The sequence below is a fragment of the Oncorhynchus tshawytscha genome, linkage group LG04, assembly GCF_018296145.1.
Source record: "Oncorhynchus tshawytscha isolate Ot180627B linkage group LG04, Otsh_v2.0, whole genome shotgun sequence".
NCBI classification, from domain to species: Eukaryota; Metazoa; Chordata; class Actinopteri; order Salmoniformes; family Salmonidae; genus Oncorhynchus; species Oncorhynchus tshawytscha.
Genome location: NC_056432.1, coordinates 2,335,311 through 2,479,489, shown reverse-complemented (window position 1 = coordinate 2,479,489; position 144,179 = coordinate 2,335,311). Strand labels below are relative to the sequence as shown.

The following is a 144,179-nucleotide window of genomic DNA, read 5'->3' as shown; positions in this document are numbered from 1 at the left end:
CAAATACTTACAGTGGGGTGAAAAAGTATTTAGTCAGCCACCAATTGTGCAAGTTCTCCCACTTAAAAAGATGAGAGGCCTGTAATTTTCATCATAGTTACACTTCAACTATGACAGACAAAATGAGAAAGAAAAATCCAGAAAATCACATTGTAGGATTTTTTATGAATTTATTTGCAAATTATGGTGGAAAATAAGTATTTGGTCACCTACAAACAAGCAAGATTTCTGGCTCTCGCAGACCTGTAACTTCTTCTTTAAGAGGCTCCTCTGTCCTCCACTCGTTACCTGTATTAATGGCACCTGTTTGAACTTGTTATCAGTATAAAAGACACCTGTCCACAACCTCAAACAGTCACACTCCAAACTCTACTATGGCCAAGACCAAAGAGTTGTCAAAGGACACCAGATACAAAATTGTAGACCTGCACCAGGCTGGGAAGACTGAATCTGCAATAGGTAAGCAGCTTGGTTTGAAGAAATCAACTGTGGGAGCAATTATTAGGAAATGGAAGACATACAAGACCACTGATAATCTCCCTCGATCTGGGGCTCCACGCAAGATCTCACCCCGTAGGGTCAAAATGATCACAAGAACGGTGAGCAAAAATCCCAGAACCACACGGGGGGACCTAGTGAATGACCTGCAGAGAGCTGGGACCAAAGTAACAAAGCCTACCATCAGTAACACACTACGCCGCCAGGGACTCAAATCCTGCAGTGCCAGACGTGTCCCCCTGCTTAAGCCAGTACATGTCCAGGCCCGTCTGAAGTTTGCTAGAGAGGATTTGGATGATCCAGAAGAAGATTGGGAGAATGTCATATGGTCAGATGAAACCAAAATATAACTTTTTGGTAAAAACTCAACTCGTCGTGTTTGGAGGACAAAGAATGCTGAGTTGCATCCAAAGAACACCATACCTACTGTGAAGCATGGGGGTGGAAACATCATGCTTTGGGGCTGTTCTTCTGCAAAGGGACCAGGACGACTGATCCGTGTAAAGGAAAGAATGAATGGGGCCATGTATCGTGAGATTTTGAGTGAAAACCTCCTTCCATCAGCAAGTGCATTGAAGATGAAACGTGGCTGGGTCTTTCAGCATGACAATGATCCCAAACACACCGCCCGGGCAACGAAGGAGTGGCTTCGTAAGAAGCATTTCAAGGTCCTGGAGCGGCCTAGCCAGTCTCCAGATCTCAACCCCATAGAAAATCTTTGGAGGGAGTTGAAAGTCCGTGTTGCCCAGCAACAGCCCCAAAACATCACTGCTCTAGAGGAGATCTGCATGGATTAATGGGCCAAAATACCAGCAAGTGTGTGAAAACCTTGTGAATACTTACAGAAAATGTTTTACCTCTGTCATTGCCAACAAAGGGTATATAACAAAGTATTGAGATAAACTTTTGTTATTGACCAAATACTTATTTTCCACCATAATTTGCAAATAAATTCATTAAAAATCCTACATAAAATCCTATGTGATTTTATGGATTTTCGTTTTAGATTCCGTCTCTCAGTTGAAGTGTACCTATGATTAAAATTACAGTGGTTCAAATACTTGTTCTTCCCACTGTACATAATCCTGTGTGTTGCAACTGCTCCACCCTCAACCGTAAGGCTCTCCAGAGGGTAGTGAGGTCTGCACAACGCATCACCGGGGGCAAACTACCTGCCCTCCAGGACACCTACACCACCCGATGTCACAGGAAGGCCATAAAGATCATCAAGGACATCAACCACCCGGAGCCACTGCCTGTTCACCCCGCTATCATCCAGAAGGCGAGGTCAGTACAGGTGCATCAAAGCTGGGACCGAGAGACTGAAAAACAGCTTCTATCTCAAGGCCATCAGACTGTTAAACAGCCACCACTAACATTGAGCGGCTGCTGCCAACACACTGACTCAACTCCAGCCACTTTAATAATGGGAATTGATGGGAAATGATGTAAAATATATCACTAGCCACTTTAAACAATGCTACCTAATATAATGTTCCCTACATTATTCATCTCATATGTATACGTATATACTGTACTCTATATCATCTACTGCATCCTTATGTAATACATGTATCACTAGCCACTTTAACTATGCCACTTTGTTTACATACTCATCTCATATGTATATACTGCACTCAATACCATCTACTGTATCTTGCCTATGCCGCTCTGTACCATCACTCATTCATATATCTTTTTATGTACATATTCTTTATCCCCTTACACTTGTGTGTATAAGACAGTAGTTTTGGAATTGTTAGCTAGATTACTTGTTGGTTATTACTGCATTGTCGGAACTAGAAGCACAAGCATTTCGCTACACTCGCATTAACATCTGCTAACCATGTGTATGTGACAAATAACATTTGATTTGATTTGCTACCATTGATAATGCTGGTAGTGATAACACCCTCCCCTACATTGGGATAATGCTGGTAGTGATAACACCCTCCCCTACAGTGTGATAATACTGGTAGCGATAACACCCTCCCCTACAGTGCGATCATGCTGGTAGTGATAACACCCTCCCCTATAGTGTGATAATGCTGGTAGTGATAACACCCTCCCCTACAGTGTGATAATGCCAGGTGTCCGGGTGTCTGTTCTGTTCTGTTTCTCCCAGTGATGTTAGACCCTGTTTCTCCCAGTGATGTTAGACCCTGTTTCTCTCAGTGATGTTAGACGCTGTTTCTCTCAGTGATGTTAGACCCTGTTCCTCTCAGTGATATTAGACCCTGTTCCTCTCAGTGATGTTGGACCCTGTTCCTCTCAGTGATGTTAGACCCTGTTCCTCTCAGTGATATTAGACCCTGTTCCTCTCAGTGATGTTGGACCCTGTTCCTCTCAGTGATATTAGACCCTGTTCCTCTCAGTGATATTAGACCCTGTTCCTCTCAGTGATATTAGACCCTGTTCCTCACAGTGATGTTGGACCCTGTTCCTCTCAGTGATGTTAGACCCTGTTCCTCTCAGTGATATTAGACCCTGTTCCTCTCAGTGATATTAGACCCTGTTCCTCTCAGTGATGTTGGACCCTGTTCCTCTGTGATGTTGGACCCTGTTCCTCTCAGTGATATTAGACCCTGTTCCTCTCAGTGATATTAGACCCTGTTCCTCTCAGTGATGTTGGACCCTGTTCCTCTCAGTGATGTTAGACCCTGTTTCCTCTCAGTGATATTGAACCCTGTTCCTCTCAGTGATGTTGAACCCTGTTCCTCTCAGTGATGTTAGACCCTGTTCCTCTCAGTGATGTTGGACCCTGTTCCTCTCAGTGATATTAGACCCTGTTCCTCTCAGTGATATTAGACCCTGTTCCTCTCAGTGATATTAGACCCTGTTCCTCACAGTGATGTTGGACCCTGTTCCTCTCAGTGATATTAGACCCTGTTCCTCTCAGTGATATTAGACCCTGTTCCTCTCAGTGATATTAGACCCTGTTCCTCACAGTGATGTTAGACCCTGTTTCTCTCAGTGATGTTAGACCCTGTTTCTCTCAGTGATGTTAGACCCTGTTTCTCTCAGTGATGTTAGACCCTGTTTCTCTCAGTGATGTTAGACCCTGTATGGAGTGAATTTCCTTCTACTGAAATGACTCTGACATACTGCTCTCCCAAAAGGTCTTCAGAGACCTCTACAGAGGACAATCTGTAGACCGTTACAAAGCTCTGTCTTCAGAGACCTCTACAGAGGACAATCTGTAGACTGTTTACAAAGCTCTGTCTTCAGAGACCTCTACAGAGGACAATCTGTAGACTGTTACAAAGCTCTGTCTTCAGAGACCTCTACAGAGGACAATCTGTAGACTGTTTACAAAGCTCTGTCTTCAGAAAAGACCTCTACAGAGGACAATCTGTAGACCGTTACAAAAGGACGGACGACACTAGATCCGATATGGAATGCGGCCAAAAGAGAAAAGCACCTCATCAAGTCACAGCCTTACCCTTCATCACACAGGCTGGGTGGTCGGGGGTTGTTCACTTTAAAGAAAATAACAAATATAACATCTCTGTTTGATCTGTGTCAGGGCTTTCTAACGGCTTTACTATCTGGCTCTCTGCCAGGTTCATCCAGACACGGCTTATAACATCTCTGTTTGATCTGTGTCAGGGCTTTCTAACGGCTTTACTATCTGGCTCTCTGCCGGGTTCATCCAGACACGGCTTATAACATCTCTGTTTGATCTGTGTCAGGGCTTTCTAACGGCTTTACTATCTGGCTCTCTGCCGGGTTCATCCAGACACGGCTTATAACATCTCTGTTTGATCTGTGTCAGGGCTTTCTAACGGCTTTACTATCTGGCTCTCTGCCAGGTTCATCCAGACACGGCTTATAACATCTCTGTTTGATCTGTGTCAGGGCTTTCTAACGGCTTTACTATCTGGCTCTCTGTCGGGTTCATCCAGACACGGCTTATAACATCTCTGTTTGAGCCATTTAGGTCTTTGTGGAGTTTCCTCATCCTCGATGTCATCGGCTAGACAAGCTGTATTGTGTGATTGGGTTTGTTACGGGGGTTATGTGCAGGGGAGAAAGCAGAATACATGTATTCCTGGTACGGGACCTCCTATATTTTAGGAGTCTAGTCATAGAACTACATATAGAATCTCTATTAATTCACTAGGATCTCAGTGGATCTTGTCATAAAGATATGTCATTTAACTTTTAAAATGTATTAACTTTTCGTTGTGGCATAAACACAACCATAAACACAACCATTCATGATGTTTTCATCTGATTGTCAAACAAATCACTTCAAAAGGTCTCCTTTAACAGGCTTCCTCGTAGCTGGTTCATCCACTCACAACATATCTCCAACCTCCAAACAGTGGTGAATGAAAGAGACACCTGCTTCATGACGTTTAAACAGCAGGAATAAAGGTTAACCCTTTAACGACCCCCGGGGACCTGCTGGACAAAAGCCGACTGTGTCTCAGGTTGTCTCCGGTGTCAATGCTTCTGTTGACTTCTTCTCCCAAAGTGTCTCGGACGCTACGTTGTCTAGAAGCGAGTCATTAAAATGTTGAAACCGGCTCACAGTGACTAGCATAATTGTGCTGTGTTAACGGATGAAACAAATGGGAGAGATACACATATTTTTAGAACATATTCAGCCCCCTTGATGAACAGAGCGTTGGACTAGTAACTGGAAGGTTGCAAGTTCAAACCCCCGAGCTGACAAGGTACAAATCTGTCGTTCTGCCCCTGAACAGGCAGTTAACCCACTGTTCCTAGACCGTCATTGAAAATAAGAATTTGTTCTTAACTGACTTGCCTAGTTAAATAAAAGGTAAAATAAATTTTTTAAATTAAAAGAATTCAGGCTCTCACAGACCTGTTAGTTTTTCTTTAAGAAGCCATCCTGTTCTCCACTCATTACCTGCATTAACTGCACCTGTTTGAACTCATTATCTGTATAAAAGACACCTGTCCACACACTCAATCAAACAGACTCCAACCTCTCCACAATGGCCAAGACCAGAGAGCTGTGTAAGGACATCAGGGATAAAATTGTAGACCTGCACAAGGCTGGGATGGGCTACAGGACAATAGGCATGCAGTTTGGTGAAAAGGCAACAACTGTTGGCGCAATTATTAGAAAATGGAAGAAGTTCAAGATGACGGTCAATCACCCTTGGTCTTGGGCTCCATGCAAGATCTCACCTCGTGGGGCATCAATGATCATGAGGAAGGTGAGGGATCAGCCCAGAACTACATGGCAGGACCTGGTCAATGACATGAAGAGAGCTGGGACCACAGTCTCAAAGAAAACCATTAGTAACACACTACGCCGTGATGGATTAAAATCCTGCGGTGCACGCAACGTCCCCCTGCTCAAGCCAGCGCATGTCCAGGCCCGTCTGAAGTTTGCCAATGACCATCTGGATGATCCAGAGGAGGAATGGGAGAAGGTCTTGTGGTCTGATGAGACAAAAAAATATAGCTTTTTGGTCTAAACTCCACTCGCCGTGTTTGGAGGAAGAAGAAGGATGAGTACAACCCCAAGAACACCATCCCAACAGTGAAGCATGGAGGTGGAAACATCATTCTTTGGGGATGCTTTTCTGCAAAGGGGACTGTATTGAGGGGAGGATAGATGGGGCCATGTATCGCGAGATCTTGACCAACAACCTCCTTCCCCCATTGAAGATGGGTCGTGGCTGGGTCTTCCAGCATGACAACGACCCGAAACACACAGCCAGGGCAGCTAAGGAGTGGCTCCATAAGAAGCATCACAAGGTCCTGGAGTGGCCTAGCCAGTCTCCAGACCCGAACCCAATAGAAAATCTTTGGAGGGAGCTGAAAGTCCGTATTTCCCAGTGACAGCCCCGAAACCTGAAGGATCTGGAGAAGGTCTGTATGGAGGAGTGGGCCAAAATCCCTGCTGCAGTGTGTGCAAACCTGGTCAAGAACTACAGGAAACGTATGATCTCTGTAATTGAAAACAAAGGTTTCTGTACCAAATAATAAGTTCTGCTTTTTTGATGTATCAAATACTTATGTCATGCAATAAAATGCTAATTAATTACTTGAAAATCATACAATGTGATTTTCTGGATTTTTGTTTTAGATTCCGTCTCTCACAGTTGAAGTGTACCTATGATAAAAAATTACAGACCTCTACATGCTTTGTAAGTAGGAAAACCTGCAAAATCAGCAGTGTTTCAAATACTTATTCTCCCCACTGTATGTGGATAAGATATTTCTGTTTGTTTTTTTAATGAATTATCAAGAAAATCTAAACCTGTTTTCGCTTTGTCATTATGGGGTATTGTGATGTCATTGTGATGTCATTATGGGGTATTGTGATGTCATTATGGGGTATTGTGATGTCATTATGGGGTATTGTGTGCAGATTGCTAAGAATTTTTAAAAATGTAATACATTTTAGAATAAGGCTGTAAAGTAACAAAATGTAGAAAAAGGGAAGAGGTCTGAACTTTCCAAATGCATTGTATATAAATGTGTTTAACGCACTGTACATAACATTTAGACGGTGTATATACTGTATCTATCGATATATGGTAATAATAAGGCACTGTACTTACCATTTAAAACAATAAGCTCAACATAAGGAGCACATGACAGAGTCATCTGAGGAATAACTTGAAGTTCGGAAAATAAACTTTTGAGTTCAAGCTAAGAAAGTTAGCCTAAAAGTTAAATACTTATCCTGAATGTTGCATGAGATGTTATATTAGTTATAAATTGAATAAAATATAATTCCATCTATTATCCCACCACGTAATGTTGTCATTTATGACATAACGCATTCCAAACTGGACATTCCAAACTGGACATTCCAAACTGGACATTCCAAACTGAACATTCCAAACTGAACATTCCAAACTGAACATTCCAAACTGGGTACTAACAGTTCGCATCCTATAAACTGTCAAAGTAAGAGGTATGTAGGCTTGAATATGAATAGAGGATGTTATACATGTGGATATAAGGTCCACATTAGCCCATTTTCTGATCCGTTCAGACACCATCAAAATGAGGATTTTGTGACTGGTTTAAAGCAACTATCAAAGGCTGAGACAATGTTATCAAAATATATAGTGTCAACAAATCAACCCAAATCATGGTGTGATAAACACACACACTTTCTCTCAGTAAGCCTGAAAGGATCTGATCTGGTCAAAACAGAAGATGTGAGCCTGGTACCACCAGCCCAGACATCACGGTCATTATCATCATCTCTCACAGGGTTGGGGAGTAACTGTTTACCATTTTTTTAAATGAACTAATCCGTTACATTAGCAGCTAAAATATTGTAATCAGATTACAGAGACTTTTGGGGAAAAAAAATAGATGATTACTTCTTGTATTAATTTAAAATTCCAAAAATATGTTTATGACACTTTTCTGTTTTCTTAATGAAATTCAATTCAGCATTGAACAAAGGTGCAAGTTTAAGTTTGTTCCACCTGAGTGGGTCTGACCACCAATCAGAGACCACTATGATGACACACCAAATGCATTTGATGGATCCTTTGTCTTCTTCTAATGCCTCTTCACCAATAGGAGTCTGAGCCCTGTCTAAACTGTATGGAATTATTTTAAGAAGGTCATACTAAGGATTATTTTGCTAATTGATTTTTAAGACCCTTTGAAGTAACAAAACAAAATATTAAAAAATTATTTGATTAAAAAAAATTGTATTTGGTCTTACTGCTATTAGCCCATTGAAACGCATTGAATAACAGATTCACTGCATGGAATAGATGGTTCCTCCTCCTTTAGATTTGGCCATTGTGTTGATCAGGTCACTGGATGGAATAGATGGCTCCTCCTCCTTTAGATTTGGCCATTGTGTTAATCAGGTCACTGGATGGAATAGATGGCTCCTCCTCCTTTAGATTTGGCCATTGTGTTGATCAGGTCACTGGATGGAATAGATGGCTCCTCCTCCTTTAGATTTGGCCATTGTGTTGATCAGGTCACTGTATGGAATAGATGGTTCCTCCTCCTTTAGATTTGGCCATTGTGTTGATCAGGTCACTGGATGGAATAGATGGCTCCTCCTCCTTTAGATTTGGCCATTGTGTTGATCAGGTCACTGTATGGAACAGATGGCTCCTCCTCCTTTAGATTTGGCCATTGTGTTGATCAGGTCACTGTATGGAATAGATGGCTCCTCCTCCTTTAGATTTGGCCATTGTGTTGATCAGGTCACTGGATGGAATAGATGGCTCCTCCTCCTTTAGATTTGGCCATTGTGTTGATCAGGTCACTGTATGGAACAGATGGCTCCTCCTCCTTTAGATTTGGCCATTGTGTTGATCAGGTCACTGTATGGAACAGATGGCTCCTCCTCCTTTAGATTTGGCCATTGTGTTGATCAGGATTGTTTTACATGTATTTAACTCTCTTGTTCTGTAGCACTAAACAGTCTCCATATATACTTCCATTCATCATTCCCCAACCGGGACCGTGGCACCTTCAGACCAGTCTGTGGGCGTCCAAGTGCAAAACAATCAACATGTCTGTGTCCGGGAGAGTCTCAACTTTCCACAGAGGGGTCGTATTAGTCTGTAGCCCAAACTGTTTGGACACTTACAGACCAGTGGAGGCTGCTGAGGGGAGGACGGGCTCATCATAATAGCTGGAATGGAGTCAATGGAGTGAAATCAACCAGATAGAAACCGCGTCTTTGATGTGTTTGATACCATTCCATTGAATCCATTCCAGACATTATTATGAGCCTTCCTCCACTGCTACAGACAGGAGTTGGCAGATCAGCTGTACCGGCTTCAGGACGAGGAGTTGGCAGATCAGCTGTACCGACTTCAGACGAGTCTCCAGACGCTTGTGGGGGTCGTAGAGTAAAATGGAGAACACTGTGTTCGTGACGAGTCTCGTCTTTTTCCCCAACTGGTACCAGGGGCCCTTTACACGAGGCCTGTAGGCATCCGAGAGCAAAACAACCGACATGTTCCTGAGAGTCCACAGATATAATAGTTTTGTTGGCCAAACCATTCGGACGCTACAGTCGATTTTGTGAAAATACAGATTTTTCGGGACGTCTCGGGGTCTGACAAACACCGCTCTGTCATCTTTCATCGAAGATCCGGAAGTGTTTCATCGGAGAATGTGGTGGATTGAGATGCAAAAAAATAAAAAGAGATATTTATATCTGAAACTGAATGACTTTTATGGGGATGTTTTTATTATGCTAATTTCAACAACCTTAGGGGGCAAAGTAATCCAAAAGTTACTAAAAGTAATCAGATTACGTTACTGACTGAGGTCATCCAAAGCTATGTTACTGATTACAATTTTAGGCTGGTAACTAGTAACGGATTACATTTCTAAAGTAACCTACCCAGCCCTGCACACACACACACACACACACACACACACACACACAGAATAGCCTAGTATCAACAACTTGAGACTAGCAGGCTAACTGAGAAGTTCTCATCAGTAGTGAGCTACAAAACAAAACAAAACCGATTGAATCGGGTGATGATTAATATGATGATGACTGTTGATATTTCATCAATCTTTTGTTTTAAAGGAGAGAACAGTAAACGCAGACTATGCAAATCAATGCAAACGTCCCCTGCGCTGTACTATAGGGCTTTGTCACGCACGACGTCGATAACGTAGCCTAATGTCAACCTTTTTCCAAGCAAATGTAGCGGTCGAGAAGGCGGTAACACATCACACATTGCAAATCCATTCTATTCAAAAACTATATATATATTTTGGTCCAGCTTTTTCTTGCAATGCAATGCGAACGAATGAGTTCTATGTAACTCTTGAAACTTGAATGATTCTCCAACTTTGAATTATGGAATTCAGGCTCTTGACGTTCAAAGAAAAATCTCATATACATTATCTTCTATACATTATCTTATAAACATTGCTTTTTATAGCTTTGGATCTATTCAACCAATTCACCTAGAATAAGAACCCTTTAAAAAATAAATACTAGATGAAGAATATAACCTCATCTAAACAGCATGTTAATTAATCATTTGTTTTGTTTTACACTAGCTGATGCACCCTCAACTCCGTTCTCTTATATCGAGGCGGAGTTCAGCTTTGATGACTGGTCGCGGAATTTGCAAGCAACAACATTGGGTCACCATGAGTCGATTCTTGTAAAAAATGTAAATTCTGAAAACGCTTACCTGTACTTATGCTTGTCCCGTACAACTGATGCCCAACTGCAAATGCTGAAATTCCAACTTTCAATAAAAACTTTTAGCGAATACAACCACGGACTTCTCCTTAGTTGAGGGTTCCTCCACTAAAAGGAGATTCATTTACGCCTGAGTAGCAAGACAAAACGTTAGTTATCCGAAGAGTAGACTTCTCAAATAACTGAAAACAATCCAGGGAAATTATTTTCTGCACGCAAATAATAATAAATAAATAAAAGTCCTTCATACAATGTACTCACAAATGTGCGCGAAGCCTAAATATGAAATTACATTGAATCATAAATGAATCCTTGCTAAATTAAGACGGGACTGTTGTGCGCGTTCGTCACTGGTAGCGTCGCTTGACACCAGCGGCTCGTCAGCAACATTAAAAAGGTACTTCCGGGTCACGGAACTTCGGAAAGTTTCAGAATAAAAGTCCCCCACGTCAAATATTTTCTTAGCTCCATTGTTGGTTAAGGGCTTGTAAGTCAGCATTTCACGGTAAGTTCTACACCTGTTGTATTCATGATATATTCTAAATAATTGCTAAACATGAACAATTATTCATATTTGTTCATATGTACCTGACATTTGCATTAAATGTGGATTTTAAATTAATACCTCCAATGCAATCAAATCAAATGTTATTTATCGCATGAGTTGAATACAACATGTGTAGACTTTACAGTGAAGTGTGGCGGATGTGTTGTCTTCCCTTACCACCTGGGGGCGGCCCGTCAGGAAGTCCAGGATCCAGTTGCAGTGGGAGGTGTTTAGTCCCAGGATCCTTAGCTTAGTGATGAGCTTTGAGGGCACTATGGTGTTGAACGCTGAGCTGTAGTCAAAGAACAGCATTCTCACACAGGTGTTCCTTTTGTCCAGGTGAGAAAGGGCAGTGTGGAATGCAATAGAGATTGCATCATCTGTGGATCTGTTGGGGCGGGATGCAAATTGGAGTGGGTCTAGGGTTTCTGGGATAATGGTGTTAATGTGAGCCATGACCAGCCTTTCAAAGCTCTTCATGGGTACAGATGTGAGTGCTACGGGTCAGTTGTCTGGAACAACTGATGCTCTCATGCATGTTTCAGTGTTACTTGGCTCGAAGCGAGCATAGAAGCAATTTAGCTCGTCTGGGAGGTTTGTGTCACTGGGCAGCTCTCAGCTCGTGGCTGTGCTTTCCTTTGTAGTCTGTAATAGTTTGCAGGAACTGCCACATCCGACGAGCGTCGCAGCCGGTGTAGTACGATTCAATCTAGTTTTTACATCTCAACTGTCAGTAGAAACCACATTTGTTTAAGCAAGTCAGCCATATCAGCTATGTCTTTTTAAAAGGCAGTAAATGAGGCTGAATGAACTCTTCCGCTGCCAGACAAGGCTCTGCTGATAGCCAGGTGTAGCAGTGGTAAGGATTCACTGCATGGTGCTGAACAGAAAGCTCTGCTGATAGCCAGGTGTAGCGGTGGTAAGGATTCACTGCATGGTGCTGAACAGAAAGCTCTGCTGATAGCCAGGTGTAGCGGTGGTAAGGATTCACTGCATGGTGCTGAACAGAAAGCTCTGCTGATAGCCAGGTGTAGCAGTGGTAAGGATTCACTGCATGGTGCTGGACTGCTGTTGGAACATGGTGCTGCTGTTAGCCAGGTGACAGATTCACTGCATGGTGCTGAACAGAAAGCTCTGCTGATAGCCAGGTGTAGCAGTGGTAAAGTGTTGGGACTGCTGTTGGAACTCTGCTGTTGGGACAGCTTTATGTAGGCCCTAACAGTTTGTGGGCACCATTTGTTACCGTTATAGTGTAATTAATGTGTTGTTTAGTTGCTTTGCTGGCATGTGTAACCTGTACACACACAGATTGTTTGGTGTGTTTCAGGAGCTGGTATACTGAACCCTGATCTTACTTCTGTGTTACTGTTGATGATCATTTGTTAAGAATAAAGTATAAATTAATAAATTGCTTAGCACCAGTAAATTAACAAGAATCATAAAAATAAAAAAATATTTTGATTGTATTACAAATTGTACAGTATATGACCAAAAGTATGTGGACACCTGCTCGTGGAATATCTCATTCCCTAAAACACTTCTGTGAGCAGGCCTTTCTAATCGACCTGGCCCGGGTATCCTGGAAGGACATTGACCTCATCCCGTCAGTTGAGGATGCCTGGTCATTCTTTAAAAGTAACTTCCTTACCATTTTAGATAAGCATGCTCCGTTCAAAAAATGCAGAACTAAGAACAGATACAGTCCTTGGTTCACCCCAGACCTGACTGCCCTCGACCAGCACAAAAACATCCTGTGGCGGACTGCAATAGCATCGAATAGTCCCCGGGATATGCAACTGTTCAGGGAAGTCCGGAACCAATACACGCAGTCAGTCAGGAAAGCTAAGGCCAGCTTCTTCAGGCAGAAGTTTGCATCCTGTAGCTCCAACTCCAAAAAGTTCTGGGACACTGTGAAGTCCATGGAGAACAAGAGCACCTCCTCCCAACTGCCCACTGCACTGAGGCTAGGTAACACGGTCACCACCGATAAATCCATGATTATCGAAAACTTCAATAAGCATTTCTCAACGGCTGGCCATGCCTTCCGCCTGGCTACTCCAACCTCGGCCAACAGCTCTGCCCCCCCGGCAGCTCCTCGCCCAAGCCTCTCCAGGTTCTCCTTTACCCAAATCCAGATAGCAGATGTTCTGAAAGAGCTGCAAAACCTGGACCCGTACAAAACAGCTGGGCTTGACAATCTGGACCCCCTATTTCTGAAACTTTCCGCCGCCATTGTCGCAACCCCTATTACCAGCCTGTTCAACCTCTCTTTCATATCGTCTGAGATCCCCAAGGATTGGAAAGCTGCCGCAGTCATCCCCCTCTTCAAAGGGGGAGACACCCTGGACCCAAACTGTTACAGACCTATATCCATCCTGCCCTGCCTATCTAAGGTCTTCGAAAGCCAAGTCAACAAACAGGTCACTGACCATCTCGAATCCCACCGTACCTTCTCCGCTGTGCAATCTGGTTTCCGAGCCGGTCACGGGTGCACCTCAGCAACACTCAAGGTACTAAACGATATCATAACCGCCATCGATAAAAGACAGTACTGTGCAGCCGTCTTCATTGACCTTGCCAAGGCTTTCGACTCTGTCAATCACCATATTCTTATCGGCAGACTCAGTAGCCTCGGTTTTTCGGATGACTGCCTTGCCTGGTTCACCAATTACTTTGCAGACAGAGTTCAGTGTGTCAAATCGGAGGGCATGCTGTCCGGTCCTCTGGCAGTCTCTATGGGGGTGCCACAGGGTTCAATTCTCGGGCCGACTCTTTTCTCTGTATATATCAATGATGTTGCTCTTGCTGCGGGCGATTCCCTGATCCACCTCTACGCAGACGACACCATTCTATATACTTTCGGCCCATCATTGGACACTGTGCTATCTAACCTCCAAACAAGCTTCAATGCCATACAACACTCCTTCCGTGGCCTCCAACTGCTCTTAAACGCTAGTAAAACCAAATGCATGCTTTTCAACCGATCGCTGCCTGCACCCGCATGCCCGACTAGCATCACCACCCTGGATGGTTCCGACCTTGAATATGTGGACATCTATAAGTACCTAGGTGTCTGGCTAGACTGCAAACTCTCCTTCCAGACTCATATCAAACATCTCCAATCGAAAATCAAATCAAGAGTCGGCTTTCTATTCCGCAACAAAGCCTCCTTCACTCACGCCGCCAAGCTTACCCTAGTAAAACTGACTATCCTTCCGATCCTCGACTTCGGCGATGTCATCTACAAAATGGCTTCCAACACTCTACTCAGCAAACTGGATGCAGTCTATCACAGTGCCATCCGTTTTGTCACTAAAGCACCTTATACCACCCACCACTGCGACCTGTATGCTCTGGTCAGCTGGCCCTCGTTACATATTCGTCGCCAGACCCACTGGCTCCAGGTCATCTACAAGTCCATGCTAGGTAAAGCTCCGCCTTATCTCAGTTCACTGGTCACGATGGCAACACCCATCCGTAGCACGCGCTCCAGCAGGTGTATCTCACTGATCATCCCTAAAGCCAACACCTCATTTGGCCGCCTTTCGTTCCAGTACTCTGCTGCCTGTGACTGGAACGAATTGCAAAAAATTGCTGAAGTTGGAGACTTTTATCTCCCTCACCAACTTCAAACATCAGCTATCTGAGCAGCTAACCGATCGCTGCTGCTGTACATAGTCTATTGGTAAATAGCCCACCCATTTTCACCTACCTCATCCCCATACTGTTTTTATTTATTTACTTGCTCTTTTGCACACCAATATCTCTACCTGTACATGACCATCTGATCATTTATCACTCCAGTGTTAATCTGCAAAATTGTAATTATTCGCCTACCTCCTCATGCCTTTTGCACACATTGTATATAGACTCCCCCCTTTGTTTTCTACTGTGTTATTGACTTGTTAATTGTTTATTCCATGTGTAACTCTGTGTTGTCTGCTCACACTGCTATGCTTTATCTTGGCCAGGTCGCAGTTGCAAATGAGAACTTGTTCTCAACTGGCCTACCTGGTTAAATAAAGGTGAAAAAAAAAAAAAAAATCCAAAATCACAGGCAGTAATATGGAGTTGGTGCTTTAACAGCCTCCTGTCTTCTGGGAAGGCTTTCCACTAGATGTTGGAACATTGCTGCTATAACAGCCTCCACTCTTCTGAGAAGGCTTTCCACTAGATGTTGTAATATTTCTGTGGGGACTTGGTTCCCAAGAGCGTGGTGGGCGATTAGGCCCGCTGTCGGAGGTTCCAATTCGTCCCAAAGGTTTTCAATGGGGTTGAGGTCAGGGCTCTGTGCAGGCCAGTCAAGTTCTTCGACACTGATCTCAACAAACCATTTCTGTAGGGACCTCGCTTTCTGCACAAGGGCATTGTCATGCTGAAACAGGAAAGGGCCTTCCCCAAACTGTTGTCACAATGTTGGAAGCACAGAAACGTCTAGAATGTCATTGTATGCTGTAGCGTTAAGATTTCCCTTCACTGGTACTAAGGGGCCTGAACCATGAAAAACAGCCCCAGACCATTATTCCTTCTTCACCAAACTTTACAGTTGGCACTATGCATTGGGGCAGGTAGTGTTCTCCTGGCATTCGCTAAACCCAAGTTCGTCCATCGGACTGCCAGATGGTGAAGCGTGATTCTTCACTCCAGAGAACGTGTTTCCTCTGCCACAGAATCCAATGGCGGAGAGCTCTACACCCCTCCAGCTGACGCTTGGCGTTGCGCATGGTGATCTTAGGCTTGTGTGCGGCTGCTCGGCCATGGAAACCCATTTCATGAAGATCCCGGCAAACAGTTCTTGTGCTGACGTTTCTTCCAGAGGCAGTTTGCAACCGAGGACAGGTGATTTTTACGCACTACGTGCTTCAGCACTCTGCGCTCCGGTTCTGTGAGCTTGTGTAGCCTACCACTTCACGGTCCGGTTCTGTGAGCTTGTGTGGCCTACCACTTCCCGGTCCGGTTCTGTGAGCTTGTGTGGCCTACCACTTCACGGTCCGGTTCTGTGAGCTTGTGTGGCCTACCACTTCACGGTCCGGTTCTGTGAGCTTGTGTGGCCTACCACTTCACGGTCCGGTTCTGTGAGCTTGTGTGGCCTACCACTTCCCGGTCCGGTTCTTTGAGCTTGTGTGGCCTACCACTTCACGGTCCGGTTCTGTGAGCTTGTGTGGCCTACCACTTCCCGGTCCGGTTCTGTGAGCTTGTGTGGCCTACCACTTCCCGGTCCGGTTCTGTGAGCTTGTGTGGCCTACCACTTCCCGGTCCAGTTCTGTGAGCTTGTGTGGCCTACCACTTCACGGTCCGGTTCATGTGTGGCCTACCACTTCACGGTCCGGTTCTTGTGTGGCCTACCACTTCACTGTCCTGTTCTGTGAGCTTGTGTGGCCTACCACTTCACGGTCCTGTTCTGTGAGCTTGTGTGGCCTACCACTTCACGGTCCTGTTCTGTGAGCTTGTGTGGCCTACCACTTCACGGTTAAGCTGTTGTTGCTCCTTGACGTTTCCACTTCACAATAACAGCCCTTACAGTTGACCCGGGCAGCTCTAGCAGTGCAGAAATTTGACAAACTGACTTGTTGGAAAGGTGGCATCTTATAACGGTGCCAGATTGAAAATCACTGAGTTCTTCGGTACGGGCCATTCTACTGCAAATGTTTGGAGATTGCATTGTTTTTTTTATTTTTTAAATTCTACCCCCCTTTTTCGTGGTATCCAATTGTTAGTAGTTAGTATCTTGTCTCATCTCTACAACTCCCGTACGGGCTCGGGAGAGACGAAGGTTGAAAGTCATGTGTCCTCCGAAACACAACCCAACCAACCTCACTGCTTCATAACACAGCGCGCATCCAACCCGGAAGCCAGCCGCACCAATGTGTCAGAGGAAACACCGTGCACCTGGCGACCTGGGTAGCGTGCACTGCGCCCAGCCCGCCACAGGAGTGATGAGACAAGGATATCCCTACCAGCCAAACCCTCCCTAACCCGGACGATGCTAGGCCAATTGTGCGTCGCCCCATGGACCTCCCGGTCACGGCCGGCTGCGACAGAGCCTGGGCTCGAACCCAGAGTCTCTGGTGGCACTGCCTTAGACCACTTCACCACCCGGGAGGCCCGGAGATTGCACTGTTGTGTGCTCGATTTTATACACCTGTCAGCAACGAGTGTTGCAGAAATAGCTCATTTGAAGGTGTGTCCACATAATTTGTGTATTTATAGTGTGTATATTTTTATACTAGTAGGCTATTGTGTTCTTTACATTAATTTACTCAATGTGCTCCATCTTATAAAACTGTTTTTCTTATATAAAGTAGTAATTATCTTTAGTTTCCCCCCATGTAGTTAAAATTTGTAAAATAATTTAAACATTATTCACTATGCAAAGCTACAACAAACAAAAAAAGATTGATACAAAATCAGACGCATAGGTTGGTTTACCACGGACTTTTATTTTGAAGGCAAATTCCCGAAAATCGGAAGTCTTCTTGTGTATAGATGCAGATACGTTTTGTTGAAGTTGAGCCTAAATAATATTTCCATGCTCCATCTTCAGAGCAGAACCCCGAATGCATGGGGCGGAGTCAGCGCCATTGATTTATGAGCTCTTTGTCCAATCAGGGAGAAGTTGACAGAATAATGAGATCAGATCCCTAGGCGGCTATATCTTTATAAAATTAGGTATACCATTGAATTGGTGTGTGTGTCCCACAATTTCTAAAACATTTACAGAAGTCTATTCATTGTAAAAAAAATCTAATTATTTTAACAGACAATTAACATCTGCGACTTCTATTACTTGAGGAAGTTAGCTGAATTGTTTACAAAACAAATCTTTGTCTTTAACTCTGCCTTAACTCTTACTTGTAAAGGAAGTCCACTGTACACAGTTCATGTTGAGTTTACAGCTGTTGTTTTCGAAGCATGCGACAAATAACGTTTTATTTTATCTGATCTAGTCTGTTTTTCTGGTCCGGAGACTACCCAGGATTCATGAAACTCATTTCACCGCAGGACACTGATCTAAAATCATGTTGCAGTACTCTTATTACTTGCACAGTCAGTCCCCTCCCCTGGCCAGTGGGCTACTGCTGCCACCTTGGCCAGTGGCCTACTTACTGCTGCCCCTCCCCCGGCCAGTGGCTACTGCTGCCCCCCCCGGCCAGTGGGCTACTGCTGCCCCCGGCCAGTGGCCTACTGCCCCCCTGCCAGTGGCCCCCCTTGGCCAGTGGCCTACTTACTGCTGCCCCCCCCTGGTCAGTGGGCTACTGCTGCTCCTCCCCTTGGCCAGTGGCCTGCCCCCTCCCCTGGCCAGTGGCCTGCTGCCCTGCCTCCCCTGGCCCCCTGGTCAGTGGGCTACTGCTGCCCCTCCCCCTGGTCAGTGGGCTACTGCTGCCCTCCTCCCCTGGCCAGTGGGCTACTGCTGCCCTCCTCCCCTGGCCAGTGGGCTACTGCTGCCCTCCTCCCCTGGCCAGTGGGCTACTGCTGCCCTCCTCCCCTGGCCAGTGGGCTACTGCTGCCCTCCTCCCCTGGTCAGTGGCTACTGCTGCCCTCCTCCCCTGGCCAGTGGGCTACTGCTGCCCTCCTCCCCTGGCCAGTGGGCTACTGCTGCTATTACTTGCTGTCATCAGTTGTCCTAGTCCTCATTTCCTGCTGTTCTGCCCTAGGAGCAAGACCGTTAAACCCTCAGATGTTCCAAAGGCGCTGTTCTGTGGCAGATCCTTTCCTCCATACTCTCCTTGGGTATAAATGGGGTGTGACTCTAGGACCCTGAAGCCAGTTCCACTGATTTGTATTCCTCCCTTTTTAATCAGAGACTGAAACGGAACTATAACCAGGTGGGTGAAGTTAACTATCAGCTAGTACTCAGGACCTCGTAGGGTAAGATTTTAATATCTGCTCTCACACGTTGCTGTGGCTGGGGTCGTGGAAGGTAGGTGAGCTATCGAATTGGCCAGCACAGTATACGCACTCGATTTAGCTACATATCTCCCAGTTCGCCAGGTAGGTAGAGTTGGTCTTTTCAGACAAATTAAATGGTTATAAATGGTGTGCAGGGCTTCTGAATCAAGTGCACCAACCGATATAACAGCGGAGCACTAATAATATATATTCATATTTATTTTGACTTTTTTCACTAATAATATATATTTAAATTTGTATTTTTACACGAATAATATATATATATATTTATTTATTTTTACACTAATAATATATATTATTTTAAAGAATCGCCTTAAGGTTTTTTTTCTTCTACATAAATGTTTGTAGATCGACTAGGAATGCCTTGAAGATGGGCCAGTCAAAAGATCGGTTGGTGACCACTGATCTATGGGGACAGCTGAAGAACGCTTTTTGATAGCACCTTTTTATCTAAGATTGTACCTCTTCAACATCCATTACTCTGGCCTTACCTCTTCACCAGGATCTGTGCTGAGATCCATTACTCTGGCCTTACCTCTTCTCCAGGATCTGTGCTGAGATCCATTACTCTGGCCTTACCTCTTCACCAGGATCTGTGCTGAGATCCATTACTCTGCCCTTACCTCTTCACCAGTATGTTTCTACATCTATTACTCTGGCCTTACCTCTTCACCAGGATCTGTGCTGAGATCCATTACTCTGGCCTTACCTCTTCACCAGGATCTGTGCTGAGATCCATTACTCTGGCCTTACCTCTTCACCAGGATCTGTGCTGAGATCCATTACTCTGGCCTTACCTCTTCACCAATATGTTTCTACATCTATTACTCTGGCCTTACCTCTTCACCAGGATCTGTGCTGAGATCCATTACTCTGGCCATACCTCTTCACCAGTATCTGTGCTGAGATCCATTACTCTGGCCATACCTCTTCACCAGTATCTGTGCTGAGATCCATTACTCTGGCCTTACCTCTTCACCAGTATATGTGCTGAGATCTATTACAGAAGTAAACTTTTCTACCGATAATTTGTCTCAACTCCTCAAATCGCCAAGCTGACACTACTAAAACGAGAGAATCAATGAACATAGATTCTGGGAAAGTAATGGTCAGTTAACCACATGTACCAACACCTGCACAGGATCGGTACATCCGAACATCACACCTACAGACCGCAACAAGATAGTGCATCAACAGACCGTAACATCAAGATAATGCATCACCAGACCGCCACAAGATAATGTATCAGCCCGCAACAACAAGATAATGCACCAACAGACCGCAACAACAAGATAATGCACCAACAGACCGCAACAACAAGATAATGCATCACCAGAGCGCAACAACAAGATAATGCATCACCAGAGCGCAACAACAAGATAATGCATCACCAGAGCGCAACAACAAGATAATGCACCACCAGAGCGCAACAACAAGATAATGCATCACCAGAGCGCAACAACAAGATAATGCATCACCAGAGCGCAACAACAAGATAATGCATCACCAGAGCGCAACAACAAGATAATGCATCACCAGAGCGCAACAACAAGATAATGCATCACCAGAGCGCAACAACAAGATAATGCATCACCAGAGCGCAACAACAAGATAATGCATCACCAGAGCGCAACAACAAGATAATGCATCACCAGAGCGCAACAACAAGATAATACATTAACAGACCGTTACAACAAGCATTACATTTCAGGAGTACAAATCATGAGAGTTCTGAGAAAATAAAAGAAACATTTAAAATCGTGCAACATGAAATTAAGTGATTGGTCAAAGGCTTTCTTGAACACGACGTCACACAACAACGTCCTGAAGAAGACAAAGTCCTGAAGACATTGGATAAATCCCAAATGGCGCCCTATTCCCTATATAGTGCGCTATTTTGAGGATGAAGTCATTAAATAATAAATAATGGAAAAGAAAGAAAGACCATTAAAGACCAGTAGACCATTAAAGACCAGTAGACCATTAAAGACCAGTAGACCATTAAAGACCAGTACAGACCGTTAAAGACCAGTAGACCATTAAAGACCAGTACAGACCATTAAAGACCAGTACAGACCATTAAAGACCAGTACAGACCAGTACAGACCATTAAAGACCATTAAAGGCCAGTAGACCATTAAAGACCAGTGCAGACCAGTACAGACTATTAAAGACCAACACAGATAATTAAAGACCAGTACAGACCATTAAAGACCAGTAAAGACCAGTAAAGACCAGTACAGACCAGTACAGCCCATTAAAGACCAACACAGATAATTAAAGACCAGTACAGACCATTAACAGACCAACACAGATAATTAAAGACCAGTACAGACCATTAAAGACCAGTACAGACCATTAAAGACCAGTACAGACCATTAAAGACCAGTACAGACCAGTACAGACCAGTACAGACCATTAAAGACCAGTACAGACCATTAAAGACCAGTACAGACCATTAAAGACCAGTACAGACCATTAAAGACCATTAAAGACCAGTAGAGACCATTAAAGACCAACACAGATAATTAAAGACCAGTGCAGATCATTAAAGACCAGTACAGATAATTAAAGACCAGTACAGATCATTAAAGACCCTATGTTGTGACAATGACCTTGGAGTTCAGCAAGACAGTACAAGCAGATCCAGATCCAAGCTTAAATACATGTTCTCTAAAAGAAGCAAATCATTTGAATGTCGGCAAGTTGCATTCGCAGTCCAGGCTACTCAGCCAAGAATACATACAGTACCAGTCAAAAGTTTGGACACACCTACTCATTCAAAAGGTTTTTCTTTATTTTTACTATTTTCTACATTGTAGAATAATAGTGAAGACCTCACAACTATGATATAACACATATGGAATCATGTAGTGACCAAAAAAAAAAGTGTTAAACAAATCAAAATATATTTTATATTTGAGATTCTTCAAAGTAGCCACCCTTTACCTTGACGACAGCTTTACACTTCATGGATTGTCCTTGGCTCTGACATGCACTGTCAACTGTGGGACATTATATAGACAGGTGTGTGCTTTCCAAATCACGTCCAATCAATTCAATTTACCACAGGTGGACTCCAATCAAGTTGTAGAATGGATGATCAAGGCTGTAACGTAACAAAATGTGGAGAGAAAAAAATCAACGGGTCCGAATGCACTACATCTTCTCGACTGAGGGACCTTAGAGATAATTGTCTGTGTGGGGTACAGAGAATCACGTTAAACACTATTATTACACACAGAGAGTGAGTCCACGCCAACTTGTTATGTGACTTGTTGAGCACATTTTTTACTCCTGAACTTATCTAGGGCTTGACATAACAAAGGAGTTGAAAACTAAAATTGACTCAAGACATTTCAGCTTTTCCCTTTTTAAAAATAAAAAATAAATCATTTTGTAAACATTTCTAAAAACATAATTCCACTTTGACATTATGATTGTGGTGTGTTAGAGGCCAGTGACACAAAAAAATACATCTTTAAGACAAAACGTAGAACAAGGTCAAGGGGTGTGAATACTGTCCGAAGGCACTGCATATGTAACTGTCCATAAGCTCTATAACAGACAGCCCCCATCCCTTTTCGTTTCATTGTTTTACTCTGCACAGACCTTGGGGTGCACAGACACAACTAACACAATCACTCGCTGTCTTGATGAGAAAGTTAAAAACAAAACTATTATTATAAGAAACAACGATAAGACCGGTGAATGAAGAAGACGACCTTTCTTTCACACAGAGGGGGGAGGGACTTCCGTGGTGGATCGTTGGAGCGGTTTCTTTCCTGTTACCGAATCAGAGGACGGAACGAAACGTAGAAACTAAAGAGGGAATGGGTGAGTCTCAAATGACCACCTATTCCTTATGGGGGCTCTGGTCTAAAGTAGTACCACTATATAGGGAATAGGGCTCTGGTCTAAAGTAGTACCACTATATAGGGAATAGGGCTCTGGTCTAAAGTAGTGGACTATATAGGGAATAGGGCTCTGGTCTAAAGTAGTGCACCCTATATAGGGAATAGGGCTCTGGTCTAAAGTAGTACCACTATATAGGGAATAGGGCTCTGGTCTAAAGTAGTACCACTATATAGGGAATAGGGCTCTGGTCTAAAGTAGTACCACTATATAGGGAATAGGGCTCTGGTCTAAAGTAGTACCACTATATAGGGAATAGGGCTCTGGTCTAAAGTAGTACCACTATATAGGGAATAGGGCTCTGGTTTAAAGTAGTGGACTATATAGGGAATAGGGCTCTGTTCTAAAGTAGTGGACTATATAGGAAATAGGACTCTGGTCTAAAGTAGTGCACTATATAGGGAATAGGGCTCTGGTCTAAAGTAGTGGACTATATAGGGAATAGGGCTCTGGTCTAAAGTAGTGGACTATATAGGGAATAGGGCTCTGGTCTAAAGTAGTACACTATATAGGGAATAGGGCTCTGTTCAACAGTAGTGCACTATATAGGGAATAGGGCTCTGGTCTATAGTAGTGCACTATATAGGGAATAGGGCTCTGGTCAAAAGTAGTGCACTATATAGGGAATAGGGCTCTGGTCAAAAGTAGTGCACTATATAGGGAATAGGGCTCTGGTCTAAAGTAGTACCACTATATAGGGAATAGGGCTCTGGTCTAAAGTAGTACCACTATATAGGGAATAGGGCTCTGGTCTAAAGTAGTACCACTATATAGGGAATAGGGCTCTGGTCTAAAGTAGTACCACTATATAGGGAATAGGGCTCTGGTCTAAAGTAGTGGACTATATAGGGAATAGGGCTCTGGTCTAAAGTAGTGGACTATATAGGGAATAGGACTCTGGTCTAAAGTAGTGCACTATATAGGGAATAGGGCTCTGGTCTAAAGTAGTGGACTATATAGGGAATAGGGCTCTGGTCTAAAGTAGTGGACTATATAGGGAATAGGGCTCTGGTCTAAAGTAGTACACTATATAGGGAATAGGGCTCTGTTCAACAGTAGTGCACTATATAGGGAATAGGGCTCTGGTCTATAGTAGTGCACTATATAGGGAATAGGGCTCTGGTCAAAAGTAGTGCACTATATAGGGAATAGGGCTCTGGTCAAAAGTAGTGCACTATATAGGGAATAGGGCTCTGGTCTAAAGTAGTGCACTATATAGGGAATAGGGCTCTGGTCTAAAGTAGTGCACTATATAGGGAATAGGGCTCTGGTCTAAAGTAGTGCACTATATAGGGAATAGGGCTCTGGTCTAAAGTAGTGCACTATATAGGGAATAGGACTCTGGTCTATAGTAGTACCACTATATAGGGAATAGGGCTCTGGTCTATAGTAGTGGACTATATAGGGAATAGGGCTCTGGTCTAAAGTAGTACCACTATATAGGGAATAGGGCTCTGGTCTATAGTAGTGGACTATATAGGGAATAGGGCTCTGGTCTATAGTAGTGGACTATATAGGGAATAGGGCTCTGGTCTAAAGTAGTACCACTATATAGGGAATAGGACTCTGGTCTATAGTAGTGGACTATATAGGGAATAGGGCTCTGGTCTAAAGTAGTACCACTATATAGGGAATAGGGCTCTGGTCTATAGTAGTAGCACTATATAGGGAATAGGGCTCTGGTCTAAAGTAGTGCACTATATAGGGAATAGGGCTCTGGTCTAAAGTAGTGCACTATATAGGGAATAGGGCTCTGGTCTAAAGTAGTGCACTATATAGGGAATAGGGCTCTGGTCTAAAGTAGTGCACTATATAGGGAATAGGGCTCTGGTCTAAAGTAGTGCACTATATATATTCCCAGCTAGATGTACCCTTACCAGACCAGACAGTACTCCCAAGTTCCCTTTGGAGATCTAGGCTATAATTTCATAGATCTATATTTCCTAGGTATCGGATAGAGTCTAGAATGAGAGTCAACATGGGGCCAGCATCCCTGTGGAACGCTTTAGACACCTTGTAGAGTCAACATGGGGTCAGCATCCCTGTGGAAGACTCTCGACACCTTGTAGAGTCAACATGGGGCCAGCATCCCTGTGGAACACTTTAGACACCTTGTAGAGTCCCATAGCCCTGATGAATTGAGTCCCATACCCCTGATGAATTGAGTCCCATACCCCTGATGAATTGAGTCCCATACCCCTGATGAATTGAGTCCCATAGCCCTGATGAATTGAGTCCCATACCCCTGATGAATTGAGTCCCATACCCCTGATGAATTGAGTCCCATACCCCTGATGAATTGAGTCCCATACCCCTGATGAATTGAGTCCCATACCCCTGATGAATTGAGTCCCATACCCCTGATGAATTGAGTCCCATACCCCTGATGAATTGAGTCCCATAGCCCTGATGAATTGAGTCCCATACCCTGATGAATTGAGTCCCATACCCCTGATGAATTGAGTCCCATACCCCTGATGAATTGAGTCCCATACCCCTGATGAATTGAGTCCCATACCCCTGATGAATTGAGTCCCATAGCCCTGATGAATTGAGTCCCATAGCCCTGATGAATTGAGTCCCATAGCCCTGATGAATTGAGTCCCATAGCCCTGATGAATTGAGTCCCATAGCCCTGATGAATTGAGTCCCATAGCCCTGATGAATTGAGTCCCATACCCCTGATGAATTGAGTCCCATACCCCTGATGAATTGAGTCCCATAGCCCTGATGAATTGAGTCCCATACCCCTGATGAATTGAGTCCCATACCCCTGATGAATTGAGTCCCATAGCCCTGATGAATTGAGTCCCATAGCCCTGATGAATTGGAGTCCCATACCCCTGATGAATTGAGTCCCATAGCCCTGATGAATTGAGTCCCATACCCCTGATGAATTGAGTCCCATAGCCCTGATGAATTGAGTCCCATAGCCCTGATGAATTGAGTCCCATACCCCTGATGAATTGAGTCCCATACCCCTGATGAATTGAGTCCCATAGCCCTGATGAATTGAGTCCCATAGCCCTGATGAATTGAGTCCCATAGCCCTGATGAATTGAGTCCCATAGCCCTGATGAATTGAGTCCCATACCCCTGATGAATTGAGTCCCATACCCCTGATGAATTGAGTCCCATTCCCTGATGAATTGAGTCCCATAGCCCTGATGAATTGAGTCCCATAGCCCTGATGAATTGAGTCCCATAGCCCTGATGAATTGAGTCCCATAGCCCTGATGAATTGAGTCCCATAGCCCTGATGAATTGAGTCCCATAGCCCTGATGAATTGAGTCCCATAGCCCTGATGAATTGAGTCCCATAGCCCTGATGAATTGAGTCCCATAGCCCTGATGAATTGAGTCCCATAGCCCTGATGAATTGAGTCCCATAGCCCTGATGAATTGAGTCCCATAGCCCTGATGAATTGAGTCCCATAGCCCTGATGAATTGAGTCCCATAGCCCTGATGAATTGAGTCCCATACCCCTGATGAATTGAGTCCCATACCCCTGATGAATTGAGTCCCATAGCCCTGATGAATTGAGTCCCATAGCCCTGATGAATTGAGTCCCATAGCCCTGATGAATTGAGTCCCATACCCCTGATGAATTGAGTCCCATACCCCTGATGAATTGAGTCCCATACCCCTGATGAATTGAGTCCCATACCCCTGATGAATTGAGTCCCATACCCCTGATGAATTGAGGCTGTTCTGAGGGCAAGAAGGGGGACGTAACTGAATATTAGGAAGGTGTTCCTAATGTTTTGTACACTCAGTGTCTACGTAGTAGGATAGATTTCAGATGGAGCCGTGGTCAGGAACCCAGACACCTTAACGAGGGAAGCTTTTCATCCACAAAACATGAGAGTAAAACAGAAACAGGACATTTCAGACCATGTCGTCATGTTGGAGAGGAAATCAAATCCAAGACTTGTCAGGAAGATAATTATCTAGTATTCAATTCATATACTACTACTATGTTCCACGTACATGGAATCTGCATCACTGAGCTCCAAAAGTATTGGGACAGTGACATATTTGTTGTTTTGGCTCTGATACATTGACTATGAGGTTAAAGTGCAGTTTGTCAGCATTAATTTGAGGGTATTTTCATCCCATATCACGTGAACTGTTGAGAAATTAAAGCATTTTTTTTTGTACATAGTCCTCCCACCCATTTTAGGGGACCAAAGGTATTGGGACAAATTCACTTATATGTGTATTAAAGTAGTCATTGGGGGGACAATGTACAAGAAGCTCTGTACTTTCTAAACGGTTCACCCGATATGGATGAAAATACCCTCAAATGAATGTTGACAGTCCGCACTTTAAACCCCATAGGCAATGTATCATTTAAAATCCAAAGTGCTGGAGTACAGAGCCAAAACAACAACAAATAGGTCAATGTCCCAATACTGTTGGAGCTCACTGTCGGTTATAGTGAATAAGAGCTAGATAGATATCTGTAGAGAATAACATACATACTTTGAAGACATTTCTGAAAGATGTGTCCAGGGAGGAAGAGGATGATGATGATGATTGCTTGTCACTCCATCAGGGGGAGTTTTCATTTCTTGTAAAAGTGAGTGATTAAATGACATCTTTGCAGAGAGAAAGAGCTCGATGAAGGGAAAAGGAGAAGGACCGAGGGAGAGAGATATTTTCTGTTCAGAAAGCTGTGGGACAGGTTTGGAACAGACCATTCTGTTCAGAAAGCTGTGGGACAGGTCTGGAGCAGGCCAGTCTCTTCAGAAAGACAGAGGGAGGTGACCTCAAGTCAGTCAAGTCACTACCTTGATGGGCCAGACAGACCAGCCCTCTCCTCGTTGTCCCTCCCCAAACTGTCCTGTCCTCTTCCTCAACCCCACCGTCATCAACCAACGCCAAACCAACAGCACCCTCTGGTGTCTGAAGGTGGTAGGTCACTTGGTAAAGGCGGCCACCACGGCCCACAACAACTCATTGGCGTTGGTCTTCGTGCTCTCTCCCTCTGGCTCCAGGTCCAGGAGCTGCCGTACTCTCTTCATGGCCAGGTCATACTGGTCGTCCAGCAGAGGGGAAAAGGCATTCTCCAGGACATCAGACGAGTGGGCCAGGAAGATGAGGGCGAGCAGCCGCTTGTCCATGCGGTGCGGGTCGTTGACCCATTTCTCCAACACGGCCTCCTGAACCCTCTTGATGAGGCGTTGTTTGATGTTGTTGTTGGTGAGCGGGTGAGTGGTCATGTCGAAGAGGAGGAAGTTCTGTTTCTCCGTGGTCAGCACACCCTTTTCCACCAGGTTCTTGGCCAGGCGCTCCCTCACGTTCCTCAGCTGGTAGTGCAGCTTCAGAGGGTTCCACGTCTCGCCTGCAAGGGAAGGGGAGGGGGTGGGGGGGGGGGGTTAAGCGTGCTACAGAGTTCAAAGCCTAAAACGTCGTGATTGAATGTGACTTATGTCAACAACTCAATAACAGTCCAATCAAATTGCAGTGGGGAAAGAAAGCATCCAAAGGGGTTTGGCTTTCATGTTATTTTATTATTCTCTTCTTTTATCTCATTTGGGGTTCAGCAACGTAGCTGGCATTCATTAGTACTATACCAGTTCATTAGTATTATAATAACAGTACTATACCAGTTCGTTAGTATTATAATAACAGTACTATACCAGTTCATTAGTATTATAATAACAGTACTATACCAGTTCATTAGTACTATACCAGCTCATTAGTACTATACCTACCAGTTCATTAGTACTATACCAGTTCATTAGTACTATACCTACCAGTTCATTAGTACTATACCTAACAGTTCAGTATTATAATAACAGTTCATTAGTACTATACCAGATCATTAGTATTAAAATACCAGTTCATTAGCATTATAATACCGGTTCATTAGTAGTATTATACCATATCATTAGTATTATAATACCAGTTCATTAGTATTATAATACCGGTGCATTAGTATTATAATACCGGTTCATTAGTATTATAATACTGGTTCATTAGTATTATACTACCGGTCCATTAGTATTATAATACCGGTTCATTAGTATTATAATACTGGTTCATTAGTATTATACTACCGGTCCATTAGTAGTATTATATACCGGTTCATTAGTATTATAATATACCGGTTCATTAGTAATATACCGGTCCATTAGTATTATAATACCGGTTCATTAGTATTATAATACCAGTTCATTAGTATTATAATACCGGTTCATTAGTATTATAATACTGGTTCATTAGTATTATAATACCGGTTCATTAGTATTATAATACCGGTTCATTAGTATTATAATACCGGTTCATTAGTATTATACTACCGGTCCATTAGTATTATAATACCGGTTCATTAGTATTATAATACCGGTTCATTAGTATTATACCATATCATTAGTATTATAATACCAGTTCATATTATAGTTATTATAATACCGGTTCATTAGTATTATAATACCGGTTCATTAGTATTATAATACCGGTTCATTAGTATTATAATACCGGTTCATTAGTATTATAATACCAGTTCAGTAGTATTATATACCGGTTCATTAGTATTATAATACCGGTCCATTAGTATTATAATACCAGTTCATTAGTATTATAATACCGGTTCATTAGTATTATAATACCGGTTCATTAGTATTATAATACCGGTCCATTAGTATTATAATACCGGTCCATTAGTATTATAATACCGGTCCATTAGTATTATAATACCAGTTCATTAGTATTATAATACCGGTTCATTAGTATTATAATATACCGGTTCATTAGTATTATAATATACCGGTTCATTAGTATTATAATACCGGTTCATTAGTATTATAATACCGGTTCATTAGTATTATAATACCGGTTCATTAGTATTATAATATACCGGTTCATTAGTATTATAATATACCGGTTCATTAGTATTATAATATACCGGTTCATTAGTACTATACCGGTCCATTAGTATTATAATACCGGTTCATTAGTATTATAATACCAGTTCAGTAGTATTATAATACCGGTCCATTAGTATAATACCAGTTCATTAGTATTAATGCTTCAATCAATTTGGTGAAAAAATGCTAATTCCTGTGAGATAACACACATTAGGAGGATTGGATGATGGTAGACATGGTAAAGGACCATGGGCCAAACCTTCTCATGCGATGCCATGCCAATTGGCCACATGGGGGCACTAACAAACAATTGAAAATTTAAACCTTGAAAGCTCACGCCCCTCATGCCATGTGACCTAGAGTCATGACATTCTGTACATTAGGTTCCTCTCCTCACAAGGAACACATTTACCTCAGGGACACATGAGGTCCGCCATGATGGATTTTCAACCATTTTGAATTTGTGAAGAACGCAAAACGCTACTCTTCTGGCAACAAATGACCAATCTGCACAAAACTTGATATATGGCATCCCGCCTTAACACACTATTTTCAAAGGCTAGCATCTCAAACATGGCCGCTCCTGACCAATAAACATTCACGTGGTCTGGCACATGAATTGGACATGGATTTTTGTATTGTAACAAACCTTGGTACACAAGTTCCACTTAAGACATATTAAGATGGCCCATTCTGTGGCACTATAACGGGAACATATTCCATCTCTCTCGATCAGTTTGACTCAAGAGTGATGAAATTTGGCACACATGGTCAGGGATATGAGTCTAACTAATCTGTAAAGTATGGTTCAGTTTGGCTGCATGGTGGCGCTGTCAGAAAGGAAAAACCATTAATGCAAGCTCCCTGTCTTTATAGTGGCCATATTGTTTCAGCTAGAGTCTTGGAAAACATGGCATTTTACGCTGTCCATCCATAAATGCTATACCAAATTTGATGCCGATCAGTCCAGCAGTTCGCGAGAAGATGTTTACAAAGTAGTCAACATGATTTAAAAAAAATTGTCCCAAAAACATCAAAAGCCTATTGCATCATCAGTTTGATTTTAAGTTCTGATATTTAGCATCCTAGAGCGATGTGTCCAATTTGTACTGATGCTTGAACCCCCAGCATGGCTGCTTATTTTATTTATTGTTGTTTAAGTGTCTTGCGATGTTAAACATATAAATTCAGGTTTAATTTGATTTAGGGGAGAGGCTAACAGCTGTGTGTGAAATAAACGAGTGAAAACAGATTGCAAATTGAGAACAGGTTACGGTTAAGACAGTAGCTAGGCTACAGCTGTCTGCCACACAATCAGGGCTTGGAATGTTTGCTGTGACTATGACTCAGCTTGTTTTCAGAGGAATTCTAAACAGAACGACAGGCAAAACAACAGAACGACAGCCAAAACAACAGAACGACAGGCAAAACAACAGAACGACAGGCAAAACAGAACGACAGGCAAAACAACAGAACGGCAGCCAAAACAACAGAACGGCAGCCAAAACAACAGAACGGCAGCCAAAAAAACAACAGCCAAAACGACAGCCAAAACAGAACGGCAGCCAAAACAACAGCCAAAACGACAGCCAAAACGACAGAACGGCAGCCAAAACAACAGCCAAAACGACAGCCAAAACAACAGAATGGCAGGCAAAACAACAGAACAAAAGCCAAAACAACAGAACGGCAGCCAAAACAACAGCCAAAACAACAGAACAGCCAAAACAACAGCCAAAACAACAGCGACAGCCAAAACAACAGAACAACAGCCAAAACAACAGAACAACAGCCAAAACAACAGAACAACAGCCAAAACAACAGCCAAAACAACAGGACAGCCAAAACAACAGAACGACAGCCAAAACAACAGAACGACAGCCAAAACAACAGCCAAAACAACAGAACAGCCAAAACAACAGCCAAAACAACAGAAGCCAAAACAACAGAACGACAGCCAAAACAACAGCCAAAACAACAGAACGACAGCCAAAACAACAGCCAAAACAACAGAACGGCCAAAACAACAGAACGACAGCCAAAACAACAGCCAAAACAACAGCCAAAACAACAGAACGACAGCCAAAACAACAGAACGGCCGGCAAAACAATAGCCAAAACAACAGAACAGCCAAAACAACAGCCAAAACAACAGAACAACAGCCAAAACAACAGCCAAAAGAAGACAGAACAGCCAAAACGACAGAACAACAAAAAACAGACAGAACAGCCAAAACAACAGCCAAAATGACAGAACGGCAGCCAAAACGACAGAACGGCAGCCAAAACGACAGAACGGCAGCCAAAACGACAGAACGGCAGCCAAAACAACAGCCAAAATGACAGAACGGCAGCCAAAACGACAGAACGGCAGCCAAAAGCGACAGAACGGCAGCCAAAACGACAGAACGGCAGCCAAAACGACAGAACGGCAGCCAAAACGACAGAACGGCAGCCAAATCAACACGACAGCCAAAACGACAGCCAAAACGACAGCCAAAACGACAGAACGGCAGCCAAAACAACAGCCAAAACGACAGCCAAAACAACAGAACGGCAGGCAAAACAACAGAACAAAAGCCAAAACAACAGAACGGCAGCCAAAACAACAGCCAAAACAACAGAACGGCAGCCAAAACAACAGCCAAAACAACAGAACGACAGCCAAAACAACAGAACAACAGCCAAAACAACAGAACAACAGCCAAAACAACAGAACAACAGCCAAAACAACAGAACAACAGCCAAAACAACAGAACAACAGCCAAAACAACAGCCAAAACAACAGAACGACAGCCAAAACAACAGCCAAAAACAACAGAACGACAGCCAAAACAACAGCCAAAACAACAGAACGGCCAAAACAACAGAACGACAGCCAAAACAACAGCCAAAACAACAGGACAGCCAAAACAACAGCCAAAACGACAGCCAAAACGACAGAACGGCAGCCAAAACAACAGCCAAAACGACAGCAAAAACAACAGAACGGCAGGCAAAACAACAGAACAAAAGCCAAAACAACAGAACGGCAGCCAAAACAACAGCCAAAACAACAGAACGGCAGCCAAAACAACAGCCAAAACAACAGAACGACAGCCAAAACAACAGAACAACAGCCAAAACAACAGAACAGCCAAAACAACAGAACGACAGCCAAAACAACAGAACGACAGCCAAAACAACAGCCAAAACAACAGAACGACAGCCAAAACAACAGCCAAAACAACAGAACAGCCAAAACAACAGAACGACAGCCAAAACAACAGCCAAAACAACAGAACGACAGCCAAAACAACAGCCAAAACAACAGAACGACAGCCAAAACAACAGAACAACAGCCAAAACAACAGAACAACAGCCAAAACAACAGAACAACAGCCAAAACAACAGAACGACAGCCAAAACAACAGCCAAAACAACAGAATGGCCGGCAAAACAATAGCCAAAACAACAGAACAGCCAAAACAACAGCCAAAACAACAGAACAACAGCCAAAACAACAGCCAAAAAGACAACGGCAGCCAAAACGACAGAACAACAAAAACGACAGAACGGCAGCCAAAACGACAGAACGGCAGCCAAAACAACAGCCAAAACGACAGAACGGCAGCCAAAACGACAGAACGGCAGCCAAAAACAGAACGGCAGCCAAAACGACAGAACGGCAGCCAAAACAACAGCCAAAATGACAGAACGACAGCCAAAACGACAGAACGGCAGCCAAAAACAGAACGGCAGCCAAAACGACAGAACGGCAGCCAAAACAACAGAACGGCAGCCAAATCAACAGCCAAAGCGACAGAACGGCAGCCAAAACAACAGAACAACAGCCAAAACAACAGAACGGCAGCCAAAACAACAGAACGACAACCAAATCAACAGCCAAAACGACAGAACGGCAGCCAAAACAACAGAACAACAGCCAAAACAACAGAACAACAGCCAAAACAACAGCCAAAACAGAACGGCAGCCAAAACAACAGAACGGCAGGCAAAACAACAGAACAAAAGCCAAAACAACAGAACGGCAGCCAAAACAACAGCCAAAACAACAGAACGGCAGCCAAAACAACAGCCAAAACAACAGAACAGCCAAAACAACAGAACGACAGCCAAAACAACAGAACGACAGCCAAAACAACAGCCAAAACAACAGAACAACAGCCAAAACAACAGAACAACAGCCAAAACAACAGAACAACAGCCAAAACAACAGAACAGCCAAAACAACAGAACGACAGCCAAAACAACAGAACGACAGCCAAAACAACAGCCAAAACAACAGAACGACAGCCAAAACAGCCAAAACAACAGAACGGCCGGCAAAACAATAGCCAAAACAACAGAACAGCCAAAACAACAGCCAAAACAACAGAACAACAGCCAAAACAACAGCCAAAAAGACAGAACGGCAGCCAAAACGACAGAACAACAGCCAAAACGACAGAACGGCAGCCAAAAGCGACAGAACGGCAGCCAAAACAACAGCCAAAATGACAGAACGGCAGCCAAAACGACAGAACGGCAGCCAAAATGACAGAACGGCAGCCAAAACGACAGACAAAACGACAGAACGGCAGCCAAAACGACAGAACGGCAGACAAAACAACAGAACGACAGCCAAATCAACAGCCAAAACGACAGCCAAAACAACAGAACGACAGCCAAAACAACAGAACGACAGCCAAATCAACAGCCAAAACGACAGCCAAAACAACAGAAAAAACGGCAGCCAAAACAACAGCCAAAAAGACAGAACGGCAGCCAAAAGCGACAGAACAGCCAAAACGACAGAACGGCAGCCAAAACGACAGAACAACAGCCAAAACGACAGAACGGCAGCCAAAACAACAGCCAAAACAACAGAACGGCAGCCAAAACAACAGCCAAAACAACAGAACGACAGCCAAAACAACAGAACAACAGCCAAAACAACAGAACAACAGCCAAAACAACAGAACAACAGCCAAAACAACAGAACAACAGCCAAAACAACAGAACAACAGCCAAAACAACAGCCAAAACAACAGAACGACAGCCAAAACAACAGCCAAAAACAACAGAACGACAGCCAAAACAACAGCCAAAACAACAGAACGGCCAAAACAACAGAACGACAGCCAAAACAACAGCCAAAACAACAGGACAGCCAAAACAACAGCCAAAACGACAGCCAAAACGACAGAACGGCAGCCAAAACAACAGCCAAAACGACAGCAAAAACAACAGAACGGCAGGCAAAACAACAGAACAAAAGCCAAAACAACAGAACGGCAGCCAAAACAACAGCCAAAACAACAGAACGGCAGCCAAAACAACAGCCAAAACAACAGAACGACAGCCAAAACAACAGAACAACAGCCAAAACAACAGAACAGCCAAAACAACAGAACGACAGCCAAAACAACAGAACGACAGCCAAAACAACAGCCAAAACAACAGAACGACAGCCAAAACAACAGCCAAAACAACAGAAGCCAAAACAACAGAACGACAGCCAAAACAACAGCCAAAACAACAGAACGGCAGCCAAAACAACAGCCAAAACAACAGAACGACAGCCAAAACAACAGAACAACAGCCAAAACAACAGAACAACAGCCAAAACAACAGAACAACAGCCAAAACAACAGAACGACAGCCAAAACAACAGCCAAAACAACAGAACGGCAAAACAATAGCCAAAACAACAGAACAGCCAAAACAACAGCCAAAACAACAGAACAACAGCCAAAACAACAGCCAAAAAGACAGAACGGCAGCCAAAACGACAGAACAACAGCCAAAACGACAGAACAACAGAAAAACGACAGAACGGCAGCCAAAACAACAGCCAAAACAACAGAACGGCAGCCAAAACGACAGAACAGCCAAAACGACAGAACGGCAGCCAAAACGACAGAACGGCAGCCAAAACAACAGCCAAAATGACAGAACGGCAGCCAAAACGACAGAACGGCAGCCAAAACGACAGAACGGCAGCCAAACGACAGAACGGCAGCCAAAACAACAGAACGGCAGCCAAATCAACAGCCAAAACGACAGAACGGCAGCCAAAACAACAGAACAACAGCCAAAACAACAGAACGGCAGCCAAAACAACAGAGCGACAACCAAATCAACAGCCAAAACGACAGAACGGCAGCCAAAACAACAGAACAACAGCCAAAACAACAGAACAACAGCCAAAACAACAGCCAAAACAGAACGGCAGCCAAAACAACAGAACGGCAGGCAAAACAACAGAACAAAAGCCAAAACAACAGAACGGCAGCCAAAACAACAGCCAAAACAACAGAACGGCAGCCAAAACAACAGCCAAAACAACAGAACGGCAGCCAAAACAACAGAACGACAGCCAAAACAACAGACAACAGCCAAAACAACAGCCAAAACAACAGAACAACAGCCAAAACAACAGAACAACAGCCAAAACAACAGAACAACAGCCAAAACAACAGAACAGCCAAAACAACAGAACGACAGCCAAAACAACAGAACGACAGCCAAAACAACAGCCAAAACAACAGAACGACAGCCAAAACAGCCAAAACAACAGAACGGCCGGCAAAACAATAGCCAAAACAACAGAACAGCCAAAACAACAGCCAAAACAACAGAACAACAGCCAAAACAACAGCCAAAAAACAGAACGGCAGCCAAAACGACAGAACAACAGCCAAAACGACAGAACAACAGCCAAAACGACAGAACGGCAGCCAAAAGCGACAGAACGGCAGCCAAAACAACAGCCAAAATGACAGAACGGCAGCCAAAAGCGACAGAACGGCAGCCAAAATGACAGAACGGCAGCCAAAAGCGACAGACAAAGCGACAGAACGGCAGCCAAAAGCGACAGAACGGCAGACAAAACAACAGAACGACAGCCAAATCAACAGCCAAAACGACAGCCAAAACAACAGAACGACAGCCAAAACAACAGAACGACAGCCAAATCAACAGCCAAAACGACAGCCAAAACAACAGAAAAACGGCAGCCAAAAAAACAACAGAGAACGGCAGCGACAGAACAGCCAAAAGCGACAGAACGGCAGCCAAAACGACAGAACAACAGCCAAAACGACAGAACGGCAGCCAAAACGACAGAACGGCAGCCAAAACAACAACAGAACGGCAGCCAAAACAACAGAACGCAGCCAAAACAACAGAACGACAGCCAAATCAACAGCCAAAACAGCCAAAACAACAGAAAAAACGGCAGCCAAAACAACAGAACGGCAGCCAAAACGACAGAACGGCAGCCAAAACGACAGAACGGCAGCCAAAGCGACAGAACGGCAGCCAAAAGCGACAGAACAACAGCCAAAAGCGACAGAACGGCAGCCAAAAGCGACAGAACAACAGCCAAAGCGACAGAAGCAGCCAAAGCGACAGAACGACACAAAAGCGACAGAACGACAGCCAAAACAACAGAACGACAGCCAAATCAACAGCCAAAACGACAGCCAAAACAACAGAAAAAACGACAGCCAAAACAGAACGACAGCCAAAACAACAGAACGGCAGCCAAAACAACAGCCAAAACAACAGAATGTGTTACTGATGCTCTCTGTGGTAACTCACTAAGCTGTGTTACTGATGCTCTCTGTGGTAACTCACTAAGCTGTGTTACTGATGCTCTCTGTGTGGTAACTAACTAAACTGTGTTACTGATGCTCTCTGTGGTAACTCACTAAGCTGTGTTACTGATGCTCTCTGTGGTAACTCATTAAGCTGTGTTACTGATGCTCTCTGTGGTAACTCACTAAGCTGTGTTACTGATGCTCTCTGTTGTGGTAACTCACTAAGCTGTGTTACTGATGCTCTCTGTTGTGGTAACTCACTAAGCTGTGTTACTGATGCTCTCTGTTGTGGTAACTCACTAAGCTGTGTTACTGATGCTCTCTGTTGTGGTAACTCACTAAGCTGTGTTACTGATGCTCTCTGTTGTGGTAACTCACTAAGCTGTGTTACTGATGCTCTCTGTGTGGTAACTCACTAAGCTGTGTTACTGATGCTCTCTGTGTGGTAACTCACTAAGCCGTGTTACTGATGCTCTCTGTGGTAACTCACTAAGCTGTGTTACTGATGCTCTCTGTGGTAACTCACTAAGCTGTGTTACTTGGTCAGCCACTGTTAAAATAGCACCTGGGCCATCACAGGTTAGAGTCTTTGCTAATTCCCCTTCTGTTTGATTAGCATTACTGGTTTCTTGCTGGGGAACGTAACATACTATATATATATATATATATAGTATGTTACGTTCCCCAGCAAGAAACCAGTAATGCTAATCAAATATAAAATATTCACAGCCAGTAGACACCATTTTGACATTGGAGAAAGTGACAATTTAACTTGATCATGTTGTGAAATGGAAGTTCTGTTGGTTGTGAGCAAACTTGTCCAACAAAAATATAGGATATTTGTTGTCTTAAGGGGGAAGGTGTTACAGGCTTTGTTTGGTTTTTTATAATACAACTGTAATAACTAAACACATATATCCAATACAATCACTGTCAGAATCAAAACAACCATACTGCCACCTGGTGGCTGAGACTACTCACCGCTGAGCAGCTCAATCCAGCTCTGCACCGTCTCTGGGGGCTGGGTCTCCTTCACGTGTTTCAGAGCCTCGTCCAATAGCACGTCTCCCGTCGGAGCATCTGACTTACAGATCACCTAGGAGACACAATAGAACGAGACAGAATGAAAACACAACCTGTACCGCCATTCAATGACTTACAGAACACCTAGACACACAATACAAAAACCACAACAGCTTTAGTCGACTGTATACAGAACACAGTCAGAACAAAACTGCCACTCAATGACCTATTGATCCCCTGGAGATGAGACAACCACACAGAACACAACTTCTAGACTAAATACATGTCAGAATCAGCAGAAGAATACTTGTCTTTTTATTGTATTTGTATTGGTCAAGGGAAGCCAGTGAGCATCTGGCCTCCCTTGACAACCAAAAAAAACGTATTCCTAATCATCTTTCAGCTAAACTGAGCAAGCTCAAATGATTGGTCCTGGTGGGGTAGGGGGAAAAAATGACGTGTCAATGGAAGCTAGCTTGGATTTGGCTTCTCTCCTATCAAATTGTTTTGTGAGCATACATTAGTGGATTTGGCTTCTCTCCTATTAAATTGTTTTGAGAGCATACATCACTGGATTTGGCTTCTCTCCTATCAAATTGTTTTGTGAGCATACATTAGTGGATTTGGCTTCTCACCTATCAAATTGTATTAAGAGCATACATCACTGGATTTGGCTTCTCTCCTATCAAATTGTTTTGAGAGCACACATCACTAACAGAAACATGAAAGAGAGAATGGCATTGGCGTCACTCTACAAACAGAAAGCAGAACCATGGACAGCCACATCATATTTAGTTTATGTCGATAGGACTAAATTGTTTTTGGTATCTTTTAGTTGTCACGTTGATGTTGACATGGTGCTGGAATAGTGGAAGCAGCTCCTGTTCTCTTTGCGACTTGCGGTATCTCTCTCTCTCTGGTTCGAAATCAATAGTTCAGGTGGTCCGAAACGGCTCTTTATTTCGGGAACTGAGCAGGTCAGGAGACAGAAACCACTGCAGAGTCTGCAGAGCGCCTGGTGAACTACACATGTATCCTAAGAGGAAAGTCAGGAATTTTTACTCTTCGTAACAAAGAGAAAAATGGCGCCAAAAGCACAAAAGGACATTTAAACACGCTTTCTTGGGCTCCCGAGTGGCGCAGTGGTATAAGACACTGCATCTCAGTGCAAGAGGCATCACTACAGTCCCTGGTTCGAATTCCAGGCTGTATCACATCCGGCCGAGTCCCATAGGGCGGCTTACAATTGGCCCAGTGTCGTCCAGATTTGGCCGTCATTGGAAATAAGAATTTGTTCTTAACTGACTTGCCTAGTAAAATAAAAAGGTAAAAATATATATATATTTTAAAATCTTCACTATTAAAACTGTTGATATTACTTGAATATCTTTCTTAGGATAATCCTGTCATTAAAAGAGGGTTTAATGGTGGTTTTACTGTAGCATACAGAGTGTGTAAAGGAACCATGGTCATGTCTGTACCTTACAGGCTTCGTTCTTCATCATGGGGAATGTGTAACTGTCTCCCGGGCAAAAAAAACAAAAAAATATACTGTGAACACTTATAAAAGTCTCAGGTTTTGCCATGCCGAATCCTTACAATCAACGCGGAGGTACTAAATGGTACTATCCGTCCATTAGAGCCCACCTTCCGTGAGTCTCCCTATAAATTAGAGACCTTTACTAACCAGAAACTAGAATCAAGTTATTTAAGGCAAGGCCACATCCGTGGGACAAATGATCCCATCTCCTTGGAAACCCAAAACTCAGATCGAGAACGAATGATCCAACTCAGACAGAAGAGTCACCTGAGAGGAACTTGGCAGAGCCACAAACACTCTGTTCGCTCACGACGACCCGCTGGGTTTTATCTTTCCCTAAGAGGACCAGAACATTCCACTGCACCTTGGTGTGCTTTAAACTCTATATCTTTGGACTGAACAGATTTGAGGACTGAGTCTGAGAAAGAGAGCTGCCCCCCCCGTGGGCTCCTATGCATGAGCTCCGACGAGGGAAGAAGCTTCTTCGGGCTACAAGCCCAGTTGTCAGAAACACTGATCTTTTCCGTTTCATCTCTGTCAAATCAGAAAACCCCAACGGAACCAGACGACGATCAGCTCAAAATGCACGTAAATACATCATTGCATTGGATTTCCCTTTAGGTGACGCTGTGTCTGTGTGAAAGTGGTGGCAGATGCTGATTACTGTAAGACTGTTAGTTGGATTGACATATCAATAACCAATATTGTCCACAGCGGGTGTTAACCTGTAACCGGGCATGTTAACCCCTGATTTTAGTTTCACGACTGAAGTTTTACTGATGTAGTAGTCTCTCAGCACTTCCTGTTCTCACAAATAAGAATTTATAATTCTCCAAAGTCCTGTTAATGTGTTGCCTGTACTCTGCCTGTCAGTAGGCTACATCAAACTATTCCATTGATCTGGAGAGTTCCCCACGTCAGCGATTGTACTGCATTCCATTGGGTCTGTTAAGACAACTGTACCTCTCATTTGTACTGCATTCCATTGGGTCTGTTAAGTTCACCCACTGTTCCTAGACCAGTTCACCCACTGTTCCTAGACCAGGTAACCCACTGTTCCTAGACCAGGTAACCCACTGTTCCTAGGCCGTCATTATAAATAACCTGGTCTAGGAACAGTGGGTTACCTGGTCTAGGAACAGTGGGTTACCTGGTCTAGGAACAGTGGGTGAACTGGTCTAGGAACAGTGGGTGAACTGGTCTAGGAACAGTGGGTGAACTGGTCTAGGAACAGTGGGTGAACTGGTCTAGGAACTGTTCAGAGGAAGAACAACAGATTTTCACCTTGTTAGCTTGGGGATTCGATCTTGCAACCTTCCAGTTACTAGTCCAACGCTCTAACCACTAGACTACCTGCCGCCACTTAAGAGAGGTCAGTTGGTCAGGATCCCCTACCTTCCTGGCGAGCAGGCTTTTCCTCCTCATGCCACAGGTCTCCAGCTGTAGTCGTCCTCTGATGGCCAGCTCTATGAGCATGCAGCCACGCAGCCCCGACGAGATGCAGTCGTTCCAGAACGAAGTGTAGCCCTGAGAGAGGAGGAAAGGGGGTGAGTGTGTGCAAGCTGCAACACAGGCCTGACGAGATGCAGTCGTTCCAGAACGAAGTGTAGCCCTGAGAGAGGAGGAAAGGGGGTGAGTGTGTGCAAGCTGCAACACAGGCCTGACGAGATGGTTGTTCAAGAACAACATGTAGTCCTGAACACAGAGAGAAGACACTGTGTGTGTGTGTGTGTGTGAGCATGCAGATCACCAGAGCCATCCTGTAGCCTTCACTCTCTCTAGGATCACAGTGTTCGGCCTGCTGCTTAGGAGACTAATGCCCGTGTGACTGCTGACTGAGACCCCAGATCCAGCATTTATTCTATGAGTGTAGGGCTGTGGCGGTAATTACATTTTGTCAGTCGGCTATTGTCTGACTGCCGGTCTCAAGGTAATTGACCGTTAAATTAACAAACAACGTTTAGTATCTCCAGGCCTCCACACATAGAAGCCTCTGGAAAATCTACATTTTAACAAGTCTAATAAATCTATTTAAATATAAACCATAACAATAAACCCATTATTTATTTTAGGTAGGTGTAAAGAAACAGGACATGATGAAAATGTATTTCAGGATTTCAGAATATAAAATTGATCCTACTTACTGAATGTTATCTAGCTATGCTCCTTGCCATAGGCTGTAGGCTTGTTCATTTAGCAGACTAGATATGCTTATAAGTCCTATTCAAATACAAATTCACTAATTCTAGGTTAACTCTGTAAACCTCCATGCACAATCAATGAACCAACAGCATCACCAGGGCCTATACGTTCTCTCCCAGACCCGTGGATAGAACGTGGAGCGCAACACAAGGTAATCAAGTCCATCCAGTATGCATAATAACAACAGTCTACACTCAAAAAGGCAATTACTAGAATGTGTTTAATTTTGGAATATAGGCTAGACCAATGAATAGACATCTTAAAATCAGTTATTTTTGTTTTTTTCTGCCGTGCTTAATATGCAATAGGCTATGCATTGTATAACCAACGGGATAATGATTTAAAATCTTTTTTTTTCTTCTCTCATATGCTTGAGCTCTAATATGTGTATTGATGTTTTGGATTACGCATCACCGTTAAAATAAAGTGTTGTTTATTTCATTGTTAGTCTTTAAAGCATCAGACAAGCTTAATGCATATATTGTTGATTTTATTAAAAACAAGTTTAACTTTCGATTGACTATTTTTTTTTTTTTGTCAGGGACAGCCCTAGTGTCTTGACTTTGATCGGGTAGGTGTGCCTTGTCTGTTTAATGAACAAAATAACGAAATAATGATTTCATTTGGATGGCGCAGCCATGGCTGTACAGACTCGGAAAACATAAATAATAATAAATAAATAAAACTCTAAAATATGCTATTCTATATATTTTTTTTAATTAAATACATAAATCTTATGTTTCTTAGGACCTCCCGAAACAAATTATGAATGGATTTATTTTTCATGCTGAATCTTTAATAGATTAATTTTTCATGCTGAATCTTTAATAGATGTATTTTTCATGCTGAATCTTTAGATGTATTTTTCATGCTGAATCTTTAATAGATTTATTTTTCATGCTGAATCTTTAATAGATGTATTTTTCATGCTGAATCTTTAGATGTATTTTTCATGCTGAATCTTTAATAGATTTATTTTTCATGCTGAATCTTTAATAGATTAATTTTTCATGCTGAATCTTTAATATATTTATTTTTCATGCTGAATCTTTAATATATTTATTTTTCATGCTGAATCTTTAATAGATTTATTTTTCATGCTGAATCTTTAGATGTATTTTTCATGCTGAATCTTTAGATGTATTTTTCATGCTGAATCTTTAATAGATTAATTTTTCATGCTGAATCTTTAATATATTTATTTTTCATGCTGAATCTTTAATATATTTATTTTTAATGCTGAATCTTTAATAGATTAATTTTTTTATGCTGAATCTTTAATGGATTTATTAAAATAGACCCCACCCTCAGCTGCACACCACCACTCATCCCCGGCACGCCGGCATGCACATGAGATGTGTGAAAGATGTATGCAGGCAAGAACGTGGTAAAAAAATGGGCCTGTTTGTAAAGGGGGTCATATAAAACGTACAGAACAAACTTGCATTTTCGCCTCATAAAATGTAGTGGAAATACACATCCTTTTGTCCTCAGATTGGAGATGTTAGTATAAAAAGTTTATACTCATCACTGTAACATAAGATTAATTGATTTAAACATAGATATATAGTTTTTTTTTGTACCATTGATTTTCATCACACACTCAGAACCACTTCGTCACACACACAGAACGTAGAGTTAATGAAATGGCATGGAAAATTGTCTCTCTATAAAAGTAAATTGGCCACACACCAATACATGGATTTGACAATCAAACTATCACTTAAAATAGCAGCCAAAGAAGTCACTGTTGATAAACGAATCACAACGCAACATATACAGTGGGGCAAAAAATTATTTAGTCAGCCACCAATTGTGCAAGTTCTCCCACTTAAAAAGATGAGAGGCCTGTAATTTTCATCATAGGTACACTTCAACTATGCCAGACAAAATGAGAAGAAAAAAAATCCAGAAAATCATATTGTACGATTTTTTAATGAATTTATTTGCAAATTATGGTGGAAAATAAGTATTTGGTCACCTACAAACAAGCAAGATTTCTGGCTCTCACAGACCTGTAACTTATTCTTTAAGAAGCTCCTCTGTCCTCCACTCGTTACCTGTATTAATGGCACCTGTTTGAACTTGTTATCAGTATAAAAGACAACTGTCCACAACCTCAAACAGTCACACTCCAAACTCCACTATGGCCAAGACCAAAGAGCTGTCAAAGGACACCAGAAACAAAATTGTAGACTTGCACCAGGCTGGGAAGACTGAATCTGCAATAGGTACGCAGCTTGGTTTGAATAAATCAACTGTGGGAGCAATTATTAGGAAATGGAAGACATACAAGACCACTGATAATCTCCCTCGATCTGGGGCTCCACGCAAGATCTCACCCCGTGGGGTCAAAATGATCACAAGAACGGTGAGCAAAAATCCCAGAACCACACGGGGGGACCTAGTGAATGACCTGCAGAGAGCTGGGACCAAAGTAACAAAGCCTACCATCAGTAACACACTACGCCGCCAGGGACTCAAATCCTGCAGTGCCAGACGTGTCCCCCTCCTTAAGCCAGTACATGTCCAGGCCCGTCTGAAGTTTGCTAGAGAGGATTTGGATGATCCAGAAGAATATTGGGAGAATGTCATATGGTCAGATGAAACCAAAATATAACTTTTTGGTAAAAACTCAACTCGTCGTGTTTGGAGGACAAAGAATGCTGAGTTGCATCCAAAGAACACCATACCTACTGTGAAGCATGGGGGTGGAAACATCATGCTTTGGGGCTGTTCTGCAAAGGGACCAGGACGACTGATCCGTGTAAAGGAAAGAATTAATGGGGCCATGTATCGTGAGATTTTGAGTGAAAACCTCCTTCCATCAGCAAGGGCATTGAAGATGAAATGTGGCTGGGTCTTTCAGCATGACAATGATCCCAAACACACCACCCGGGCAACGAAGGAGTGGCTTCGTAAGAAGCATCTCAAGGTCCTGGAGTGGCCTAGCCAGTCTCCAGATCTCAACCCCATAGAAAATCTTTGGAGCGAGTTGAAAGTCCGTGTTGTCCAGCAACAGCCCCAAAACATCACTGCTCTAGAGGAGATCTGCATGGAGGAATGGGCCAAAATACCAGCAACAGTATATGAAAACCTTGTGAAGACTTACAGAAAACATTTGACCTCTGTCATTGCCAACAAAGGATATATAACAAAGTATTGAGAAACGTTTGTTATTGACCAAATACTTATTTTCCACCATAATTTGCAAATAAATTCATTAAAAATCCTACAATGTGATTTTCTGGATTTTTTCTTCTCTCATTTTGTCCGTCATATTTGAAGTGTACCTATGATGAAAATTACAGGCCTCTCATCTTTTTAAGTGGGAGAACTTGCACAATTGGTGGCCGACTAAATACTTTTTTGCCCCACTGTAGGTTAAGTTAATTAACAGAAAAAAAGTGGATTGTTACCTTTTCCGTGATGACAGCCCCCCTTCCCCCAAAAAAATCCACCTTCCTTAATATAGATATAAGCCTAATGTAAATTCTCATCAAACCAACCATGTATAGGTTATTCCACATTCCTGTGTAGCCTTTGAATAGTATAGGTTATTCCACATTCCTGTGTAGCCTTTGAATAGTATAGGTTATTCCACATTCCTGTGTAGCCTTTGAATAGTATAGGTTATTCCACATTCCTGTGTAGCCTTTGAATAGTATAGGTTATTCCACATTCCTGTGTAGCCTTTGAATAGTATAGGTTATTCCACATTCCTGTGTAGCTTTTGAATAGTATAGGTTATTCCACATTCCTGTGTAGCCTTTGAATAGTATAGGTTATTCCACATTCCTGTGTAGCCTTTGAATAGTATAGGTTATTCCACATTCCTGTGTAGCCTTTGAATAGTATAGGTTATTCCACATTCCGGTGTAGCCTTTGAATAGTATAGGTTATTCCACATTCCTGTGTAGCCTTTGAATAGTATAGGTTATTCCACATTCCGGTGTAGCCTTTGAATAGTATAGGTTATTCCACATTCCTGTGTAGCCTTTGAATAGTATAGGTTATTCCACATTCCTGTGTAGCTTTTGAATAGTATAGGTTATTCCACATTCCTGTGTAGCCTTTGAATAGTATAGGTTATTCCACATTCCTGTGTAGCTTTTGAATAGTATAGGTTATTCCACATTCCTGTGTAGCCTTTGAATAGTATAGGTTATTCCACATTCCCGTGTAGCTTTTGAATAGCGTTAGTTTAGACAGCACTACCCCACAAACGTTTGCCCCCTCGTTCTATTGATTTCAGTGTGATGGAAGTGATTAACAAAAAATATATATTGCGTTACACTTACTTGAATCAAAACGCAACACTTCAAAATGTGGCTAGATGTCTTCTGCCGGTTGTGCTCTAACCAGGGATGTTGTGTTTGTTTTAACAGCGTGTACAACCCGATTCCCCCCTAATCAATATCATCGACGTATTGTCACTTTTCAAAACAACAGGGTTTTCCTTGCATGTGTAGGTTCTAAGGTGCTCCCTTAACGATTAAATATGATTACTATTGTTGTACATGTATGTGTATGTAACAGTATAACTTTAGTCCGTCCCCTCACCCATACCCGGGCACGAACCAGGGACCCCCTCTGCACACATCATCAACAGTCACCCACGAAGCATCGTTACCCATCGCTCCACAAAAGCCACGGCCCTTGCAGAGCAAAGGGGGAACCACTACTTCAAGGTCTCAGAGCGAGTGACGTCACCGATTGAAACGCTATTTAGCGCGCACCACCGCTGACTAAGCTAGCCGCTTCACATCCGTTACATTTAGTTACACTATGTTCTAGGTTTTCAATAAACAAACTGTTTGTTCATATTGGTTATTGATTCGGACACATGAAAACTGTGTTTGGATTTGGGATATTTATCCAAATGTCTTGTCAACAGGAAGCAGCAATTCCAAGTTTAAAGGGATATACATTCAACATTCATTTCCAAAAACGTGTTGCGATTAAATTTGTAAGACACATTTTATTTTATTTATCCGTTATTTTACCAGGTAAGTTGACTGAGAACACGTTCTCATTTACAGCAACGACCTGGGGAATAGTTACTGGGGAGAGGAGGGGGATGAATGAGCCAATTGTAAACTGGGGGATTATTAGGTGACCGTGATGGTTTGAGGGCCAGATTGGGAATTTAGCCAGGACACCAGGGTTAACACCCCTACTCTTACGATAAGTGCCATGGGATCTTTACTGACCTCAGAGAGTCAGGACACCCATTTAACGTCCCATCCGAAAGACAGCACCCTACACAGGGCAATGTCCCCAATCACTGCCCTGGGGCATTTGGATATTTTTTATACCAGAGGAAAAAGAGTGCCTCCTACTGGCCCTCCAACACCACTTCCAGCAGCATCTGATCTCCCATCCAGGGACTGACCAGGACCAACCCTGCTTAGCTTCAGAAGCAAGCCAGCAGTGGTATGCAGGGTGGTATGCTACATAGCTACCAGAAATGACCAAAACGGGGTTTGCCCTGTATATTACAAGCCGAACAACATACACCATCATAGTAAGGCAGATGCCTGAGCTGTGAAGCTAAGAGAAACTGGTTAACTTTAGAAAACCTCCCCAGAGTAGATTTAGCTTCCTTCATGGGATACCCCCTCAAGTGACTATTTATTGCCTACCTCCTCATGCTTTCTGCACACACTGTATATTGCCTACCTCCGCATTGCCTTCTGCACACACTGTATATAGACTTTATTTTTTCTACTGTGTCATTGGCTTGTTTATTGTTTACTCCGTGTGTAACTCTGTGTTGTCTGTGTCTTTGCACTGCAGTTTTGAACTTGTTTATCTTGGCCAGGCCTACCTGGTTAAATAAAGGTGTTCTCAACTGGCCTACCTGGTTAAATAAATGTTCTCAACTGGCCTACCTGGTTAAATAAAGGTGAACTGGCCTACCTGGTTAAATAAAGGTGTTCTCAACTAGCCTACCTGGTTAAATAAAGGTGTTCTCAACTGGCCTACCTGGTTAAATAAAGGTGTTCTTGGCCTCCCTGGTTAAATAAAGGTGTTCTCAACTGGCCTACCTGGTTAAATAAAGGTGTTCTCAACTGGCCTACCTGGTTAAATAAAGGTGTTCTCAACTGGCCTACCTGGTTAAATAAAGGTGTTCTCAACTAGCCTCCCTGGTTAAATAAAGGTGTTCTCAACTGGCCTACCTGGTTAAATAAAGGTGTTCTCAACTAGCCTACCTGGTTAAATAAAGGTGTTCTCAACTGGCCTACCTGGTTAAATAAAGGTGTTCTCAACTGGCCTCCCTGGTTAAATAAAGGTGAAATAAAATAAAAATTGTAGCTAGCTGACATTAGCATTCATTCGATGTTGACAAAATGAAGATAGCACCTGTTAGTACATTTTATGAGATCTTTGAGTAGCGTTAACTTACGTTACCTAACTAGCTAAATACTATAATATGGTTTTAGCTGTAAAAAAAATAATAAAATAATATAATACATGTTATTAAGTTATACCTCGCGGTCCTTCAATCCCAAGAGTAACACTTCTTCCATCAATGTGAGTCGAGTTTCTTTGGAGTCTGCTTTATCCTCTTCTTCCTCCTCTTCCTCTCCTCCTCCTCCGCGGCGGCGGGTCTCGAAGTCCTCATCCCCGGTTCCTCGGTCCTTGTCGGCGGCAGAGCTACGAGAGGCCTCGGTCCGCCTCTGCACTAGGCCCGAACTCCGCTGTGTCAGGGAAGTCATATTTACAACAAGTCCTAAAAAAAATTCAACCCTCAAAAAAATGAAACCCTTCGCTTCGTACTCTCACTGACCGATATTATAAACCACTTCAAATGTTTATCCCGATACATACAGCTACGGACGTCTGGTTTTTACTATCCTACAACGAATAGGAGGAGACATCATAATTTCAGTTGTCTTCCTCTTCCGCTGGGAGTTGATCCAATATGGCGGCAGGTGATAACGAGAGCAGTGAATGTGGCAGGTATTCCCAAACTGGGGTAGGCAATGCCGTTCGGGGTACGATAAAAAAAATGAAAAACTACAACAACAAAAAATGTGATTCACATTTACACAAAAAAAAAAAAAAAAAGTTGTATTTCTTTGTAAAAAAAAATATATATTTTCAAACAGTCCATTTAGTAAGGCCCGCGTCCATAGGTATGCTGCTACTGCCCGCTCTTCTGGTAGTACTGCTACTGTACCTGTCGACGACACAAGTTATTCTGCTTCCCAGAGCACATCCAATGCTAGCATTAGTAATTCTACATTTGTTGTTAGCCCAGCTAGCATGGACACTGACAGTTGTGAATCTGATGCAGCGGAAGAGCTACTGTCCCCTTACCCGGGAGAGCACCTAACAACAGACAGGGACGTTGGACCCAAGTCCTCCACAATAGTATGGGGCTTGTCTGTCCTAGCCACTCAAATATGATGAGAACTACATTGATTTGGGGTTCACTTATATTCAGAGTAGTGCCTTTCCTCAGCCACAGTGTGTTATATGTGCAAAAGTACTATCTCACATCTCAATGAAACCTTCACTCTGGCACAGACATTTAGAAACAAAACATGCCAATTTGAAAAATAAGCCACAGGAGTTTTTTGAGCGAGAATTAAGATGACTTCCGAGTAGTTAGACATGTATAAAAGCAACAGATACCATTAATAAGGAGGGGCTAGAAACATCTTCTATGGTGACCTACCGAGTGGCTTGGACAGACAAGCCCCAAACTCTTGTGGAGGACTGGCTTGGACAGACAAGCCCCAAACTCTTGTGGAGGACTGGCTTGGACAGACAAGCCCCAAACTCTTGTGGAGCACTTAATTCTTCCTGCTGCCGCAGATATGGCTGGGACAATGCTGGGGGAAAAGGCCAAAAAAACTATACAATGTCTTCATCAAACAACACTATTTCACGACACATTAGTGACATGGCAGGAGATGTTTTAAAACAATTACCACTTCACATACCAGTGAATTATATGGTTACAGATGGATGAGTCAACAGACGTGGCCTGGCACAGCTCCTGGTATATGTCTGTTACAGCTGGATGAGTCAACAGGTCCTGGCACAGCTCCTGGTATATGTCTGTTACAGCTGGATGAGTCAACAGGTCCTGGCACAGCTCCTGGTATATGTCTGTTACAGCTGGATGAGTCACCAGACGTGGCCTGGAACAGCTCCTGGTATATGTCTGTTACAGCTGGATGAGTCACCAGACGTGGCCTGGCACAGCTCCTGGTATATGTCTGTTACAGCTGGATGAGTCAACAGGTCCTGGCACAGCTCCTGGTATATGTCTGTTACAGATGGATGAGTCACCAGACGTGGCCTGGCACAGCTCCTGGTATAAGTCTGTTACAGCTGGTTGAGTCAACAGGTCCTGGCACAGCTCCTGGTATATGTCTGTTACAGCTGGATGAGTCAACAGGTCCTGGCACAGCTCCTGGTATATGTCTGTTACAGCTGGATGAGTCAACAGGTCCTGGCACAGCTCCTGGTATTTGTCCGTTACGTTCATGGGGGGTCAATTAAGGAAGACATTCTCTTCTGCAAACCAGGACAACAGAGGATATTTTTAAAGTACTGGACAGCTTTGTGACAAATGGTTTTTGTTGGTCAAGATGTGTTGGTACCTGTACTGATCGCGCAAAAGCCATGACAGTGAGACTGCAGCCGAGGTGAGTAAGACATTTAAACGTGTTAACCCTCGCAAGGCTGCAGGCCCAGCCGGCATCCCCAGCCGCGCCCTTAGAGCATGCGCAGACCAGCTGGCCGGTGTGTTTACGGACATATTCAATCAATCCCTATACCAGTCTGCTGTTCCCACATGCTTCAAGAGGGCCACCATTGTTCCTGTTCCCAAGAAAGCTAAGGTAACTGAGCTAAACGACTACCGCCCCGTAGCACTCACTTCCGTCATCATGAAGTGCTTTGAGAGACTAGTCAAGGACCATATCACCTCCACCCTACCTGACACCCTAGACCCACTCCAATTTGCTTACCGCCCAAATAGGTCCACAGACGATGCAATCTCAACCACACTGCACACTGCCCTAACCCATCTGGACAAGAGGAATACCTATGTGAGAATGCTGTTCATCGACTACAGCTCGGCATTCAACACCATAGTACCCTCCAAGCTCGTCATCAAGCTCGAGACCCTGGGTCTCGACCCCGCCCTGTGCAACTGGGTACTGGACTTCCTGACATCAAGATATAAAGATAGAGCACCATATGTTAGTCTAGAGATACCTTCAGCCTTAGTTATTAGGACTCTACCTTTTAAAGATAAGTCCCTCTGTAGCCATTGATTTAGTTTCTTCTGGTTTTTTTTAATAGAGGGTTAAAATTTAGTAAGCCTCTAAACTTCTGATCCTTTGTAATGGTTATGCCTAAATATGTAAGTTCTTCTTTCACTGGAATACCATAATATGAAGGTGTCACACAATCTTTGACAGCCATGAGCTCACATTTATTAATGTTAAGATATAGACCAGACGCTTTGGAAAAGGATCGTATCACATTGATCGATATGGGAATTTGGTTAGCGTCTTTCAGAAAAAGTGTAGTATCGTCAGCCAGCTGGCTTATAATAATTTCTTTACCAGCTATGGAAATACCTTGTACAGGACTATTATTTAAAGAATTTGCAAGAAGTTGGGTGATTAATAAAACAGGTACGGAGAGATAGGACAACCTTGCCTAATTCCTCTCTTTAACTCAAATCTGGGTGAGGTGCCATATTTCAATTTGATAGAGCTATTACCATTTGCATAGAGAGTCTTAATAGCCTTACAGATAAAAATCCCCAAAGCCAAGTTTCTCAAGGGAGTGGAAGAGAAACTGATGCTCTACTGTGTCAAATGCTTTATAAAAATCTAAAAACAATATGAAGCTATCCTCAGTTATTAGGTCTGAGTAGTCAAGTACGTCTAATACTAGTCTGACATTGTTAGAAATATGTCTGTTCCTCATGAAGCCAGACTGTTTCATCAATGATTGCATCCAGGACTTCTTTAATTATTTTTGCAAGTAGTAAGGCTAATATCTTATAGTCATTATTAAGAAGACAAATTGGACGCCAGTTATCGATGAGCAGCACTTATTCTGATGTAATTCCATCAACACCTGGTGATTTATTGTTCTTTAGATGTTTGATAGACTCTATAATCTCTTCAACTTTGATGGGTTCATCACACTGTTGAGATTCTATATCACTGATAGAGTGAACATTATTCAGAGAGTTAAAAAAACATCTGTAGATTCCTGACAGTACGTTGAGCTATACAATTTTCTGTAAAAATTGCTACAGTATTTAGCGATTAATTTTTGGTCATCTGTAATAACACCATCAATGTTTAACTTATGGATAGTGTTATTTTTAGAGTGAAATTTCTCAAGTCTAAAGAAATAGGATGAATTCTGTTCTCCCTCAATCCATTTATTCCTAGATCTAATAAAGGCGCCTTCTGCTTTTAATCTATATATATTATCCAGTTTATTTTGTAACTCAATTAGTTCCATCTTCTCCTCCCCCAAGTGGTCGGCTGGGGACCTCTGAGAAAGGGAAGTTATCTTAATGATCACCTTTTCCTCCTCAGCTCTTCTGGTCTTAGCAAGATTACTACCATATTTTCTAAGGTATTTGGACACCTCAAATATAAAGAGCTCCCAGTTCTTGCAATAAGATTTTTCTTCACAAGCCCTTTTCCAAAAGTGTGAGAGCAGATCTTTAACCTCAAATTTAACTACACTGCTCAAAAAAATAAAGGGAACACTTAAACAACACAATGTAACTCCAAGTCAATCACACTTCTGTGATATCAAACTGTCCACTTAGGAAGCAACACCGATTGACAACAAATTTCACATGCTGTTGTGCAAATGGAATAGACAACAGGTGGAAATTATAGGCATTTAGCAAGACACCCCCAATAAAGGAGTGGTTCTAAAGGTGGGGACCACAGACCACTTCTCAGTTCCTATGCTTCCTGGCTGATGTTTTGGTCACTTTTGAATGCTGGCGGTGCTTTCACCATAGTGGTAGCATGAGATCCTCAGACCCCTTGTGAGACCATATGCTGGTGTGGTTGGCCCTGGGTTCCTCCTAATGCAAGACAATGCTAGACCTCATGTGGCTGGAGTGTGTCAGCAGTTCCTGCAAGAGGAAGGCATTGATGCTATGGACTGGCCCGCCCGTTCCCCAGACCTGAATCCAATTGAGCACATCTGGGACATCATGTCTCGCTCCATCCACCAACGCCACGTTGCACCACAGACTGTCCAGGAGTTGGCGGACGCTTTAGTCCAGGTCTGGGAGGAGATCCCTCAGGAGACCATCCGCCACCTCATCAGGAGCATGCCCAGGCGTTGGAGGGAGATCATACAGGCACGTGGAGGCCACACACACTACTGAGCCTCATTTTGACTTGTTTTAAGGACATTACATCAAAGTTGTATCAGCCTGTAGTAGTGGTTTTCCACTTTAATTTTGAGTGTGACTCCAAATCCAGACCCCCATGGGTTGATAAATTTGATTTCCATTGATAATTTGTGTGATTTTGTTAACAGCACATTCAACTATGTATATAATGTAACAAAATGTGGATAAAGGGAAGGAGTCTGAATACTTTCCGAATGCACTGTTTCTAAACATAAGTGAACAAGGTTTGCCATAAACTGTCATGACACTCATCTCAGTTGTGCCACTAGACTAGCGTTTTCTCCGAACTGAACCATTACAGTCATCAGCTCATTTATAGCCTGGTTCCCAGAGCTATGCTGTCTTACCAACTCAAAAAGGTGACAACAACACAAACAGATCTGGGACCAGGCAAGCTTATCTATTGTGTGGACAAAACATTAAGAACACCGGCTCTTTCCGTGACAGACTGACTAAGTGAATCCAGGTGAAGGCTATGATCCCTTATTGATGTCACTTGTTAAATCCACTTCAAATCAGTGTTGATGAAAGGGAGGAGACAGGATAAAGAAGGATTTTTAAGCCTTCAGATAATTGAGACATGGATTGTGTATGTGTGCCATTCAGAGAGTGAATGGGCAAGCCTAAATATTGAAGTGCCTTTGAACAGGGGTATGGTAGTAGATGCCTTTGAACAGGGGTATGGTAGTAGGTGCCTTTGAACAGGGGTATGGTAGTAGGTGCCTTTGAACAGGGGTATGGTAGTAGGTGCCTTTGAACAGGGTATGGTAGTAGATGCCTTTGAACAGGGGTATGGTAGTAGATGCCTTTGAACAGGGGTATGGTAGTAGGTGCCTTTGAACAGGGGTATGGTAGTAGGTGCCTTTGAACAGGGGTATGGTAGTAGGTGCCTTTGAACAGGGGTATGGTAGTAGGTGCCTTTGAACAGGGTGTATGGTAGTAGGTGCCTTTGAACAGGGGTATGGTAGTAGGTGCCTTTGAACAGGGTATGGTAGTAGGTGCCTTTGAACAGGGTAGGGTAGTAGGTGCCTTTGAACAGGGTATGGTAGTAGGTGCCTTTGAACAGGGTATGGTAGTAGGTGCCTTTGAACAGGGGTATGGTAGTAGGTGCCAGGTGCACCGGTTTGAGTGTGTCAAGAACTGCAAAGCTGCTGGGTTTTCCCACGCTCAACAGTTTCCCGTATGAATCAAGAATAGCCCATCAGGCAAAGAACATCCAGCCAACATGACACAACTGCAGGAAGTATTGGAGTCAACGTGGGCCAGCATCCCTGTGGAACGCTTTCAAGACCTTGTAGAGTCCCATACCCTGATGAATTGAGGCTGTTCTGAGGACAAAAGGGGGTGCAACTCAATACTAGGAAAGTGTTCCTGATGTTTTGTACACTCAGTGTTACGCTTCCTCCTCCTGAGTACAGTTTCCTGTCACCAGCAGAGGGCTCTGCATTGAAATAATAAACAAACATACTGTACAGTTTCCTGAAGAGGAAATAATCGAACCAGCCTAGCATTCCAGTCATCGAACCAGCCTAGCATTCCAGTCATCGAACCAGCCTAGCATTCCAGTCATCGAACCAGCCTAGCATTCCAGTCATCGAACCAGCCTAGCATTCCAGCCATCGAACCAGCCTAGCATTCCAGCCATCGAACCAGCCATCGAACCAGCCTAGCATTCCAGCCATCGAACCAGCCTAGCATTCCAGCCATCGAACCAGAACCAGCCATCGAACCAGCCTAGCATTCCAGCCATCGAACCAGCCTAGCATTCCAGCCATCGAACCAGCCTAGCATTCCAGCCATCGAACCAGTCCAGCCATCGAACCAGCCATCGAACCAGCCTAGCATTCCAGCCATCGAACCAGTCATCGAACCAGCCTAGCATTCCAGCCATCGAACCAGCCTAACCAGCCATAGCATTCCAGCCATCGAACCAGCCTAACCAGCCTAGCATTCCAGCCATCGAACCAGCCTAGCATTCCAGCCATCGAACCAGCCTAGCATTCCAGTCATCGACCACCAGCCTAGCATTCCAGCCATCGAACCAGCCGAACCAGCCTAGCATTCCAGCCATCGAACCAGCCTAGCATTCCAGCCATCGAACCAGCCATCCAGCCAACCAGCCTAGCATTCCAGCCATCGAACCAGCCTAGCATTCCAGCCATCGAACCAGCCTAGCATTCCAGCCATCGAACCAGCCTAGCATTCCAGCCATCGAACCAGAACCAGCCATCGAACCAGCCTAGCATTCCAGCCATCGAACCAGCCTAACCAGCCTAGCATTCCAGCCATCGAACCAGCCTCCAGCATTCCAGCCATCGAACCAGCCTAGCATTCCAGCCATCGAACCAGCATTCCAGCCATCGAACCAGCCTAGCATTCCAGCCATCGAACCAGCCTAGCATTCCAGCCATTCGAACCAGTCATCGAACCAGCCTAGCATTCCAGCCATCGAACCAGCCTAGCATTCCAGCCATCGAACCAGCCTAGCATTCCAGCCATCGAACCAGCCTAGCATTCCAGCCATCGAACCAGCCTAGCATTCCAGCCATCGAACCACCAGCCATCGAACCAGCCTAGCATTCCAGCCATCAGAACCAGCCATCGAACCAGCCTAGCATTCCAGCCATCGAACCAGCCTAGCATTCCAGCCATCGAACCAGCCTAGCATTCCAGCCATCGAACCAGCCTAGCATTCCAGCCATCGAACCAGCCTAGCATTCCAGTCATCGAACCAGCCTAGCATTCCAGCCATCGAACCAGCCTAGCATTCAGCCATCGAACCAGCCTAGCATTCCAGCCATCGAACCAGCCTAGCATTCCAGCCATCGAACCAGCCTAGCATTCCAGCCATTCCAGCCAGACAACCAGCCTAGCATTCCAGCCATCGAACCAGCCTAGCATTCCAGCCATCGAACCAGCCTAGCATTCCAGCCATCGAACCAGCCTAGCATTCCAGCCATCGAACCAGCCTAGCATTCCAGCCATCGAACCAGCCTAGCATTCCAGCCATCGAACCAGCCTAGCATTCCAGCCATCGAACCAGCCTAGCATTCCAGCCATCGAACCAGCCTAGCATTCCAGCCATCGAACCAGCCTAGCATTCCAGTCATCGAACCAGCCTAGCATTCCAGCCATCGAACCAGCCTAGCATTCCAGCCATCGAACCAGCCTAGCATACCAGAACCAGCCTAGCCATCGAACCAGCCTAGCATTCCGAACCAGCCTAGCATTCCAGCCATCGAACCAGCCTAGCATTCCAGCCATCGAACCAGCCTAGCATTCCAGCCATCGAACCAGCCTAGCATTCCAGCCATCGAACCAGCCTAGCATTCCAGCCATCGAACCAGCCTAGCATTCCAGCCATCGAACCAGCCTAGCATTCCAGCCATCGAACCAGCCTAGCATTCCAGCCATCGAACCAGCCTAGCATTCCAGCCATCGAACCAGCCTAGCATTCCAGCCATCGAACCAGCCTAGCATTCCAGTCATCGAACCAGCCTAGCATTCCAGCCATCGAACCAGCCTAGCATTCCAGTCATCGAACCAGCCTAGCATTCCAGCCATCAAACCAGCCTAGCATGCCAGCCATCGAACCAGCCTAGCATTCCAGCCATCGAACCAGCCTAGCATTCCAGCCATCGAACCAGCCTAGCATTCCAGCCATCGAACCAGCCTAGCATTCCAGCCATCGAACCAGCCTAGCATTCCAGCCATCGAACCAGCCTAGCATTCCAGCCATCGAACCAGCCTAGCATTCCAGCCATCGAACCAGCCTAGCATTCCAGCCATCGAACCAGCCTAGCATTCCAGCCATCGAACCAGCCTAGCATTCCAGCCATCGAACCAGCCTAGCATTCCAGCCATCGAACCAGCCTAGCATTCCAGCCATCGAACCAGCCTAGCATTAGTGCTGAGCAATCAGTGCTTTTTGGAGGTCGGTTCGATTTGTTTTTTATTTTTTGTGTGTTTTAGATTTAAATAAAAAAATAAAAAACATTAAATATTGACATTACAATGATTTTAGAGCTTTTTAATTAAAATACCAAAGTCAAAAATAGTGAACATTCAAATGTCAAAACTTTGAAAATATGATATTGTCTCCGTCGGGTCCACCTTGGGTAGACATCAATATGATTATAGTAAATTACTATGAAATAACATTTTTCATAGTATGTACAATATTACCTCAACTACCTTGACACCGGTACCCCCTGTATAAATCCCCACTATTGTTAATTACTGCTGCTCTTTAATTATGTTATTCTTATCTCATACTTTTTTGGGGGTATTTTCTTAACTGCATTTTTGGTTAAGTAAGCATTTCACTGTAAGGTCTACACCTGTTGTATTCTCCACGTGACAAATAACATGTACATATTCTTTAGGTCTGATTGTGACTTTTAAATGTTTCATTCCCTAAAGTCATCATATCATCTCTGCCCAGGCAGTAGCAGTCAGCCAGACAGTTATCCCTGTTCTCCCCATACTGTACTGTCTGTTGTCATCCTATTTAGCTAGTCTGCCTAAGTATGCTGCTGTCTGACCAAATCATTTGACTAGTTCTTCAAAGTAGATAAGACATACTTTCACGAACTGTCTCGGTCCCTCATCGTTGTGTTGTGTGTGGTCTGTGTGTATCTATCCTAACGTAGCAGGTGTTAAAGTGTATCCGTCCAGAGATCTGTATATAATGATGAGATGCTCATGACGAGATGCTCAATGGGAGTGGCTGTACCAAAGGTGGGAATGCAGGCAACAAGTTGAGCCCATTGTGCTAAATTTGGACAGATTTTGTGGTGAGTTCCAAATCTCGCTTCGCCTTTCCCCGCCTCCTTTCCCTACTCTTTTCCCCGCCTCCTTTCCCTACTCTTTTCCCCGCCTCCTTTCCCTACTCTTTTCCCCGCCTCCTTTCCCTACTCTTTTCCCCGCCTCCTTTCCCTACTCTTTTCCCCGCCTCCTTTCCCTACTCTTTTCCCCGCCTCCTCATTTCCTGATTCTTACTACCATCACATTACAGCCAGTTAAAAGTACAGTACGATATTGGCTTTGGATTCCATTCCACAGAGATTAGGAATAAAACAGTATAGAAGTTGTAAGGTAAAGCAAAAATAAGCTTCCTTTTTGCAGTATAAAACATACAGCTGGCATCATTGGTTAACACATACTGTACACTTATGGCATAGAATCATGTGATTTTGGCTTGAAATCGGCTTCTAAACCATTAAGCAACCTCTGGCATTCCATCGAGAGACTAGCATTTTTTATTTAATTAAAAAAGGGCATACAAATGGTAATTCATTATTCAGTGCTTTACAGTAGTTATGTGTTTTAGACCGGACAGCTCTATGGTTCTTAACAGGACAGTAGTCAACTATGGACAGCTAGGAATTCTTTAAAGATGCCATTTCCTTTAAGCAAGAGACGGGACATACTCAGTCACAGTTTTGTTTGTAAGCAACAGGTTAAAAAAAAATGTTGCTCACCACAGTAGTGCACAAATGGTATTAGGATATATAGCTTTGGTCTTCTCTGTCTAAAGCAGGAACATGATGGTCCTGTCAACGATGGCTTTGAGCAGTGAGCACCACGACAGGTCCAACACTTTAGGTCCCGGTGTACAGTGTACAGTAACAGGCCTCCAACCAAACCCACCTCCCCATTGGGTTTGTGATAGACAGGGGGACTGTGTGTATCCTAGACCAGAGACTCCGGGCCACCATCATCCTCTCTATCGGCCAGGTTTCCTGGCATCCCGGTCACCATGAGACTCTGAAGCAGGCTGGTCGGTATGGCCGGTTTGAACGCCCAGTTCCTCGACGTCACGAAGGGGAACGACGACGACAGCCTCACCGAAGACCTGGCTGCGATCACCGCCGCCGCTGTCTTGGCCCTTGGCCTCGCCCCCTTATGGTTGGAGGTTAAAGTGCAGCCGTGGCGATCGAGCTGTCTCTGCAGCTCCTGAACCTCCCCCAGTATCTCAGAGACTTTACTCAGCATGGCCACTGGACCCCCTCCTAGGATCTGGACGTCGTGGATCCAGCGCAGGTACCTTTCATAGAAAGACAGAACACTAGAATAGTGATTGGACATCCCAGTAATGTGACTCAAATCGCAGCCATCTTGGTCAGGGAATTTTTCATTCTAGAAACCTATCAACTACAGTCAAATATGGTATATTATTATTATATAAAACAATTCATTTGTAGATATAACAAGTATGTCACAAAATAGGTTTATAAGTTCAAGGGTCTTTTCCTGGTGGAATAAAGGTTAAAACGCTGCACTTCCTGATTTCGTCTTAGATTTCGTTCGTTAAGAAATGATTGCGGCCATGACTGAATTCAAACGTAAACATGAGTTGGTTTTTGGGGGGGGTTGATGTGGGTCGTGTGTGTTCATAGGTGGTTAACCAAATCATTTCACCAATTAGCTTCAGCAGGCTGGTGTGCGACCATGGAAAAATTAGTTTGACTTTGGATAGCCGATCTCCAGGAAGAGTTATGGACCGTTAATAAATTAAATTAACGTAAATGAGACAATATGTCCAATCTGCACATCTTTTAGTTGTCTAATTAAATGCTTTCAATATTTAGATTTGTATTTTTAACAATTTATATTATTCACTTTTCTTTCTTCTTTTTGCTATTGACCTTTTAAAATATTGTCCCATGTACATTGTGTAATTTATTGATGGTCCATAACCAGCCCGATAGGGATATTGAATGTCAAAGCAAATTGAACAATCAGCTGCGCTCTAAATTGATGATTACTTGGGTACTGCCAGCTGTGGGCAGGATTGAAACAAACCCAACAAAAACTTTTACCGTACGCTTCATTTCAACATAATGTTTTCATATCATATTGCAAATCTCAGTTTTTGGACTTTATGACCAAAATGATCCTATTTACACGTTGAGGTCAATTTTTGACACTAAAATAAAAAAAATGTTTGACTCATATCAATGCAAATTAGGCCGTTTTCAAAAGGAAAAGTATCTTTTTAGGGGGATGTCCATCTCTACGGACAGGTACCTCTGCATCCAGACGCGTATGGAGGGACCATCCAGGCAGGGCAGCAGCAGACCATGGTAGTCCAATGGTTTAGTCTGCCACGCCTCGTAGAACTCCCTGACTGAAGACGAAGTCTGAGGGGAATCTGAGGAAGGAGACAGCATCCAGCGACTGAGCCTCTTTACACCGAGGATTTTCTTCAGGTTGTCCGCCTCGTCTTTAAAGAAGCCCTTCTTAGGGGGAGTCTTGAAGGCGGAGCTTGGCAGGGACAGCTGACGCAGGTGCTGGAAGGCAGATATAGAAGAACATTAGAGACATTTTGATCAGCATAATGTTGGAATATAGTAAACTGACTATTACAGTTGAATGAAGTGTGAGACCGAGAGAGAGCGACACAGACAGAGAGAGAGCGAGACACAGACAGAGCGAGACACAGATAGAGCGAGAGCGAGACAGAGCGAGACAGAGCGAGAGCGAGACAGAGCGAGAGCGAGAGCGAGAGCGAGAGCGAGAGCGAGACACAGACAGAGCGAGAGCGAGACACAGACAGAGCGAGAGCGAGACACAGACAGAGAGCGAGCGAGACACAGAGAGCGAGACACAGAGAGCGAGAGCGAGACACAGAGAGCGAGACACAGACAGAGCGAGAGCGAGACACAGAGAGCGAGAGCGAGACACAGAGAGCGAGAGCGAGACACAGAGAGCGAGAGCGAGACACAGAGAGCGAGAGCGAGACACAGAGAGCGAGAGCGAGACACAGAGAGCGAGAGCGAGACACAGAGAGCGAGACACAGACAGAGAGAGAGCGAGACACAGACAGAGAGAGAGCGAGACACAGACAGAGAGAGAGCGAGACACAGACAGAGAGAGAGCGAGACACAGACAGAGAGAGAGCGAGACACAGACAGAGAGAGAGCGAGACACAGAGAGAGAGAGCGAGACACAGAGAGCGAGAGCGAGACACAGAGAGAGCGAGACACAGACAGAGAGAGAGCGAGACACAGACAGAGAGAGAGCGAGACACAGACAGAGAGAGAGCGAGACACAGACAGAGAGAGAGCGAGACACAGACAGAGAGAGAGCGAGACACAGACAGAGAGAGAGCGAGACACAGACAGAGAGAGAGCGAGACACAGACAGAGAGAGAGCGAGACACAGACAGAGAGAGAGCGAGACACAGACAGAGAGAGAGCGAGACACAGACAGAGAGAGAGCGAGACACAGACAGAGAGAGAGCGAGACACAGACAGAGAGAGAGCGAGACACAGACAGAGAGAGAGCGAGACACAGACAGAGAGAGAGCGAGACACAGACAGAAAGAGAGAGTACCCTGGGCCTGTATGATTTCCTCACAGACGTGTCCTGCTTGGGCTTCTCGGTATACAAAGGGTTAGTGAAGAGATCCTGTGCCTTGCAGTCAAACTGCACCGACCAGTCCCACACTGTAGGGCAGTTCAATGGGCTTCTTTGTGTGTGGGGCGACTCGGCCTGCCAAGACAAGCAAACAGTCAGGCTGGGTGTATGTGGGCATACTGTATATGGTACAGGCTGTTTACCCTACTGTACACAGAAGAAGTGGAGACTGGTGGAGGGAGGACGGGCTCACTAACAGCATGGTAATGGACCGGCGCGGTAATGGAACGGAACAGTAATGGAATGGCACGGTAATGGAATGGTAACGGTAATGGAACGGCGCAGTAATGGTAATGGAACGGCGCGGTAATGGAACGGCACGGTAACGGCACGGTAACGGAACGGTAACGGAACGGCGCGGTAATGGAACGGTGCGGTAACGGAACGGGCGCGGTAACGGAACGGCACAGTAATGGTAACGGTAATGGAACGGCACGGTAATGGAACGGTAATGGTAATGGAACGAACGGTAACGTGCGGCACGGTAATGGTAACGGTACGGCACGGTAATGGAACGGTAACGGTAACGGGAACGGAACGGCACGGTAACGGAACGGTAGCGGTAATGGAACGGCACGGTAATGGTAATGGAACGGCGCGGTAATGGAACGGCGCGGTAATGGAACGGCGCGGTAATGGAACGGCGCGGTAATGGAACGGCGCGGTAATGGAACGGCGCGGTAATGGAACGGCGCGGTAATGGAACGGCGCGGTAATGGAACGGCGGTCACTGTTCCATTAATTCAATTCCAGATGTTACAATGAGCTCGTCCTCTGATTTAAAGTGACACCAGCCTCCACTGGCCCATGGACGTTCTGGTACAACACAGCTGGAAGAGACAGGGTCTGGTGTCTAGTCATCTACACTACAGGGTAACAGCTGGAAGAGACAGGGTCTGGTGCCTAGTCATCTACACTACAGGGTAACAGCTGGAAGAGACAGGGTCTGGTGCCTAGTCATCTACACTACAGGGTAACAGCTGGAAGAGACGGGGTCTGGTGTCTAGTCATCTACACTACAGGGTAACAGCTGGAAGAGACGGGGTCTGGTGTCTAGTCATCTACACTACAGGGTAACAGCTGGAAGAGACAGGGTCTGGTGTCTAGTCATCTACACTACAGGGTAACAGCTGGAAGAGACAGGGTCTGGTGTCTAGTCATCTACACTACAGGGTAACAGCTGGAAGAGACAGGGTCTGGTGTCTAGTCATCTACACTACAGGGTAACAGCTGGAAGAGACAGGGTCTGGTGTCTAGTCATCTACACTACAGGGTAACAGCTGGAAAAGACAGGGTCTGGTGTCTAGTCATCTACACTACAGGGTAACAGCTGGAAGAGACAGGGTCTGGTGTCTAGTCATCTACACTACAGGGTAACAGCTGGAAGAGACAGGGTCTGGTGTCTAGTCATCTACACTACAGGGTAACAGCTGGAAGAGACAGGGTCTGGTGTCTAGTCATCTACACTACCTGCCTGCCTGCTTGTGTCTTTACCCCGAGTAAGCTGCTGTATTGGTAATGAGTGTGCCTGCCTGCATGTGTCTTTACCCTGAGTAAGCTGTCTCTGTGGCCGTCATTGTTAAAGAGAAAGGTGGTGAAGACCGGAACATGGACGCTGTCAGATAGCACGGTCAGGTAGGTCTCTGAGAACTGGAAGGCCGGACCATGCTGCTGCTGTAGCTGCCACACACACTCCAGGAACAGCAGGAACACTGGAGACTGGCTCTGAGAGGACGGACAGAGGGACACACGTCACCTATACACCACAGATGTGTGTTTGTTTTTTTTAAACATACCGCTGGTCTCAAATCCTTGATTCCCCTACAGTCCTTGATTCTTAAAAAATCCTCTCCTTCTCAAAGCTCATTGGAGGAGGATGTCAAGGGGAGGGACTTGAGCCTTTACTCCAATTAGCTCTGATAGGGAGGCGGAAGAATCAAGGTTTTGATGGCTAGTTTAATTGTCAGACAACAGAACAAACAAAAACAGGACACCCGGATGATCCTACCTCCACCTTGTCCTTGAGGTGTAGATGGTTGGAGCGATCCAGGAAAGCATGTCCTCCTGCTACCCACTCCTTCTGCACCAGACTCTGGAAGCCCAGAAGAGTTCTGTAATAGGGGTCCAACATCAACTGGACCAGGCTGGAGACCACACAGCACAGGTCTGAGCCGCCCTCCTCTGGAAAAATACAACACAATCTAACACCCAGTACAGGTCCTAACCAGCCTCCTCTGATATTATACAATATAGAGGTAGGACCCAGTACAGGTCCTAACCAGCCTCCTCTGATATTATACAATATAGAGGTAGGACCCAGTACAGGTCCTAACCAGCCTCCTCTGATATTATACAATATAGAGGTAGGACCCAGTACAGGTCCTAACCAGCCTCCTCTGATATTATACCATATAGAGGTAGGACCCAGTACAGGTCCTAACCAGCCTCCTCTGATATTATACCATATAGAGGTAGGACCCAGTACAGGTCCTAACCAGCCTCCTCTGATATTATACCATATAGAGGTAGGACCCAGTACAGGTCCTAACCAGCCTCCTCTGCAACAAACACATATTTAACGGTAGACTCAGCGACATGACGTAGACACAGAAAGTACAACAGCATAGTGGGTCAATTTCTTCAACGACTAAGAGCATTGAAGCGCGAGGGTCAACTTCTCTGTTGTTTTGGTACCCTGGGTACCACACTGTAAACAGCAGATACTCTGTGTGACTGAGAGCCAATGTCTTGAATCTCGCTCATCTCAATATCACCGGAGCTGCTCGTGGCAATGTCATTTAGCGGAGTCTACCTTCAATTCATTTGATTGTTTTTATAGAACCAGGAGGATAGTCAACTCAGCAACATCCTCTCCTGAGTATCATTGTGGGACAAGCAGATAAAAATATATCAAACAAAATGTCAGGACACAGGATCTGTTTGGCCAAACTCCTTGTCAAATAAAATACAACCTTCCTCAAATGGTCCTTACCCATAATGAGAACATTGGTGTTTTCCTTTTCCAGGCTCTCAACTACCTCCACGGCCTTCTGGAGACACTGTCTGCAACACACAAGACATTGGCTCTCCGCGTGAGACATGATCCTAAACAAATACATTGGTAACACTTGTCAAATATTCAGTGGCCATTTGATTTGGCACACCCATCTAGTATTGAGTCAGACCCCTCCCTCCCCTGTGTCCAGAACAGCCTGAATTCTTCAGGAGTATGGATTCTACAAGGTATGGCATTCAAAAACATTTCTCGATTGGCATCTAGGGACCTAACTTTATCAAGGAAAACATTCCCCACACGGGTACACCACTGCCACCAGCCGGTACCGGTGACACCAGGCAGGATGGGTCCATGCACGCCAAATCCTGACTCAGCCATCAGAATGATGCAACAGGAACCGGGATTCGTCCCCACTCTTCAATTGTCCAGTGTTGATGATGTCGTGTCCACAGGAGCAGTTTCTTCATGTTTTTAGCTGATAGGAGAGGAACCCCAGGGTGGTCGTCTGCTGCAATAGCCAATCAGTGACAAGTTGTGCATTCGGGGATGCTGTTCTGCACACCACTGTTGTACTGCAGTTGTGGCCTGCCTGTTAGGTTGCACGCAGCTTCCCATTCTCCTTCGACTTCTCTCATCAACGAGCTGTTTTCACCCACAGGACTGTCGCTGACTGGATGTTTTGCTTGTCACACTATTCTCCGTAAACCCTAGACACTGTGGTGCGTTGAAAGAACCAGGAGGCCGGCCGTTTCTGAGATACTGAATCCGGCTCGCCTGGCACCGACGATCATACCGCAAAGTCTCTTAGGTCACTAGTTTTACGTTCAACCGAACAGTAGCGAGGCCTGTTTTATAGAGCAAACCACCTGGCTCACTGTCTGGAGGAGCGAACGGCTTGGTGTACCTAATAAACATTATAAAAAACAGTAGTTTGGTTTTCAAATCTCACCTGATGATGTCCAGCCATCCACAGTTGTCCAGTGAGGAGAACCATTTCATATCGGACATCCAGAACTCTGTTGTATTGTCGATGAGGAAGAACTGTTTGAATTTGTTGTAAGACAACAGGATGTCCTGAACGGTGGGCAGTGTGTCGGACAGGTCTTCTGTCTTTACGGAGTACAGGTGGTTGTGAGCCACTGCCGTCAACATTCTGCAACACACCTCACAGTGTTACACAACAGTCGGTACATTTCATAAACATTAAAAAAAAATATATATAAACATTTAAAGGGTAGGACTGGAAAAAAGTTATAAAATCACAACTTATCAAAATCAATACATACATAAGTATTCATCACTATTAAAAACACAGACGATACTCAATACGATGTAACCAATCAGGATGTCTTTTACTTCTCCATGTAGGTTTGTGGGACGTTGTCCTCTTGTACCAGGGGTATAGAGGCGGTTTTAAACAAGGCACAGCCGCTATGATGAGACCAGCACCACATCTGAAAACAGACATGATCAAATACATTCATTTATTTGTATATTGACCCCAATACAGCACGTGAAGAGTTACAGTCATATAATTAAAATGTGATACATTCAATATAAATCAAGTACCAGACACAAAACGACTTAAATAAAACCCGACACATACCGGTAATCCCTTTCCCTGGTACTTAGTCAAGTCTTCGTCCGAGACGTTTTTTGGGACTATAAAATACTGAGGCAACCTGCAGGAAATAGACGTTTTGGTTTACTCATAACATGATACAACAGGAAATAGACGTTTTGGTTTACTCATAACATGATACAACAGGAAATAGACGTTTTGGTTTACTCATAACATGATACAACAGGAAATAGACGTTTTGGTTTACTCATAACATGATACAACAGGAAATAGACGTTTTGGTTTACTCATAACATGATACAACAGGAAATAGAGGAATCCAAGAGAACGACTTCAACCAACAGCATGTTGATCAGGATACAACGTCTTGAGATTTAAATAGCATGTAACAGCAGTTATATTTCCTACGGCATTGGTCAGATGTTTAAGAAATAAATTTAAAAATGTCCGTACTTTGGAGAGAGCTCGAAGTTGCTGTTCTCCGACACCACTCTACAGTTTCCTTTAGTTCTCTTCATGTCTTGAGTCCAGTCCTCCACGGAGTCAAACATCACAGTCTGCTTTTTCCTCTGCGCCTCTGGAAAACACAAGGTACTGTCATTTTCAATGTCTCTCTCCCCTCCTTCACTGTGTGAACAGGTCAGTCACCACGCTGCATTTCTATCTATGTAATCTGCACTTCTCTGCATCTCTGGATGCAAAGGTCAGTGTTACTTACAATGGCTCTCTACAGATCCTACACATCCGAGATCTGAGACTACATCTGTATTAGTCATCGTCATGGTTTCCGGTCAACATTCTAGATTGACGTTTATTTTTTTATTGTCTCATCGCTGCAACTCCCCAACAGGCTCGGGAGGCGAAGGTTGAATCATGCATCCTCTGAAACGCCAATCCGCGATTCTTAACACCAGCCCCGCTTAACCACGGAAGCTAGCCGGGTTAGAGAACGTTGAGTTAAGTAAAAGCCCCCCCCCCCTCGGCCAAACCCGGACGATGCCAATTGTGTGCCGCCCTATGGGACTCCCGATCACAGCCAGGGTCTGTAGTGACGCCTCTAGCACTGCGATGCCTTAGGCCACTGTGCCACTCGGGAGGCCTTGTGCATAGACATTCTGTAACGGGTTGGTGATAATGACAGTGGTAAGACAGCATAAACAGAGCTCTGGCATGCAGGCGAGCAGATCTCAGAGTTAGAGAATAAAAAAACAGAAGTGTATGTGGACCAAACTGCAAATCATTTTTCATTGCTTTCACACAAAATGCATTCAATGACCACATTCTCCAAAATCCATCAACTCTGTTCTCATTCATACTCCGCCACCTGTAAAACTATATATTTGCAGCACATGTTTTCAAATGCTAACACACCGTTTCCAAAATGGTTAAAAACACATTCAACACAGAATGATGGCAAATGTCGTGTATTTCTGCAGGAACCAGACTGAAACCTATAGAAAATATCAGCAGGATATTTAATCATTCCAAACACATCTGAAAGCCGACCCACGAGTCAATGTTTTTAGTCTCGTTACCAAACAGACAAAAAGAGGACGGCTTCGGGAATGATTTAGTTTGGAAACAAGAATCAAGGGAGACAGGTTGGTGGGGAAAGAAGAGAGGCAGGGAGAGGGACAGGTTGGTGGGGGAAGAAGAGAGGCAGGGAGAGGGAGACAGGTTGGTGGGGTAGAAGAGTGGCTGAGAAAGGAGACGAAGACCAAGAGAAGTGGTCTCTGATGAGACGAGGGACATAATTACTGACCATTGTAAACCATGGTGTCTCTGAGAGGCCGGTTTAAAGGTGCAACCAACCAGCGTTCCACAGTTTTCCGGCAAAACAACAGGCGAGATGTGCTTCCTTCCAATGAGAATTGAACTGCATGTTGAGATGTGCTTCCTTCCAATGAGAATTGAACTGCATGTTGAGATGTGCTTCCTTCCAATGAGAATTGAACTACATATTACAGTACAATAACAGTGTGTTCACATTTTGACATGTTCTGACATTTTGAAATATATTGATTTGTTTTGTGTTTTTCAGTAGGATCCAAAAGGTTGCCTTCCACAGGAAGGAGGCAGAATATTATCAGATGCGCAGGAAATTGCCATGGTTGCCATGGTAATTGGCAACAATGCAATAAAACTGCAGGAAGTTCGGGACAGAGTGCTGGCAGACAATATCACTGTTGGGAATGTGAATACGGTCAGCACAACAACAGTTGCCAGAGTTCTAGAGAAACAAGGATGAAGCAGTTGTACCCTTTAAGAGAAACGGTGAACATGTCCAGGTAAGATGTCTGTTCAATAACCAAACAGGGTACATACACAGCTATGCATAATGTAAAGTACTGTAAAACTATGGATTTACTGTATTTCAGAGAGTAATGGAGATGGAAGCCAGGCGAACAGCGCATCATCCACAAAGATAAGCTGGATTCAACTTGTTAAAAACACGCCCGCAGGGGAAGACATGTGATTGGATAGAGAGCAACCGTGGATGTCCCAGGCCAGAGAGGAGCTAACATCACAATGTGTGCAGCACTGTGCAACGATGGTTTGCTGTTACACAAACCACTCATTGGTCCCTATAACACAGAGAGGTTAATTTCTCTGGATGAATCTGCATAATCAACTTGTGCCAGCAGAGGAGAGAGAGGCAAGAAACTCCCCCCTACCTTCGTTGTTGTGTGGGATAATGTGGCATTCCACCACTCTGCTGCAGTCACAGACTGGTTTACTGTACATCCCAGGATGTCAGTACTATTCCTGCCTCCATACTCCCCCTTCCTAAACCCCATAGATGTCAGGATATCAGTACTATTCCTGCCTCCATACTGCCCCTTCCTAAACCCCATAGATGTCAGGATATCAGTACTATTCCTGCCTCCATACTGCCCCTTCCTAAACCCCATAGAGAAGCTTCTCTCTGCGTGGAGGAGGAAGGTTTATGACCACCATCCACATGACCAGATGTCCTCACTGGATGCCATGATGTCCTCACTGGACTGCCATGACTTCCCCGAAGACTGCCGGGGTGTGGAGACACTTTCCCCCGAAGACTGCCTGGAGACACTTCCCCCCCGAAGACACTTCCCCCGAAGACTGCCAGGGTGTGGAGACACTTTCCCCCCCCGAAGACTGCCGGGGTGTGGAGACACTTCCTCCCCCGAAGACTGCCGGGGTGTGGAGACACTTCCTCCCCCCGAAGACTGCCGGGGTGTGGAGACACTTCCCCCCCGAAGACTGCCAGGGTGTGGAGACACTTCCCCCCGAAGACTGCCGGGGTGTGGAGACACTTTCCCCCCGAAGACTGCCGGGGTGTGGAGGAAGACTGCCGGGGTGTGGAGACACTTCCCCCGAAGACACTCCCCCCCCGAAGACTGCCAGGGTGTGGAGACACTTCCTCCCCCGAAGACTGCCGGGGTGTGGAGACACTTCCTCCCCCCGAAGACTGCCGGGGTGTGGAGACACTTCCCCCCGAAGACTGCCGGGGTGTGGAGACACTTCTCCCCCCCGAAGACTTCTGGAGACACTTCTTATTCTATAATGGAATACTGATTTACGTGAAAAATCATACAAACTTCAAAGAGAAAAGTTCATCATTTATTAATGCTCCTTGTTAGTGTTTTTTAGGTCGGTGTGTTACGAGGGACAATGTTATGCTTTCTGAGTGAGAATTGTTGCCAGTGTTCTGGTCCAACCAACTTATTTTGAGATGTATGAAGTGTTTTGGTGGTTTGAGTGAGTTTTGGAGGGGAGATGAACCGTTTGGCCTCAGATTCTTGTTGGTAATGCAGACTGTGTGAAGAGTTTTGAAAAAGTGGCTTCAGTGTTGACCGACACTTGTTAGCAATTGAACAAAAACTGTAATACCAGCCCTGTCTGGGGCATGCAGGCTAGTAGATCTGTGTTAATACCAGCTCTGTCTGGGGCATGCAGGCTAGTAGATCTGTGTTAATACCAGCCCTGTCTGGGGCATGCAGGCTAGTAGATCTGTGTTAATACCAGCTCTGTCTGGGGCATGCAGGCTAGTAGATCTGTGTTAATACCAGCCCTGTCTGGGGCATGCAGGCTAGTAGATCTGTGTAAATACCAGCCCTGTCTGGGGCATGCAGGCTAGTAGATCTCTGTGTAAATACCAGCCCTGTCTGGGGCAGGCAGGCTAGTAGATCTGTATAAATACCAGCCCTGTCTGGGGCATGCAGGCTAGTAGATCTCTGTGTAAATACCAGCCCTGTCTGGGGCAGGCAGGCTAGTAGATCTGTATAAATACCAGCCCTGTCTGGGGCATGCAGGCTAGTAGATCTGTATAAATACCAGCCCAGTCTGGGGCAGGCAGGCTAGTAGATCTGTATAAATACCAGCCCTGTCTGGGGCATGCAGGCTCAGAGTCAGCCCTGTCTGGGGCAGGCAGGCTGATCTGAACATGTCGGCAAGCAATGAGAGTAGGTATAAATACCAGACCGAGAGAGAGGCAGGCTAGAGATCTGTATAAATAACACTGTCAAGTCACTAAACAATGTGAGAGGAGACAGCTTAACACCACACTAAACAATGCTGCTTGTCATACTCTGTCAATGCAAGTTACCAGTCCATGACCACAAGGAAGAGAGAGGAGAGACCCTGACAGAGGAGCTTTGAAGAATGTCACAGCAGACATCTCCTGGCCCCAGTGCTGGCCGGGACAGACAAAGACCCTGTGGAGTCCTGCCTGACGATGAGAGGGGATGTTACAGTGGGCCACTACGTGGATCCTTCATCTCACCAACAGCTTTGTAAAGAGCCCTCCAACACACTTCCTGTTAGGGCTGGAACACATCATGTGTAACCATGGTAACACCCCCACATTCCAGAAAGCTGCTTCGGGGCTTCTCTCACTACCTCAGCCTTCTGCTCACAGAATACATGCAGAAATATTACTGAGAGACAACTAGAACTGAACTATAGCTACCTGGATACGAGGTGTTCTCTACAGTATAGCTACCTGGATACGAGGTGTTCTCCACAGTAACTATAGCTACCTGGATACGAGGTGTTCACTACAGTAACTATAGCTACCTGGATACGAGGTGTTCTCTACAGTATAGCTACCTGGATATGAGGTGTTCTCCACAGTAACTATAGCTACCTGGATACGAGGTGTTCACTACAGTAACTATAGCTACCTGGATACGAGGTGTTCTCTACAGTATAGCTACCTGGATACGAGGTGTTCTCCACAGTAACTATAGCTACCTGGATACGAGGTGTTCTCTACGGTAACTATAGCTACCTGGATACGAGGTGTTCTCTACAGTAACTATAGCTACCTGGATACGAGGTGTTCTCTACAGTAACTATAGCTACCTGGATACGAGGTGTTCTCTACAGTAACTATAGCTACCTGGATACGAGGTGTTCTCTACAGTAACTATAGCTACCTGGATACGAGGTGTTCTCTACAGTAACTATAGCTACCTGGGTACGAGGTGTTCTCTACAGTATAGCTACCTGGGTACGAGGTGTTCTCGCAGTAGGAGAAGGCAAAGAGACATCTCAGGGACTTGGGCTCCAGACAGTGGTGGACAATCCCCTGGAAGATCTAACAAGACAAAGTATGTTTCCAATCAAACAAATCAACCAACCAACAACATATAATACATTTGTGGTGATTTTTATAAGTCAGGAGCTGCACCTTTTTGGCATCTTCCTCTTTAGAGAAGGACAGAGAGAACTGAAACACCCGTAGGTCTTTACAGTGGATGATCATCTTTGATGGATACTTGTTCTTCACCAGGCCTCCTGTTATCAGCTTCCTCTTGTCTTCAGAACCTGAAGTCACAAAAATCATCAAGACACCAGTGATATTCTTTCAAAAAGGCAACGAACCCCCCCCCCTCTACCAATCTATTCATTCCAAGACTTTAAAATGACTAGTCAACACTGAATTACAAAATGAAGGCTGGAAGAAAACTATGAAATATTCAAAACTACATGAAACAAAATGATAGAACAATATTTCAGTAAGCGTCACCTCCATAGATGTTATCCACACACGAAAGAGGGATGTCATTTTCTCCGTAGAGTTTATTTTTGAAGAGCTGGCCCTACGTAAGGAAGGACATTATTAGAATATATATATATATATATCTCTCCATTCAGACACTTCCAAGGATAAACAGCAAGTCTGAGCTCTAATCAAAACCAACACTACTCATGAGTCACGTACTCAGTTCCTCAAATGGCTTCTGTAATAAAGAAAGTGTGTGCTTACTTTCTCGCATCGGAGTAGTTCCTCATCACCATCTGAGTGTGTATTTTATATTTTTATTATAGATCCTCATTACCTGCTGACAAGGAAGCAGCTACTCTTCCTGGGTGTCCAGAAAAATGTATTTAAAACATTATATTCACGACTGTGTGACCTCAGGCCACTACTCCACCACTACCACATATATACAGTACTAAATCCATGTGTGCGTGTGTGTATAGTGCATATCGCGTGTGTGTGTGTTGCTTCACAGTTCCCGTTGTTCCATAAGTTCATTTTTTTTCTTTAAATATAATTTCACTGCTTGCATCAGTTACTTGATGTTTTAGTTCAGAGGAACTGCCCACAGGGAAGAGAAGAGCCATTCGTCTGGATCTCCGAGGTCTGACGAGATATCCTCTCCCTGAACTGGTCTTTAAAGAACCGTGGAGAAGCCGACAACAAGTTCAGCAACACCCATTGATACAAGAGGCAGAGAAGCCGCTTTAAAAAAATCTATACTATTGAGACGCACCAAATCGGTCCATGACGAAGTGACCTATCAAAACGGTACGTTATTCAACGTGACGGCGGTCCTCACCATCTCCTCAGTGGGCTCCTCGTCGCTGACAAAGGACACTCTGAAGTTGGTGCAGAGCAGCACCCCAAAGACGCCTCGCTGTGACAGGTCATCCTGAGTGTATTTCAACACTGTGCTGGCACTGCAGAACACTACCTCACCTGTAGATGGGACAGAGACAGACGACAGGAGACAGGGACAGAGACGACAGGAGACAGAGACAGACGACAGGAGACAGACACGACAGGAGAACGAGACGACAACAAGACAGACGACAGGAGACAGAGACAGAGAGAGACGACAGGAGACAGACACGACAGGAGACAGAGACGACAACAAGACAGACGACAGGAGACAGAGACGACAACAAGACAGACGACAGGAGACAGAGACGACAACAAGACAGACGACAGGAGACAGAGACGACAACAAGACACAGACGACAGGAGACAGAGACAACAAGACAGACAACAGGAGACAGACGACATGAGTTTTTTGAGCAAATCAACTTGATGCCAAATGTTTCAATCATGAAGGAAACTCCAGGTTCTGGAGAGAGGAGGAACTTTTCCAGATGCACCTGGTAACAAGTCTGGGTGTTTCTCTTTTCTGGAGGGTTCCTTCTCTGACTTGATTTCCTGTGTGAAATGACAAAAACATTCATATCACTTTACTACCTCAATAATGTTCAAATATAAGAAAACAAACTAAAGCACTCATTCAAAAGGATGTCCTTTAAATGTATACAATTAACCAGGAGAATGAGAAAGAATAAATGTGATGGCATGTTTGTTATTTTCACTTGACAACAAACAGGGAAAGTCTGGTTTTGACATGCCTTCTAGCTAGCTTCTGACCATAGATAAGGCTCACTGTAAAGCAGTGACCATAGATAAGGATCCTTTTAAAGCTGTCACCATAGATCCTTTTAAAGCTATGGGCTACTGGTTTGCTCATACATCTGACACTTCTGGCCTCACAGAGGAAGTCAACTATTTCTGTATTAGTAACTGTAGCCCTCCCATTTGTATCTAAAGTCACAGCTAGGCCTAGCTAATGTGAGAGTCAAATATAGCCCTATATTCAGTCAGAGATAACAAACAAGCCTACAACATACTGGCCCTTATTCAGCTTGGAGCCTGGCCAGAAAGTAGGCTACTCCTCTTTGTAGTAAAACAGAGTGCCATTAGTAATAGCCCTATATTCAGTTACATCCCTTTCATGTTAACATGTTTTTCTGACAACTTTCTTTCCACCAAACGTAGCGGAATAATGGTCTTGGGCTGTTTTTCACGGTTTGGGCTAGGCACCAGTAAAAGGAAATCTCAACACTACAGCATACAATGACATTCTAGACGATTCTGCACTTCCAACTTTGTGGCAACAGTTGTTTGGGGAAGGCCCTTTCCTGTTTCAGCATGACAATGCAGCCATGAAAAAGCGAGGTCCATAAAGAAAGTTTTTGTCGAAAATTGATGTGGAAGAATTTGACTGGCCTGCACAGAGCCCTGACCTCAACCTCATTGAACACCTTTAGGATGAATTGGAATGCTGACTGTGAGCCAGGCCTAATCACTCAACATCAGTGCCTGACCTCACTAATGCTCTTGTGGCTGAATGGAAGCAAGTCCCTGCAGCAATGTTCCAACATCTAGAGGAAAGCCTTCCCAGAAGAGTGGAGGCTGTTATAGCAGCAATGTTCCAACATCTAGAGGAAAGCCTTCCCAGAAGAGAGGAGGCTGTTATAGCAGCAATGTTCCAACATCTAGTGGAAAGCCTTCCCAGAAGAGAGGAGGCTGTTATAGCAGCAATGTTCCAACATCTAGTGGAAAGCCTTCCCAGAAGAGTAGAGGCTGTTATAGCAGCAATATTCCAACATCTAGTGGAAAGCCTTCCCAGAAGAGTGGAGGCTGTTATAGCAGCAATGTTCCAACATCTAGTGGAAAGCCTTCCCAGAAGAGTGGAGGCTGTTATAGCAGCAGAGGGGGACCAACTTCATAGTAATGCCCATGATTTTGGAATGAGAGGTTGAGACGAGCCGGTGTCCACATACTTTTGGTAATGTGGTGTAATTAACATTGCCCAAAACACCAGTAAATACTATGTGAAAGCAGTATTAGGGAACAATAACATCAAGGCAATAGATGACTTGGAAGATAAACACTACAAACATATACAGTTGATTACAACATTTTGTCTCATGTTATCAAGATGTGTGAGAGTGTAAATCAGCTCTTCGTCTGAACTTTGAACCCCCATCATGTTGCTGGCTGCTCTTCGTCATAATCAAAACGGTAGTTGGCGTAGCAGGCAGCCCAGTAGCCTAGTGGTTAGAGCGTTGGGCCAGTAACCAGCAGGCAGCCCAGTAGCCTAGTGGTTAGAGCATTGGGCCAGTAACCAGCAGGCAGCCCAGTAGTAGTGGTTAGAGCGTTGGGCCAGTAACCAGCAGGCAGCCCAGTAGCCTAGTGGTTAGAGCGTTGGGCCAGTAACCAGCAGGGAGCCCAGTAGCCTAGTTCACACAGGAGGCGGCAGGTAGCCTAGTGGTTAGAGCGTTGGGTCAGTAACCAGCAGGCAGCCCAGTAGCCTAGTGGTTAGAGCGTTGGGTCAGTAACCAGCAGGCAGCCCAGTAGCCTAGTGGTTAGAGCGTTGGGTCAGTAACCAGCAGGCAGCCCAGTAGCCTCGTGGTTAGAGCATTGGGCCAGTAACCAGCAGGTAGCCTAGTGGTTAGAGTGTTGGACCAGTAACCAGCAGGTAGCCTAGTGGTTAGTGTTGGGCCAGTAACCAGCAGGTAGCCTAGTGGGCAGGTAGCCTAGTCGTTAGAGCGTTGGGTCAGTAACCAGCAGGTAGCCTAGTGGTTAAGAGCATTGGGTCAGTAACCAGCAGGTAGCCTAGTGGTTAGAGCATTGGACTAGTAACCAGCAGGTAGCCCAGTAGCCTAGTGGTTAGAGCATTGGGCCAGTAACCAGCAGGAAGCCCAGTAGCCTTGTGGTTAGTAACCAGCAGGCAGCCCAGTAGCCTAGTGGTTAGAGCGTTGGGCCAGTAACCAGCAGGCAGCCCAGTAGCCTAGTGGTTAGAGCATTGGGCCAGTAACCAGCAGGGAGCCCAGTAGCCTAGTTCACACAGGAGGCGGCAGGTAGCCTAGTGGTTAGAGCGTTGGGTCAGTAACCAGCAGGCAGCCCAGTAGCCTAGTGGTTAGAGCGTTGGGTCAGTAACCAGCAGGCAGCCCAGTAGCCTAGTGGTTAGAGCGTTGGGTCAGTAACCAGCAGGCAGCCCAGTAGCCCGTGGTTAGAGCATTGGGCCAGTAACCAGCAGGTAGCCTAGTGGTTAGAGTGTTGGACCAGTAACCAGCAGGTAGCCTAGTGGTTAGTGTTGGGCCAGTAACCAGCAGGTAGCCTAGTGGGCAGGTAGCCTAGTCGTTAGAGCGTTGGGTCAGTAACCAGCAGGTAGCCTAGTGGTTAAGAGCATTGGGTCAGTAACCAGCAGGTAGCCTAGTGGTTAGAGCATTGGACTAGTAACCAGCAGGTAGCCCAGTAGCCTAGTGGTTAGAGCATTGGGCCAGTAACCAGCAGGCAGCCCAGTAGCCTAGTGGTTAGAGCGTTGGGCCAGTAACCAGCAAGCAGCCCAGTAGCCTAGTGGTTAGAGCGTTGGGTCAGTAACCAGCAGGCAGCCCAGTAGCCTAGTGGTTAGAGCATTGGGCCAGTAACCAGCAGGCAGCCCAGTAGCCTAGTGGTTAGAGCGTTGGGCCAGTAACCAGCAGGCAGCCCAGTAGCCTAGTGGTTAGAGCGTTGGGCCAGTAACCAGCAGGGAGCCCAGTAGCCTAGTTCACACAGGAGGCGGCAGGTAGCCTAGTGGTTAGAGCGTTGGGTCAGTAACCAGCAGGCAGCCCAGTAGCCTAGTGGTTAGAGCGTTGGGTCAGTAACCAGCAGGCAGCCCAGTAGCCTAGTGGTTAGAGCGTTGGGTCAGTAACCAGCAGGCAGCCCAGTAGCCTCGTGGTTAGAGCATTGGGCCAGTAACCAGCAGGTAGCCTAGTGGTTAGAGTGTTGGACCAGTAACCAGCAGGTAGCCTAGTGGTTAGTGTTGGGCCAGTAACCGGCAGGTAGCCTAGTCGTTAGAGCGTTGGGTCAGTAACCAGCAGGTAGCCTAGTGGTTAAGAGCATTGGGTCAGTAACCAGCAGGTAGCCTAGTGGTTAGAGCATTGGACTAGTAACCAGCAGGTAGCCCAGTAGCCTAGTGGTTAGAGCATTGGGCCAGTAACCAGCAGGCAGCCCAGTAGCCTAGTGGTTAGAGCGTTGGGCCAGTAACCAGCAGGCAGCCCAGTAGCCTAGTGGTTAGAGCGTTGGGTCAGTAACCAGCAGGAAGCCTAGTGGTTAGAGGGTTGGGTCAGTAACCAGCAGGTAGTCTAGTGGTTAGAGCATTGGGCCAGTAACCAGCAGGTAGCCTAGTGGTTAGAGCGTTGGGCCAGTAACCAGCAGGGAGCCCAGTAGCCTAGTTCACACAGGAGGCGGCAGGTAGCCTAGTGGTTAGAGCGTTGGGTCAGTAACCAGCAGGCAGCCCAGTAGCCTAGTGGTTAGAGCGTTGGGTCAGTAACCAGCAAGCAGCCCAGTAGCCTAGTGGTTAGAGCGTTGGGTCAGTAACCAGCAGGCAGCCCCAGTAACCAGCAGGTAGCCTAGTGGTTAGAGTGTTGGTTAGCCTAGTGGTTAGTGTTGGGCCAGTAACCAGCAGGTAGCCTAGTGGGCAGGTAGCCTAGTCGTTAGAGCGTTGGGTCAGTAACCAGCAGGTAGCCTAGTGGTTAAGAGCATTGGGTCAGTAACCAGCAGGTAGCCTAGTGGTTAGAGCATTGGACTAGTAACCAGCAGGTAGCCCAGTAGCCTAGTGGTTAGAGCATTGGGCCAGTAACCAGCAGGTAGCCTAGTGGTTAGAGCGTTGGGTCAGTAACCAGCAGGCAGCCCAGTAGCCAGCGTTGGGTCAGTAACCCAGCAGGTAGCCTAGTGGTTAGAGCGTTGGGTCAGTAACCAGCAGGTAGCCTCGTGGTTAGAGCATTGGGCCAGTAACCAGCAGGTAGCCTAGTGGTTAGAGTGTTGGACCAGTAACCAGCAGGTAGCCTAGTGGTTAGTGTTGGGCCAGTAACCAGCAGGTAGCCTAGTGGTTAGTCGTTAGAGCGTTGGGTTGGTAGCCAGTGGTTAACCAGCAGGTAGCCTAGTGGTTAGAGCATTGGACTAGTAACCAGCAGGTAGCCTAGTGGTTAGAGCGTGGGTCAGTAACCAGCAGGTAGCCTAGTGGTTAGAGCATTGGGCCAGTAACCAGCAGGTAGCCTAGTGGTTAGAGCATTGGGACAGTAACCAGCAGGTAGCCTAGTGGTTAGAGCGTTGGGTCAGTAACCAGCAGGTAGCCTAGTGGTTAGAGCGTTGGGCCAGTAACCAGCAGGTAGCCTAGTGGTTAGAGTGTTGGGCCAGTAACCAGCAGGTAGCCTAGTGGTTAGAGCGTTGGGTCAGTAACCAGCAGGTAGCCTAGTGGTTAGAGCATTGGGACAGTAACCAGCAGGTAGCCAGGTAGCCTAGTGGTTAGAGTGTTGGGTAACCAGCAGTAACCAGCAGGTAGCCTAGTGGTTAGAGCATTGGGACAGTAACCAGCAGGTAGCCTAGTGGTTAGAGCATTCGGCCAGTTGGGCCAGTAACCAGCAGGTAGCCAGTAACCAGCAGGTAGCCTTGTGGTTAGAGTGTTGGGCCAGTAACCAGCAGGTAGCCTAGTGGTTAGAGTGTTGGGCCAGTAACCAGCAGGTAGCCTAGTGGTTGGTTAACCAGCACGTAGCCTAGTGGTTGGGACCAGTAACCAGCAGGTAGCCTAGTGGTTAGAGTGTTGGGCCAGTAACCAGCACGTAGAGTGGTTAGAGTGTTGGGCCAGTAACCAGCAGGTAGCCTAGTGGTTAGAGTGTTGGGCCAGTAACCAGCAGGTAGTCTAGTGGTTAGAGCATTGGTGGTTAGCCTAGTGGTTAGAGTGTTGGGCCAGTAACCAGCAGGTAGTAGCCTAGTGGTTAGAGTGTTGGGCCAGTAACCAGCACGTAGCCAGTGGTAGAGCATTGGGCCAGCAGGGAGTCTAGTGGTTAGAGTGTTGGGTCAGTAACCAGCAGGTAGTCTAGTGGTTAGAGTGTTGGGTCAGTAACCAGCAGGTAGCCTAGTGGTTAGAGTGTTGGGCCAGTAACCAGCACGTAGCCTAGCGGGTAGAGCATTGGACTAGTAACCGAAAGGTTGGTGGATTGAATCCCCGAGCTGACCTGGTACAAATCTGTCGTTCTGCCCCCTGAACAAGGCAGTTTAACACACTGTTCCTAGGCAGTCATTGAAAACACGAAATTGTTCTTAACTGACTTGCCTTGTTAAATAAAAATAAATAAAACACAACCCATTGGAGAGCTTGATAAGAGCAGCCACTACTCTCTAAACAGCGATGAAAACATCAGGGATTTCTTATCAGGAAATACTGTGTCACCGAAGCTGTTCAAACATTCACTAAATCTTGTAGAGCCACTGCTTTAATCCTGTGCATGTCCACGTTTCTCCTGTTAGCGTTACATTAAAAAGTCAGCTTCCTATAAGCTAGGACGTCATTCGGAGGACACACATGACTCCGAACTTGCCTGCTCTGCTTACCACCTAAGTTTATTATGTAGCTGGGTTAATAAGTGTTTGGGAGTCAAACTGCAGCCCATCAGCCATTACTTTGCCACACGAATATGGACTACTGGGTCCGTCATGTGATGTTCATAAAACTACGACTTCCTGACAGTGGGATAACAGTATGTTACGGTTTCTTTCATGGGATTTTGACTAATCATTCATTGCTGAATGACTGCTGTTCTGTAGCCTACACTGTGTTGCGTTCTTGAATATAATAGATATATCTTGCCCATGTTAAATGCCCTATAAAAAAAATATGTTGGCTTCTGCACTTTCTGCTACGGCTTCCCACGGAAGTTGTGCTGTTCCCATATGTCCACACTTCAGATACGATGTAGGCAACAATGTGCTCAATCGTCATTACGAATTCCCATACCGGATAATAACTCAATCTACAATGATTTCAGATGGTGTTTTACGGATAGAGAAATAGAAACATTATATTGCATGTTTACCATCTATATTTTCTAGTTTGACTAACTATTCCATGCAGATGTGACAGATGAAATGTCACACAAACTCAATGTAAAATAAATGTTTGTTTTTTTTAAAGGCTGAGAAACAGGAGTTAACAATGTATCTTGAACTGGCTGTAAAAAGACTCGTCACACAAAAACAAACACTGTTACAGTTGCCAGGGTGTCTGCTGCCCAAATATTACCGGGGGAAATAAAGCACGATATTTTATATTCATTCAGAACATGACGAGACACACTATTCTCCGGAGACTAACTGTGTTCCAGGACAAAACAGTCATATCGGATGGCAATGCTTGTTTTTCTTCAACTAGGTTTAGCGGGCTACGAGCGGCTTTCCAGTCCCCACAACCCCGCCCCAGTCATGTTAGTCAGATAGTATTACTGCTAACTAGTCCGTATCAAATAAAGACAGGCTTTTTATCTCTCTCTCCCTCTATGTCATCCAACATGCATAATCGCGTACACTAATAAAGCACAATTTAATTAAAAAAATATATAACTTACCTCGGGCGTCACATAAGAAACAAACGAAGGTTTGGCAGACTTCCCACCAGCGCTCCCTAAACTACTCAACATTTCTAGAACTTGTAGTTGACAACTATCTATTTTCTCTGCCCCCTGAACCCAGGTGGAAATAAGGGGCCAAAACAGAAGAATAACCTGCTTTAACAGAACCCGCCCATCGAACATCCGCATTGGCCTTGTGCCAAGGAGGCCAAAAATGATTCTCGTGATTCTATTGGATGTAAGGTCTGTCGGTCTTGTATTTATGCCACCTCCCATTCCCCGTTTGGGACGGGCCGATACTGACAGAGGCGAAGCGAGAGGATTTCATCCATCCACAAATCTGTCAGGTTAAGTGAGACAAACCCTTTTAAAACATTTTTTTTTATATGGCGGTCTATGAGAATGGTCAAATTGACTCAGGCTTACTTGATCACATATACGTCTCGCAAAATGTTTGTTACAAATGTACTGAAATAAGTGGATGCCTTTCGCATTCAGGCAACTTTGAGAAAAACTACTTAGTTGTGCATGTTGGGCACACATGTTGGCTATAATGGTCCCACCTGATCTCACTTGCCCTCAAATCATGGAGGACATGAATTATAGTGTTAGAGCGATCACTTGGGAATCTGGTCAATATCATAGGTCATCTTTGATGAACCATCCACTTTAATTTTTGCTGATCTGAATACAGTACATACGACACGCCTCATTGCTAGTGTGTCTAGTGGTCATAGCTTGGTTATAAACTCGATCTTGGGCTGCTTGGTTATATACTTATAGCTTGGTTATAAACTCATAGCTTGGTTATAAAACTTCATCTTGGACTGAAATTTATTTTTTAAACAAAACAAAATTAACATTTTGTGTCTTTGATGTGGCAAGTGGTGCTCTGATTTCATGGTCTGTCAGCAGAGGAAGCAGGCTATGGAGATCGCATTGTGTGGTCTTCCTGTTTTGAAGGGATAAAAGACCTGTCCGTCTAACCTCACTCATCATATCCTGTTGGGACACTGTCAGTAAACTGTCTTCTGCACAGAGGGAAATCTCTCTATGGTTCCATGTTGTTTCATAAAGCCACTGGGGGACTTCATGCAGCTGAACATGAAATGTGGAAAGTGCTGAGGTGGTGTCGCCACACCTTGGATGTGTATGTATGTCCTTGGAAATAGGGAGCCGAGACCCAAACAACAAACCCCACTTAGTCCAGAAGTCCTTCATTCAGGAAATGTCTTTATTACGACCATGGTAAAGTGGAGGTACTAAGACAGACAGAGAGACAAACAGGCACAGAGCGAGCACGAAAGGCTGACTGACAGGCAGCACACGAGAGAGACCGACCGAGAAGGGAGGAGAGAGAGCGAGCCAGCCAGAGAGACCGACCGAGAAGGGAGGAGAGAGAGACAGAGAGAGTACTTTTGTTTATCAATTTCACTTGCTTTGGCAATGTAAACATATGTTTCCCATGCCAAGAAAACACCTTGAATTGAGAGGCAGGCAGAGAGAGGGAGAGAGAGGCAGGCAGACCGAGAGAGAGAGAGAGGCAGAGAGGGAGAGGCAGGCAGACCGAGAGAGGCAGAGAGAGGCAGGCAGAGACAGGCTGACAGTCAAACATTAAATGGATCTACGTTTAAACAACAACGTTACGCTCGTCTTTTTTTAATCCAATCGGTTTTTCATTTTCTATACATTATTCAAATGAACTATATGTACGCAGCGTTAAACCTAGATTTGGGGCAAGCCAACAAATGTCCCATTATAATCTGTTAAACCAAAATGTTAAAAGTCATAATACAAATAACAAAATCTGAAAGCACATCCGTGAGTTCTTCCAAACTAAAAACACTTTGATCTATCGCAAGATTATCATCGGTATATTTCCATATATATATATATATTAGAGAGAGCTACGTTCAAAACAACAAATTAGGAATCAGTGTTTTCCTCAGAAATGTAGTACAAACACCACAGTTAAGGAGCCTGTGTTAAACACTAGAACACGTTGCAGTCTGGCCATAACAAAACAACAAAAAAATGGGACAAGACCGTAGCTTTTACGCTACTTTTAACAAGCATCATGACACTTAAAAAGAAGATCATATTCAAAATTACAGCTTATAGGAAAATAAAACATTTACTGGTGACTGATCGAATTATGTGCTTCATAAATGGGTATTTAAATTTACTAAAAAACAGCCAACACTGAATATATGCAACTAGAAATAACATGCATGTGATGCATCAACATTTACCGTAGATCTTCCTGATCTAAAATCAACAACTGGAACGAAAACAGATCTCACTCTAGTTTACATTTTCGTAACTCGAAAAAGACTGGAAAGTCTGTAACACAAAATAACAAAAAACACAGACAATAAAAGTCTAAAAAGGAGAAGGTTGGGAAAAGGAAGCCCCGTTGTCGTGGTAACTACTGGAGAAATAAAAATGGTGGTGGTGGGGGGAAATAGAATCAGCTAGGAAGGAGATGTTTATAGGTCCCAACCACAGGTCATATCAATCGCTACCAAAACAGAACATCGTGGACAAACTGGGTACTGCATTAGGCCTATTCAGTCAAGCCTGGGTCGTGTTCATTTGGGACCAAAAAAGGAAGAAAATGGACTGACAATAGAAATGCTCAGTTCTCCCCCCCCAATTGCAAAATGTTTAAAAACATTCTGTTATGTGCCCAAATGAATACAACCCTGATTTACTCATGGCTTACAGGACCAGGCCCTGTCCGATGTTGGTCTTGAGCATTTACACAAACCCACCTGTAGGTGACAGAAGTACATAGGGCTCGTTCCAGGCAGACTACATTGCAGTGCAGGCATCAACCAATGGTTGCACGCCACGTTATTGCCTGTGCAATCCATCATCAGAGTGCTATAGGATTATGGTTAGCGCTCATCTTAAAAACACACATCCAGGTGTCGTGAGATTCCGGCAGGTAACTGCAATGTAGCCAGCCTGAAACGTGGCCACACACACACACACACAACTTTAAATGAATTGGGGTGGTGGGGTGGTGGAGAGAGGGGGGCAGGTCCTAGCAGCTGCTGTCGAAATCTTTCTTGTCCTTCTTCCCTTCACCCTCGAATCCGTCCGTTCCGTCGCTGTTGTCGCGGCGACGCTTGCGGTTGGTGCAGACGTTGAAGCGGGGTTTCATCTGGGGCAGTGGGTCCATGCCCAGCACCTTGTGGATCTGACGGAAGGCTAGCAGCCGCAGAGCAAACTGGACAGAGACACAGTTGGTCAATCGAAGACATTCCCTCTAGCAGACGGACAGGGAGAGTTAACTACATACAGCACCTTATATTTACGGAGAACCTCAAGAAATATAATTTTTACCCCCCTTCTTAAAAAAAAAAAAAAAAAAAAGGTAGGTAGGTATGGTGGCCAATACCTTACATCCATAATGATATATTAAACTTTACATATGGCCAGTACCTTAGATTTTTGTTCAGTTACACCATAAATGTAAAAACGCATCCATTTCAAAGATTTTACTGAGTTACAGTTCATATCAGGAAATCAGTCAATTAAAATAAATTCATTAGGACCTAATCTACAGATTTCACATGACTGGGAAGACAGATATGTTGGAGGTCAAGGGCGTGGATCAGAACCAGTCAGTATCTGGTGTGGATTAGAACCAGTCAGTATCTGGTGTGGATCAGAACCAGTCAGTATCTGGTGTGGATCAGAACCAGTCAGTATCTGGCGTGGATCAGAACCAGTCAGTATCTGGTGTGGATCAGAACCAGTCAGTATCTGGTGTGGATTAGAACCAGTCAGTATCTGGTGTGGATTAGAACCAGTCAGTATCTGGTGTGGATCAGAACCAGTCAGTATCTGGTGTGGATCAGAACCAGTCAGTATCTGGCGTGGATCAGAACCAGTCAGTATCTGGTGTGGATCAGAACCAGTCAGTATCTGGTGTGGATCAGAACCAGTCAGTATCTGGTGTGGATTAGAACCAGTCAGTATCTGGCGTGGATTAGAACCAGTCAGTATCTGGTGTGGATTAGAACCAGTCAGTATCTGGTGTGGTTTAGAACCAGTCAGTATCTGGCGTGGATTAGAACCAGTCAGTATCTGGTGTGGATTAGAACCAGTCAGTATCTGGTGTGGATTAGAACCAGTCAGTATCTGGTGTGGTTTAGAAAACCAGTCAGTATCTGGTGTGGTTTAGAAAACCAGTCAGTATCTGGTGTGGTTTAGAAAACCAGTCAGTATCTGGTGTGGTTTAGAAAACCAGTCAGTATCTGGTGTGGTTTAGAAAACCAGTCAGTATCTGGTGTGGTTTAGAAAACCAGTCAGTATCTGGTGTGGTTTAGAAAACCAGTCAGTATCTGGTGTGGATTAGAACCAGTCAGTATCTGGTGTGGATTAGAACCAGTCAGTATCTGGTGTGGATTAGAACCAGTCAGTATCTGGTGTGGATTAGAACCAGTCAGTATCTGGTGTGGATTAGAACCAGTCAGTATCTGGTGTGGATTAGAACCAGTCAGTATCTGGTGTGGATTAGAACCAGTCAGTATCTGGTGTGGATTAGAACCAGTCAGTATCTGGTGTGGATTAGAACCAGTCAGTATCTGGTGTGGATTAGAACCAGTCAGTATCTGGTGTGGATTAGAACCAGTCAGTATCTGGTGTGGATTAGAACCAGTCAGTATCTGGTGTGGATTAGAACCAGTCAGTATCTGGTGTGGATCAGAACCAGTCAGTATCTGGTGTGGATTAGAACCAGTCAGTATCTAGAACCAGGTATCTGTGGATCAGAACCAGTCAGTATCTGGTGTGGATTAGAACCAGTCAGTATCTGGTGTGGATTAGAACCAGTCAGTATCTGGTGTGGATTAGAACCAGTCAGTATCTGGTGTGGATCAGAACCAGTCAGTATCTGGTGTGGATCAGAACCAGTCAGTATCTGGTGTGGATCAGAACCAGTCAGTATCTGGTGTGGATCAGAACCAGTCAGTATCTGGTGTGGATCAGAACCAGTCAGTATCTGGTGTGGATCAGAACCAGTCAGTATCTGGCGTGGATCAGAACCAGTCAGTATCTGGCGTGGATCAGAACCAGTCAGTATCTGGCGTGGATCAGAACCAGTCAGTATCTGGCGTGGATCAGAACCAGTCAGTATCTGGCGTGGATCAGAACCAGTCAGTATCTGGCGTGGATCAGAACCAGTCAGTATCTGGCGTGGATCAGAACCAGTCAGTATCTGGCGTGGATCAGAACCAGTCAGTATCTGGCGTGGATCAGAACCAGTCAGTATCTGGCGTGGATCAGAACCAGTCAGTATCTGGCGTGGATCAGAACCAGTCAGTATCTGGCGTGGATCAGAACCAGTCAGTATCTGGTGTGGATCAGAACCAGTCAGTATCTGGTGTGGATCAGAACCAGTCAGTATCTGGTGTGGATCAGAACCAGTCAGTATCTGGTGTGGATCAGAACCAGTCAGTATCTGGTGTGGATCAGAACCAGTCAGTATCTGGTGTGGATCAGAACCAGTCAGTATCTGGTGTGGATCAGAACCAGTCAGTATCTGGTGTGGATCAGAACCAGTCAGTATCTGGTGTGGATCAGAACCAGTCAGTATCTGGTGTGGATTAGAACCAGTCAGTATCTGGTGTGGATTAGAACCAGTCAGTATCTGGTGTGGATTAGAACCAGTCAGTATCTGGTGTGGATTAGAACCAGTCAGTATCTGGTGTGGATTAGAACCAGTCAGTATCTGGTGTGGTTTAGAAAACCAGTCAGTATCTGGTGTGGTTTAGAAAACCAGTCAGTATCTGGTGTGGTTTAGAAAACCAGTCAGTATCTGGTGTGGTTTAGAAAACCAGTCAGTATCTGGTGTGGTTTAGAAAACCAGTCTGTATCTGGTGTGACCACCATTTGTCTCATGCAGCGCGACACGTCTCCTTCACACAGAGTTGATCAGGTTGGTGATTGTGGCCTGTGGAATGTTGTCCCACTCCTCTTCAAATGGCTGCGGAAGTTTCTGGATATTGGTGGGAACTGGAACACGTTGTCGTACACATCGATCCAGAGCATCCCAAACATGCTCAATGGGTGACATGTCTGGTGAATGTGCAGGCCACGGAGGAACGGTGACATTTTCAGCTTCCAGGAATTGTGTACAGATCCTTGCTACATGGGGCCGTGTATTATCATGCTGAAATATGAGGTGATGGCGGTGGATGAACGGCACAACAATGGGCCTCAGGATCTCTTCATGGTGTCTCTGTGGATTCAATTTCCATTGATAAAATGCAATTGTGTTCGTTGTCCGTAGCTTATGCCTTCCCATTACCATAACCCCATCGCCACCATGGGGCATTCTGTTCAATGTTGACATCAGCAAACCACTCGCCCACACGTCTGCCATCTGCCCGGTACAGCCGTGAAGAGCTTCTCCAGCCAGTGGCCATCGTGCTGAAGCATTTGCTTTGCTTTTGTCGGATTACGAAGCTGAACTGCAGTCAGGTCAAGAACCCTGGTGAGGACAACGAGCACCCAGACGAGCTTCCCTGAGACGGTTTCTGACAGTTTGTGCAGAAATACTTTGATTGTGCAAAACCAGTTTCATCATCTGTTCTGGTGGCTGGTCTCAGACAAACCCACAGTTTCATCAGCTGTCCTGGTGGCTGGTCTCAGACGGCAGGGGAAGAAGCCGGATGTGGAGGTCCTGGGTTGGCGTGGTTACATGCAGTCTGCGTTTGTGAGGCCGGTTGGACGTATTACCAAATTCTCTAAAACGATGTTGGAGGCGGCTTATGGTAGAGAAATTAACATTTTCTGGCAACAGCTCTGGTGGACATTCCTGCAGTCAGCATGTCAATTGCACGTTCCCACAAAACTTGAGACCTCTGTGGCATTGTGCTATGTGACATAACTGCACATTTTAGAATGGCCTTTTGTCCCCCAGCACAAGGTGCACCTGTGTAATGATCATGCTGTTTAATCAGCTTCTATATATGCCACACCTGTCAGGTGGATGGATTATCTTGGCAAAGGAGAAATGCTCACTAACAGGGATGGAAACATTTGTGCAAAACATTGGAGAGAAATAAGCTTTTTGTGCGCATGGAATATTTCTGGGATCTTTTATTTCAGCTCATGAAACTTTACATGTTGCCTTTATATTTTTGTTCAATTTATTTAATACATATTTACAGTACCAGTCAAAAGTTTGGACACACCTACTCATTCAAGGGTTTTTCTTTATTTTTTACTATTTTCTACATTGTAGAATAATATTGAAGACATCAGAACTAGGAAATAACACATATGGAATCATGTAGGGTGTGTCCAAACTTTTGACTGGTACTGTGCATTCTATACACGCGTCTGTCAGTACCTGGGCACTTGAGGTGATGTCCTCTCTGTGTTGCTCCTCCATGGCTGTCAGGGTATCAGTGGGGTTCTTCTCACACGGGTCGACCAATCCCGGGCCACCTAGAGGACAACCAAACACACCTATCAGCACTCTGCTAATGCCAACACACCATTAACCCCACCCAACTACGCGAAAGGCTGATACGATCATCAACAACAGCAAAAAATTTCTCCCATGATGATATGCGAAATAGTCTGCTATAAGAGTATAGAAAATACATCGGTTAGACTAACCGGGGAGCAGAATCCCAGAGGAAATACATTCAAAGACTCGTCTCAGTGCATCGCCTGGGCTCAGGGGGCCAGAGGCACTGCTAATGGTCTTCTCTACCAGCAGCTCCATGGCCTGGAGAACAAGGGAAAGAGAGGGGATGGAGCAGAGGGGGATGGAGGAGGAGCAGAGGGGGATGGTGGAGGAGCAGAGGGGGATGGTGGAGGAGCAGAGGGGGATGGTGGAGGAGCAGAGGGGGATGGTGGAGGAGCAGAGGGGGATGGTGGAGGAGCAGAGGGGGATGGTGGAGGAGCAGAGGGGGATGGAGGAGGAGCAGAGGGGGATGGAGGAGGAGCAGAGGGGGATGGAGGAGGAGCAGAGGGGGATGGAGGAGGAGCAGGGGGATGGAGGAGGAGCAGAGGGGGATGGAGGAGGAGCAGAGGGGATGGAGGAGGAGCAGAGGGGATGGAGCAGGGGGATGGTGGAGGAGCAGAGGGGGATGGAGGGAGCAGAGGGGGATGGAGGAGGAGCAGAGGGGGATGGAGGAGGAGCAGAGGGGGAAGGAGGAGGAGCAGAGGGGGATGGTGGAGGAGCAGAGGGGGATGGTGGAGGGAGGGGGATGGTGGAGGAGGGGATGGAGGAGGAGCAGAGGGGGATGGAGGAGGAGCAGAGGGGGATGGAGGAGGAGCAGAGGGGGTGGTGGCAGAGGGGGATGGTGGAGGAGCAGTGGGGGGATGGTGGAGGAGCAGAGGGGGATGGAGGAGGAGCAGAGGGGGTGAAGCAGAGGGGGATGGGAGGAGCAGCGGGGATGGTGGAGGAGCAGGGGGATGGAGGAGGAGCAGAGGGGGATAGAGCAGAGGGGGATGGAGAGGGGGATGGAGGAGGAGCAGAGGGGGATGGAGGAGGAGCAGAGGGGGATGGAGGAGGAGCAGAGGGGGATGGTGGAGGAGCAGAGGGGGATGGTGGAGGAGCAGGGGGATGGTGGAGGAGCAGAGGGGGATGGTGGAGGAGCAGAGGGGGATGGTGGAGGAGCAGAGGGGATGGAGACATTTAAACTCCTCATTGAGTGAATCTAAAGAAGTATCTTGGATCTGTCCTTGCCACCTCACGTCAGGGAAAGAAGACACTTTTTACTACGGAGTTGCAGCCAGTGTGTTCGTCCCAAGTTAACACATCTACTGTTCGACACTCGAACTTAAAGGGATAGTTCAGGATTTTGTCAATGAAGCCCTTTTGTCTACTTCCCCAGAGTCAGATGCACTGTAGGATACCAGTTCTGCGAGCCAATGCTAACTAGCGTCAGTCTACAGGAACAACGAACGTGCTAGCTGTTCCCAACAACGTACAGTCATTGCACTAACGCTAGACTCTTCCATCAAACTGAACAAAGACAAAAACTTTTTTTTTTTTTTTTTTTAAATGGTATCAACAAGTTCATCCAACTCTGGGGAAGTAGATAAAATACTTCAATGCTAAAATCCCCAACTATCCCTTTAATTGACCTATATGGTCGGTTTCCCAGACACAATGGACTGGGCTTCATCTGTGTCCAATACACCGGCCCATTAAAGTCCAATACTTCTCTAACAACATATAAAAAAATAAACTCATGAGACAGTTGTCGACTCTAGCGTTAGCCTGATGAACTCACCCAGCTGGGGAAGGCGGACCATGTGGGGACCCTCTGACAGAGGTCACGCAGGATACGAATAACAATCACACAGGATTGGAGTCCGTTCGCTCTAGCCTTGTGGAGCAACAACACGTTTAGTTTAGTGATAACAGACGGGAGCAGACAGACTATTATAGGGTACATTACAACAGGTCTGTCATAGAGGGCCAAACACTACTGTACACAATGGAAGCTTGTGATAATTAATTGAGTTTTCAAAATCAACCTAATTGTCCATAATTGGTTGGAATCAGCTGCCATTTCCAGGAGTATTTCACCTCATAACATTAGTAAAAAAAAAAAAAGATTTTAAAAAAAGAGAGCTCACAGTTTGCAAGATGAAACAAGTCATCTTATAAACCCTGACTTCAAGTGTTTGACAGAAGCGTCAGGTACAGAGTTTGTGTTTTGTAAAGAAGATCAAGGTTAGGGACTGTGAGAGGGGAGGGAATCTGCTTTACCTGTGCGTTAGCTTTTTCTGCCATTGCAGCGACACAGTAAAACTAAAAATAAAATAAAAAATCAGATGTCCCGTTTCTCTCAATCCCTATTCTTCTATTAAAAATAAATACAAAATCACAAGATACTAATGCTCAACATGGAAGCTCTTATCAGATCTTATGCAAAGATATCTCTGCAGCCTTATGGAATCATGTTTTAACTGACAATATAGTCTGGAAGGGAGAATAATGAAATCATACAAGGATGCCAGTTTTTTTTTTTTTTGAAAATTATAAAAATCATTACCATACTAAAGTTCAATAATAAATATAAAAAAAATAAAGATTGAATATTCAATCTGGTTATCATTACGTGTGTGGCATCATTGAATTTATCTTTTTCAAACAATAATTCAACTGTTATCAGGTATTACTGTGTTTTTTTTGTTGTGGGAAGTGTTAAAATTCATTATTAAAATTCATTATTAAAATTCCTTCATTAAAAAAAATTCAAACAAAGGAATCAAAAAAATATGCATCTCATAAGGCTACAATAAGAAAGTAAGATGGATGTGTCCGAACCTGGAACCACTTAGCGTGCCGCAGAGCCGCCAGAGCGGCAAGGCATTTTAGCCTGTCCAAGACGTCCTCTGGGTCTTTCACCAAGGTTACATCTAAAAACGGATGAGTCCAATTGTCAAAATGGTGGTCGGTTGAGGTGTTGAGGAGGAACGGGTGTTTGACCAGGTAGAGCAAGACTCATTAACAAGAAGATACAAACACATTGCCACACATACCAAGATAGGGTTTCAGTAGGGAACCAGGAAGTGAACTAGATAAAAAGGTCTAATCTGATTGGCGTTGCTGCCAAATAAACCAATGCGCAACCTGACCTCATTGAAATGACCAAGGGTTTGGAGATGTAGAGTGTCACGTATGTAACGTTAGGTTTACGCTGGTGTGAGGTGTTAGGTAAAGGGAAGGTGAATTACGGGACTGGCGTAAAATGCTGAACCAAACCTCGAGAGAATAGAAGCAGGATGAGTGACGGGATACCACCAGAGCGTCAACAGCCTGATCATTATCTAACTCAGGCTGACCTAGTAGCTACAGTCGGCTGGTACCAACAGTTATTCATTTGATCAAGTAACTGAACTGTATGTAGGCCTATTGTTATCATGTGCTGAAATGTAAGCCTTAACAGAGAAGTTTCAATCTCAAAAACTGAGATATAATGTTATCTTGTTCGAGTAAGCACCGTTACGCCAATCATTTGTTACTTTCAGTCTTAGATCTTCTGAGATGACACTGGACGGATACTCTAGGGGGATTCCAATGGGTCGTTATTCTGGGCCCTGGCGCATTAGTCTGGGCCCTGGTAACTAATAACAGAAACAAAGGAGAGAGGTCAGTACAGGAGTGTTAACTGAGCTGATTTCTAACAGTGGCATGGCAATGATAGGTGTGGCAAAGTGTTTGGGTGGTGGGGGGACCTTGGTCAAAATCCTTCCGGAGCTGGTTGGCTTAGGGGGGGCCGAGGTTTGAACCCTCCCACATACTGGAGACTTATTTTTTGAAAGATAAAACAATTAAAAAGAACAGAGGGCTTTGGGGACTGGACTGGTGAAGAAAACTACAAATTATGTTGCAGCAGAAACACTACAAACATAGAAGCTCCCAGCAGAAAAAAGAAGGGTTAGATCGGACATCGTTGCATAACTGGCTGGATTAAAATCAGTAGGTTGGGCATGAAACCAACAGATACATCACACTGACTGTATACTGCTCTGCAGTACCCGGGTCCAACCACAGTCTGCCAAAGCCGTCATTCCTGGCCTACTGAAGTATACTGCAGGCTGGCCACACAGCGTCCCCATTTTGCACCTTTATGCTGAAGTGTGCACTTGCCCACTTTCTGAAACTGGATTTAACTAAATGGATACCCTCTCTGGGCAACTCCAATCCTTATGCATTCAAATCCACTTTCTGAAACTGGATTTAACTAAATGGATACCCTCTCTGGGCAACTCCAATCCACTGACAGAGTGTGCAAGTGCACACTTCTGGAATAGGGTGAGAAAAGAAAAAAAAAGTTGGCACAACAAAACATAAGAGGCGTGCTAGATAGATACAGGAGCTTAGCAACACTCACTCCCACCCCTCCATTGTCAACGAATGCAGAGAATGGATCACTTGATCAAAAGGGCTTTCACGTCATATCTTTTTTTGGGGGTGGGTTTGTTAACAGCATGATTAGCTACAAAAAAAGGACAGATCTGTCTGTGCATAGGCTTCTGTGTGGAGGGGGACACCAGTTCACTCAGGGAGCATGTAAGAACAGATCACCTCCTCGCGACCAGACCAACATAAGATTTGTTTCCTGTGGAGATGTGTGAACCCATTTCTTGTCTTTGTGTTCTAGAACAGTCTATGTTCTAGAACCATCTGTGTGTGTTCTGTAACAGTCTTCTGTAACCCTGTTCTTTCTGCTCTTCTCATTTGGCCAAATCCTAACCTGACAAAACGCCCGCTCAACTCAAACTTCCGCTAAAAATCTCTCCATCAATCTACGCACGATGTGTGCAGAGCTCTGAGTTGTGTGACGTTTCGTAAGTCAGGATTCGGTGCCTCTCCGTTTCCCCTTCCCAATGGGTCTTTCATTTCTTTTTAATATCTGTAGAGAATAACGTTCCTCTGATGTATGTAGTTATGATCTAAGAGCGCTAACGATTGACCCGGGGTGGGAGGGTTTATCGTAGTGGTGTGACGGTGGAACAAACGCCCCTGGGAATACAGGAAACAAAAATTAAATCTTACCTGGGAACTAAAAACTAGTCTGAAAATGCAAACACTGTCCATGCTTTGGTTTGTAGGGGACAGCATTACAAGACGCACTGAAGGAGAGTTCCAGATAGAGTAAGAGCTACACTGGTGGCACGAGGAACCGTCAAGACTTTACCAGGACTGCTGAGCTCTAACCATGACTAGAAAGTCAAGTTTCTACAAATACGTTTTTCAATGATGAGCCTTTGGTATATCATTCAGGTTGGTTTTAAGATTCAAAAAGATGTCTTCTCTGCCTTCAAAAACAGGTCTCTTGGACAATTTGAACAGATCCCTTTAAACACGGTTTATGATATTCTGTGAATTAAAACAGAATATTGACCATTTAGTACTTCTCTAATCCCAACGTTTAAAAATAAATAAAAAAATCAGACTATTGGACCTAGAAATCCTAAAGGCCTTTTGACACAGTTTTATGATGACCAATCATCTCATGCCATGACAGAGCTCAAGCGCTTCATTGGTTGAAGTTGAAAATGATAACTAGAGTCTATAAAAATGACAAAACTGTGAGAAAGGCTCAACAGGTCAAATCTGAACTTAGTGCCATACAGCTGGGAGTGCCACCAGGGTAGGTCTCCTCGGATAATGGATCTTACAGGGTGCATTCATTCGGGTACTGGGTGAGCGGCGAACTTTAAGACCATTGGAGAAACAGGACCATTGAAATAGTCCCAAAATGTGCAAACCCCACCCTGAACACACTAATGCACCCATAGCTATGTGGCAGAGAGAGAGAGAGAGAGAAAAGGGAAGGAGAGTGGGTGATGTCTTTCCAACCTCCGTCCCGTGGCGGGGGTGTGGTAGGGGTCTCCTCCTCCTCTCGGATGCTGGGGGAGGTCAGGGTGATGGTGACTGTCATTTTGGGGTCGGCTTCTGACGTCAGGATGATGGAACAGTTCTCGATGGAACCCTTCACCTCGTACTTCTCTGGGGTCACCACCTGGAGGGAAGAAGAGCGAGAGAGGTAAGTGTGCGGGTATCATTGGTGTGTGTGTGTATATTGTTAGGGTGTGTGTGTGTGTGTGTGTACCGTCAGCTGCTTGGGAAGATGCTCCACTATGCGGCTTAGCAGGTTCTTGGTGGGTTTCTCTGAGCAAAGCAGGACCAGGTTGACATTGTTGTCTCCACAGAGCAGCAGTCCTTTAGCCAGGACCCCCACCCTCATCACCCCCTTCAGAGCTCTACAGGAGGGAGGCGTTCATTATCTAAATGTTAGAAAACCGACTGAAACAGAGCAGCACCCCCATCCTCATCACCCCCTTTCAGAGCTCTGAGGAGACAAACATTCAGGGTTGAGTTTCCCCAACCTTCCATCTATCTATCCCCCACTCATCCTCACCGGTCTTGGGGAGTCTTGGGAACCTCTTTTGTATCCTTGTCCTCCCCAGTAGTCTCCTTGGTCTTGTCCTGGTCGATGATGATGTCTGAGACCAGTTTGAGGGCTCTCTCTGTGATAGAGACGATCTTCTGGATGGCCTGCAGCTCGTCCTCAGAGGGGTAGATGGTCGCGTGCTTCGTCATCACGTAACGGTCGTCTGATGAGTCCGGCCGACGGGGAGGCTGCGAGGTAAAGCACAACGAAAGGTCTCAGCAGTGGGAAGGAAGGGGGTTAGAAATGATTAGTTCTTACCATATAGGTCACTGGACTCTAAGGCAATAGCTAAAGTGTCGTGGAAAATCCTGTGTTTTACTCTTTAAAGAATTGTCTCTTGTTATATGCTCGTGTTTTTTCTAACCTGATACAACCTTGTCTTTGTGGGACTTAGCTAAGATCCGTTTAGGTGTGACTGCAGCATGTGACATCCCGTGGGTTTACTATCTGCAGGAAGTCAGCTGTGTGGTACCTTGCAGGAAGGAGCAGTGTGAACTGACAAAAACGCCGTTATACGGTCGAACCTTCTTAATATGCACAAACAAACCGCCTTTTAAAAACTCTGTTCCGCCCGTTTCCATCTGCTAAACTGCCAAGATGTTGCGCTTTTTAAAAAAGCAGAGACCCGACTATGTTTGTTAATCTTTCAACTGAATCACTTTTGGCAGTGGTTAATTCCTTCATTTTTGCAAATCTTAAAAGGTTGTTTTAAGAGGAATCTACAGTCTCCCGCTTCCTCTAGAATTGCTACGACAATTTAGCGACGAGGATGGGATGGCTAACTCCGCTTGCTGATTGCTCCACAAGGAGACAAAATTGCAAAGGATCCCACACCAACTGCAAGGGATGCAAGGGAGCCCACACCAACTAAAAACAGAGCAGAAAAGGGACCCGCCTCGGACCGGCTAAGAGTGGATACGCCATTTTCGGACAGGTGAGACCGATATTATTTTAAACATCACAGAAAATCCTGTTCTGGGAACAGGTTGTGCACATGAGGTATTTTGTTGTATCAAAATATACCCCTTATAAACTTTGTTGTAGCAGAGTTATTTCTGAATAGGAGAAGTCCTAGAATCTTTCATTAGGAAATCATATAATAAAAACAGACATCCTGTTGATCTCCAATTTGGATATTTTCGTTGAAGCATCCTGGTCAGAGACAAGGGGTTGTGTTCCTCTGTTGAAGCAGAGAAGTGGTCATGGGATGACCTGACACGGTTATAAGTTGTGATCCCAGGGTACAATCCTGAAATATTCCTATTCCTAGAATATAATATATTCCTACAATATAAAATATTCCTATTTCTGCAGCTAAGAAAAACAGAAAATGTATTAAAATCAGTGTACTGGTAAAACAGTAGGTTATGATTGGGAAACCAGCTACAAATGTAAAACCTTCATGGGAAATTTTCCCTAGAATTTGCATAGGAGAAACTACCATGTGGGTATAACATTTAAAATTACATAAATAAATAAATATATATATTTCAAAGTGTGTGTTTGGTTGGACGACGACTCTCGTTTGATTTTTTACTTTTTAAAATGTATTTTACTAAGCAACTCAGTTTCTTATTTACAATGACGGCCTACCCAGGCCAAACTCTCCCCGGACGACGCTGGGCCAAAATTGTGCGCCGCCCTATGGGACTCCCGATCACGACCGGTTGTGAACAAACTCTTATTTTCAATGATGGCCTAGGAACAGTGGGTCCCTGTTCAGGGGCAGAATGACAGATTTGTACCTTGTCAGCTCAGGGGTTTGAACTTGCAACCTTCCGGTTACTAGTCCAACGCTCTAACCACTAGGCTACCCTTATACCCCTGTATCCACTGCACCAGCCCTGGTTGTCTTACAGCAACTTCCTCCACCGCAGCTCTACCAGCAGACCGAGGAGTCCTCAGAGGCGGCCCACAAGCAGTGGAAATCCTGTTGAAATCCGTTCCGTGCACCGCCCACATTGAGTCCCGTTCTGATGGACTCTGGGAACTTAGTCCACCATCGACGTTGACCCCTAACCACGCAGTCCCTCAACCCCAACGAACATGTAAAAAAGGGGGACCCGAACACAACCTTTCTCCAGGCACCTCTGGTAAAGTCCCCGAATCCGCGACCTGCGGATGGTGAAGACGGCCATAACAAACGGTACACGCTCATTCGACATGCAGAAGACGAAATGAAAGACTCTGCTAAAGAACGTCCTACAAAGGGACATAGGTGTTAACCACACAGCTATTTAAGATGGCCTGGCTGTACATCTGCTGGCTGAGATCGCGCACATTTGCGGGGTATCATGAGGCTACGATGGGCGGACGTCGATGAAACTTCGATGAAAACTACCAATAGGAAGAGAGGGTGGAGCCTATCAGACCCAACTGGCTACAATGTGTGATCGCATAAAACATTACCCCACCCATGACCGATTGGGCAGCAGAAAGCTAAAGAGTCGTTGGAAGACTACAGACAGACTGGAGACCTGCTACCGTAAACATAGTGGGTTTAAACCAATGACTGATGACCACCGCAATGATGACTAAACCCCATCCTGACCTCAGACGTGCCGTCCCCTGTAGACCAGGTCTATAAACCCCGTCCTGACCTCTCCTACGTGCCGTCCCCTGTAGACCAGGTCTATAAACCCCATGCTGACCTCTCCTACCTTGTAGACCAGGTCTATAAACCGCGTCATGACGTCGCCGACGTGCCACCCCCCCCCATTACTGACCGAGAGCAGTTTGTTGATGGCTCCGACCAAAAGGCCACCCGTTGGTGGGCCCCATTGGGGATCAGACAGAAGACAGTCGCTACAGTCGCTACAGCTGTAGATAGATACTCTAGAGAGTCCAAAACTGCCATTGCATATCTCTCAGCTCTGGTTGTAGAATTGTTTAGGTGCGAATTCTAGCGAAGGATAAAACCGCTAGCATTTATACTGATAGCAGATACACGTTTCGGTGTTGGTGCACGATTCTGTAACGTTGTGGAAGCATTGTGTTTTCTTTACGTCATCTGGTGAGAGGATTTCACGAATGATTATCTCTAAAACGATAGCGACCCCCCGAATCTCCACATGGTTTTACATTGTGTCTCTGATCTGTAGAATACGTTTTAATTACAGGATGTTTCTGATCTGCAAATCAGGTGCTGGCGAGGTGAGACAGAGAAAGAAGTGTTCCTTGGGGCCAGAATTACTAACACATGTTTGAAAAGTTTGCGTTTCCACCACTAAAACAACCACGATTTTACAAAACCGTTGATTTGAGTGGAAATATATGGTAACCGATTAAAAATGGGTTAATTTGTGTAGAGCTGCTGCTTTGCCAGAGGTTCTGGGACGTGTCCAGTCAGTACGTGGTGAGAACCGGTGTCTTACCACAGGTCCCTGTGGCTGAGGGATGGGCATGCCAGGCCGAACCCCCAGTAGACCAGGTGGGCCAGGGGTCCCCTGGAGGTATGGTCCGTCCCCTGGCATCCTGGGGCCCCCACGTCTGTCGTCCCAGTGGTGCTGCTCCTCCATACGACGCCAGTACATCTCCTCCTCATAACGTCTAGACACACACACAGGCAGGCAGAGAGAGACAGGCAGGCAGGCAGGCAGGCAGGCAGGCAGGCAGGCAGAGAGAGAGAGAGAGAGAGACGCACGCACGCAGGCAGAGCGAGAGAGAGAGAGAGACGCACGCACGCAGGCAGAGCGAGAGAGAGAGAGAGACGCACGCACGCAGGCAGAGCGAGAGAGAGAGAGAGACGCACGCACGCAGGCAGAGCGAGAGAGAGAGAGAGACGCACGCACGCAGGCAGAGCGAGAGAGAGAGAGAGACGCACGCACGCAGGCAGAGCGAGAGAGAGAGAGACGCACGCACGCAGGCAGAGCGAGAGAGAGAGAGACGCACGCACGCAGGCAGAGCGAGAGAGAGAGAGACGCACGCACGCAGGCAGAGCGAGAGAGAGAGAGACGCACGCACGCAGGCAGAGCGAGAGAGAGAGAGACGCACGCACGCAGGCAGAGCGAGAGAGAGAGAGACGCACGCACGCAGGCAGAGAGAGAGAGAGAGAGAGACGCACGCAGGCACGCAGGCAGAGAGAGAGAGAGAGACGCACGCACGCAGGCAGAGCGAGAGAGAGAGAGACGCACGCACGCAGGCAGAGCGAGAGAGAGAGAGAGACGCACGCACGCAGGCAGAGAGAGAGAGAGAGACGCACGCACGCAGGCAGAGAGAGAGAGAGAGAGACGCACGCACGCAGGCAGAGAGAGAGAGAGAGAGAGACGCACGCAGGCAGCAGAGAGAGAGAGACGCACGCACGCAGGCAGAGAGAGAGAGACGCACGCACGCAGCAGAGAGAGAGAGAGACGCACGCACGCAGGCAGAGAGAGAGACGCACGCACGCAGGCAGAGAGAGAGAGACGCACGCACGCAGGCAGAGAGAGAGAGACGCACGCACGCAGGCAGAGAGAGAGAGACGCACGCACGCAGGCAGAGAGAGAGAGACGCACGCACGCAGGCAGAGAGACAAGACGCACGCACGCAGGCAGAGAGAGAGAGACGCACGCACGCAGGCAGAGAGAGAGAGACGCACGCACGCAGGCAGAGAGAGAGACGCACGCACGCAGGCAGAGAGAGAGAGACAAGACGCACGCACGCAGGCAGAGAGAGACGCACGCAGGCAGAGAGAGAGAGACAAGACGCACGCACGCAGGCAGAGAGAGAGAGACGCACGCACGCAGGAGAGAACACACAGGCAGAGAGAGAGAACACGCACGCAGGAGGCAGAGAGAGAGACACACGCACGCAGGCAGGCAGAGAGAGAGACACACACGCAGGCAGAGAGAGAGAGACACACGCACGCAGGCAGAGAGAGAGAGACGCACGCACGCAGGCAGAGAGAGAACACACAGGCAGAGAGAGAGAGACACACACACAGGCAGAGAGAGAGACACACACACACACGCAGGCAGAGAGAGAGACACACACGCAGGCAGAGAGAGAGAGAGACACACACACGCAGGCAGAGAGCGAGAGCACACACGCAGGCAGAGAGCGAGACGCACGCAGGCAGGCAGAGAGAGAGACGCACGCAGGCAGGCAGAGAGAGAGACACACACACGCAGGCAGAGAGAGACACACACACGCACGCAGGCAGAGAGAGAGAGAGAGAGACACACGCACGCAGGCAGGAGAGAGAGAGACACACGCACGCAGGCAGAGAGAGAGACACACGCACGCAGGCAGAGAGAGAGACACACGCACGCAGGCAGAGAGACACACGCACGCAGGCAGAGAGAGAGAGACACACGCACAGGCAGAGAGAGACACACACACGCAGGCAGAGAGAGACACACACACGCAGGCAGAGAGAGACACACACACAGGCAGAGAGAGACACATTCATTTTTGGGAAGTATTCACTCAATTGGCATTAGCTAGAGAGACAGAGTTGGTGGATATTAGTATACTGTGTGTGTGACCCACCCTATCTCGCCGTACCTCATCTCCATCCTCCATCTCTCCTCTTCCTCTCTCCTCCTCCAGTACTCCTCCTTCTGCATCTGTTTCCTCATCTTCTCTTCCTGGATCTTCCTGGCTCTGATAGAGGGCTTCACCTCCACCTGTAGCTCCGGGTTCACCTTTTTCTACAAGGAACAAAGTAGGGGGAACGCGTTATTGTGTGCCCATAATCGCAGGTCTGAGACCAGGGTTTCCTCAGTCAGTTGGTTATTTGAATCAGCTGTATAGTGCTAGGACACCTCCATGTTTTCCTACGGAATTAGTTTCATGACAGTGATCAACTGGTTAAAAAAGTGACTCCACTAACTTTGTACCGCAGGCGGTGTCTCCTAACTTTATACCGCAGGCGGTGTCTCCTGCCCTTCAGTGACTCCACTAACTTTATACCGCAGACGGTGTCTCATGCCCTTCAGTGACTCCACTAACTTTGTACCGCAGGCGGTGTCTCCTAACTTTGTACCGCAAGCGGTGTCTCCTAACTTTGTACCGCAGGCGGTGTCTCCTGCCCTTCAGTGACTCCATTAACTTTATACTGCAGGCGGTGTCTCCTAACTTTATACTGCAGGCGGTGTCTCCTGTCCTTCAGTGACTCCACTAACTTTATACTGCTCTTTTGCAAACCAGTATCTCTACTTGCTCATGATCATTTATCACTCCAGTGTTAATCTGCTAAATTGTAATTATTCACCTACCTCCTCATGCCTTTTGCACACAATGTATATAGACTCTTTTTGTACTGTGTTATTGACTTGTTTATTGTTTACTCCATGTGTAACTCTGTGTTGTTGTCTGTTCACACTGCTATGCTTTATCTTGGCCAGGTCGCAATTGTAAATGAGAACTTGTTCTCAACTTGCCAACCTGGTTAAATAAAGGTGAAAAAAATACAATAAAAAATAAAATAGATACTGCAGGCGGTGTCTCCTGCCATTCAGTGACTCCACTAACCTTATACTGCAGGCGGTGTCTCCTGCCCTTCAGTGACTCCACTAACCTTATACCGCAGGCGGTGTCTCCTGCCATTCAGTGACTCCATTAACTTTATACCGCAGGCGGTGTCTCCTGCCATTCAGTGACTCCACTAACCTTACACCGCAGGCGGTGTCTCCTGCCCTTCAGTGACTCCACTAACCTTATACTGCAGGCGGTGTCTCCTGCCATTCAGTGACTCCATAACCTTGCAGGCGGTGTCTCCTGCCATTCAGTGACTCCACTAACTTTATACCTTTTGCAGGCGGTGTCTCCTGCCATTCAGTGACTCCACTAAGTTTATACCGCAGGCAGTGTCTCCTGCCCTTCAGTGACTCCACTAACCTTATACCGCAGGCGGTGTCTCCTGCCATTCAGTGACTCCACTAACTTTATACCGCAGGCGGTGTCTCCTGCCATTCAGTGACTCCACTAACCTTATACCGCAGGCGGTGTCTCCTGCCATTCAGTGACTCCACTAACTTTATACCGCAGGCGGTGTCTCCTGCCATTCAGTGACTCCACTAACCTTATACCGCAGGCGGTGTCTCCTGCCATTCAGTGACTCCACTAACCTTATACCGCAGGCGGTGTCTCCTGCCATTCAGTGACTCCACTAACCTTATACCGCAGGCGGTGTCTCCTGCCCTTCAGTGACTCCACTAACCTTATACTGCAGGCGGTGTCTCCTGCCATTCAGTGACTCCACTAACCTTATACTGCAGGCGGTGTCTCCTGCCCTTCAGTGACTCCACTAACCTTATACTGCAGGCGGTGTCTCCTGCCCTTCAGATGCATCTCTTTGGCATTGGGATCGTTGAAGCTACATTCACACAGCTTACAGTGGAACCGGATCACCTTGCCTTCGTCGTTACGCACCTACAGAGAAGAAATCAATGTTTTATTAATGTATTTTTCTACACAAAAGATGGTATTTGAAAATAGAACAAAGCAATGTTTCAAATACCATTGTTAATATGGAACGGTTAACTTCACTAGGGTAGGGGGCAGCATTCGGAATTTTGGATGAAAAGCGTGCCCAAATTAAACTGCCTGCTACTCAGGCCCATAAAATAGGATATGCATATAAATTTGTAGATTTGGATAGAAAACACCAAAACTGTTCAAATAATGTCTGAGTATAACAGAACTGATATGGCAGGCAAAAACCAGAGGAAAATCCAACCAGGAAGTACGATTATTTTGAAAGGCTGTCTTTCCATTGAAAGCCTATCCACCATACAAAGACGTAGGACCCAGTTCACGAGCTCTATGGGCTTCCTCAACAAGTGACCAGTCTTTAGGCATTGTTTCAGGCTTTTACTCTGAAAAATGAGGGAGATAAAGCACTTTCAAATCAGTGGCCAGTGAACATTTCCATTCATCAGCCATGAGTCTGATCGGGAACGCGCCTTTCTTGTTTCTCCTTGCTTATTGACGCTTGAAGCTTTTGTCCGGTTGAAATATTTTTGATTATTTATGACAAAAACAACCAGAGGATTGATTTTAAACATCGTTTAGCATGTTTCTACTAACTTGTATTGTTCTTTTTAAAAACTTTGTCTGGAATTACACGCACCTTCTGCATTCATATTACTGGACAAAACACAAACAAAAAGGTTTTTGGTCATAAAGAGGGACACTATAGAACAAAACAAACATTTATTGTCTAACATGGAGGCCTTGGAGTGCCAACAGATGAAGATCAAAAGGTAGCATTAAAATTAATCACCTATTTCTGACTTTTGTGACACCTCTCCTTGTTTGGAAAATGGCTGTATGGGCTTCTGTGGCTAGGAGCTGACCTAACATAATGATGCCCCCGTTGCCATTGAATGTACGGCTGACAGGTACTCCATTCTGTTATATAATAATATATATATATATACACACACACACACTGCTCAAAAATAAAGGGAACACTAAAATAACACATCCATATATATATATATATATATATATATATATATATATATATATATATATATATATATATATATATATATATATATATACATACACACACAGCTAGATCTAGATCTGAATGAATTAAATATTCTTAAATACTTTTTTTCTTTACATAGTTGAATGTACTGACAACAAAATCACACACAAATTAAAATCAAATTTATCAACCCATGGGGGTCTGGATTTGGAGTCACACTCAAAATTAAAGTGGAAACCATACAGGCTGATCCAACTTTGATGTAATGTCCTTAAAACAAGTCAAAATGAAGCTCAGTAGTGTGTGTGGCCTCCACGTGCCTGTATGATCTCCCTACAACGCCTGGGCATGCTCCTGATGAGGTGGCGGATGGTCTCCTGAGGGATCTCCTCCCAGACCTGGACTAAAGCATCCGCCAACTCCTGGACAGTCTGTGGTGCAACGTGGCGTTGGTGGATGGAGCGAGACATGATGTCCCAGATGTGCTCAATTGGATTCAGGTCTGGGGAACGGGCGGGTCAGTCCATAGCATCAATGCCTTCCTCTTGCAGGAACTGCTCACACACTCCAGCCACATGAGGTCTAGCATTGTCTTGCTTCACAAGTGGACAGTTTGATTTCACAGAAGTGTGATTGACTTGGAGTTACATTGGTGTTGTTTAAGTGTTCCCTTTATTTTTTTGAGCAGTGTATAACATCTGTTTTATAATTAATATATTTATTCATTATTTTGTTTATCTGCCGGCCCCAGCCGCAAACTCCCGCTCTGTGTGTAGTTAACAGACAGCTCTGCCCAGTCATCACCATTTTACCTGTTGTTGTTTTAGCTGATTAGCTGTTGTCTCACCCATTGTTGTCTTAGCTAGCTCTCCAAATCAACACCTGTGATTACTTTATGCCTCGCTGTATGTCTCATATGTCATTATGCCTTGTGTACTGTTGTTTAGGTTCATTATCATTGTTTTAGTTTCCTGCGGAGCCCCTAGTTCCACTCATACCTCCTTTGTCCCACCTCCCACACATGCGGTGACCTCACCCATTATAACCAGCTTATCCAGAGATACAACCTCTTATCACTCAGTGCCTGTGCTTACCTCCGCTGTACCCACCCCACCCGCCTGCACATTATGCCCTGAATCGATTTCACCCAGAAATCTGCTCCTTTTATTATCTGTCCCCAGCGCTCTAGGCGTTTTGATAGCCTTTAGCCGTACCCTCATCCTACTCCTCTTCTGTTCCACGGGTGATGTGGAGGTAAACCCAGGCCCTGCATGTCCCCAGGCACCCTCATTTGTTGACTTCTGTGATCGAAAAAGCCTTGGTTTCATGCATGTCAACATCAGAAGCCTCCTCCCTAAGTTTGTTTTACTCACTGCTTTAGCACACTCTGCCAACCCTGATGTCCTTGCAGTGTCTGAATCCTGGCTTAGGAAGGCCACCAAAAATTCTGAGATTTCCATACCCAACTAACATTTTCCGTCAAGATAGAACTGCCAAAGGGGGAGGAGTTGCAATCTACTGCAGAGAGAGCCTGCAAAGTTCTGTCATACTTTCCAGGTCCATACCCAAACAGTTCGAACTTCTAATTTTAAAAATGTACCTCTCCAGAAATAAGTCTCTCACTGTTGCCGCCTGCTATCGACCCCCCTCAGCTCCCAGCTGTGCCCTGGACACCATTTGTGAATTGATCGCCCCCCATCTAGCCTCAGAGTTTGTTCTGTTAGGTGACCTAAACTGGGATATGCTTAACACCCCAGCAGTCCTACAATCTAAACAAGATGCCCTCAATCTCACACAAAATCATCAAGGAACCCACCAGGTACAACCCTAAATCCGTAAACATGGGCACACACATTATCCTGACCAACTTGCCCTCCAAATACACCTCTGCTGTCTTCAACCAGGATCTCCGCGATCACTGCCTCATTGCCTGTATCCGCGGTCAAAACAACCACCCCTCATCAATGTCAAACGCTGGTCATTCCTTAAAAGTAATTTCCTCACCATCTTAGATAAGCATGCCCCGTTCAAAAAAATGCAGAACTAAGAACAGATATAGCCCTTGGTTCACTCCAGACCTGACTGCCCTCGACCAGCACAAAAACATCCTTTGGTGGACTGCAATAGCATCAAATGGGCCCCGCGATATGCAACTGTTCAGGGAAATCAGGAACCAATACACGCAGTCAGGAAAGCAAAGGCTAGCTTTTTCAAGCAGAAATTCACATCCTGTAGCTCTAACTCCAAAAAGTTTTGGGACACTAAAGTCAATGGAGAACAAGAGCACCTCCTCCCAGCTGCCCACTGCACTGAGGCTAGGTAACACGGTCACCACAGAACTCACTACTGTAATGGTCCAGGTTACAAAGTGGCTCAGTGACTCGTGTTTGCATCTCAATGTGAAAAAAACTGTTTGCATGTTCTTCACAAAGAGGGCAACAGATGCTACTGAGCCAGATGTCTATGTGTCAGGGGAGAAGCTCCAGGTGGTATCTGATTTTAAGTACCTTGGCATCATACTTGATTCCAACCTCTCTTTTAAAAAGCATGTGAAAAAGGTAATTCAAATAACCAAATTCAACCTAGCCAATTTCCGATTTATACGAAATTGTTTGACTACAGGAGGTAGCAAAACTGTACTTCAAATCTATGATACTCCCCCACTTAACATACTGCTTGACTAGTTGGGCCCAAGCTTGCTGTACAACATTAAGACCTATTCAGTCTGTCTACAAACAGGCTCTCAAAGTGCTTGATAGGAAGCCCAATAGCCATCATCCCTGTTACATCCTCAGAAAGCATGATCTCCTGAGTTGGGAAAATCTTGTGCAATACACCGACGCATGTCTTGTATTCAAGATCCTAAATGGCCTGGCTCCTCCCCCTCCACTCAGTACTTCTGTTAAACAGAAAACCCAGACATATGGCAGCAGATCCACAAGGTCTGCCATGAGAGGTGACTGTATAGTTCCCTTAAGGAAAAGCACCTTTAGTAAATCCCTTTTCTCTGTGAGAGCTTCCCATGTCTGGAATACACTGCCATCAGACACACACAACTGCACCACCTATCACACTTTCACAAAATACTTGAAGACATAGCTAAAAGTCAATCAGATTTGGGGTACCTGTGGGGTACTGTATATAGACTCTTTTTTCTACTGTGTCATTGACTTGTTTGTGTTATTGGCTTGTTTATTGTTTACTCCATGTGTAACTCTGTTGTCTGCGTCACACTGCTTTGATTTATCTTGGCCAGGTCGCAGTTGCAAATGAGAACTTGTTCTCAACTAGCCTACCTGGTTAAATAAAGGTGAAATAGAGGCTGACCTGATCAGTCTTCGTTACCCCTCAGTCCTTCAGATTTACAAGAAATATATCATATATTCTACTCCACCTGTGGCAAGACATTCACTCAGGTTTTTGGTTATGTGATCTGACCCGTACCTCTTCCACATAGTCGTGTCCAACGGGCTGCACGTCATTCTGCAAGGCGGCCAGGGTAGACAGCGAATCAGATGACTCGTTCTTTGTCTCCTGAGGTTGGGGGACCAATGAGGACGGAGGAGGCTTGGATGTCTCCACCTTCCCGGTAGTCTGGAGCTTGTTTCCCCCTGGAGACAGAAGAATTGATGAGGATTGGTTAATAATATATAATAATAATAATAATAATAATAATAATAATAATAATAAATGGTTCTGATGACTTGCAGCTTTACAGGGACCAGATGTCAAAAGACTCTCGCCAGCCAAAGACGAACGTCTAAGGGGCGGCAGGTAGCATAGCGGTTAAGATCATTGGCCCAGCAACCAAAAGGGTCTCTGGTTCGGCCCAGCAACCAAAAGGGTCTCTGGTTCGGCTCCCTGAGCAGACTAGCTGGGGGAAAAAATAAAATCTGTCAATCTTAACCCTAATGGCTCCTGCAAGTCGCTCTGGATAACAGTGTCTACTAAATGACTCAAATTTGAATCAACACTGAACAAAAATATTAAAACGCAACATGTAAAAAGTGTTTCATTAACTAAAATATCCCAGAAATGATCCACACACAAAAAGCTTATTTCTCTCAAATGTTGTGCACAAATTTGTGCAAATCCCCATTCGTGAGCATTTTTCCTTTGCCAAGATAATCCATCCACCTGACAGGTGTGGTATCAAGAAGCTGGTTAAAAAGCATGATCATTACAAAGGTGCACCTTGTGCTGGGGACAATAAACAGCCACTCTAAAATGTGTAGTTTTGTTACACAACGACAGATTTAATTTACATTTTTAAATTTTACCTTTATTTAACTAGGCAAGTCAGTTAAGAACAAATTCTTATTTTCAATGACGGCCTAGGAACGGTGGGTTAACTGCCTGTTCAGGGGCAGAACGACAGAAAAAAAATCTCAATTAGGATCTAATAGCAACTAGGATGGGTTGATCTTATGACTGTGCCTTTGGCTTCTGGACCACAAAAGAAAGTTGATATGAAAACCTGAGGTCATCCGACTAATCAGGGTCGATTTCAAGTTCAACAAATCAGTAATCTGCATTTTTGGACGCAGACTGCTGACCACCTGTTACTCCACGAGGAGACTGCTGACCACCTGTTACTCCACGGTGCCTGTTCATTTATCATCCAATCACAGCCTACTTCACCAAACGATTTAACAAGCGCATTCGTGAAAAAAGCACCGTCATTGCACCAATGTACCGTGAACATCAACACCTTTCTTAAAATCAACACACAAGTATATATTTTTTTAACCTGCATATTTTGTTAAAATAAATGAATGTTAGCGGGCAATATTAACTAGGGAAATATTAATATTAACTTGTCACTTCTCTTGCGTTCTGTGTAAGCAGAGTCAGGGTATATGCAGCAGTTTGGGTCGCCTGGCTCGTTGCGAACTGTGTGAAGACCATTTCTTCCTAAAAGACCATAATTCAATTTGCCAGAAATGTACATAATTATGACATAACATTGAAGGTTGTGCAATGTAACAGGAATATTTAGACTAATGGATGCCACCCGTTCGATTAAATATGGACCTCTCCGTTTTTCACTGAAAGAATAAACGTTTTGTTTTTTCGAAATTATAGTTTCCGGTTTGACCATATTAATGACCTAAAGCTCGTATTTCTGTGTTTATTATGTTATAATTAAGTCTGTGATTTGATAGAGCAGTCTGACTGAGCGGTGGTAGGCAGCAGCAGGCTCGTAAGCATTCATTCAAACACCACTTTCCTGCATTTGCCAGCAGCTCTTCGCAATGCTTGAAGCACAGCGCTGTTTATGACTTTAAGCATATCAACTTCCGAGATTAGACTGGCAATACTATAGTGCCTATAAGAACATCCAATAGTCAAAAGGTTTATGGAATACAAATGGTAGAGAGAGAAATAGTCCTATAATAACGTCAACATACAACTTCTTACCTGGGAATATTGAAGACTCATGTTTAAACAAACCACCAGCTTTCATGATCTCATGGTCTGAGCAAGGAACTGAAACATTAGCTTTCTTACATGGCACATATTGCACTTTTACTTTCTTCTCCAACACTGTTTTTGCATTACTTAAACCAGGTTTCATTATTTATTTGAGACTAAATTGATTTTCATTTATGTATTAAGTTAAAATAAAAAGTGCTCATTGTGTATTGTCATTATTACAAATATTTATCAAAATACAAAATTCGGTCGAATCATTGGTATGGACCTTTTTTGGAGCCACAATAATCGGTATTGAAAAATCAAAATCGGTTGACCGCTAATGAAAACCAATAGACCAGGAGAGAAATGCTTGTTAACGGCATAAGGAAGTCTATAAAATAATTGCCTCCATGTTTCTATGGATGGATTTTGGCTAAGTTACTTAAAGTAAAAAAACTTTCAGGTTTCAAAAAAAATCACGCCGCCCGTTCCACACGCAAACTCCATTTAAATACATTCTCCGAATTGAAAAAGCTAAATTCAAGTTTCAGTGAATGATTGGATCTTTATTTAGGAGGGATATACTGGAACAGCCTTACCGACAAAGTTGATCTTGGGGGTGTTGACCTTCTTGACAGCTGTGGTGGCATTGGCTGCTGATAGGTTGTTCCCCACTAGACCCTTCCCCAGTCCGGCCCCCGCACCACCCTGGCTCACGATGTTAACCGGCTTCAGGTAGGAGGAGTTGGAGGTGGAGCCTGTGGGGGTGGTAGAGGAGGAGACAGGAGTCTTGGAGGAGGTCGTGGAGGTTTGGGTCACTACACTTGGTTCTGTGGAAGGGATGGGCTTCCCCAGCTTGGTGTGGAGCTTCACCACCTGACAGGACAAAACAGAGACAAAATACAATGTTATATACACACTGAACAAAAATATAAAACGCAACATGTAAAGCACAGCCTGGGATAGAACCAGGATCTGTAGTGACGCAGCTAGGTTTCCCAAAATCTTTTCCCCCCTTTCTTCTCTTGTCCCGTTGCTGCAACTCCCGTACAGACTCGGGAGAGACGAAGGTCGAGAGCCGTGCGTCCTCAAAAACAAGATGCCCCAAGCCGCACTGCTTCTTGACACACTGCTTGTTTAAACCGGAAGCCAGCCGCACCAATGTGTCGGAGGAAATACCATACACCTAGCGACCATGTCAGCATGCAATGCACCCGGCCCGCCGCTAGTCGCGATGGGACAAGAACAACCCGGTCGGCCAAACCCTCCTCTAACCCAGACGACTCCGGGCCAAATTTGCGCGACATCATGGGCCTTCTGGTCGCGGGCGGCGCAGCCTGGGATCGAATCAGGATCTGTAGTGATGCAGCGAGCACTGGGATACAGTGCCTTAGACCGCTGCACCACTCGGGAGGCCCATGCTCATTTAGTTTTTTTTTTGCCCTAACACTACACAGCCCTACCAACACGTAAAAAATTAACTCTACTAACCTGTGCCCCCGCACCGACTCCGTACACCCTCTATATAGCCTTCTTATTGTTATTTTATTGCTCATGATTCATTTGCAGAGGTAGGCACAATTAGAACTCCGATCAAGAAGCTTTTTGAAAGTTGCTGCATGGTTGGAACTCAATAACTTTTTTTGGTTGCTACATGATTCCATGTGTTATTTCATTGTTTTGATGTCTTCAATATTATTCTACCATGTAGAAAATAGTAAAACAAAGAAAAACCCTTGAATGAGTAGGTGTCCAAACACACACACACTTAGTGGATTCGGCCATTTCAGCCACACCCGTTGCTGACGTGTATACAAAGAGCACACAGCCATGCAATCTCCATAGACAAACATTGGCAGTAGAATGGCCCGTACTTAAGAGCGCAGTGACTTTCAACGTGGCAAGTCAGTTCATCAAATTTACATTTACATTTTCTCCACTCACTCAGTGGTTTACAAAACATTAGGAACACCTGCTCTTTCCATGACACTGACTGACCAGGTGAAAGCTATGATCCCTTATTGATGTCACTTGATGAGCATTAATATTAGCATATGTTATGGAATCAACACGGCACCGCAGAGTGAGGTCATAATAGACTAAGTGAGTGACCAAACAGCCTCCTTTCCCACCCAATCCCTGAGACTTGCCCTGGATGTATTTGATAAGAGTTTATCCTAATGCAAACAGACATGAACAATACAAAAAGGCTAAGTAAAGCCTAGAACCATATCCATTACACTCATTATTCCTGGACCTCTTGGGGGGGGGCTAGGCCGGGTAACTCTAAACCACTGACAACCACGGATGCTTTATAAATCCATTTGACCAAGGAGCTTACCTTCTGGTGCTTGGCTCCTCGGATGTGTGCAGCGTATGCATCTGCCCCGGTGCAGGAGACGTCACAGAGCTCACAGCGGAGCTGGTTCTGAGTCCCCCGGGCTGAGCCTCCTCCACTACTGCTGCTGCTGCTGCTCTGGGAGACTTTCAGGGCCACCTCCTTCTTCTTGTGCTTCTGGCCCTCCAGGTGCTCCTTGTAGGTCTGGGTGGATGAGAGGGAGAAATCAGTTCTCTCTAGATAGACCTAAAGCTAAGGACAGGCAGGTAGCATGAGTCTCTGTGCTAACCTAAGGACAGGCAGGTAGTATCTGCGCTAACCTAAGGACAGGCAGGTAGCAGGAGTCTGTGCTAACCTAAGGACAGGTAGGTAGTATGAGTCTGTGTGCTAACCTAAGGACAGGTAGGTAGCAGGAGTCTGTGCTAACCTAAGGACAGGTAGGTAGTATGAGTCTGTGTGCTAACCTAAGGACAGGTAAGGACAGGCAGGTAGCATAGCATGAGTCTCTGTGCTAACCTAAGGACAGGTAGGTAGTATGAGTATCTGCGCTAACCTAAGGACAGGCAGGTAGCATGAGTCTCTGTGCTAACCTAAGGACAGGTAGGTAGTATGAGTCTGTGTGCTAACCTAAGGACAGGCAGGTAGTATGAGTCTCTGTGCTAACCTAAGGACAGGCAGGTAGCATGAGTCTCTGTGCTAACCTAAGGACAGGCAGGTAGCATGAGTCTCTGTGCTAACCTAAGGACAGGCAGGTAGTATGAGTCTGTGTGCTAACCTAAGGACAGGCAGGTAGTATGAGTATCTGCGCTAACCTAATGACAGGCGGGTAGCAGGAGTCTGTGCTAACCTAAGGACAGGTAGGTAGTATGAGTCTGTGTGCTAACCTAAGGACAGGTAGGTAGTATGAGTCTGTGTGCTAACCTAAGGACAGGTAGGTAGTATGAGTCTGTGTGCTAACCTAAGGACAGGTAGCAGGAGTCTGGTAGGACAGGTAGGTAGTATGAGGAGTCTGTGTGCTAACCTAAGGACAGGCAGGTAGCAGGAGTCTGTGCTAACCTAAGGACAGGTAGGTAGTATGAGTCTCTGTGCTAACCTAAGGACAGGTAGGTAGTATGAGTCTGTGTGCTAACCTAAGGACAGGTAGGTAGTATGAGTCTGTGTGCTAACCTAAGGACAGGCAGGTAGTATGAGTATCTGTGCTAACCTAATGACAGGCAGGTAGCAGGAGTCTGTGCTAACCTAAGGACAGGTAGGTAGGTAGTATGAGTCTGTGTGCTAACCTAAGGACAGGTAGGTAGCAGGAGTCTGTGCTAACCTAAGGACAGGTAGGTAGCAGGAGTCTGTGCTAACCTAAGGACAGGTAGGTAGCAGGAGTCTGTGCTAACCTAAGGACAGGTAGGTAGCAGGAGTCTGTAGGCTAACCTAAGGACAGGGTAGGACAGGCAGGTAGGTAGTATGAGTCTGCGTGCTAACCTAAGGACAGGTAGGTAGTATGAGTCTGTGTCCTAACCTAAGGACAGGTAGGTAGTATGAGTCTGTGTCCTAACCTAAGGACAGGTAGGTAGCAGGAGTCTGTGCTAACCTAAGGACAGGTAGGTAGTATGAGTCTCTGTGCTAACCTAAGGACAGGTAGGTAGTATGAGTCTGTGCTAACCTAAGGACAGGCAGGTAGCAGGAGTCTGTGCTAACCTAATGACAGGCAGGTAGGTAGTATGAGTCTGTGTGCTAACCTAAGGACAGGTAGGTAGTATGAGTCTGTGTGCTAACCTAAGGACAGGTAGGTAGTATGAGTCTGTGTGCTAACCTAAGGACAGGTAGGTAGTATGAGTCTGTGTGCTAACCTAAGGACAGGTAGGTAGTATGAGTCTGTGTGCTAACCTAAGGACAGGTAGGTAGTATGAGTCTGTGTCCTAACCTAAGGACAGGTAGGTAAGGACCTAAGGACAGGTAGGTAGTATGAGTCTGTGTGCTAACCTAAGGACAGGTAGGTAGTATGAGTCTGTGTGCTAACCTAAGGACAGGTAGGTAGTATGAGTCTGTAGTGCTAACCTAAGGACAGGTAGGTAGTATGAGTCTGTGAGTCTGTGCTAACCTAAGGACAGGTAGGTAGTATGAGTCTCTGTGCTAACCTAAGGACAGGTAGGTAGTATGAGTCTGTGCTAACCTAAGGACAGGCAGGTAGCAGGACAGGTAGGTAGTATGAGTCTCTGTGCTAACCTAAGGACAGGTAGGCTAACCTAAGGACAGGTAGGAGTATGAGTCTCTGTGCTAACCTAAGGACAGGTAGGTAGTATGAGTCTGTGTGCTAACCTAAGGACAGGTAGGTAGTATGAGTCTGTGTGCTAACCTAAGGACAGGTAGGTAGTATGAGTCTGTGTGCTAACCTAAGGACAGGTAGGTAGTATGAGTCTGTGTGCTAACCTAAGGACAGGTAGGTAGTATGAGTCTGTGTGCTAACCTAAGGACAGGTAGGTAGTATGAGTCTGTGTGCTAACCTAAGGACAGGTAGGTAGTATGAGTCTGTGTGCTAACCTAAGGACAGGCAGGTAGTATGAGTCTGTGTGCTAACCTAAGGACAGGCAGGTAGTATGAGTCTGTGTGCTAACCTAAGGACAGGCAGGTAGTATGAGTCTGTGTGCTAACCTAAGGACAGGTAGTATGAGTCTCTGTACCTAAGGACAGGTAGGTAGTATGAGTCTGTGTGCTAACCTAAGGACAGGTAGGTAGTATGAGTCTGTGTGCTAACCTAAGGACAGGTAGGTAGTATGAGTCTGTGTGCTAACCTAAGGACAGGTAGGTAGTATGAGTCTGTGTGCTAACCTAAGGACAGGCAGGTAGTATGAGTCTGTGTGCTAACCTAAGGACAGGCAGGTAGCAGGAGTCTGTGCTAACCTAAGGACAGGTAGGTAGTATGAGTCTGTGTGCTAACCTAAGGACAGGCAGGTAGTATGAGTCTGTGTGCTAACCTAAGGACAGGCAGGTAGTATGAGTGTGTGCTAACCTAAGGACAGGCAGGTAGTATGAGTATCTGTGCTAACCTAATGACAGGTAGGTATGAGAAAAGGGCTGAAAAGGAGGGTTAGATGGACAGAAAGAAGAAAAGATGCTGATCTGAAGATAAGTGAGGAGAGATGGATGAAAGCGATGTTCCCTAACTTCACCTGGGGTCCTGGCTACTCTAACCTCACCTGGGGTCCTGGCTACAGGTGTTCTCTAAACTCACCTGGGGTCCTGCGCAGCTGATCTTGCAGACATCACAGTAGTGGATCTGTGGTGGTTTGGGGGGCTGCTTGGGTTTCAGCTGCTTGCTCTGGTGGGGGGGGTGTAAAAATATAATAAAATACTGACTGGACAAAACAAAGAACACCTGCTCTTTCCATGACAAAGACTGACCAGTTGAAAGATATGATCCCTTATTGAAGTCACTTGTTAAATCCACTTCAAAATCAGTGTAATGGGCCCAAGTGGCGCAGCAGTCCAAGGCACTGTATGAGGCGTCAATACAGTCCCCGGTTCGAATCCAGGCTGCATCACATCCGGCCATGGATTTGGGAGTCCCATAAGGGCAGTGCACAATTGGCCCAGGTTCGTCCGGTTTGGCCAGGGTAGGCTGTCATTGTACACAATAATTAGTTCTTAACGGACTTGCCTAGTTAAATAAAGAAAAGGTTAAAGGCCACAAGAGGTCAGGCACTGATGTTGGGCTCACAGTCGGCGTTCCAATTCACCCCAAAGGTATTTGACGAGGTTGAGGTCAGGGCTATGTGCAGGCCAGTCAAATTCTTCCACACCGATCTCAACAAACCATTTCTGTATGGACCTCGCTTTGTGCTCAAGGACATCGTCATGCTGAAACAGGAAAGGGCCTTCCCCAAACGGTTGCTAGAAAGTTGGAAGAACAGAAACGTCTAGAATGTCATTGTATGCTGTAGCGTTCAGATTTCCCTTCACTGGTACTAAGGGGCCTGAACCATGAAACAGTCCCAGACCATTATTCCTCCTCCACCAAACTTTACAGTTGGCACTATGCATTGGGGCAGGTAGCGTTCTCCTGGCATTCGCTAAACCCAAGTTCGTCCATCGGACTGCCAGATGGTGAAGCGTGATTCATCACTCCAGAGAACGCGTTTCCACTGCTCCAGAGTCCAATGGCCACAAGCTTTACACCCCTCCAGCCGACGCTTGGCATTGCGCATTGTGATCTTAGACCTTGTATGCGGCTGCTCGGCCATGGAAACCCATTTCATGAAGCTCTTGACGAACAGTTATTGACGTTGCTTCCAGAGGCAGTTGGGAACTCCGTGAGTGTTGCAAATGAGGACTATTTTGATTTTTAAGCTCTTTAATCAGCTTCTTGATATGCCACACCTGTCAGGTGGATGGATTATTTTGGCAAATGAGAAATGATCACTAACAGGGATGTAAACAAATTTGTGCACAAAATTTGAGAGAAATTAGCTTTTTGTGCGTATGGAATATTTCTGGGATATTTTATTCACACACACGCAAGTTTGTTTTGGCTCTATAGTTCAGCACTTTGGATTTTAAATAAAATAATGCCTATGAGGTTTCATTTAACGGTATTTTCATCCATATAGGGGTGAATCGTTTAGGAAGTACAGAGCTTCTTGTACATTGTCCCCCCATTTTAAGAGACCAAGCGTATTTAATGGCCCAAAAGCACTCATTATTCACGATTAATTCAGGATAATCTGTAATCATGGTAGCGTCCACATTAATGTAGGGGTGTTTAGAAACATATTATATTCTTATTTACAATACAATTGACTCCAAAATGACACAACATACATTAATTTACTATTCATTTCTATTGGACACAAAATAATCTGAAACACAACAGCAAATGCATTCAACACATCTGTAGAATCACACGTTTGATGTAATGACTGCCTGGAATATGGGACCAAATACCCCACGTTTTATTACTTTAAAACGCACGTGTGAATTTGTCCGATCCTTTTTAGGGGACCAAAAGTGAGGACTATTTACAAAAACATCAGTTCACCCAATATGGATGAAAATCCCCTCAGATTAAAGCTGACAGTCTTTTAACCTCATTAGTATCAATTCAAAATCCAAAGTGTTGGAAAACAGAACCAAAAACAACGTCACTGTCCCAATACTTTTGGAGCTCACTGCAGTCAGAAAACATTGGGGTTAGAAATATGGACCTGGAAGGGAGGTTTCTTGGTGAAGGAGCTGCCTGTCCAGGCTGCTGAAGCTGCGACAGCCGCCACAGCCTGTTTCTGCTGCTGCTGTTGTTGCTGGTAGTAGGTAGAGGCAGCAGAGTACACCGCAGCCTCGTAGCCCGAGTACGACGTACCTTGGGGAGGGGTGGAGAGAAGAGTGAGGGGGGGGTTTAATTCCCACACATCTAACTTCCAACTTTACACAGGCCAGGAGCCGGACAGTTGGGGAGGCAATGCGTGGCGCAATTACACATTTCCAGTAACAATCCCAGGATTCCTATTAGATTTCCCAGAAGGCTTTGTTGGAGCATATTCCTCCAGAAACCAAAACGATATCTGGAAAACCTGGGTGGGAATTCTATGGGAAAGTTGAGAACATTTTATAAGTCTATTGTGTATTTGAATGCTTACCAGAGTAGGCGACGGGGTTGGTACTATACGTGGGGCTCTGGGAGTACGTGACTGCGTTGGTGGAGTAGGTAGTTGGCAGGTAGTGCATGCTGGTTACGGCTTGCATGTCGTGCTTACCAGAGTACGTGACCGCGTTGGTGGAGTAGGTGGGACTCTGAGAGTAGGAGGGGACGACGGAGGCGACGGCAGCCACAGGCTGTACGGTGGACACGGGGTAAATGGAGAATGTGGAGGAAGCTGGGGAGGGAGTGACAGGCTTGATGGCCGTCACCTGACGAGACTGTTGCGTCTGGGTGTAGGGGGTCAGACTGGCCTGGCTGTAGCCTGTCTTAGGGGCTGAGGGGGAGAAGCAGAGACATTCATTTAAAAACTAAATCGGGTTATTCTTAATGTACGTCTCTCAAAAGCTGTGTAGCCTGTCTTAGGGGCTGCAGGAGGAGAGAGCTTGATGTTGGTCAAGAGTTCACCTGTTAAGTACAGTACTACAATACTGGATACAATATTAGAATACTGGATAAACATGGGACCAATACAGTAGAATACTACAATACTGGCTAAACACGGGTACAATACAGTAGAATGTTACTGAAATGGATAAAAGGAATGAATCATTTTCATTCTAGTACAACCATCAACATTTATTCCATTAAATGTGTAAAAATCACAAAAGGAAAAGGAGTGAAGTTGTGCATCGCTCTGGGGTTTTAGGCAGGGTGTCCGTAAAGCACTTTGTGACATCTGTTGACGAGAGAAAAAAAAAGGGCTTTCTGGAAAAACACATTGAATTGATCTAGTAACTATCTGACCGCCATCACCTGGTAGGGATTTCTTCCATGTGGTGTCCCAGGAGGTGTTAAGGGAGGCGGTCTGGTAGTAGGACTCGGCGGTGGGTTGGGGCTGTACGGCTACCGCAGCGGCTACCGCAGAGCTAGCTACGGGTTGCTGGTAGTACTGCTTGGGGTCGTAGGTTACCGCTGGGGCCGTGGGCCGTACGTAGGAGTAGGAATCCTGAAAAACAGAGACACAGCGGAGTCAGGGAAAAGAAACACGGAGAAGGAGGAGGAGTCCTGTAAACCAGAGACACAGCAGAGTCAGGGAAAAGAAACACGGAGAAGGAGGAGGAGTCCTGTAAAACAGAGACAGTGGAGTCAGGGAAAAGAAACACGGAGGAGGAGGAGTCCTGTAAAACAGAGACACAGTGGAGTCAGGGAAAAGAAACACGGAGGAGGAGGAGTCCTGTAAAACAGAGACACAGTGGAGTCAGGGAAAAGAAACACTGAGGAGGAGGAGTCCTGTAAAACAGAGACACAGTGGAGTCAGGGAAAAGAAACACGGAGGAGGAGGAGTCCTGTAAAACAGAGACACAGTGGAGTCAGGGAAAAGAAACACGGAGGAGGAGGAGTCCTGTAAAACAGAGACACAGTGGAGTCAGGGAAAAGAAACACGGAGGAGGAGGAGTCCTGTAAAACAGAGACACAGTGGAGTCAGGGAAAAGAAACACTGAGGAGGAGGAGTCCTGTAAAACAGAGACACAGCGGAGTCAGGGAAAAGAAACACTGAGGAGGAGGAGTCCTGTAAAACAGAGACACAGCGGAGTCAGGGAAAAGAAACACGGAGGAGGAGGAGTCCTGTAAAACAGAGACACAGCGGAGTCAGGGAAAAGAAACACGGAGGAGGAGGAGTCCTGTAAAACAGAGACACAGCGGAGTCAGGGGAAAAGAAACACGGAGGAGGAGGAGTCCGGAGGAGGAGGAGTCCTGTAAAACAGAGACACAGCGGAGTCAGGGAAAAGAAACACGGAGGAGGAGGAGTCCTGTAAAACAGAGACACAGCGGAGTCAGGGAAAAGAAACACGGAGGAGGAGGAGTCCTGTAAAACAGAGACACAGCGGAGTCAGGGAAAAGAAACACGGAGGAGGAGAGTCCTGTAAAACAGAGACACAGCGGAGTCAGGGAAAAGAAACACGGAGGAGGAGGAGTCCTGTAAAACAGAGACACAGCGGAGTCAGGGAAAAGAAACACGGAGGAGGAGGAGTCCTGTAAAACAGAGACACAGCGGAGTCAGGGAAAAGAAACACGGAGGAGGAGGAGTCCTGTAAAACAGAGACACAGTGGAGTCAGGGAAAAGAAACACGGAGGAGGAGGAGTCCTGTAAAACAGAGACACAGTGGAGTCAGGGAAAAGAAACACGGAGGAGGAGGAGTCCTGTAAAACAGAGACACAGTGGAGTCAGGGAAAAGAAACACGGGAGGAGGAGTCCTGTAAAACAGAGACACAGCGGAGTCAGGGAAAAGAAACACGGAGGAGGAGGAGTCCTGTAAAACAGAGACACAGCGGAGTCAGGGAAAAGAAACACGGAGGAGGAGGAGTCCTGTAAAACAGAGACACAGCGGAGTCAGGGAAAAGAAACACGGAGGAGGAGGAGTCCTGTAAAACAGAGACACAGCGGAGTCAGGGAAAAGAAACACGGAGGAGGAGGAGTCCTGTAAAACAGAGACACAGCGGAGTCAGGGAAAAGAAACACGGAGGAGGAGGAGTCCTGTAAAACAGAGACACAGCGGAGTCAGGGAAAAGAAACACGGAGGAGGAGGAGTCCTGTAAAACAGAGACACAGCGGAGTCAGGGAAAAGAAACACGGAGGAGGAGGAGTGGAGTCAGGGAAAAGAAACACGGAGGAGGAGGAGTCCTGTAAAACAGAGACACAGCGGAGTCAGGGAAAAGAAACACGGAGGAGGAGGAGTCCTGTAAAACAGAGACACAGTGGAGTCAGGGAAAAGAAACACGGAGGAGGAGGAGTCCTGTAAAACAGAGACACAGCGGAGTCAGGGAAAAGAAACACGGAGGAGGAGGAGTCCTGTAAAACAGAGACACAGTGGAGTCAGGGAAAAGAAACACGGAGGAGGAGGAGTCCTGTAAAACAGAGACACAGTGGAGTCAGGGAAAAGAAACACGGAGGAGGAGGAGTCCTGTAAAACAGAGACACAGTGGAGTCAGGGAAAAGAAACACGGAGGAGGAGGGGAAACAAACACCACAGAGATGTTGGGCTGTTTCAGTACATTCAGCATCCTGATTATTTCACTTTGTTTAATCCATGCTGGGGAATGTGCAGCTGCACACTGGGAGAAGGTCCGAAGGAGCCTTTAGCTACCGGTCACGAGTTCATTAGGGGACTTCTTTAGACTAGCAGACACAGACAATGTGCTTAATTAAATACATATTTAGTCGAGTCATCACAGCATATGAATGAATAGTAATTAAAATAAACCGTCTATCAGTAGAGTTGTGATCACTACTGACAGAGGAGTTATCTGGGGTTAAAAATAAAATCACATGCTGCAGTTTAAACCAAAGTAGTTCTCTCCATCCTTCAGCTCAACAGCATCTGGGCTCCAGATTGACAGAGACTTTCACAGAATAACAAACAATAAGATGTGAGGTCCAACACCTTGATTCAATCAACTTGAGGATTCTTAGGGTGAGGAATAACAACTTCTGTGTGACTTTAAATATTTAAAAAATATCTATTTAAAAAAAAAAAAAAAAAATGGAGGGAACATTCTCAAAAACAAATCCTGAAGCTTCAAATTCCCCCCCAATGCTGTTTTGCAACCCTTTTTGGGCTAGTGTTAAAACTGCCTCAGAACACCGCCCAGCCCGGGTTTAAGAAAGCTTTAAAGATGAAATGGACTCCAAAACACTAACATGTTGAATATAACATCGAGGTGGGATGTTAGTTACCTGGTATCCTACCTGGTAGTTCTGGGACGTGACAGGGGGCGGCGGGGGACGTCTGGCTGGCGTGCGTAGCCGTAGTCAGCGGTGGCGTGCGCCGCCTGGTACCCTCCGTAGGCTGCGGCAGTGGCTGCTGCTGCCACGGCGACAGGGGCAGGCCTGGCTACGGCGACTGTGGCGCCGGTGGGAGCGTAGGCTGCTGCCACGGAGTGGGCAGCCATCGGTGCCTGGTGTACGGTGTAGCTGGCCACGGTGGTAGGGTGGGTGTAGGCCACCCCCGCAGCTGGCTGCTGACTGGAGAGGGAGAGGGAGGAGAGAGAGAGAGAGAGATCAGGTCTGACTCTGCTGAGAAGGAAAGTCAGTACCGAGGCTGTGGCGGCATTGTGGTGGTGCTGATGTAGGCCAAGGATGGGTAGGGGGAGGTCCGGAGGGTGTGAGTCAACTTCCCCCTAAGGAATTTAGAGCATTTTTTTTTTTTTTTTACATTTAATTGTCATTTCCTGAAACCTAGAGTACAGAGTCTTAAACAATTGTGAATCCTAAATTAAATTGAGATGGTCTCAAAGACACATTTTTGGGGGGTTAAATTTAGGGCTAATGATTATTCTAAATTAGTCGGTGTCTTTATGTGGATAATCTAGCGAAAAATGTAAACTTGCTTAAAATGTTCTGAATCATTTAATTACTGGAGTCAATGTCCATTTTACTGTAGAAAATGTGAAAACTGAACTCAACTAGGGCTATATGGAGCTTGTTTCAGATCGCCATCCCTGACCTTATCCATCAGATCTGACGACTAGGCTACCAGCCAATCAACATGCCTTGTTGTCGTCATCGGTGACCTGACTATTATGACATCACTAGCGGCCTATTTGTTGACCTCCAAGCTATACGAAGAGGTCAAGATCCACAACTGATTAAAACATCCAGACTAGCATAACTTTCTGTGAAGGACAGGTATTAGCCGGAACAGCTCTCTGCCGCGGCGGGCACCCTAACTTGCGCAACGCCGCGCGGGCACTTTTCCTTGCTCGTCAATACGCTCACACGCCTACTTACCGATGATATCAAAGCATGTGTGTTATTTAACTAAAACAACGCTGTAGCTAACTACAAAATAGTGGTTATTTGCTTGACAAACATACACTTTAGGCAAACAGTTTCGTTCTCCATTTTCTCTACTCCCCCCCCCTCCCTCAAATTAGATGGAATCGAAGGACAAAGTGGAGATGCTGCTGCCGTCAAGCTCGGAAGAAGAAACGAGACACTCCACTCCCTGCTTTTTTCCCTGCATCTTTCTGCCTCAAATTCAAATCCATTTAGTAAGTCGACCAGATCCAGCTGCTATCGCATTGGTGCCTATAGGGGAGCCACCCCCTTAAGTAGACAGGAACAGACCCCCCCCATGGTAAACTTCTTATCCACCATCTTTGGTAGTCATAGTACTACGGGGGGGGGAGCGAGATAGTGGACTTGTGGCGAGGAGTAACAACTGATTGGCTCAACTCCCACTTCAAGACGGTTGAGTCAAAGACCACAATGTGTCAACTACAATTAGAGGGCAATCGCCTCTGGTGTCCCAGGAGGTCGAGATGAGTCCCTGAATAGAGGGGAACAATTAAAACAAATGCACTGGCATACAGTTTGAAGGACCTATATCATTCATCAATTTAATAAGATAAATGTTTTATCAATTTAGGACATGAAAGCCAGCCTTGTATGCTTCCTTAGGTTTCTAAAAATTACCCTGTTGAAAGATGTCAGGCCGACGGCATGTTTAAAAATGAAGAATGATTTAAGGAATGCCTTGAATATTTGACAACACTCACTGAGCGAGCAAGAGAGAAATCACTGCATCAAAAATGGGGAGCCAGGTGTTGAAATAGGAAAGGAAAAGGACAGAGAGAGCGAGCGACAGAGAGAGCGAGCGACAGAGAGAGCGAGCGACAGAGAGAATGGAGGTATTCAGGAAAGTCCTTTGATTATTTCCCTGATGAGCAGCAGACCAAAAGAGGTCTCTGAGTGGAGGAGAGTGCAGTGTGTAGCCCCTGGCCTACTCCTTCCAACATACAGACTAAGCACTACCGTTGACCAGGTCCATCTAGTGGGCTCCCGATTGGAGATCTAAGACACTGCATCTCAGCGCAAGAGGCGTCACTACAGACCCTGGTTCAAATCCAGGCTGTATCACATCTGGCCGTGATTGGGAGTCCATAGGGCGGCACACAATTGGCCCAGCGTCATCCAGGTTTGGCCCGGGGTAGGCAGTCATTGTCAATAAGAATTAGTTCTTAATAACAGACTTGCCTAGCTAAATAAAAAAAGGGTAAATGACAAAATTTGAAATTGTTGCATGTTGCGTTAATTTTTGTATGGTAGTAGTTTTGAAAAAGTCATTAAAAAAAAAGATGTCTACAAGTTATTATTCATTAAATGCGTCAACTCAGTCAATTTAAATCACAGTATGGATTTATTACCCATATAGCCTTGCATTTATTACCCATATAGCCTCGCACTTGCGTGCCCATTCCTCAAAACATAGAAGAAAATCAACTACAGAACGTTCACATGCAAGTCGTGTCACCATGCCGACAAACACTGCGTTTCTAAACGCCAACTAATTCCTCTTGCCTCTGAATTCCAAGATGTGCAGAGAGGTCTGGTCTATAAGAAGAAGGGCATCCATCTTGATGTCAGTCTCAATGAGCCCGTTTTAATCATTCAAAATGGCTGGTCACGCTTCATGTTTTATTAAAATCGTATGTACGGGATACACCAGCCAATGAAACGCTTACTTGCCGGTTCCTTCTGGACAACGCAACAATACATCCATGAAAGATGAAAGTAAAATGTCTTGGTAGAATAGAACAAATGTTTTTAGCATAAAGTATAATACAGGAAGGCACAATTTATAGTCCAATATTTACACACGTTTTGGGAAAAGGAGCAAGTGTTTAAAATTGTGAAGACGAAGAACCTAATGTTAGTAGTAGCAGTTGTGATGTGTGTGTGTGTGTGGAATCAGAGCAGGTCAGTCCAGTTTAACTGTTCTGATGGCTTGTAGACAGAAACTCAGAGCCTAAATGGTATCAGACATCATGCGCTAAGGGAGTGAACAGCTCGTGGCTGGGATGTGTGGGGTCTTTGACGATGCTGACTACACCGGGCACGTACGCCATGTTGATTATGTCCATCCACACCAGACGAGGTCCAGACACGCAGGTTGAAATATCAAACACTCTGAACCAACTATAACTAAAAAAATTGTTAAAAAAAATATAAAAAAAACATTCATGGAAATTTAGCTATCCTCACGTCGGCCGGTGGTCTGCCCGTCAGGAAGACCAGGACCCAGTGGCAGAGGGTGGTGTCCAGAGCTCTGAGCTTGGAGTGAAACAATGGTGTTGAATGCTGAACTGTAGTCAATGAACAACATTCTCATATAGGTGTTCCTGTTGTCCAGGTGTGTTAGGGCTGTGTGAATAGTGATGGAAATAGCATCTTCCGTGGATCTGCTGGAGCGGGAGGCTGATTGGAATGGGTCCAGTGGGCCTGACATGCTGGCCTTAATGACCAGCCTCTCAAAGCACTTCATGATGACCGAGGTGAGTGCGACAGTCACCTTGATTGATCATATTGGACACTGTGATGGTGTCCTTGGAAAAACAGGTCGACAGCCTGGGAGAGGGACACCGTTGCATATGTCAGAGAAGATGCCCGCCAGCTGGTCAGCACGGACGACGTGGCCAGGGATTACAGCGTGAATTTAAAGTGAATTAAATAAAATTCTCTAACCCAATACGCCATAATGACAGTGAACTTTGAATATATATATATATATATATATAAATAAATTAAATACAGAAATCGAATTTACCTAATTATTCATACCTCTGAGTCAATACTTTGTAGAAGCAACTTTGGCAGCGGTTCCAGCTGTGAGTGTTTCTGGGTAAATCTAAGAGCTTCGCACACCTGGATTGGCCAACATTTGCCAATTATTCTTTTAAAAATTCTTCAAGCTCTGTCAAATAGGTTGTTGATCATTGCTAGACAACCATTCAGGTCTTGCCGTAGATTTCAAGTAGACTTAAGTCAAAACTTGGACTTGGTAAGCAACTCCAGTGTAGATTTGTCTTCGTGTTTTAGTTTATTGTCCTGCCGAAAGGTCACTAGTACTCAGTAACGTATATTGTGTATTGGATTTTCCCCAAACATAACACTTTGTATTCAGAACAAAAACTGAATTGCTTCATCACATTATTTTTGCAGTATAACTTTAGTGCCTTGTTGCAGTATAACTTTAGTGCCTTGTTGCAGTATAACTTTAGTGCCTTGTTGCAGTATAACTTTAGTGCCTTGTTGCAGTATAACTTTAGTGCCTTGTTGCAGTATAACTTTAGTGCCTTGTTGCAGTATAACTTTAGTGCCTTGTTGCAGTATAACTTTAGTGCCTTGTTGCAGTATAACTTTAGTGCCTTGTTGCAGTACTTTAGTGCCTTGTTAGTATTACTTTAGTGCCTTGTTGCAGTATAACTTTAGTGCCTTGTTGCAGTATAACTTTAGTGCCTTGTTGCAGTATAACTTTAGTGCCTTGTTGCAGTATAACTTTAGTGCCTTGTTGCAGTATAATTAGTGCCTTGTTGCAGTATAACTTTAGTGCCTTGTTGCAGTATAACTTTAGTGCCTTGTTGCAGTATAACTTTAGTGCCTTGTTGCAGTATAACTTTAGTGCCTTGTTGCAGTATAACTTTAGTGCCTTGTTGCAGTATAACTTTAGTGCCTTGTTGCAGTATAACTTTAGTGCCTTGTTGCAGTATTACTTTAGTGCCTTGTTATTACTTTAGTGCCTTGTTGCAGTATTACTTTAGTGCCTTGTTGCAGTATTACTTTAGTGCCTTGTTGCAGTATTACTTTAGTGCCTTGTTGCAGTATTACTTTAGTGCCTTGTTGCAGTATTACTTTAGTGCCTTGTTGCAGTATACTTTAGTGCCTTGTTGCAGTATAACTTTAGTGCCTTGTTGCAGTATAACTTTAGTGCCTTGTTGCAGTATTACTTTAGTGCCTTGTTGCAGTATTACTTTAGTGCCTTGTTGCAGTATTACTTTAGTGCCTTGTTGCAGTATTACTTTAGTGCCTTGTTGCAGTATTACTTTAGTGCCTTGTTGCAGTATAACTTTAGTGCCTTGTTGCAGTATAACTTTAGTGCCTTGTTGCAGTATAACTTTAGTGCCTTGTTGCAGTATAACTTTAGTGCCTTGTTGCAGTATAACTTTAGTGCCTTGTTGCAGTATAACTTTAGTGCCTTGTTGCAGTATACTTTACAGTATAACTTTAGTGCCTTGTTGCCTTGTGCCTTGTTGCAGTATAACTTTAGTGCCTTGTTGCAGTATAACTTTAGTGCCTTGTTGCAGTATAACTTTAGTGCCTTGTTGCAGTATAACTTTAGTGCCTTGTTGCTTTAGTGCCTTGTTGCAGTATAACTTTAGTGCCTTGTTGCAGTATAACTTTAGTGCCCTTTAGTGCCTTGTTGCTTTAGTGCCTTGTTGCAGTATAACTTTAGTGCCTTGTTGCAGTATTACTTTAGTGCCTTGTTGCAATATTACTTTTGCCTTGTTGTGCCTTGTTGCAGTATTACTTTAGTGCCTTGTTGCAGTATTACTTTAGTGCCTTGTTGCAGTATAACTTTAGTGCCTTGTTGCAGTATAACTTTAGTGCCTTGTTGCAGTATAACTTTAGTGCCTTGTTGCAGTATAACTTTAGTGCCTTGTTGCAGTATAACTTTAGTGCCTTGTTTAGTGCCTTGTTGCAGTATAACTTTAGTGCCTTGTTGCAGTATAACTTTAGTGCCTTGTTGCAGTATTACTTTAGTGCCTTGTTGCAGTATTACTTTAGTGCCTTGTTGCAGTATTACTTTAGTGCCTTGTTGCAGTATTACTTTAGTGCCTTGTTGCAGTGCCTTGTTGCAGTATTACTTTAGTGCCTTGTTGCAGTATTACTTTAGTGCCTTGTTGCAGTATTGCTTTAGTGCCTTGTTGCAGTATAACTTTAGTGCCTTGTTGCAGTATAACTTTAGTGCCTTGTTGCAGTATTACTTTAGTGCCTTGTTGCAGTATTACTTTAGTGCCTTGTTGCAGTATTACTTTAGTGCCTTGTTGCAATATTACTTTAGTGCCTTGTTGCAATATTACTTTAGTGCCTTGTTGCAGTATAACTTTAGTGCCTTGTTGCAGTATAACTTTAGTGCCTTGTTGCAGTATAACTTTAGTGCCTTGTTGCAGTATAACTTTAGTGCTTTAGTGCCTTGTTGCAGTATAACTTTAGTGCCTTGTTGCAGTATAACTTTAGTGCCTTGTTGCAGTATAACTTTAGTGCCTTGTTGCAGTATAACTTTAGTGCCTTGTTGCAGTATAACTTTAGTGCCTTGTTGCAGTATAACTTTAGTGCCTTGTTGCAGTATAACTTTCATGCCTTGTTGCAGTATAACTTTCGTGCCTTGTTGCAGTATAACTTTAGTGCCTTGTTGCAGTATAACTTTAGTGCCTTGTTGAAAACAGGATTCATGTTTTGGAATATTTGTTTTCTGTACAGGCTTCCTTCTTTTCACTTTCACATTTAGGTTAGTATTGTGGAGTAACTACAATGTTGTTGATCCATCCTCAGTTAGTATTGTGGAGTAACTACAATGTTGTTGATCCATCCTCAGTTAGTATTGCAGAGTAACTACAATGATGTTGATCCATCCTCAGTTAGTATTGCAGAGTAACTACAATGTTGTTGATCCATCCTCAGTTAGTATTGTGGAGTAACTACAATGTTGTTGATCCATCCTCAGTTAGTATTGTGGAGTAACTACAATGTTGTTGATCCATCCTCAGTTAGTATTGTGGAGTAACTACAATGTTGTTGATCCATCCTCAGTTAGTATTGTGGAGTAACTACAATGTTGTTGATCCATCCTCAGTTAGTATTGTGGAGTAACTACAATGTTGTTGATCCATCCTCAGTTAGTATTGTGGAGTAACTACAATGTTGTTGATCCATCCTCAGTTAGTATTGTGGAGTAACTACAATGTTGTTGATCCATCCTCAGTTAGTATTGTGGAGTAACTACAATGTTGTTGATCCATCCTCAGTTAGTATTGTGGAGTAACTACAATGTTGTTGATCCATCCTCAGTTAGTATTGTGGAGTAACTACAATGTTGTTGATCCATCCTCAGTTGTATTGTGGAGTAACTACAATGTTGTTGATCCATCCTCAGTTAGTATTGTGGAGTAACTACAATGTTGTTGATCCATCCTCAGTTCTCTTATCACAGCCATTAAACTCTGTTTTAAAGTCACCATTGGCCTCATGGTGAAACCTCTGAGCAGTTTCCTTTCTCTCCAGCTACTGAGTTAGGAAGGACACCTGTATGTTTGTAGTGACTGGGTGTATTGATACACCATCCAAAGTGTAAATAATATCAAGGGGATATTCAATGTTTGCTACCAAAAGGTGCCCTTCCTTGCGAGGCAAGAAAAACCTGGAAAACCTCCCCTGGTCTTCGTGGTTGAAATTCACTGCTCGACCTTACAGATATGCATGTGGAGATGAGGTAGTGATTTAAAAGTATATATGTTAAATACTATTATTGCACACAGTGAGTCCATGCAACTTATTATGGGATGTTTGTGAAATTTACTCCTGAACTTGTTATTTGCCCAAATAATAAGTGTTTAAATAAAAAATTTTAATTCATTTGTAAAAAGTTATTATTTTTTTTAAAACGTAAATTCCACTTTGACTGTGTATATTTTATTCCATTTTAAATTCAGGCTGTAACAAAATGTGGGACAACGACATGGTTGTGATATTTCGCTTTAAAAACATTTAGAAACCCGCGACAAAGAGGATTAATGTTACAGTTTACCCAGAGCCGGTGTGTGACGGTACACAGCTTTAAAAACATGCTTGGTTAACGAAACCCGCGACAAAGAGGATTAATGCTACAGTTTACCCAGAGCCGGTGTGTGACGGTACACAGCTTTAAAAACATGCTTGGTTAACGAAACCCGCGACAAAGAGGATCAATGTTACAGTTTACCCAGAGCCGGTGTGTGACGGTACACAGCTTTAAAAACATGCTTGGTTAACGAAACCCGCGACAAAGAGGATCAATGCTACAGTTTACCCAGAGCCGGTGTGTGACGGTACACAGCTTTAAAAACATGCTTGGTTAACGAAACCCGCGACAAAGAGGATTAATGTTACAGTTTACCCAGAGCCGGTGTGTGACGGTACACAGCTTTAAAAACATGTGAAATCCCTCGGCTAGTAAGTATTCCTTCACTTTGTTAAATTACAGCCAATGGATCAACATTACACCCCCCCCCTCCTTTCAATCTACGCACAATTATTTTACCTTTATTTAACCAGGAAAACAAGTTCTCATTTACAACTGCGCCCTGGCCAAGATAAAGTAGTGCGACAAAAAGAACAGAGTTACACAAACAATAACAAAGATGTATCTATTTATGTACAGTGTGTGCAAATGAAGTAAGGAGGTAAGGCAATAAAAGTGGCAAAGTATTTACAATTCAGCAATTTACACCGGAGTGATAGATGTGCAAATGAGGATGTGTAGAAATACTGGTGTGCAAAAGAGCAGGAAAACAAAAACGGGGATGAGGTAGGTAGTTGGTTGGATGGGCTATTTACAGATGGACTCTGTGCAGCTGCAGCGATCGGTAAGCTGCTCCGACAGCTGATGCTTAAAGTTAGTGAGGGAGATGTGAGTTTCCAACTTCAATCATTTTTGCAATTTGTTCCAGTCACAGGCAGCAGAGAACTGGAAGGAAAGGCAGCCAAAGGAGGAATTGGCTTTGGGGGTGACCAGTGAAATATACCTGCTGGAGCGCGTGCTACGTACGGGTGGGTGATGCTATGATGACCAGTGAGCTGAATAAGGCTGAGCCTTATAGATGACCTGGAGCCAGTGTGTTTGGCGATGAGTATGAAGCGAGGGCCAGCCAACGAGAGCGAACAGGTCGCAGTGGTGGGTAGTATATGGGGCTTTGGTGACTAAACGGATGGCACTGTGATAGCAAATTGGATGCAGTCTGAGTAGAGTGTTGGAGGCTATTTTGTAAATGACATCGCCGAAGTCGAGGATCGGTAGGATGGTCAGTTTTATGAGGGTATGTTTGGCAGCATGAGTGAAGGAGGCTTTGTTGTGAAATAGGAAGCTGACTAGATTTAATTTTGGATTGGAGATGCTTAATGTGAGTCTGGAGGGAGAGATTACAGTTTAACCAGACACCTAGGTATTTATAGTTGTCCACATATTCTAAGTCAGAACCGTCCAGAGTAGTGATGCTAGTCGGGTGGGTGCGGGCAGCGTTTAAGAGCAGTTGGAGGCCACGGAAGGAGAGTTGTATGGCGTTGAAGCTTGTCTGGAGGTTTGTTAACAAAGGGCCAGATGTATACAAAATGGTGTTGTCGGCGTAGAGGTGGATCAGGAGCAACATCATTGATATATATACAGAGAAAAGAGAGTCAGCCTGACAATAACCCATAATGTCAAGAGCAAAAACTCTAGTCAACTCCGAGTTCAACTTGGGATAACCGGTCATATCAAAGTGGCTCACCTTTTAGCCAGGTACATTTTCTATGGTAATGACTCCTTCCTGCTCTGGTTCAGGCTGACTCAGGGCTGACTCCACGCGAGGTAAAGACCAATGAAATCAGATTCCGTCATCATACTCATCATTTGATGGATTAAATATTTTTATTAAATCAAATGTTTGTTAGAAAAAATAAGATTAAAATCACGCCACACAAAAGTATTTTTAACTTCCCACAATGCAACACTGACTTAATAAAACAAAGTATATCAATAGGAGTTGGGGGGAAAGGTTGTGGTCGTGACAATAAGTAATAAAAGACAGCGTTTCTAAAATCCTATTTCACAATTTTATTTATTTTACCTTTATTTTACTAGGCAAGTCAGTTAAGAACAAATTCTTATTTTCAATGACGGCCTAAGAACACTGGGTTAACTACCTGTTCAGGGGCAGAACGACAGATTTGTACCTTGTCAGCTCGGGGGTTTGAACTTGCAACCTTCCGGTTACTAGTCCAACGCTCTAACCACTAGGCTACACTGCTGAATTTGCAATAACTTTTTTTCCCCATTTAAAAATGTTGCCGCAAAAAAAAAAAAATGAAAGTGGAACTGACTCGACCATTGATTGATGTTTCAGCTTTTCCCGCAGTGATAAGTTCAGTGTTCGACTAGTGACATGCAGTTACAAGCCTGCTAGAGTTAGCAGCTAGTTACCCTTACCAGAAGCAACAGTTCGATCCATGTGGAAAATCTGGTTGAATAGCAGTCAAGTGTCTGTAAAAAAATAAAAAATAAAAATAAAATTCCCCAACATCCCTCTGAGATTGGAAGGTTTGCTCCGAGTTAAGTTTATTTAGGGAGAAAGTTAGAGGCATAAATATCACAGCCAACAAATATACATTCCCCGTTACTGTAATGGTGAGGGGTTAACATCCCTCTGGGATTGGAAGGTTTACATTCCCTGTAATGGTGAGGGGTTAACATCCCTCTGGGATTGGAAGGTTTACATTCCCTGTTACTGTAATGGTGAGGGGTTAACATGTCTCTGGGATTGGAAGGTTTACATTCCCTGTTACTGTAATGGTGAGGGGTTAACATCCCTCTGGGATTGGAAGGTTTACATTCCCTGTTACTGTAATGGTGAGGGGTTAACATCCCTCTGGGATTGGAAGGTTTACATTCCCTGTTACTGTAATGGTGAGGGGTTAACATCCCTCTGGGATTGGAAGGTTTACATTCCCTGTTCCTGTAATGGTGAGGGGTTAACATCCCTCTGGGATTGGAAGGTTTACATTCCCTGTTACTGTAATGGTGAGGGGTTAACATCCCCTGGGATTGGAAGGTTTACATTCCCTGTTACTGTAATGGTGAGGGGTTAACATCCCTCTGGGATTGGAAGGTTTACATTCCCTGTTACTGTAATGGTGAGGGGTTAACATCCCTCTGGGATTGGAAGGTTTACATTCCCTGTTCCTGTAATGGTGAGGGGTTAACATCCCTCTGGGATTGGAAGGTTTACATTCCCTGTTACTGTAATGGTGAGGGGTTAACATCCCTCTGGGATTGGAAGGTTAACATCCCCTGGGATTGGAAGGTTTACATTCCCTGTTACTGTAATGGTGAGGGGTTAACATCCCTCTGGGATTGGAAGGTTTACATTCCCTGTTACTGTAATGGTGAGGGGTTAACATCCCTCTGGGTTAACATCCCTCTGGGATTCCCTCTGGGGAAGGTTTACATTCCCTGTTACTGTAATGGTGAGGGGTTAACATCCCTCTGGGATTGGAAGGTTTACATTCCCTGTTACTGTAATGGTGAGGGGTCTAACATCCCTCTGGGATTGGAAGGTTTACATTCCCTGTTACTGTAATGGTGAGGGGTTAACATCCCTCTGGGATTGGAAGGTTTACATTCCCCGTTACTGTAATGGTGAGGGGTTAACATGTCTCTGGGATTGGAAGGTTTACATTCCCTGTTACTGTAATGGTGAGGGGTTAACATCCCTCTGGGATTGGAAGGTTTACATTCCCTGTTACTGTAATGGTGAGGGGTTAACATGTCTCTGGGATTGGAAGGTTTACATTCCCTGTTACTGTAATGGTGAGGGGTTAACATCCCTCTGGGATTGGAAGGTTTACATTCCTGTTACTGTAATGGTGAGGGGTTAACACTGGGATTGGTAATGGTTACTGTAAGGGGTTAACATCCCTCTGGGATTGGAAGGTTTACATTCCCTGTTACTGTAATGGTGAGGGGTTAACATCCCTCTGGGATTGGAAGGTTTACATTCCCTGTTACTGTAATGGTGAGGGGTTAACATCCCTCTGGGATTGGAAGGTTTACATTCCCTGTTACTGTAATGGTGAGGGGTTAACATCCCTCTGGGATTGGAAGGTTTACATTCCCTGTTACTGTAATGGTGAGGGGTTAACATCCCTCTGGGATTGGAAGGTTTACATTCCCTGTTACTGTAATGGTGGGTTAACATCCCTCTGGGATTGGAAGGTTTACATTCCCTGTTACTGTAATGGTGAGGGGTTAACATCCCTCTGGGATTGGAAGGTTTACATTCCCTGTTACTGTAATGGTGAGGGGTTAACATCCCTCTGGGATTGGAAGGTTTACATTCCCTGTTACTGTAATGGTGAGGGGTTAACATCCCTCTGGGATTGGAAGGTTTACATTCCTGTTACTGTAATGGTGTTAACATGTCTCTGGGATTGGAAGGTTTACATTCCCTGTTTAATGGTGAGGGGTTAACATCCCTCTGGGATTGGAAGGTTTACATTCCCTGTTACTGTAATGGTGAGGGGTTAACATCCCTCTGGGATTGGAAGGTTTACATTCCCTGTTCCTGTAATGGTGAGGGGTTAACATCCCTCTGGGATTGGAAGGTTTACATTCCCTGTTACTGTAATGGTGAGGGGTTAACATCCCTCTGGGATTGGAAGGTTTACATTCCCTGTTACTGTAATGGTGAGGGGTTAACATCCCTCTGGGATTGGAAGGTTTACATTCCCTGTTACTGTAATGGTGAGGGGTTAACATCCCTCTGGGATTGGAAGGTTTACATTCCCTGTTCCTGTAATGGTGAGGGGTTAACATCCCTCTGGGATTGGAAGGTTTACATTCCCTGTTCCTGTAATGGTGAGGGGTTAACATCCCTCTGGGATTGGAAGGTTTACATTCCCCGTTACTGTAATGGTGAGGGGTTAACATCCCTCTGGGATATGATATTTGTGCATCTAACGTTCCTCACTCAAGTATTCATGATTCAGTCAGGATTATCTGTAAATTATGGTAGCAGCCACTTTAAATGAAGTGTTTAGAAATATATTATATTCTTATTTACAACTTTAAAAAAGCGACACAATATCAACTATTTATTTCTATCGGTGCAAATTTTTTTTTTTTTTACCTGAAATATAACCAAAACAAAAACAGAACATTTGTACTCACAAGCTTGACGTAGACATCGATTGGTATGAATGTGAACAAATAAACTTTTTACTACACCTAAAAAAAAAAATAGGGAGACATGCTGTAATTGTCTAAACAGCTCACCTGATATGAAAATACCCTCAAATTAAAAAGCTGACAATCTGCACTTAAACCTCAGTCACATTGTATCATTACAAATCCAAAGTGCTGCAGTACAGAGTCACAACAACAACAACAACAACAACGTGGGTCAATGTCCCTGTCGGAGCTCTGTGGAGTTCTGGCCTTTCTGGTCTATTAATGTTCTGTATTATGTCCTGTTTCACCCCCAGGGAGAGCACCCGCTGCTTCAGCTACATCTAAATGGGGATCCTAATCCCATGTCAAATAATACTTAGAGGTAGATTTAGCATTAACAAAAATAAATAAATAAAAAGCAGACATTTCAGTTATACCTGATCTCTACCCAAAACAGCCAACTGCAAAGCAGCAGAAACATTGAGTATCACAGGCAGCATTTTGGTCATATATGAACCAGATATCATAACAGACCATTCCACAAAATGAGTAGAATTCTGTCGAGAAACATGCGCACTCAGAATTAGTCAAAAGTAGTCTAATGCCAATTCTCTCATAGTTAAAACCAAACTCAGTAAGACAACAAAATTGCACATTTCCTTTTCTGGTGTAATATATCTGGAAAAATGGATAGATGAAATGCTTAAAATGAGTGATTTGTCTCATTTGAAAAGTTATTAAAATAAAGTTTTCTACACAGATTAAATCACTGAAGAAGATATGGTGTACCGTTGTCCCAGTTATTTCCTTATGGACGATTTCACACCATTGGTCTCTCTGACAACAGAGGGAAGGGGGGGGGGGTGGAGCCATTTTGTCCAGTGGTCAGCATGCTGACAGGTCAGAAAGAGCCACCATGCTCTGCCTGCTAATGCCATGAAGAATAGTCTTGGCTTTCCATCAATGAGCTCTAAGCTGCTGCTACAGGAAACATGCTCTCAAAAAGAGACGCAGGAAAACTGCTCTGAAAAACATTTAAAAACGGCACCCCACAACTAAAAATGTCATTAAAACATTACCACCTAATAGGCCAAACTGTTTCTCATTAAAACTGTTGGTGTGTTTATGGGTTAAAATGGCACAATCCTCTTGGTACGACAATCTAAGTTATCAACTTTAGTCGACTTGGAAAGCCTACTGCAGCTGTGTTCTAGTAAACCAAATCATTCTAAAGGACTCTAGATTAGCTGTGTTCTAGTAAACCAAATCATTCTAAAGGACTCTAGATTAGCTGTGTTCTAGTAAACCAAATCATTCTAAAAGGACTCTAGATTAGCTGTGCTCTAGTAAACCAAATCATTCTAAAGGACTCTAGATTAGCTGTGTTCTAGTAAACCAAATAATTCTAAAGGACTCTAGATTAGCTGTGTTCTAGTAAACCAAATAATTCTAAAGGACTCTAGATTAGCTGTGTTCTAGTAAACCAAATAATTCTAAAGGACTCTAGATTAGCTGTGTTCTAGTAAACCAAATCATTCTAAAGGACTCTAGATTAGCTGTGTTCTAGTAAACCAAATCATTCTAAAGGACTCTAGATTAGCTGTGTTCTAGTAAACCAAATCATTCTAAAAGGACTCTAGATTAGCTGTGCTCTAGTAAACCAAATCATTCTAAAAGGACTCTAGATTAGCTGTGCTCTAGTAAACCAAATCATTCTAAAAGGACTCTAGATTAGCTGTGTTCTAGTAAACCAAATCATTCTAAAGGACTCTAGATTAGCTGTGCTTTTGGTAGGTTTGTGATAGGTGACAGCAAGATACAGGGTCTTGCAAAAGTATTCAAACCCCTTAGATTTGACATTGTGTTAAAAAGTGAGATTTTAAAAAACTTTCATTTTGTGTCAACAATCTACACAAAATACTCTAATATGTCAAAGTGGAAGAACTTAAAAATAAAAAAAAAGATTAAAACAAATTAAGTAACTCGGTCATTGCAAAATAACACAAAGACAGTTCATTCGGAAAGAATTCAGACCATGATATTTTCCACATTTTGTAACATTACAGCCTTATTCTAAAATGTATTTAGTTTTACCCCTTGTCAACCTACACACAATAGATACATTTTTACAAATAAAAAAACTGAAATATTACAAGTATTCAAACCCTTTAGTCAGTACTTTTGGCAGCGATTGTTGGAAGGTGAACCTTCGCCCAGACAAAGGTCCTGAGCACTCTGGGGCAGGATTCCATCAAGGATCTCTCTGTACTTTGCTCCGTTCATCTATCCGGACTAGTATCCCAGTTCCTGCCGCTGAAAAACATCCCACAGCATGCACCACGCTTCACCGTAGGGATGGTGACAGGTTTCCTCCAGATGTGACGCTTGGCATTTAGGCCAAATAGTTTCATCAGACCAGAGAATCTTGTCTGAGATACCTATAAGTGGGCTGTCATTGGGGCTGACGCGGTGACCGTATCACGTCGATGTTCAGGAGTCATGAAGGTTTACGCTCAGGTTAAGGATGTGTCACTGCAACCTTAAAAAGGTTCTCAATGATGTCACCATTGCCCTTGATTCTAAGCAATGTTGTGCTGCTATTTTTATTGACATGGCCAAAGCTTTTGATACAGTAGACCATTCCATTCTTGTGGGCCGGCTAACGAGTATTGGTGTCACTGAGGGGTCTTTGGCCTGGTTTGCCAACTACCTCTCTCAAAGACTGCAGTGTATAAAGTCAGAACATATGTTGTCTCAGCCACTGCCTGTCGCCAAGGGAGGACACCAAGGCTCAATCCTAGGCCCCACGCTCTTCTCAATTTACATCAACATAGCATGCAGTAGGAACCTCTCATCCATTTACAGTTGAAGTCAGAAGTTTACATCCACTTAGGTTGGAGTCATTAAAACTCATTTTTCAACTACTCTACAAATTTCTTTTTAACAAACTATAGTTTTGGCAAGTCGGGATAGGACATCTACTGTATGCATGACAAGTAATATTTCCAACAATTGTTTAAAGACAGATTACTTAACGTATAACTCACTGTATCATAATTCCAGTGGTTCAGAAGTTTACATACACTAAGTTGACTGTGCCTTTAAACAGCTTGGAAAATTCTAGAAGATTATGTCATTAGAAGCTTCTGATAGGCTAATTGACTTCATTTGTGGAAAGCTACCTCAAACATTTGACCCAAGTTAAACAATTTAAAGGCAATGCTACCAAATACTAATTGTGTGTATATAAACTTCTGACCCACTGGGAATGTGAGCTGAAATAAATCACTACTATTATTCTGACATTTCACATTCTTAAAATAAAGTGGTGATTCTAACTGACCAAAGAGAGGGAATTTTTACTAGGATTAAATGTCAAGAATTGTGAAAAACAGAGTTTAAATGTATTTGGCTAAGGTGTATGTAAACTTTCAACTTCAACTGTATATGCAGAAGATAGTATAAGACTAAGCTGGCCCCTCCCTGGATTTTGTGTTAAATGCTCTACAACAAAGCTTAGTGTTCAACAAGCTTTCTCTGCCCTTAACCTTGTTCTGAACACCTCCAAAACAACAGTCATGTGGTTTGGTAAGAAGAATGCCCCTCCCACTGATGTGATTACTTCCTCTGAGGGTTTAGAGCTTGAGGTAGTCACCTCATACACGTACTTGGGAGTATGGCTAGACGGTACACTGACCTTCTCTCAGCACTTATCAAAGAAGCAGGCTAAAGTTAAATCTAGACTTGGTTTCCTCTATCGTAATCACTCCTCTTTCACCCCAGCTGCCAAACTAACCCTGATTCAGATGACCATCCTACCCATGCTAGATGGCATAATTTACAGATCAATAGGTAAGGGTGCTCTGGAACAGCTAGATGTTCTTAACCATTCGGCCATCAGATTTGCCACCAATGTTCCTTATAGGACACATCACTGCACTCTATACTCTTCTGTAAACTGGTCATCTCTGTATACAGGTCGCAAAACATACTGGTTGATGCTTATTTATAAAACCCTCTTAGGCCTCACTCCCCCCTATCTGAGATATCTACTGCAGCCCCCATCCTCCACATACAACACCCGTTCTGACAGTCACTTTCTGTTAAAGGTCCCCAAAGCACACATCCCTGGGTCGCTCCTCTTTTCAGTTCACTGCAGCTAGCGACTGGAACGAGCTGCAACAAACACTAACTGGACAGTTTTATCTCCATCTCATTCAAAGACTCAATCATGGACACTGACAGTTGTGGCTGCTTTTTTCGCTATTTATTTTTTTATCCCAGCACTCACCGCATGAGGCCTTTTGGTAGGCAGTCATTGTAAATAAGAATTTGTTCTTAACCGACTTGCCTAGTTAAATAAAAAGGTTAAATAAATAAAAAAAACATGTATTTTTCCCAGCTGCATTTAGTTTCCGGACTGGGTTTTATTTTAATGTTACCGCCTACCAACCATTGTTTATTAAATCAGAAACCGCTGCAAAGTTGAAGGCTCTTCTGTATCTACAGAAGTCAGGTCATTTATACTGAGCAGAGCTGTTGAGTTATACTGGAACTGATGCCCCCACCTACCATCAACCAATCATGTCAATGTGGAGCTAACAGAGCAGAGCTGCACTGTCACAAAATGTGGGGTGCGGAGATCAATTAGGCCTGTGCATGCTCCGCTCACCCCCTCCAGACGAAGCCCCTGACCATATTTTTGGATCAAGCATAAACTGGCAGATTTGCCAATTTATGGAATATGACAAAACTTGATAACAATAGATGGTAAATTCAAAAGATACTCCAGTGGTTTCCATCGGTGATGACGTTTTACCAAAAAAGAGACATCCAGCTCCAGAACCTAATCTTGTGAATGCCATGTAGGCATTTTTTAAAACAGTAACAGATAACATTATAGCCTCCCTACAGTTATTTTTCACTGTTTTTATTTCTTTACATATGGTTGTTCACCTAATACCTTTTTTTTAAACTTGAAAATCACTATTGGTTAGTAAGCATTTCACTATAAGGTCGACTACACCTGTTGTGTTCGGCGCACGTGACAAATAAACTTTAATTTGATTAGCTAGTTAGCTAAGTTACATATGGTTAGCAAGATAGCTAGTTTGCTAATGTTACCATGCTAGCTACACTGACAGCTGTCAGTGCCCCATTTGTTGATGTTTATTCCTAGCCACCGTGCTTCTACATCTGCATTGCTTACTGTTTGGGGTTTTAGGCTGGGTTTCTGTACAGCACTGTGACATCGGCTGATGTAAAAAAATATATATATATATATATATATATATATAAAAATATAAAAAAGAGCTTTATAAAATTTGATTGATTGATTATTAACTCCATGCGTAATTTCCCACAACCAATTATTGAATATGTATAAGTAACCTTCAAATGAAATCGGAGGTGGAACCAAAACGTGCATTTCCCAAAGAGGACAGGATATTACGGCAAAGTGGAGGCCGCAACTTCCTCTGGGGAATCGTTTAAAGGTCCGGGATCCTTGGGACTTGTGCCCTCCCCCCCATTGAAGTGTATATTTTTTTTTTTATTGGTTAGGTTAGGGTTAAAAGGTAGTGAAGGTCCCTAGGATCCCTGATAGCACCGACCGTCCTTTAAAATTGGGTTCCCGCGGTGATGGATCGCATATTTCCAATTCCAAGGAGTCATATCCTACCTGTACTGTGCAGCACCACCGTGGGTAAATCCAAAGTAGTTGCCGGTAGCCATTTTGGCATCTTCACCAAGCCGGCTGGGCACTGCAGAAAGGGGACAAAGATACATCGAGGGTGAACGGTGGGTTAGGTAGCTAGCTACTGTTTGAAGCAAGACCCCCGCATACAGTACACTGCAGAGGCGTTAAAACAGGCAGAAAGAGCACTTCAAGGACACACCGACAACCCCCCTCCCCGAGCTTTCCTCGTAAATGTTATAAATTATTAATTGTTAAGTCTTGTTACCTAATTTAATCGTTTTTATTAACGTTAACTCACCATAGGTGAAGGAGACCACTGGACATATAGGAATCATTGGGTTCGTATTTTCTGACGAACTCTTGTCTTGTAACCCTGCGTATTTATATGAGAAGGTCGGACCAGGAAATGGACCAGGCGCACATGCGCACTGCATGCAGATATACATGGGAATTGTAGTTCTATTAGGCCTCTAATTATTTTTATTCGACGGACTTGGCCAAACCATAATATCAAATTGTCAGTGGTGGAAAAAGTACCCAGTTGTCATACTTTAATAGAGAATGACTCAAGTAAAAGTGAAAGTCACCCAGTAAAATATTACTTGAGTAAAAGTAAAACGGTATTTGATATTACGTACTGTATATTTTCGCTACACCGGCAATAACATCTGCTAAACATGTGGATGTGACAAATAACATTTGATTTGATTTTTCAGTATCGAAAGTAAATTGAATTTCTAAAATATTAAGTATCAAAGGTAAAAGCATGAATCATTTCAAATTCCTTATATTAAGCAAACGAGACGGTACCAATTTTTTTTTTTAATGAATGGATAACCAGAGGCACACTCCAACACTCAGACATAATTTACAAAGCATTTGTGTTTAGTGAGTCTAGTCTGTCAGATCAGAGGCAGATGCATTTTGGGATGTTCTCTTGATTAGTGTGTTAATTGGACCATGTTCCTGTCCTGCTCAGCATTCAAAATGTAACTAGTACTTTTGGGTGTCAGGGAAATGTATGTTGTAAAAAGTACTTTATTTTCTTTAGGAATGTAGTGAAGTAAAAGTAAAAGTTGTCAAAAATATAAATAGTAAAGTAAACTCCTTAAGTGGTTCTTTCAAGTATTTTTAAGTACTTTGCACCACTGCAAATAAATATATTATTTATATGAAATGTATCTATGCATTGTGTTGAACTATTATAAGGAAATTAACATCATGTGGTTATATTTTTCTCTTACAAAACTATTACAGCAAATTCAGGGGTTCAGGGGGTAGCCCCACTGGGGCTCGTACCACAGGAGGTTGGCGGCACCTTAATTGTGGAGGACAGGCTGGTGATAATGGCTGGAGTGGAATCAGTGGAACGGTATCAAATACATCAAACACATGGTTTCCAGGTGTTTGATGCTATTCCATTAGCTCCGTTCCAGACATTATTATGAGCCGTCCTCCTTCCCTCAATAGCCTCCACTGACTCGTCCCAGGTCCAGCAACTGTCAAGCCAACACCTTAATTAACCGCTAAGCCAAGAATTCCAGAATGAGGTCGCTACAATATTCAATTTAGCAAACACTCGTATGACTGGTGGTTCGGAGCTATGAGTGATGATTATGATGATGATGATGAGTATCCCTTGCCTGCAGTGCTGAAGACTGTCTTTCGCTCAGTGGGCAACAGTCATGTGAATAGCAGGAGACTCAGGTTTTGAAGCCCAAGTTGGTCACAATGGTGAAATGACTGTGATCTGTCTCTACTTGTGTGAGGAACCATGACAGAGCTTTTAAAGACTTGCATTAGCCCCCCCTCACCAAAGCTAATGCTTTCCTATCTAACAAAATGTCGTTGAAAAGACTATTATGCCCGACGTCCAATCTACATTCGGATTCGGTCGAAAGTAAAAGTTGAAAAGACGTATCTTTCAGGTCGTCGAAAAGACAATTATACAAAGACTTCCGTTTGCGTTCAGTTCGACTTAATTTCGGTGAACTTGCAGCCTTTACACATGAATGCAGCGTCAAAAATTGGTCTATGAACAATTCTATAATAATAATAGATCACTCCAGTATTTGCACACAGAATTTATTTACAACATTCAAGTGCTAATTGTCTTTATTCCACTACTGAAGAAGCATGACTCGATTCATCATTGGCTAAGGTGTACATCATTTATGGGGGGGTGAAAAATGAGTTTTAATGAACCTACGTTTATGTAAACTTCCGACTTCAACTGTAAATTGATCATATTCCCTGTGTATGGTCATATATTTTGATACATTGAATGATAATATTGTGAAACTATGCTATAATTTTTTTTAAACCTGTTTCAGGAAGTGATGTCACTGAGTACTGCCCCTATGTGTAGGACCTTCCACCCCCACCTGGGATATGGATGCCTGTGGAAGACCTAAGGGTCTAAATGGTAAATAAATATAACCTAAGAGTGTACTGTAGGGAATAGTCCTGGTGGGTTGAGCGTGAGCAGATGTTAGCAGATGTTAATGCGAGTGTAGCGAAATGCTTGTGCTTCTACTTCCGACCGTGCAGTAACATCTAACGAGTAATCGAACAATTTCACAACTACCTAACTACTACACACAAGTGTAAAGGAGTGAATAAGAATATGTACATGGGGCGGCATGGGTGGCCTAGTGGTTAGAGAGTTGGACTAGTAACCGGAATGTTGCAAGTTCAAACCCCCGAGCTGACAAGGTAAAAATCTGTCATTCTGCCCCTGAACAGGGAGTTCACCCACTGTTCCTAGACCAGTTCACCCACTGTTCCTAGACCAGTTCACCCACTGTTCCTAGACCAGTTCACCCACTGTTCCTAGACCAGTTCACCCACTGTTCCTAGACCAGTTAACCCACTGTTCCTAGGCCGTCATTGAAAATAAGAGTTTAAAAAAATAAGAAGAAACTTTCAAAGTTCTTGAAATGTTTCATATTGACTGACCTTCATGTCTTAAAGTAATGATGGACTGTTGTTTCTCTTTGCTTATTTGAGCTGTTCTTGCCACAATATGGACTTATATGGGTATTTTACCAAATAGGTCTATCTTCTGTATACCAACCCTACCTTGTCACAACACAACTGATTGGCTCAAATGCATTAAGAAGGAAAGAAATTATACAAATGGACTTTTAACAAGGCACACCTGTTAATTGAAATGCATTCCAGGTGACTACCTCATGAAGCTGGTTGAGAGAATGCCAAGAGTGTGCAAGGTTGGATACTTAAAATATTGAAATATTTTTGGATTTGTTTAACACTTTTTTGCTTACTACATGATTCCATGTGTGTTATTTCATAGTTTTGTTGTCTTCACTATTATTCTACAATGTAGAAAATAATAGAAAATAAAGAAAAACCCTTGAATGAGTAGGCGTGTCCAAACTGTTGACTGGTACTGTACATGATGTACATTGTGGCCACTTGGTGGCAGTGTTGTACTTAATATGCTACTGTAATGTTGACGTCCTTCTTGTTTCCCAGCAAAATGCCCAAATTAAAGGAAATGTTGTCGTCCACATCTGGCAGTAAACTCTGACAGTGAGGTGGACACCAAGGTTTGCTGTCCTGTCAGTCTGTGTCCGAAAGCTTGAGGTAAAGCAACTGACAGTGAGGTGGAGACCAAGGTTTGCTGTCCTATCAGTCTGTGTCCGAAAGCTTGAGGTAAAGCAGAAATAAAGGTCTGTGTGTTGTGAATATTCCTAACTGAACATACGTTTCATCCCGAGGAGAAGAAGCCCAGTGCGCCACCTGAGAAGATCTCTACACCTGGAGCAGGACGGTTCCGCCGGACAGACGGCATGTTCCAGGTTAGTCATAGAAAGGGCCTTGACACCTCTGGCAAATTGACAGTTAGGACAGGCATGTACTGCTAAGCCCAGTTCAGTTGCATAATAGTGATGGGGGGTCAGGGGGGGTCATATGTTGGGCAATATGTTTGGAACATTGAATTGCAATAAAATCACAGGATCGAATCGCAATACAATATGGAATCGTATGAATCACAATATACACTGACTGTACAAAACATGAAGAACACCTGCTTTTCCCTGTAGACTGGCTGGATGAATCCAGGGGAAAGCTATGATCCTTATTGATGTCACCTGTTAAATCCACTTCAGTCAGTGTAGATGAAGGGGAGGAGACGGGTTAAAGAAGGATTTTTAAGCCTTGAGATAATTGAGACATGGATTGTGTATGTGTGTCATTCAGAGGGTGAATGGGCAAGACAAAATATTTTTTTATATATATTTTTATTTTTTATTTTACACCCTTTCTTCTTCCCCAATTTTCGTTGTATCCAATTGCTGGTAGTTACTGTCTTGTCTCATTTCTACAGCTCCCACACGGACTCGGGAGAGGCGAAGGTCGAGAGCCATGCGTCCTCTGAAACACAGCCCAACCAAGCCTCACTGCTTCTTAACACAGCACGCATCCAACCCGGAAGCCAGCCGCACCAATGTGTCAGAGGAAACACCGTACACCTAGCGACCTGGTCAGCATGCACTGCGCCCGGCCCACCACAGGAGTCGCTAGTGCGCGATGAGACAAGGATATCCCTGCCGGCCAAACCCTCCCTAACCCGGACGACGCTAGGCCAATTGTGCGCCGCCCCATGGGCCTCCCGGTTTCGGCCGGCTGCGACAGAGCCTGGGCTCGAACCGGGCAAGATAAAATATTTAAGTGCCTTTAAATAGAGTACGGTAATAGGTGCCAGGAGCACCGATTTGTGTCAAGAACTGCA

General features: G+C 44.6%; 3 protein-coding genes across 3 annotated transcripts; all 3 read right to left on the bottom strand.

The window, feature by feature from the left end:
• Window positions 1-26,680: 26,680 nt before the first annotated feature.
• On the bottom strand, window positions 26,681-49,197 carry LOC112246483 (Golgi phosphoprotein 3-like). Its single transcript, XM_042320223.1, has 4 exons — window positions 48,749-49,197; window positions 41,448-41,579; window positions 38,471-38,585; window positions 26,681-28,375 (listed from the first exon to the last, which is right to left on the bottom strand). Exons 1-4 carry the CDS (start codon window positions 48,974-48,976, stop codon window positions 27,951-27,953), a joined length of 900 nt encoding a protein of 299 aa, XP_042176157.1. The 5' UTR covers window positions 48,977-49,197; the 3' UTR covers window positions 26,681-27,950.
• Window positions 49,198-58,928: 9,731 nt separating this feature from the next.
• On the bottom strand, window positions 58,929-81,354 carry mtmr12 (myotubularin related protein 12). The gene is made up of 16 exons (XM_042320221.1): window positions 81,174-81,354; window positions 74,097-74,154; window positions 73,538-73,677; window positions 72,721-72,793; window positions 72,382-72,518; window positions 72,198-72,288; window positions 67,161-67,284; window positions 66,732-66,807; window positions 66,482-66,579; window positions 66,075-66,278; window positions 65,102-65,172; window positions 64,118-64,290; window positions 63,658-63,834; window positions 62,026-62,184; window positions 60,718-60,980; window positions 58,929-59,734 (listed from the first exon to the last, which is right to left on the bottom strand). Exons 1-16 carry the CDS (start codon window positions 81,243-81,245, stop codon window positions 59,380-59,382), a joined length of 2,271 nt encoding a protein of 756 aa, XP_042176155.1. The 5' UTR covers window positions 81,246-81,354; the 3' UTR covers window positions 58,929-59,379.
• Window positions 81,355-82,820: 1,466 nt separating this feature from the next.
• Window positions 82,821-139,868, bottom strand: LOC112249413 (zinc finger RNA-binding protein-like). Its single transcript, XM_042320220.1, is given in 22 exon segments — window positions 82,821-84,411; window positions 88,546-88,643; window positions 88,818-88,929; window positions 90,446-90,541; window positions 91,489-91,580; window positions 94,531-94,693; window positions 94,784-94,934; window positions 95,093-95,313; window positions 98,500-98,674; window positions 100,610-100,755; window positions 102,359-102,478; window positions 106,989-107,155; window positions 109,562-109,838; window positions 111,304-111,504; window positions 114,524-114,610; window positions 116,493-116,644; window positions 117,039-117,257; window positions 117,737-117,929; window positions 120,672-120,709; window positions 120,712-120,947; window positions 139,403-139,484; window positions 139,719-139,868. Coding segments are annotated over 22 exon segments (3,360 nt in total). The 5' UTR covers window positions 139,867-139,868; the 3' UTR covers window positions 82,821-84,225.
• Between the last annotated feature and the right edge of the window lie 4,311 nt (window positions 139,869-144,179).

Bases quoted from the DNA above. Each gene is read 5' to 3' on its own strand.
- mtmr12 (XM_042320221.1), bottom strand. From the start codon at position 81,245: ATGTTGAGTAGTTTAGGGAGCGCTGGTGGGAAGTCTGCCAAACCTTCG. The intron at 72,794-73,537 runs GTGAGGACCGCC...TTCCTTACGTAG, and splicing joins AGGAGCCCACTGAGGAGATG to GGCCAGCTCTTCAAAAATAA. The intron at 63,835-64,117 runs GTAGGATCATCC...CCGTCCTCTCAG, and splicing joins ACCTCAAGGACAAGGTGGAG to AGCCAGTCTCCAGTGTTCCT.
- LOC112246483 (XM_042320223.1), bottom strand. From the start codon at position 48,976: ATGACTTCCCTGACACAGCGGAGTTCGGGCCTAGTGCAGAGGCGGACC. The intron at 38,586-41,447 runs GTAGGGGATCCT...TGTGTCTCCTAG, and splicing joins AAAGCCTGCTCGCCAGGAAG to GTGATCTGTAAGTCAGATGC. The intron at 28,376-38,470 runs GTGAGTAGTCTC...CTTCCCTTGCAG, and splicing joins CTGGATTGAGCTGCTCAGCG to GCGAGACGTGGAACCCTCTG.